This window comes from Atractosteus spatula, chromosome 3 (assembly GCF_055471065.1).
Source record: "Atractosteus spatula isolate fAtrSpa1 chromosome 3, fAtrSpa1.hap1, whole genome shotgun sequence".
Taxonomy (NCBI): Eukaryota; Metazoa; Chordata; class Actinopteri; order Semionotiformes; family Lepisosteidae; genus Atractosteus; species Atractosteus spatula.
In genome coordinates, this window is record NC_142708.1 from 57,745,310 (window position 1) to 57,867,205 (window position 121,896).

General features: G+C 37.6%; 5 protein-coding genes across 8 annotated transcripts; 3 read left to right on the forward strand and 2 right to left on the reverse strand.

The window, feature by feature from the left end:
• Positions 1-1,812: 1,812 nt before the first annotated feature.
• Positions 1,813-6,352, reverse strand: mrps30 (mitochondrial ribosomal protein S30). Its single transcript, XM_088911120.1, has 5 exons — positions 5,718-6,352; positions 5,012-5,157; positions 4,069-4,174; positions 3,181-3,357; positions 1,813-2,178 (listed from the first exon to the last, which is right to left on the reverse strand). The coding sequence occupies exons 1-5, from the start codon at positions 6,298-6,300 to the stop codon at positions 1,910-1,912; spliced, it is 1,281 nt and encodes a 426-aa protein (XP_088767246.1). The 5' UTR covers positions 6,301-6,352; the 3' UTR covers positions 1,813-1,909.
• A 780-nt stretch (positions 6,353-7,132) lies between these two features.
• On the forward strand, positions 7,133-9,860 carry hint2 (histidine triad nucleotide binding protein 2). The gene is made up of 5 exons (XM_088910962.1): positions 7,133-7,279; positions 7,783-7,935; positions 8,718-8,822; positions 9,261-9,333; positions 9,567-9,860. Exons 1-5 carry the CDS (start codon positions 7,163-7,165, stop codon positions 9,656-9,658), a joined length of 540 nt encoding a protein of 179 aa, XP_088767088.1. The 5' UTR covers positions 7,133-7,162; the 3' UTR covers positions 9,659-9,860.
• Positions 9,861-13,761: 3,901 nt separating this feature from the next.
• LOC148838011 (long-chain-fatty-acid--CoA ligase ACSBG2-like) lies at positions 13,762-32,497 on the forward strand. Of its 4 annotated transcripts, none has more exons than XM_088910711.1 (15): positions 13,762-13,895; positions 19,075-19,178; positions 19,483-20,051; positions 21,153-21,436; positions 22,244-22,332; positions 24,125-24,245; positions 24,425-24,505; positions 24,873-25,022; positions 25,944-26,111; positions 27,116-27,297; positions 27,685-27,918; positions 28,715-28,932; positions 30,437-30,576; positions 31,010-31,253; positions 32,106-32,497. In XM_088910711.1, exons 2-15 carry the CDS (start codon positions 19,087-19,089, stop codon positions 32,180-32,182), a joined length of 2,649 nt encoding a protein of 882 aa, XP_088766837.1. In that variant the 5' UTR covers positions 13,762-13,895; positions 19,075-19,086; the 3' UTR covers positions 32,183-32,497. The 4 variants fall into 4 exon arrangements, with proteins under 4 accessions (XP_088766837.1, XP_088766840.1, XP_088766838.1 ...); XM_088910714.1 differs by having other exon boundaries at positions 19,555-20,051; XM_088910712.1 differs by lacking the exon at positions 13,762-13,895 and adding an exon at positions 15,320-15,384.
• Positions 32,498-33,304: 807 nt separating this feature from the next.
• LOC148838012 (putative E3 ubiquitin-protein ligase HERC1) lies at positions 33,305-109,280 on the reverse strand. Its single transcript, XM_088910709.1, has 79 exons — positions 109,069-109,280; positions 101,672-102,625; positions 100,348-100,443; positions 99,207-99,389; positions 97,969-98,280; positions 97,723-97,819; positions 97,292-97,435; positions 96,692-96,819; positions 96,061-96,205; positions 95,470-95,641; positions 94,419-94,553; positions 91,805-91,970; positions 91,511-91,636; positions 90,421-90,630; positions 89,729-89,881; positions 89,125-89,257; positions 88,693-88,884; positions 88,015-88,227; positions 87,258-87,431; positions 86,715-86,829; positions 86,289-86,415; positions 85,152-85,332; positions 84,396-84,702; positions 81,039-81,144; positions 80,852-80,900; positions 80,342-80,577; positions 78,835-79,032; positions 78,231-78,351; positions 77,756-77,996; positions 77,195-77,361; positions 76,519-76,680; positions 76,019-76,116; positions 75,516-75,614; positions 74,889-75,056; positions 74,400-74,639; positions 73,298-73,381; positions 71,942-72,173; positions 70,922-71,213; positions 69,455-70,215; positions 68,825-69,044; positions 67,466-67,623; positions 65,951-66,034; positions 64,955-65,153; positions 64,134-64,261; positions 63,586-63,794; positions 62,059-62,327; positions 61,710-61,762; positions 61,395-61,592; positions 60,692-60,866; positions 60,092-60,341; positions 59,457-59,670; positions 59,012-59,241; positions 58,482-58,609; positions 57,501-57,622; positions 56,838-57,053; positions 55,961-56,088; positions 55,157-55,356; positions 54,303-54,411; positions 53,914-54,054; positions 52,956-53,057; positions 52,256-52,429; positions 51,218-51,502; positions 50,208-50,273; positions 49,461-49,586; positions 48,789-48,927; positions 46,831-47,012; positions 45,871-46,026; positions 45,096-45,218; positions 44,809-44,911; positions 44,307-44,476; positions 43,202-43,340; positions 42,339-42,508; positions 41,599-41,768; positions 39,807-39,972; positions 39,047-39,123; positions 37,378-37,630; positions 36,443-36,595; positions 35,430-35,735; positions 33,305-34,928 (listed from the first exon to the last, which is right to left on the reverse strand). Exons 2-79 carry the CDS (start codon positions 102,608-102,610, stop codon positions 34,743-34,745), a joined length of 14,379 nt encoding a protein of 4,792 aa, XP_088766835.1. The 5' UTR covers positions 102,611-102,625; positions 109,069-109,280; the 3' UTR covers positions 33,305-34,742.
• Positions 109,281-115,015: 5,735 nt separating this feature from the next.
• Positions 115,016-121,650, forward strand: esm1 (endothelial cell-specific molecule 1). The gene is made up of 3 exons (XM_088912153.1): positions 115,016-115,457; positions 118,984-119,142; positions 120,145-121,650. The coding sequence occupies exons 1-3, from the start codon at positions 115,016-115,018 to the stop codon at positions 120,246-120,248; spliced, it is 705 nt and encodes a 234-aa protein (XP_088768279.1). The 3' UTR covers positions 120,249-121,650.
• Positions 121,651-121,896: the final 246 nt, after the last annotated feature.

The following is a 121,896-nucleotide window of genomic DNA, read 5'->3' on the forward strand; positions in this document are numbered from 1 at the left end:
CCATATGGTAATGTGGTTGATAGTGCTGCTTGCTCCCAGTTCTTAGGTTAAATTCTGGACTGGGTTGCCTTTTGTGTGGAGTTTGCAGGCTAGCTTTGTCTGACCAATGACTTGCTGGCTAAGTTCATTGGTGTCTCTAAATTGCATGCATGTGTGCCCTAAGATGGGCCTGTCTTCCATGGGGGAGTCTCAATTTGTGCCCTGTGTTTCCTAGTCAGGATCCGAGCTGTAGTGACTATCGAGAATATCTGACTTTCTGATACCAAGAGGATAGCCGGAAAAAAGGAGCCATACCTTGTACATATGAAAGTCAAACTAAATAATCTTTCTGATTTTTAGATTTCATTTTTTTAATAAAATGAATGTTCTAATACTTGTAGAGCAGCTTTTTAGGTAAGGTGACATATTATACACTCATAAATGTAAATGTGCTATATATTTGATTAAGCATAGTGTTCTAAAAACTGCAAGGATATTCTAAAACAGTGTGATACGTTTTTGCAGAAATAAATATTAAAAGATACTGTTCATTTCAGATGAAAACAGTAAACAGATTGGAAAAGTATATTGAACTGAATATGAAGTTTAAAATAGTTATTTTTTTAAAAAAAAGTATTCCAACTCCTTAATAATATATCTAAACATACATATACAGTATATTTTGCACTACATGATGATTTAGCTTCATGCAGGTGTGATGATGCTGACTCCTGTATATGTTTCCACAGTACTGCTTGCAAAAAAAGATGATAAAGTGTTTATCTAAAGATAGAGCATATAGTCAGTTTGGATTAATAGTGTAATTTCCTTTCAACTTGAACAAAGAGCAATTGTTTAAAAGTTTAAAAAAAAACTTCAGTGAACTAGAAAAACAGAATGGGCAGATTTACAGCAACATACCATATATGAATTCTCTATTCTCGAAGTTATCTGGAAAAGCAGTTACCAGATCTCAATCACACAGAACACCTCCAGGAAATTAACTGGAATGAAAAATCAAGAAATGCTACCACAGACCAGCTCCGAACTACTAGATGAATAGTAGTTTCCCTGCAGACAGGTCAAAACTGTCCCTTTCTACATAAACACTTCTAGGACTAAAGAAATTGAGACCACACGTGAAAGTTCATCCTATTGTGATAAGTCTGATATTTTATTTTCATACAGTCAATTTGATGTGCAATACTTTCTTCTAAAATAAAGTTCCAGAAATCAAAACTTTCAGAAGAGAGGTGTACTATGGATACTCTAGAACAGTTAAAGTACTCTAGAATGCGTAGAATCCAAAATGATGGTGCCTGTACAGTGTAAAGTGTGCAGTATTTATCGTTGTTAGATAAGTTTCTGTTATTTAGAGGACATCATCTGAAAGAATGCCAGATGGACCTCACAAAGCACACACCCTCCCGACATCCCTGTGTTGCAGTGTGTGAAATTGATGCCTATAGGCACATCATCCTAGATATTACTGTATCTTAGTAGTTGGTTTAAGTCTTACTTAAATGACAGCTAATTCTAGAATGCGTTTCAAAAGAATCCGAGAGAATTTCTTGTACACTTTTGCAGAAACTCATTTTCAGATGTATGTTAGGTGAACTTTGAGGAGAAATAAAGGATAGGAATCAGGTTGAATTCAGCACTTGGCACGTTATGTGAGAGCGTGCAAGAGATAACACACTAAGATTTTGTACTAACTGGATGTATGATTGATTTAAAATAAAATGGAAACATACCTACAAAATACTTTATATTACAGGGATAAAAAAAGCTCTGAGGTTCAGTGTTTAAGAAAATAAGATTAAGCCATAACTTTACAAATCTCATTTATTAACGAGTAACATACAGCTCTTTTTAGCATTGCCCCCCAAAAAATCTGCCTTTCACAACAAGGACACTACATACCAAGTTTTCACATAGTATGTGGTCTATTCATCAGGAACTGAACAAGCAGTTTCAAAACACTGTCATTCCATCCTATCACATCCCCGTCCTTCACACCCTCGTACAGACGCATACTTTCTGTGCCCCAGCACACATTTTTCCTGGGGTTATTCGAGTCAGTCTGTACAGTAAGGCCCAGGGTGTTGAGCTGGTAACAGAAGAATGAAAAATGAAGACCATCTGTAATTACAGCTTGGGACACAAAGGGACGTGTCACGTCTTCATGGCTCCAGAATCCTAAAAATGCAGAATAAACAATTTAATGTATAACAGAATGAGAGTATGATGATTACCATAAAGCATTTGCATTGTATATATAAAGTGATGCTGACACTTGAACATTTTATTGGGTGCCATCTGGTACCACTATAACATTTCTTAATAAAAAATGTTTCAATATTGATTTTTCGGTTAACTATTTTTAAAGGTGAAGTGAAATTCCTAGGACCCCAAGCAGATGGTATAATCCATGCTAGTATTTCACAACTTAGTACTTGGTAATAAGAAGAGGTTGGTCCTTCCTTTTTTCCCCCCCCAACATCCTGCAGTCTTGCAATGATTTATTCAGAGGTCTGAAAAGGACTTAAAACCTGTGCCCGCTTACTAGATCAACGCCACCAAGAAAAACCCCAGCATTCCAAATTACCTTACACATGTTTTCTTTAAGAGTTTAAAAGGACTAAGGCTGGAGTAATTTTTCCTTTTAGAAAAAGGTTTTCAAATTTTCAGAAAATGTATGCAAAGCTGAGAAAATATTTCCAAGTGGTGCAGCATTTGACCTGTGAAAAGTTGGTTTACAATTTATTCCAAATGAGTATATGAATTGAAAAAAAATATTGGAGGGAATAAGAATTTAGAGACCTCTGAATCTTTTTCTATTCTGTTTTTCTACATACTCCAATGCACTTAACTCTATTACCTGATCTAGCAATGAACAGAAAAACATTTCAGATATTCCTACGAAAGCAACAATTTTGAATATGAAATTAAAAAATCAATACATTAAAAATCAGTATTTTTAGAGTTTCACAAATCTCAGTAGCTTAAGTGTGTAAGACAGTTACACACATTTCTTCCTCTGCAGAGCATAAATAACACCAGATGTTTCACTGCTAATAAGCACTTTGGATTGTACCATTGTGTTCAGTAGGTGGCAAACAGCTTCAAGGTTTTTGAAAATATTACACAGTATGTCTACTTCATACAGTATGTGCACTTATCAGTCAAAACTATACCCACCTTGATACATAGCCTGAGCTCCAGTCCAGGCAAACAGGCTAGCAATGGCATTGGCCCGTAAACCAACTTCTACCTGGTCAGCAAGGTTGGCCTTGGCTAGCTTGTCTCTCCTCAATCTGTCCCCAACAAGGTGGAATTGTGTGTGGCCATAACAGCATGGATCAGCCACCTTCGACCCTGTTATAAAATGAACCATTTAGTGGGTATTTCATGCATTTTCATCCTGGCGGTAGGAACTCTTATTTTAAAGAGTACCTTTCATCTTATTGTATAACTGTTTTTCCTTTTCTTCATTATGAAAAATGAAACTCCTTCAGTTTGGCAGGTTATTCATATATCAGATCTTCACTGGGATGACACATGCATAATCTAAGTTTCTAATTACACTTGAAGTGGATTCTGGAATTTACAAATAAGAAACTACATCCTGGTATAAATGCTGCAGAATGCATTTTCAGAAATCACCCTATTCTGAAGTGTCTAGGACAATTACAAGTGTAAATTTTGAAGTTATACTTAAAAGCTACCTGTGGCAAAATATGAAATGCTCCATCTGAAGGTGCTATTTCTACATATGTAAAAGAAGGTAGAAATGAAAAAGAAAAGCAACACAAAGGAAATTAGATCTCACTTAATAACTATCCTCTCATGATGTGCTCTTCCACATTGTTTTTGTCTAAATTAATCCCCTAACATTTAAATGCTTTTAAAGAAAAACATTTTCCCTTAACATTTTTCAGCAATATAAAAAGTAACTATAGAAGGTATTAAAACATACATTCACTGTAGGGTCCTTATATATAAAAAGAGGAAGGTCTGTATCACTATTTTGATGCTTATGAGCAATTTAACCTAAAATAAGATTTTATTTAAAACAACATACATTACCTATGAATATATTATTATCATACTGTCTTCTGAACATTGGCAGCAGGTCTGGTGCAAAATGTATCACTGGAACTTCTGCAGAAACCGATTCTTCCAAAGGCAAGAACTAAAACAGGCAAGATATTATGTAACATCATACCTGGAATGTGCAAAAAAGTATGCATAACAAAATATTTTGTTAATTTTTCAGTAGCACACACTGTGAAAAATAAGGGACAATTTCTAAAGAAAAAATGTAAAAAATAAACTAAAGTCATAATCCAAAATCTTCATGCAATATTACCAGTTTAATCCACTCAGCACTTACTGATGGATAAATTGGGTTTTGCCTGAAAATGTATTACTATTAACAATAAAGACAAGTTAATTTGTGCTTCTAATTTAAATCACTTCATTGTTTCACAATGACTTGTTATTACAGTCAATAGGTGCATTATTAACATTCTTATTAAAATTACTTTATTACTTAAGAGCTTTTCTTTCAATATTTCACAGCTTTAGAATTCTGTTAATCCTATTTCCTCACTGCTACCACCTCACCACTCCTACCCAAGGAAAGAGAGATACAGCCAACAGTCAAAAATGGGCTTCAAGCCATCTATTTTCCACTGCACAAATTCATGCTTTAAACAGCCAGCCTGGTGTGTGAAACCAATAACTGACACAGCCCTTGAGATAATACATTTACCAGGAAGCTATACACCACTTCCTTGGCAAGTGTGGTTACAGTTAAATAGTACATCCAGGATTTGAACCAGTGATCTCTGGATTTGAAGGTATAAATTGCACTCAAAAGAGACTTGGCCATTTTCAGTTCAGCTGTTTGGAAGTCCAGTGAGAGACATCGGTATTGTTTTGCTAAACCTATTTTTTCATAATTCAAATCCCAATACCAAGCATTTGTGCAGAGCACAAATCTAGAACAAAAGAAGCATCCGAGTACCTCTGGGAGTTGCTGGGGCACTCGTAACTGACTGTGTGGTTGGTCATCAATCTGAAATCTCACTGGATCAACTCGCCCACGTCGGTGCCCCCGGGGAACAGTCGTCTCTCCTCGCATCCAGTAGAAGTTCACCTGAGGGCCAAAATCTACAGGAGGAAACAGCCCAAGAGCATTTATTTCAAGTGACGAAAACTGTAGAATGTAGTTTACTGAGGTCACATAACTGCCTATTTAACATTAATATTACAGCAGCAATATCATATCTAAAACAAGGTATAAGGCAGAGAAGAGATAATAAGAAATAATGGAAAATTGATGGTATGATCAAATTTAGAAAAAAGGGTATGACGCAAATGATTCTGTTTTTAATGAGGTGTCATTTCAAGGACTTTGAGGTTCTCAATCCATTACTGATACATCATTTTCAACATTATAGAGACATTAAATATAAATATAACATCCTTCTTATGGAAAAGCAAAAATATAACTGTTCCAAGTTAAGCACATATTGGTTAATTGATGTTGAAGAACATTGCCATGTGACTAATGTCAATAAAAAAGCTGGACATCAACCACAACGTGAAGAAGCTTAAAAAGGCTGCAGGTGTAAATGAAAGAGTACCACACATGCTTCTGAAGAGGCCGTCTTATTAAATACAACACAATAAATAATAATTAATGTGAGGTGTTCAGAAAATGTACTTACCTAGGCTTGACACTTTCAGTAGTGGGTTGTGTTTAGCTAAAGTGTTGGTAACGGCAGACACCATGTTTGATAGGAAAGGCGCAACGAAGTGCTCTTGTTCTCTCTGCAGAAAAGGCCTTCTTTTCTTGAGATAAAAGTTCTCCTGTAAAATTGCATTGCACACAAGGGATCGAAGCTCGGAAAAAACATCACTATCAATGACATCTGCCTCTTTCAACTTACTGCCACTTTCTACACTAAATGTCTTAGGGAGACCAGGCAGGTATGCCGTCTTGGTGAAATGCTGATACCATCTGTCTGCATTCAATGCAAATGTCTGTGGATAAAGCACGTACTTCTTTCGCTGAAATTTGGTGAGGAGCCTAAGTTTTTCTTGCACCGTCGCTGCAGATCGTACTTGGTTGATAAATTCTTCTTCCCTCAGTTTCTTTGCCGATTTACTCTTTGCCGTCCGAGACGGAATAATAGGGGGGTACGCAGGCTCCCTAACTGAAGGCTCTGTATGTAAAACTCTTCTAAAATTCAAAATAAGCCCTCTTTTTAAGGCAAACAGTTGCAATGACAACCTACTGGACGCCGCCATTTTCCCGGTGATAAAAAACAAATTCTCGCGAGATGTGAACCCAATGATTGACGTCTCTATTGACATATAGCAATTGTAGTACAAATGTCTTATTACCAAGCTACAGCTTGGCTCCGCCTACTCAGGTACACATGTTTTGCAGTAAATGTGGACACAAGAAATCACATGAACTTGCAGCTTTATCAATTATATGTCCTTTAACGATAGATTCATTAAATAGTGAACAGGATTTCAAGAGAATAATGCTGTTGTTGATTGAAGTTTAACAAACCAAAGGATGCTGTAGTTTGGACATGGAAATAAGTTTTAATGCCTCACCAAGTCTAATTGTTCTATTTTATAGTACTGTACGTTTAACATATGCAAAATAACCGTCGTGTGTGTTTGCAGGAGGGGTAGGTTTACCACTATTCTTTTTAACGTACTCTTCGCCTGTGAAATTAGTTAATGCTCTTTTTACCATAAGTACAGTATGTTCAGTATTGTATACATGTGATCGCAAGGTCCTACTTTATATTGTCCTACAAATATAAAGTATGCTCATGCTGCTTTAAATAGTGTAGGGAACACACTAAACATCCAGTTTCCAACATACAGCATATCCCGTAGTTAGCAGTATACAAAATGACATTACATGTTTTTATTGAATTACAGCGTTCTTCCCAGAAGAGCTACCTTTTGTCCATATCATACCTTATTTAATCTGGGTCTTTAAAATTAAGTGTAGTCATTATTTTACCTACATTTTAGATTGAAGCAACATTGAACCAATCAAAGCGTACAGTGCGACCAGGATCTGTTTGCTGGTCAGCCAATCTGTAGCTCCTGGAGGAGGAAGCAGACCGGTGTTTGCAGCACTATCATGCTGGGGTTAAAACTCGGGACAAATTCACTAATTGTGTCAACGCGGTGTTTGAAAATAAATTTGATTAACTTCACCGCTTTACTGCTTGCACCTAGGGTTAAGGGCTATGTTGAGGTATGACGAAAAGTTTTTATTGTGAAAATGTATTTTGTATAGGCCATAGCTTTTGTACTTGTAGCTAATATGTAGCAAGTTATATTTCGCAATTTAGAAATACAACTTGTGCAATACCTAAATTCAGGTATCTACCTTAAAACGTATTCTAAGTGTTTTCTCCGTGATATTTGGAAGGATCTGCAAAACCGTGACCTAAAAGTCACATTCAAGCTGGAGGTGAAAATTTAAAGTGTCGTGTTTTCCAGGTTAATTACATGTGAAATCGTATACACTAGTACAAGTAAGCACTGAGGTACTGTACAAATAAACACCTTCGATAAAAATCACTTATTTCAAAATCAGTCATGTTAATTTGTAGAAATAGCGCATTTGCAGTATAGTGATCTTTCAGTTTGTTTTTGTTAAAGCCACTTATGACAACATTTAAAATAAACAATGCAAAACTTCCATGTAAAAGAAAACCTTTTAATTTCATACGTGTGTTACCTTCTCTGTGACAGAGAGGGTATTGCGCGGGGACAGACTCAGATGAAGTAACAAAAGCCCGTCTTGCTGAAGAAGCCAGGAGAAAATATGGAAACCCAGCTTCTACTATCTTCTCTAAAATCATTGACAAGACCATACCTGCGGACGTCATTTACGAAGATGAGAAGGTGATGTGCTCAGAAAAAAAAACCGTTCATACATTGACCTATTCAGTACACTGTCATAGAACAACCAGTAAGTCACTAAGAAACTTGAGGACAATTAAAAAGGCACCAACCAGATTAGGTTTAAAAGCAATTTTCTTGTGACAGGGACAGTCTAATAATCATTATTACGGGGAATATACTTGTCTTCTATTAAACGTTGTTTGTACAGATGCATAGAAAATACGTGCACTCAAAGGAAATGCCATGTAGATTCTGTCATAATGATTTATTCTTGTTTTTTATGCTTATATATTTAAGCAATAGACTATGCATTTAGTATCTAGGAAAGTACAATTATAGTTCTAATATTTTTCAATGCATGTTTTCCATTTAAAAGCAGGACTGATTAATTTTGTAATTAAAATTAAGGTAGGATTATTTTTGTCTGTAAAATAAGAAGGAAGCTACAGTGACATCCTGCAAAAATGTTTCAAGGGGAAGCTTGTACAGAACAAATGTTTTGTGGTATAATGTGCTGACATTGTTTGTATTCTAATTTTGTATGTGGCAATTATATACAGTAAGGTTCTGTGTTTCGAGATGACCAAACTAGCCGTATTATGTAGCTTGATGCTGTTCCAGTGCAGGTTTGTTGAACTAAGCCCTAACCAAGCAGTTCCTAAAGCGTGTGCTGAGAATTGGGACACTGTTATGGTTTTTAGGCTTTCGGCATCCGTTTTACAATTTCAATGAAAAACAAAAGATAAATTAATCCAAACAATGATTTTTGTTTTAATTTGCAGTGCCTGGCATTCCGAGATATAAGTCCCCAGGCTCCCGTGCATTTTCTTGTCATCCCCAGGACTCCAATCCCAAGAATCAGTGAGGCAAAAGATGACGAAGCACAGGTAATATTTTCAGTTCTGACAGTAGAGGCAACAGAGGCCTTTAGCTCAAAGGCTTGTAGGCCCTGTAGCTTAAAATATTGCACTATTTTAAGATAAATTTCAGTATGTAGAAGTTTTCTTAATCTTTAGAAATCATTACAAGCAACCCTAAATGTCCTAACTGGGAGGACCCAGGACCAGGTCTGCAGGACCAGGGTTAAGAGACAACTGGAAAAACATTCATGGGGATGTAGAGAAAATTCCAAACTCTTACCCATGACAGTGAAGTGCCCTTTCCTGTTTCTTTCTATTCCTGAGAGGAGAAATACACCACAGTAAAATAAAGTGGAATATACAGTACTGTTTCACAAGCAGAGAGTATTTGTTAGTAAAGTGAAATGAGCTCAGATTCTCTTCTTTTACGTATCTGTGCATGGATGTTTTTTTCATTATTTCCAGCTTTTAGGTCACCTCTTGGTAGTGGCTAAAAATGTGGCTGCAAAAGAGGGATTGCGAGAAGGCTACAGAGTGGGTAAGTGGAAAAAATAGGAAGTACGTAGACTGGAGTTATTCTTGTGTGTCACAGTGAACATTATGGTTTGTACTGTAGGGTCTTCTCTCCAGACAGATGTTGCTTGGTTTTTCATTGCTTATATACTAACTCCATACTATATGCAGCCTCAATAACAAATTATTTTTCCAAAAATTTAAGGCATATTAAATTAAGTGATTTTTTTCTTTGTCTTAATTTTTTTGTGTTTACAGTTATTAATGATGGGAAGCATGGAGCACAATCAGTGTATCACCTGCACATCCACGTACTCGGAGGGCGACAAATGTCCTGGCCTCCTGGCTAGAAGACAGGCCTTAAAACATTCCAGTTGCTGTACTGATATAAATACATATATATTAAGGTAATTTTGAATGTGGATTGTCTTGTTGTGATTAAACAGTTGTAAGTAATATCAAGCCCTTTTCACATGAGTGAAAGGAGTCGTTATAAGCTTCAACACACAATGTATGAGCCACTTACAATAAAGCCTAAAAAACTTTAATTTACCTATATTTGAATTATGTGTATCTGTTAGCCAGCATATTTACATTCATCAGGTGAGTGAAATTGGAGGTCATCCTAACCTACAGAGGATCTGAAGACAGAAGGATATCCAATTTGTTAACTGTTTGGCTTCAGATTTTGCTTTCCTGGTACACAATTAAACCAGATAAACCAGATAACAGATTAGCTAGTGTATTTGGAAGCCAGCTCTTCCATGAATGTACAGTATGTATAAGAAAATTTCACATGGTCACATGGTGTAAGTTGCTACAGATTTATTCCTGAGCTGAAAACGTCCAAAATGAAGACTGCTTTTATCTGCATTCTAGATTCAGGTCATCTTTGTTGTAATAAAATGCGTTCTGCAGTTTCTGCCTGTCTATGATAAGTTGATTTAGATGTTTTATTGAGCACTGATACACCTGTGTTACATCATGTGCCCAACAGTCATTTATAGTAAAACTGCTGATCACTTAAACACAGTCACTTAAATTAATAAACCTCGGGGTGCTGGGTGTGTATTTACTATACAAATCATCAGAAAATACATAATAGATAAATGGGATGAGGAAATTATTCGGTGCCAAAGAGGAGGATTACTGTAAAGCTCAAGGACTGAAAAGATGTTACTATGCAACTCATTGTTTTACAGTACAAGTTGCATACAAGTATCTTGGAAACTCCTGAAGGTTGTTCTCTATCACAGTTTGCCCAGTGTTTCAAAGGTAGTAGAAAAATAGATTTCTTTAAATAGAACATCCAGCACCACACCTAATCATTGGCTATTTTAACTTTTTTCTCTTTAAATTTAACTTCATACAATGTTAATATGTCACATAAGAGACATTAAAACTGATGATTCAGAAATGCAATATACCATTATTAAAAAGGTTGTTGTATAAAGAGATATTGGAGGACACTTTCATTACCCTTTATTTTTGTCAATTTCATTAATTATTATTGAAAACCAAGGCAGAGGTTACAGAGGAGTATTTTTGAAACCTGGAACAGAAATTTAGTTCACTGATTTGTGTACTTCTCAGTGTCCTGGCCCAATGTCCTTGAGCAGCAGGATTTGCAAGTTTATCTAGAATAAAATAGTGGCCGTGTTAGTTACCATTAAACTACCAGGTGAGTTCTCTATGGCAACTGCTAAAAGCTTGCACAATAGCAGGTTGACACTGAAATACTAGATATTCAGACAGGCACTCTGTATACTTAATTCATTTTTCAAGTACTACCATAATTGTTCTTGTGCAACCTCTACCAACTAGTTCAAGTTCCGAATTGAAACTTGGTTGTGTTGTCCAAAAGTTTCATAAGAAATGTGAGATTTGTATACCACTGCATAGTTACTGTCCTTATGAAGCTGCGCAGACAAGGAAAGAATGAAATTATAATAATCAAATATACTGACTTAAGGCTGAAAATAAGTGTACAAACACTTGGTAATTGTCTAATCATCGTACAAACATTCCATGTACAATGACCTGTAGAAGTATTCAATATTGTATTCATCTATTGCAGTTTTCGCAGTTTTAAAGCTTGCTATTACGGTGCTTTGAAGTAGCAATTAATATTTGTTATACACATCCTACTGCAAAAAAAAAACAGGTAAATAAAATTAAACTTAAATGGAAAATTCATGGTTGCATAAAAATTCAAACCCTTTGTTGTGTCCAATCTAATTAAATTTAGGTACACTGAATTACCTTAATGAACCACACAATGAGTTACGTGTTCTCCATCTGTACGTAATAATAGTGGGTTACATGACTTTACAATAAATGCACCTGTCTCCAGTTAGATAGTGAAGTTTGAGGAAAGATTCAGCCATGAAGACCATGGAACTGTCAAAACAACTCAGGGATAAAATTGTACAGAGGCACAGATAAGAAGAAGGGTATAAAATAAAGATACAAAATTATTACTCTGACCATGGTGAAGTCAATCATTAAAAAGTGGAGAGCACCCAGACACTGCCTACATCAGGCTATCCATCCGAGTACGGTACTGTATAAGGTACTGTATAAGGCCAATGGTGACTTTAAAAAATCTATGGAGCTCAATGGCTAAGAAGGGAGAAGATGTGCATCAGTCAACAAGATCCTCAAAGCTGGACTGTTTTGTGGAAATCCCATCTCAAACGCCATAAAGAGTTTGCAACAAAGCATTTCGGTGATACTGTAAACATGTGGCAAAAGGTTTGTGGTTAAACAAACAGAAAAAATGGCATCACGCAGTCTACACCATCCCTACTGTCAATCATGGTGGCAGCAACAGTATAGTATGTTACAGTTCTGCATCTCATCAGAGACCGGGAAGCTAGTCTAGACTGAAGAGAATGTAGGTGGAGCAAAGTACTTTGGGAAATTCGACAATGAACCAAAGCACAAGACCAAACCTTTACTGCATTTGGAGTGGCTTAAAGACAAGACAGGAAATATCCTTGAGTAGCCCTTAGAACTGACTTGAATCCTGTTGAGAATCTGTAGAAAGAGTTGAAAAGTGCTATCCATAAAGGAGAGAGCAAATCTGCCAAGAAGAAGTGGCAAACATTGCAAGCCTGTGTGCAAAGTTGGTTTAGATATACTGTAGTTGGTGTTATCCTAAGCGCAGCTCTAATTGCTGTTAAAAGTGCTTTCACCAAATGTTGAGTTCAAGGGTCTGAGTACTTAAGCAATCATCTTTTTCTCTTTAGTTTTTGCTGAAATCTAAAGTAACATACTACCCTACCCTTTGAAGTCTTCAGTTTGAGAATTCAAGTTTTGAATAAACTATTAATTTTAAAAATGTGCATCATTTTGATTTAATATTGGGGTGAATTTGCCTTGTCTTCAACACTTGTATCTCTTTTGTCATAGAGTATGTCTGACCACAATCTACATACTGTACTGTACTGAAAATGACATTTTGCTTCTTCATTGTCATAATTTCTAAAAATTAGAGATCTTAACTTTAGAATCTACCTATAGAAATATTTTTAAATCTAAAAAATCATATGTTATGTTTACAACTCTCTAGTAGATCTCTTACCTTTATTCCCCTTACTTTATCTTCATTGTTTGGGAACACTGGATCAATATAAACACCACCTCTCCTGAATGTTGTGACAAACTGGGTCAAAAGAGTCATTAACCATTTCTACCATCACAGTTTAAACTACAGTGCTTCCAACATGAATATTCTATCCTGTATTGGGTAAATTACAATCTCCCATTCTGTAGTGAGATGTTCCAATTACATTTTTGACTATTTAATCAAACTATTTAAATAATATTTTAAACTCTGGGAGTTGTTGGAAATTAATTTTACCCATTTAAATTTTGAAATACTGGTTTGTTCAGGTCATGTTTAATTTCCTATTATTGTGTACTATGTAATATCTGTTAGCCAAGTCTCTGTAATCCCAGAACTAACATAATCCCTACTAACGCACTGACATACTGTACAGTACATGTATAACACTTCTAAAACTGAAATCTAGAACACTTCAGAATTCGGAACGGAGTGGAGTCAAAATTTTCATCCATTTTTAATTTTCTTATTTTTTTAGCAGATCATTAATATAGACACTGTTCTCTTCATCCCTAGTTTAAATGATCTTTTGCAAAAATTTAAGATTGTGCAAATGTACTGTACAGTATCTACACTGGATGCACGAACACTTACTAAATATATAATAATGTTACTTATACAATAATGCCGTAGCTGGCCATAATATAAAGTTTGATAGATGTACATAAAAACTGAAATAATGTTCATAAATGCTAATTGAAAGAAAACGCTTGAGCATACACAAAAGAAAACGATTTCTCACTCCAGCCGCCAATTGGTTAATGAGCGAAGTGAAACAGGTGTTGAGGAAGTTGTCACATAACCTGCAGGATTTGGTAGCAGAGGCAGTTAGTAATACAGCGCTGCAGGGGGTTGCATACTGTTTAGTAGTCACACCGTTGTTGTTTTTTTGCATTTGTGTGGTTAGCAAACCCTGTTAAGCAGAGTAACATAAGGGGTTTATCACAAATTTGTTTAAGGTAAGTTAATTATTTGAGTAGGTTTTATTTCTTAAAAATGTAATCACATTTTGAGCTGTATCTCTTGAATTCTGCATTTCTAAATTGTGGATCTCAATTTCTATTGTTCTTGGGGGGGAGCAAAGCTGATATTCTTTAGGATTTAGAATTTATGTTCTGTTTTCAGAGTTCAGTTTTGATTAAGCGCTTTTATTTTCAATATTTTACAGTTTGGACAATACTATGCTACAACCTAATTCAGTTTTTTTTATTAGGAGTAAAGTATATAGAGGTAAATATTGCTAGTAGACAAATGCTTGTCCTGCTTTCGGTTTGTACTAAATGTTGTATTGAAAATTAGAAACATGTTATCTTTTTATAATGATGCTAACGATCTGTGCTAAGTGCCACTAGAACTGTTTAAATTACAACTTCTTCCTATTGAAGATATCATACTCAGGTTTGATATACAGTAAATGTTAAATTAAATTTACCACGTCGTAGAATTTTTCCTTTCACTTCTCTGTTTGAACTCAGTCTTTTAAATTGCGTGTAACATTAGGCTAAACATTATGTTAAACAGTTACACAAAAACTATTCGTCTAAATGAACATCTAGACTACCGATTTCTAGCTCAATTTAATTGAAGCAAGTAAATCAAAAAGCACGGTGCTTACTAAACGAAGACCATTCTTGTTGGAGAATCTCAAGTACCTACGCTTGAAACCAGGTTCGTGAAGATCTGGAAACGTAGTTCTCTTACAATGTATTTTATACCGTAAGACCTTTTTTCAAGCAACTTGTTTTTGACGGTAACACACGGGTTTTTCCCTAAGATTTAGCATTCACACCAAGGCTTTACATGTTTACAAGTACATTTTCGAGTTTTTCTTGAATTTGATTAGCTTTATTGGTGATTCGCAGCATTTCAATTTCAAATACGATTACATTAAATTAGTCATGGCTTTCCCCACTTAACATCTTTTCCGAGTTGAGTGGAATAATGAGGTTAGCTTGGTGGAAAACAGGAACAGAGTATTGTACTTTTTATGTGTATATACTTGATACAGATAAAAATTGATTCCGTTCTAATTTTCCTATTTGCATAACGTTGCTGTAACTATATAGCCTGTTGGTATTCCTCAATGTTTTTATTGGAAAGTATAAAAGGTTATTTTATACGTTCAGTAATTAACAAAATAACACCAATTTAACTGGCATTATTTATAACAACTTGTCTCTTGTAGCCACTCTTTGAAGTAAAAAAAACTTGTTTGTATACTATACACTTTTTGCTGTGTAAGGCGGAATTGTTTGACAACGGGTAAAAAATTTGCTCAGTTCTGTCCAAGAGTCCAGCAGGTTGGATTACAGTGCCACATGGGCAAAGTTGTATTATACTACTGACCTTTGCTTTCCGTGTCATGTAACCAGTGTCAAGGATCTAGGGATCCTAAGCATTTACTTGTCAGATAATTTGTGAAATTTCGTCTGTTTCTAAGAGTTACAGGTAGGTACCTTGGTTTAAGCATGTCCAGATTTTAAATTAGTTAAGATGTAATTTCATATGATAATCAGCCATTTGTGAAAAGGTTCCTCAGTTGCATGACTACATTGTGCAACATCTCTATACTATTGATGATAGTGGCATACTTATCATGATCAGGGCGTTTCATTATCCTTATCCTTAAATGTTCTAGCATAGATAGGTATAGAATATTTAGGTTTGGGTTGCATAACCGTTATGTCCTGTAACTGACCATTGCCATCTTTCCTTTTTAATGCGTTAGGTGTTGAATATCTTACGATTGTAGCTATTTTAGAAAAGGTTTGACTCTGTAACTATATGAGCTATTGAATACATCTTAATTTTTTTTTCTATGAAACACTGCACTAAAGTGAAAAGGTGCATGTGCTCGTTCTTGCCATTAGGTGGCATCAGTGGACCTTTTTCTACAATCGTATTTGAAGGATTAGGCTAGCATACCCGTGAAAGTTCGTTTGGTTTTCTGTGATTTTGAAAATGGTTTCTTGATGGTACTGAAGATGTGAAGCACTCAAAATAGTTGCACATCCTTCATTAGTTGTCCTTTGTTCTAGATCTTTGGGCTATACTGTTTATTTCTGAGCAGAATAGGTTAAGCAAAGTGCTACTTGGATAACTCTGTAAGTAGAGGGGCTTGGGGGAAGCAAAGGTTTACATAACCCAGCCATGTTAGATCTTAAGTAAAATTTGTCCCAAGCATCTGACCCCATTTTTGTACAAAACCAACCTTTCTTCAAGGCTTGATGAGGGAAGATAGGTGATGTATTATTCCAGTGACCCACCTTTAATGGCAATTCTGAGTCACCAGTTTCATTTTTTAATCGCAATGAACCAACAGTATACTTTGCAACTGCTTGTACTGAATTGCTTCTATACAGTAAATCCCATTGTTTATACAATGCTGAGCTCTCAAATGAAACAATGTTAATTTGTAACCATTACTGCCATTTTTAAAGGCCATTTAACTGTATCCAATCGTAAAACCATCTTCTGTCCTGCTTTGAAACTTTTGATGTCTTCTGTTGATAATTCTCTTTTCTGCTATGCAGAAGCTGCAGAAAAAAACATGAGGTACAGTAGCTTTGGCAGTGACTTTAAGTTGGATGCAAAGATGATTAAAGAATGGCGAAAAGTCCAGTTCACATTTAGGTAATTTGACATGCAAGTTTCTTTTGTTAGCAATGGATGCTTTTCATGATTTTGAGGACAAATTGAACAGATCGAAAACCTTGAATGAGCCATATCTTAAGTATTTATTTCATTCATTTTTTTATGAACATCTATAATGAGTGTTAAAGGAATGTGATGTCTTAAACTGGTTATTTCAAGGTAGTATTACATTCATCCCGCAGCCCTTGCCTTATTTTGTTTCTGTTATGTAATTTGTTACAGAGGTCATGAAGTAACTGCTAAAAGAGAACCTTTGTCCTTTGTGAGCTACAGTTGTTAAAGTCATAAAGGTTTTTTTAATGCCACCTTGTGAAAATATAGTACACTAAGCTTTTCCACTTGTTTTCTCTTTGGCAAAACATTTATTTTGGAGTTGAGTCTTAATGCTTTTGGTGGTCAGCTGTGACTTACCTACTGGTGCTATATCTTGTCTGTCGAAATCCAGATTGTGAGGATAATTATCAATGCATAAGTTGAGCCTTCATGTCCAGCACTCTCAGGACCTGACTGCTGCAAAATCACAGAAGGGCAATACTGTACATTAGGGAGCCCATTTCTATTTTTATTTCGATGAGAAAAATAAACAAATTTCCTAGCTCTGTTTAGTTGTGTGTGGCTATAACAATAACACTGTACTTAAGCCTCTGCCTAGCCAAGGTACGCAAAGGTTACTGGCTTGCTTCATAAAGTTTGCTACTCAGTTTTACTGTACTGACCGAAGGAAATAGATTTTTACTTGGCAGCATTTCAGGTGAGAACATCTCCATACTGATGTAGATTTAACCTGTAATAAACTAAATCTTTATTTCTTCATAAAATTTTTAGATGACCCTATGTGATAAAGCTTTAATAAAGCACAAAGTAATGTGCCCTTCTCCAGTTTTTTCTGTTATTGATGCATGCTTGCTGGTATCTTGGAAGAGTTTGTTTAGAAGTATATTAGGGCTAAGTAAGAGCATGGAACATGAGAGCAAGAACAGCAATAAACTTCCCTGTCTATGAACATCTTGATGTACTGTAATAGTGTCCATTTCACCCAAGATGATGTTTGCATAACAAAATCATGCTGGAATAGAGAGGTTCAGTCTCTACTGAATTTCATCACGTCTCGTCTAGCCATGAAAATTATACGAAGTAAGAGGTTCAGATTCAACCTCTTTTCATTGGTGATCGTTAATCACAGCTTACAGTATCGCATTCCTAAGGGAGAATACGAATGGCGTGAGTTACTTTTGTTTTTATTATTGGCTTCATAAAATGGGCTACGTAATTGTTTTAAGGTGCCCTTTGTTAAGCTTGCTAAATACTGAAAGTAATTAGTGGGAGTGAGTAATTATGGAACTTTAAAGTGCTATATTTCCAGGATGGATTTAGAGATGCCTTTGTGCAGGATAGAAGTGAAAGCTCTTTCAATCTGAGTGAAAACCTACAAGAATTGCTTTTTACTTGTATGGTTAATGGAATGCTTAAGTCTGGCAGTGTTTACACTTCTCCCACTCTACTCTTATAAAACCACGAATTCTAACAAAAGCAGTTATACTAATTCACAAGCCAGATGAATCGCCATCAGTGAATGTTCTGTCCTTCATGTGTAACCCCACTCAATATATAGTATAGGGCTAGATGTGGAAAACCTTGCATATTTGCTTTATAAAGTATTATAAATGGATTTTGAGACCATAAAACAAGGAAGCCAAGATGTATTCAGTTTCCTTGTTGGATAAAACATTAACTGGATTTACCATGTGAATGAGTAACAACAACCTTTTCTTGTGTAGTGTCTGAGTGTCAAAAACACAGATAACTATAACTGGTAAGTGGTATTATTAAACAGCCTTCATTATTCTTTTCTTTAATCTCCAACATCAATGTCCTTGTGCTTGTGGAAGCCTTGCATTAGCAGTAATTTTTAGTAGAAGAAGAAAAATTCCTTTTCTTCTGACCAGAAGAGATTCAGACAGCACTAGTCTGGAACCAGTTGGTTGGCACACATTTCTGAATTTCATCACTTGTCATAAAAATTATGCAATGCAAACATGACCAGTGTGTTCCTTTGAGGATTTTGCAATGCCTTTAGAAAATGGACCAGTCCTACACTTGTGGTGCATATAAAGTTTCTCCATGCCTTTTTCTGGTCTTGAAATCTGCATTGTTTCTGATGACATAGAGTACTGTATTGTGGTCTGGAGCAAAAGCTGCAAAGGTTTTTGTTGTGCAAACTACAGTATCTGCTGGATACCTGCAGTCAAAAAATTCAGGTAGAGAGATCTTGTTGTACAAATATCCTGGGTAATAGAGCACTGGCCAGCAAGTTTACAGTATGTTTATACTGTATAGTTCCATGACTTTGTAATTGTAGGTTTGTACCTTAAGCTTCTGTAAAAAGTTTGTTCTTAGACCTGCAATTTCCTTAGATGTTCAGTACTGACTTACACAAAGTGTATATTATCCCGTATATTAGACCTGTGTTTTTTTTCTTTTTAGTGATTCTGCAAGATGTCTGTCAATGGTGTTGAGCACCCAGCTGAGGATCATATACATCCTTCTAATGGAGTTCATCCAGATATTCTGGAAAACAAGTCTGACAGGTGAGGTCTGCATTTCATGTCTTAAAATTGTTCTGGAACACTTAGGATTTTTCTTGTCTTTTAAGATGTCTTTAAAGCACAGAGATGTTGCATTGTTTTGGAGATATTCAGCATACAGGTAAATAAACAAAAGACTCAACTAATTATTTTCCATTTCATTAATTTGTATTGAATCTGTGGAAATTGACCTGTGGCTTTTATTGTTGTCTTTAATCACATGCATCGAAATATTAGGCCTGCATATTAAAATTGTTTGTAGTTAGACCTTCAAATGCTGCATGGAGGTTAATTCTATGCTTTTTAGTTTTGTAGATATCTCGCCTTTTGTGAAAGATGTACCTGGAAGCCCTTTTACAATGAACTCTGGTTCTTTTAGTGATTTCAAGGTCACAACCAATAGAAGCTATCCCTATATTGCCATTAATGGGGGAAATTCTCTTGCCCATCAAGAGGGTGAAAAGAAAGCTGGTGTATATTTGGAAGTAAAGAACGACGCATCCTTTCTGGAAAAACATGACGTTAACTCTTCAACTCTGGCAGAGGAATTGGAGAATGGGAAGTGGGCAAATAATCTGGAAGCCCGGGGTTCGGTAGTTGAATTGAAGTCAATGCCACCACTAGAAACGCCCCAGAAGAGTAATGCGCACATACCATGCTCAACCCCCAAAGTTTCTCAGGTAGATTTTGCAGAGGACCAAGAAAACGACTTGTTACTGGAGTTCCCTGCTGGCATAGAAACAACCTGGAAGCCAAAACAGGATATTTCCTCAAATAGTCACCACATTGACGTGTCAGCAGCACTGCGGTTAGAAGGTCCTCCACCACCAGGGTCACCCAGATCTCCAGGACCAGAAGGACCTTCACTGGGCAGAGGTAAACAACTTGGCTGTGATTTATGGTGGTTGGAGTTGATACAAGGGAAGAAGTATGACTGGAGCTCAGACAAGGGACTGTTCATTTTAAATTGTTTTGATCACTTAAGTCTTCAGTTTCATGATTTGACTATTAAAAATGGGGAGAGCTTTTAGCTTGAGGCAATTAAAATATAAAAATATGGAATACAAAAACTGTTTGGAATACCCAGTTAAATTCTTGTCTTTAAGTTGCTAGTTGATACTCCTCTGTTGTCTTCCTGTAGTCTGTATTCCTTGATATCTACCCAGAAAGTTGGATTTGTTGTAGATTAAATTTTCAGGTAATTTCAGCCATTGGAACTGGCTTTTGTTTTTGGAATTATTTTTGGATTTATCACCAGTTGACCCGATCAGAAATTTTTAAAGTTCCCAGAGTTTTCTTAAAAACTAGAATAATTAGAATGTACTTGGTGCGTTTCTTACATTTCTTCTAGAAAGCATTTATGGAAGACATTAATTTATTACTCACTGGTATCAGCTGGAAAATTTAGCATTGCAATTTGGTGCTCTAATCCTTCAATATACGGTGACCTTTTACCTACTGTAATACTTGGAGGGACAATGGTTGTTTTTTTAAGCTTCATTAACATCATGGTGATATTTTTATTTAACTGCTCTGTTTTTGTGAATCAAAGTACTAATTTAGAATCAAGAATTTACTCCAATGAAGAAGGCTTTAGACTTTATAGATGTCCAATTTTGAATATGCGTCTACTGTACTGTATGTTTAGAATTCCTCACTGTGCTGTGCCTTGTTGGAAACTACATTCTTTCCCTTCTCTGGATGTATTTTTGTAACATGATCTACTTTGAGCTCTTTTATGTAATAAGTTGAGTCTGTGCACTTTCAAGGTGTGACACTGTTCTCTGCAGGTGACTTTCTTGTTTGTGACAAGAGACGACACTGTGGATTAAAACGTCCTCTTAAAAGGAAAGGGGGAGTTTTGCTTTGGTTTGTCTTAGTAGCTTTTTGGAATCTTTTAAAAGTTTCTGTGGGATTATTGGAGAACTAAAGGTAACTGACTCATGAAGTGCTGCCCTTGTTCTGGCTTTCCCCCAGAAGGGATATCTCTGGATGAAGCAGTATCTGCCCGGGGGAACCCGGTCTTGGCCCCTGCGGAGAAGCTGTGGAGCTACACCCGGGAGGAGGCGGTGAAGCTGAGGATATGCGAGTCTGGGCCAGGGTCTGAGGACCCAGTGACTATCGGTCAGATGTTCCAGCAGGTGGTAGAGCGACATGGAGACCATCCTGCTCTCTGTGCCAAGACTGATGGTGAATGGGAGATTCTGACTTATAAGGAATATTACCAGCAGTGTAGAAGTGCCGCAAAGAGCTTTCTTAAGGTACTGTATGTTTCCTTTTCAAACATTTCTCTGAAGTTTGGGGGGGCTGGCTGTAGTCCTGCAGTTTTGTGATTAGTAGTCTTTCAGTTCCGGAAACTGACTATTAATTTGATCCAAGCTTTTTCCAAAAGCAGCTAATATTTGTGCCCGTTTCTTCAGAAAAATGATCAGCTGCGTAAATTGGAGTGAAATATCTTGCTTGAGTTACTGCATCGGTGCCCCATCCATGATTTTGAGCAGTCTTGAAGTTCCAAGTCGAGATATCCACTGGGTCATCCTTCTTAGCCCCCTACATCAGGGTGTATGCTGGATAGAACTACTCTAGCAAATCTTTTTTTAAAACATATATATGAATGTTCTCACATTCAACTCTTGAGAGCCAATTGAGGTAGTCAAAGCATGTAAATTCATATTTCAAGCATTTTGCTTCTACAAATGCTTTAATTCATGTGACAGTTTTTGTATTATACTCCACACAAGACTAGATCGAAAGTACTGACTTTAGTTTAAATCTTAAGTAACCTTTAGTGCATTACTTTAAAAAAAAATACACATGAATGCAAGCATTGCAAAATATTCAGTATCACCTTAGTATTCTCTGCAGTGATAGAAACCTCCAGCCACAGTTTCAGTAGTGTCCATGAATACTGAAATCTAGCACTTGGGTGTGGCTTGGTTTTAGGATCTAGTTTCACACTCTGACAAAAGTCTACATGATGTAGTTAAACTTTGGAAAAAAATAAACCTCTCAATAGGATGGACTTTAGTTGCTACCATTCTTTATTTCTGTACTTTTTTTTCTTACAGCTGGGTCTGGAACGTTACCGAGGTGTTGGTATTCTAGGGTTCAACTCACCAGAGTGGTTTATTGCCAATATTGGAGCAATTTTGGCAGGGTAAGAACAGTAGCTTTAGAATTAGTGTTTTTTTCAAATAAATATTAGTTTTATTTAACAATCGACATGGCTTCACTTATGTACAGTATTAATGGTTTGGTACTTACATTGAAAATTGTTACCGATATTTAACCATGTGTAAATTATCTGTATACTGTACTGTATATAGCACAAGTACAACAAATATATAATTAAGAGCTTGTAGAAAATTATATGTGCTTACACCTACAGCAATTGACTAATTTGCCAGTATTTTGTTTCATCATCAACCCAGTCATTGGTATTTGTTTGGCTAGGTAGGATAACTTCTGGACCATCTGCACAACTTACACAAGAGGTTAAACGTTTTTGGCTACAGGGCAGAATGCCCATATCCATTTTTTTTCTTATTCTTTTTACAACTTGTTCTTTGTAGTATTAAGGTGCTTTTTGGAATGCAAGTGAAATCAAGTGAACTGTTTTATTTGCAGTGAGATTTAAACTGTTTTCTTGAAGGAAACATTTGAGTTACAGCATGATGGTTTTGTTTTTACAATTAGTAAAGGCTGAGGGGAATCCAAGAAAACCTGCAGTTCATCCAGACACATTTAAATATTTTTTTCATCAAACTCAAAGGTTCTAAGCAAGGGCTGTAGTTTAGATGATAAGTGAATCTTAGATTGTTCAGCCTTGTCATGAAAAATCTTCCACCTGGCTGGGACGCCTGCTCCAGACCACAAATGTTCCATAACATATTTTCCATTGTTATGACTGAAAAGAATTAACCTCTTCAAATTAGACATTCTCTTGAGTCCATGAATTATTCTTGTTACTTTCTGAACAGTATTCATTTCTAGATTTACCAGTGTGTTGTAACATTTGATCATAACAACCCTAGAGCACATTTTTTTGCTATTTTTCCAAAATCTTTTTTTTTTTCCTTGGACATGGAAGAACCCATTTTTCATCACCTGCATAGTGTGTAGTGTTCATGCATCTTAGTTGAATCACTTTGCACTTGCCAATAGTAAATTAATAAGACTTAAACGAATGGAAAATGGAAAAAATGTATTTCCTATTTTTGTGTTTTCGGCAATTTAAACTAGTTAACTGCTACTGTAACTATCCCAGAATCTAAATTGATAGGTCAGCCCAATTCTGGCTATACAGTACACCAATCACTGCTTAAATCTGCCCAATTGGAGTTTGTCCCTTAAGACATACTGCTTCTTGCTTTTTTAACTACTTCTCAATCTACGTGCATACATTACTTTGAATTGAAAAGGATTTAACTTTTTTTTGAAAACATAAATATAGCAAATGCTCTAGCATTCTCAGTTGTACTTGCTTATTTGAAGCAAGTCAATCATTTCTAAATTACTTTGTTTACAGAAACGGCAAAATATGTATAAAACCAAACTGGTGCGTAGTTCCTTGGTTAAGATGTCACCCTTCTGGATGACATTGTTCAAGTTACAGTTCTCCAATATGGGAGGACTGTTCCCATTCAAAGTGAGAAGTGAAATATTCTAGCTAGGGGTGAATGGACAACATCCTTTATTACCCAGCTCAGTTGTACTTGAGGAAAAGTCATTTAATCTCTTCAAATTAGTCATTCCATTAGACTCTAGAAATGTCTTACAGGGACTGGGTCATCTTAAAATCTCAGTGTCTGTTATGTTCAGAATTACTCTATACTGTATGTATTATGTACTGTATGTATTTGTGAATTAGGAAGGAAAAAGTGAGACCTGTTAAACTTAGGCTTCCTCTACTCTCTACTACAAAAGATAAGATTTTTTTTTGTTCTTAGGGGCCTTGCAGTTGGCATATACACAACCAACTCTCCAGAAGCCTGTCAATATGTGGCCCATAACTGTGAAGCTAATGTACTTGTTGTAGAGAATCGGAAGCAACTGGAAAAAATCCTGAAGGTTGGTTTTGTCACTTGTCTCCCATTTTTTTCATACTGGGATTCTTATCAGTTTGCTCTTGCTTACGTGGAATACTAAGGTTTAGTTTTACATTTTTGTAGTGGTAAGTAGAAGTGAAAAATGAGTTTGATATTTTCATTAGTTTCCCACTGATTTACTGTACCATCTCTCCCTTTCAGGTTAAAGACCAGCTCCCTCACTTGAAAGCTATTGTTCAGTACAAGGATGAACTGGAAGAAAAGCTGCCAAACCTTTACACGGTAGAGTGTGACCTGGAGTCTAAATTGAAAAATAAGTTTGGAAATAGTTTTGCTTTTCAAGCTTAAGTTTAAACTAGTCTTACTAAAGCTTTTTCTGTGTACAGAAGATTCAGCTTTAAATCAAGCATTCAACTGAAGGATGAATGAATTTTCAGTGTGGCCTTCCACATACAAGATTTGTAGGCTTTATTGAAGGTCGTACCTGTATATCATTCAAATGAGCAAGTGCCTTCCTAATTTCTTACAGTACTTCAAGAAAATATTACTTCAAGATTACTGGGGAAGGCTCCTGAAAATGTGAATGCCCACTACAGAACAGCTTAAAAAATAAATTTTTATAGTCACTTTTTACGTTTCTTTTCTGCAGTGGAAAGAATTCCTGGAGCTGGGGGAAGATGTCCCCGATGAAGATCTTGATGAGATCAGTAACTCCCAGAAGGCCAATCAGTGCTGTACTCTCATTTACACCTCAGGCACTACAGGCCAGCCCAAAGGAGTCATGCTGAGCCATGACAATGTGAGTGCTGGTAGTGAGGGTTATAATCCATAGGATCTCCTCCACTGTGGGATGATCTTTGCTAACCTGGATCATAGATGAAGAACCTACAGTATTTTACAGCCTTCAGGCATGAGCTTTCTTTTCAACTTAGTGATAGGTTTCTTCAAGTATACAAACCTACACTTGTCTAAAATAAGTTACAATGTGTGCAAACACGGGTAAATATTTTCTTAGTAGACTGCGCTCCCACAATAATTTAGCAATGACCCACACAGAATTTCAGTATATTGACACTCAATGTACAGTATGAAGAACCATGCTGGTATTTAGCTGCTTCAAAACATTTAATTACTCAGATTTTTCCCGTGTAAGTGTATCTTTTTAGGATTGTATGATTTTTGTGGTTTCTTTTGCGACATCCTTTGAGTCTTCTTTTTGTGAGCAAAGTTCTTGGATATATTAAACAGATGTCCAATCTTATTTGATTAAAAATCATGGAAACAAGAATGTGTTCCATGATTTTATCACCATTGCCTTTGGTTAATTTTAGTTTTCAGTTGTTCAGATGTTATTTCTGCAAAATACTATGTACTATAACTGAACCTTTTAATGTCATGGACAGCTCTTTGGAGCTTCTAAAAACTGATTTCAGATTTCCAAATTCTATGGAGATGCCTGTCTGTTTGAAAAATAGTTCTCAGCCATTTACTGTATTTAATGACTGATTATTTAACTAGAAGTCAGGAGAAAATGTTCCTGAGAAACAAGTTTTGGGAACTCTATAAAAGGGAACTTAGATTCAGGTTACCATTTCTTTCTTTAGTTATTTCTCTGGATGTATTTGTAAGGTGATTTTGTGGATCAAGTTTCCTTTATGAAGACGATTAGTGGGTTGTGAAAAAGAAGTGTAATTAAAAACTGTTGTGGTTAATTATCTAGCTGACCTGGGTAGCATACGCAGCTGGAAGCATGGTGAAGCTGAAGGAGAGAACAGAAGTTGTGGTCAGTTATCTGCCTCTCAGCCACGTTGCAGCCCAGGTCAATGACATGTGGCTGGCGATGCGATTTGCAGCAACTGTGTATTTTGCAGACCCGGATGCACTGAAGGTGAACATTGGTTTTTATTTAATTCTTTCTTGCTTATATTAAATGGTAACTGGGAACTTTGAATATACAAAATTATTTTTTTAGAAAGTAAAGAACGTGATGTGGACCAAATCTAATTGGATCATGGGAAAGTCTTAATTTTGACTGACAACCACAGATTTCTTTTGCAGAAATTGTGGTGAATGCAATGTTTCTAATATGCCCTGTAATTTAATGTTATTCCTTATTCATAGATTCCTGATTAGTGTTCCACAGAACTACAGAGCTTTCAAGTTTTTTTGTAGTTGAGTTTTTTAAAATTAAATCCTTAATTGAACAATTAACATAGTATAACATTTGTTTTCAGCTTCGTAAAAGTTATACATCTTATCAAACAGCAGTTAAGGGTTTATTTGAATACAAGCTCAGAGGGAATGTCAGAACGCTTTGAGTTCTAGGATTGTAAATCACTATTAATGAAAATGGACTTAAAGTGAATTATACTTATTTTGTGACATTGTCACAATTTTTTTTAAAGTCTAATTTTTTTTGTCTTTTTATACAGGTACAGGTATAAGTTTTAAATTCCACAAAACCTTGTGGGACTCTCTCTTGTCACCAAATTCTATCACATAGATGTGCAACAAATGGCTGAATAATTTCTATCAATACTGCTATTTTTGACTGAATGTTTTAGAAAAGGTTTCTTGAAGTTAAACATTGGAAAGAATTTTTAATGAACATGTTTATTATTGCATTTTTCAGAAGATCAGCCAATTTAATCAGGGTTTTTCTATAGCCAGAATATTTAATTGGAATAAAATCTGCTTTCATCCCAAAGTAGTGGAAGAGCCACAGAGTTCAGAAAAAGAAGTGAGCCTATGGAACACACAGCACACACTAACAAGACACTACGTACCAGCTAGACCTCGCGTAATATGCTTGAGGTTCCTTTTACTGTCGCAGGAGACTGTAGTTTTACAATATTTGTAAATCGGTTTTCCCATGTTTGTGTGGGGTGTTAGGGGTCTCTGGTGAACACTCTGCGAGAGGTGCGCCCCACCAGCTTCCTGGGAGTGCCTAGGGTTTGGGAGAAGATGCAGGAGAAGATGAAGGCCGTGGGGGCAAAGTCCTCTTTTGTTAGAAGGATGGTTGCGGATTGGGCAAAGTACATTGGGCTGCAGGCTGGCTACAACTTCATGAATGGGTATGGAGGACGTACGGTATGCTTTTTTAAAAACTGCACAGGGATCAAGAATAGTACAGTAAATTAGGACAATTAAATGAACCATTAGCTTGTTTCCAGCCATCATGTACTACACCCTAATTTGTAGATGGAACCTGTTGAAATTATCCTGTGTATGTTAACTTTAATGACTGTAAAGTTACATGGTATTACTAGAAGGTTTGGCCATATGTATCTTGATTTTAATTTTACTGAAAGTCTTCACCCTGTTAAGACATTCTCCTGTGAAGATGCCATTTTTCCCCACTTACAAAGAGTCTTTAGTGGAAAGTCAGTGTGTTGCAGTTTTCATAACTACTTCATGGAAAGGTTAAATGGTTAACATGTCCCACCTTTTTCTGGATATAGAAATGAGTCGGTACCTTGGGGCTTCATGCTGGCCAACAACCTTGTGTTTAAGAAGGTGAAAGCGGCCCTGGGCCTTGACCGCTGTACCAGGTGCTTCACTGGCGCGGCCCCCATCACCAAGGACACGCTGGAATACTTCATGAGCCTCAACATCCCAGTGTTCGAGCTGTACGGCATGAGTGAGAGCACGGGCCCACACACCGTGTCCTACGAGGCTGCCTACCACCTCATGAGGTCGGTATGGGAGGGTGCTTCCTGAATACTTCAGTGGGAATTGTTAAACCTGGTCCTTGAATAAATTTTAGTTGGCTTTGGCAAACCCAAAGGCAGGTTATTTGAAACCGTAATCATCATTTTGTGGAGTGCAAGTGTTGGGGAAAGATTTAAACTTCCTAACTGTAGCAGAGCAGATTGTTTTGATCTTGAGGCCTCCTTTCACTCGTAGCCCAACCCCCTGTGTAGTCTGTATTTGGCATGAGGTGGCAGCTGTTTCCTTGGCTTTCTGTGCAACAGCAACTCTTGGGACTTTCTTGCACCTGTGAGCCTTGCAGGAAGATCAGTGAGAGGTGCCATGGGAGGTTTAAGTGTGCCCAGTATTAAATGGTCTTGATGGGTAGATATGTAGGATTTGTTTGCACAAATACTCATTCACCGTGCGAACAGAGGTTTCAGCAGTAAACTGAGGTGATAAATGGTCATTTCAAACCAAGAGGGTAAAAGTGATCCCAGGCTGTTTTGGAACTCTGTTAAAACTGATAAACAATTTCATACTGAAATTGACAATTTTTTCTGTGTAATGTCTGATCCTGTTGGGAGAGGTGGATTTGCTTGATTTACATATGTATTTCTAATTGAATTCCCAAATTCTTAAAAACCTTTTTTTTTGAGAGGTTTGTAGATTTGATTGTTTTTAAGGTTCAATTTAGTCGTTGAAGGATTTTCTTGTCTGACTCCAAGCCCAGTATTTTGTAAAGAATGCAAACTAGTGGGCTTCAGATGTTGACATGTTTACCTTGGTCTTGTTGTAAAGCTGTGGCAAAGTGATTCCTGGCTGCAGTACCAAGCTGGATAAACCTGACCAGGATGGGACCGGGGAAATCTGCTTCTGGGGGCGGCATGTGTTCATGGGTTACCTCAACATGCCCGATAAGACAGAGGAAACCCTGGACCAGGAGGGCTGGCTGCATTCTGGAGATCTGGGCAAACATGACCAGGATGGCTTTCTCTACATCACTGGCAGGATCAAAGGTATTGAACAGACTTTTCTTTTAGTGTGCATGAGTTCAACGATCCATCTGTTACCCTTCAAGCATTCATTGTACTTCTGACATGGTCTAGAACAATGCTCGAGCCATAGCTGGACCTCAATTAACTAGAGATGACCCTGGAACAGAAGTAAGGCACATTAATTTTACGTAAATTTAAGGAAATCCCAACTTCAACACTTGATTAATCTCTTAGTCTTGAAGGAAATGCTCTGTATATTAGTTTAGAACTGACTTAAACACCACTAGAAAACTCTTAACTACTGTAAAAGGCTATTCCCAGATTGCTTAAGATGGATGCAAGTGTAAGAATGTTTATTTCCTGAAGATCTAATATTCTTTTGATTAGACGTTTTTAAATCATTTCTGCTATTTTTTTCTACATGGTATATCTGAACTTTTAGGGTTACAAAACAGGCTTAATTGTACTGTATATACAATACGATTTTAGTAAGGGTTGCATGTTTTCATTGGACATTGCTACATCAGTATACAGTAAGCTTCATAAATATGCAAGTTTACCTTGTATCAGGGTACTATGGCACCTGCCATAAACATGATGTATAACTTTAAACTAAAATCACTTTTTATGTCAAAATCTGACTGAAATGTTTTGTGGCACATTTCCTTTTGAATTTTTGTACTAGCTTATAGGGCTAAATACAATCTTTGATAAATGGTTGTAAGCCTAATGTAAATGGTAAAGCATTTATAAACTGAACAGCAATGTTTTACCACCTTCAGAAACCATGCAATTAAATTTAAGTGATGTATTGAGACAAAACTAAAACAGGGGGAAAAACACTGAACTAAAACTAATGGCAAAGCTTTACTCATTATCCTCTAAAATGAACATATTACATTATTAGTATCTGACTTTAAATAAATTAGGAAATAGAATTGTTTACCAATGATAGGACACATTATAGTGCAATCTCACCTTAAAAAAAATCTGGCAATATATGGTTATTTTACATTCAAATCAATAGCTGTTGTATGATGTAATGGTTGAAATATCACTTAACCCATATTGGCCTGTCTTTTTCAAACAACCTACTGTACTGTAGTATTATCAGTCATAATCTGGTGGGATTTGTCCATTTCTAATATCAGCACAGCTGTAACTAATAAACCATGTTTAAACCATAATAACCATAATAAACCATAAACCAGTATGTTGGAAAACTGCTCAAGTGTTTCGTAATGACAAGGCACTTAAAACTGGAATGATTCAATGAACAGGTGTTAGTGCAACTATTTCTCACCATTTACAACTCTGTAGACAGAAATGAAATTGGTCAAGTGTCCGGTGTCATGGAGGCTGTTTGGAAAGGCAAAATGAGCTTCACTGTCCAGGGACTACAGATGAACACCTTGGTATAGCATGGCATGCTATATAAAAAGACCTACAGTATATGCTCATCGTGTGTTCTGGGTATCAGTGTTTGCCATCTTTATTCTGCTGTTTCCGTTCCGTTGATGTACAGAGCTGATCATCACAGCTGGAGGAGAGAATATTCCTCCAGTTCCCATAGAAGATGCTGTGAAAGAGGAGCTGCCTGTGATTAGCAATGCCATGCTGGTGGGAGACAAGCGCAAGTTCCTCTCCGTCCTGTTGACACTGAAGGTAGGCTCCAGAAGGAGTATTAACATTTGTACCATTTTTATCTTTAATTTAGAGGACATGCATGAGCTCATTCAACAGAAAATACTACTTTAAGACTTCAGTATAGATCAGCGCGTCCCCTTGTTAAATATCAGGTACTGTATTTGTCATTTTGTCAAAACAAAATTCTTTACTTTTGCATCTGGATTGGCAAACTAAAAAGAATTGCCTTCTTTCCATAAACATGTGTAGGCATTTGGTAATATACTGTAGTTTACTCAATTAAATTAAAATGAGTTTATGGTAGAGTCCGATAAAAGGTTAAACTGTTGATGCTAGAATAGACATTTCTTCACCATCAGCCTGATCAAGAGTTTCACTATAAGGTTGTGCCAGTTGGTCTTTCCACTTTAACTTTTGGAGCTGCTGTAAGTATATGTTTCTTTTGTACTAGAGCAATGTGGATGATTCTGGGGACCCCCTGGATCAACTGACCCCCCATGCCGTGGAATTCTTCAAGCAGCTGGACTGCAAAGCTACTCGGGTATCTGAGATCACAGCCAATATGAATCCCTCTGTTTTCAAAGCCATCCAGGATGGAATAGACAGGGTTAACAGCAGGGCCACTTCGAATGCACAGAAGATCCAAAAGTGGACCATCTTACAAAGAGACTTCTCCATTTCAGGGGGAGAGCTGGGTGAGTGAAAATAAGTGCTGACTTCAATTAATGTGATGTGTTGTATTCTGTATGTTTACAAGTTAAAGAGGGATTTAGCAATAAATCCCTTTTTTAAAACAACTGCATTTTTAACAAGACTTTGAAATACCCATTGAAGTCCCAGCTAAAGCAGGAAAAGAACTGAGATCTCAGTTCAATGTACAATAGAAAGTCATTGGTTGTAAGTTCAATGTTAAATAAGTAATTTTAACAGACAAATATGGGAGACCTAGTATAATCTTTAACAAAAGACGGGAGTAGTGTAGCCATAATGTACACTTTTTTTTAATGGGATGTATCCAAGTTGAACTTGGATGTGAACTGTGTAATTGTGGGTTTAAAGTCCAAAACTGTTTAGGGATTCTTCTCAGGCTGAAACAAACATTGAAATAAGACTGCTAGATGCAAATCCTCTAATGTTAGGTTACAGATCGCATGATCAGTCTGCATTCCATTTCTGAATACCTCCAATTATTTGCAACTGGTTTGGCAGGTAGGACCATACAGTAGGTGATCTTTAAAAAATGTTTTAAGGTACATGTATGACCTACTTTTGTTAAAACCCAGGTCATTTTCATAAATGTCCATTGTATTTGCAATCCTTGAAATGGAGGAGACCCATCATGATGCCGATACCTTTGGTGAAATCATGATACATCATTTAAAGAGATATACGTCTTCATAAATTGTAAGATGGAAGCTCAGAAAGCAAATGTTTATCCCTTCCTCCGTGCTGTTTTTCTAGACTATTTTAAAGGTTTTAAATTATCAATATTCTGTGGAAAAGAGGAAGGAGAGATGTGTAAACTGACTTCTTGTTTCTCTTCTCAGGTCCTACAATGAAGCTTAAAAGGCCAGTAGTGCACAAAATGTACAAAGAAGAAATTGAAAAGTTTTACACTGAGTGACTGCCAAAGGCAAAATCTAAAGAGGAATGGTGAAAATCTGGCTCTTTAAAGTAGAATGCTTTTGAAATGTGAATTCAAATGCTTTTGTTAGGATTGTTCATTTCTTAATTTTGACACAAAGCACTTATAAGTGACTACAGCATATCTGTACTTAAAATTGTCCATGTATGAAGTTTTACACCAGTAAAGAGCACTATTGTAGATATGTTTTAATGACATTCTTCAAAATACAATTGTACACATTTTCAAAATCCTTTTTTGCTGTTTTTATTAAGATCTTGCCTTTGTTGAATTAAATTCTATCACTGTCTAAAATCTGCAGTTTCTGTTTACTGAAGTATTTGTCTTAACTTCTTTAATGAAGTATAGCTCATAGCACAATTTCTTGATTTCTCACTTAAGAAAAATGCATGTTCCAAAGGGCTCCATGATCACCCTACAGTAGCAACTGTAAAGAAATATTCTTGATCCTTTAGGGATTTATTTTCAGCAGCTGAACTTTAAAGCTTGGCATTATGTAAAATTACATTTGTTTTCCTTGTTTTGTAACTAAACCTGGGCAGCGTTTAGTGTACCTATTTTCTAATAATTTCTATATACAGTTAACGTCACTTTGCCACTTATACTGCAGTTTTATTTTAAACAATCATGAAACAGTACTAGCTCCATGTTTCCATAAAAAAATCATTATTTATGATGGAACCCACTCTAGGATACAGAGGGTTCACATTTCTATAAGCTGGTCAATAACTAGTATTAAAGGCAATGTCCTTACATTTGTAATTACAAAATGGAGGCTACAGTTGAAGGGACAAAGCCAAAGATCCTCTATGGGAATAATTGTATTTGACAAGGAACACTTAGCATCTGGGAAAAGGGGCTTCCAAATTTAATGATTGCAGTTAAACTTCAAAGATTCTCCAAGAACTACATTTTTGTAATGCTCTATTAATGTAATATATATTAAAATTACCCTCAACATTCTCCATCTCCCCACACACCCATTTTGATATCTTGAATGAACAGGTGTCTGAGGTGAGCTGTATTTTTATAGTATTGTATAGGGGAAATGTGTGTACAGTACTATAGATTTGAGAAGCATTCAACATGAGCAGGCTTACCACTGTTAAAATGTTTAATGCTTACAGAGGTTAGTGCCTGTAACATTCTTGAATATGACTTTACTTCAGAAGCATAAAACACAAACCATCAGTCATTCACCAATACATCCAAGTCTATAAAGTGCAAACACTATGTCAACACCCATGCCAGTTACTGTAACACCACACATTATAGTGCCTGATCAAGTACCTAACTTTTCCAATGTGAATTTTAAAACCCTGAAAAAGACCAATCAGGGCGTTTATTGAGATCAGTTTTCTTATAGAGTTAACGGTTTTTGAAATGTAAAATATGAACACACTGCAAGCTGTAACTATAATATCACTGCAATCATGCTGTACAGCCAAAATAATAAATCCAGTTTTGGCTGTAGGCCTTTCATAAGAGGTAAATATTGACAGAAGTTCAAAGAAGGTGTAGATTTCACAGCTAACTGTATTAGCCTTATAAGTTGTGTAGCCAAACCTGGTACAGCAATAAAAGTAAGGCTACTAAAATTGGTAGTACTTTCAAAACATCTTTGAATTTGTAGGAAAAGTGCAAATAATAAAAGTTTAGAGTTCTACACATTTTTCAATGCAACAGCAGCAGTTGTGTTAATTACCGTGATAAAATACTAAAACTCAGTTTAAGACGCAAAAGTACCATTTTTTGGCAAAAAAAAAAGTGATTTGAGTGCATATGTGCTTGGCTTTCATGAATATATTGTACATTCACTCCCAAGAGGCTGTGATGTAATTATTTTTTTCAGTGACAATACTGCAGTCTGAAGTTTAAATAGAATCCTTATCTTCTGTATCATCCAATACAGCAGTTGTAGTAACAGTCAGTTTCAACTGTCTTTATCACTAGCCAGTTGCTCATGTTGCAGCTAGTGCTTCAGGCAGAGCTGACGTCCTGCTTTTTTCATCTTGCAATAGGGGACAGTAATTAAGAAACTGTTTCCACATACATTAGAAATAAACAACAAAAAATTATGATACGGCAAAACTGTAATTACTGTAGTTCAAAACTAGAATCCCATTGGGTGGGATAATTATCTTGTTTTCAGATTTAAAAACTTGATTCACGTTGGGAAGTCACAACTCTTTCAATTAATTAATTTCTTTGCCGATGACTTTCTGATTTTGCCAAATAAAATGTTTTGAAGTGGCAGTTTTTGCTTTTTGGGACTTTTTGTGCACAAAGTTGAAGACCCAAAGTCATCCATAACAACGGTCTATTTACATGTGCATAAGTTAGGGTTTGCACAGTTCTCAGCTCTTAAATCAGATATTTTCTCTGTGTGCATCCTTAAATGAACGTGGTGGCACTAGTCAATTCAGTTACAACATTTTATAACTTTACATGCAGTTACTTCTCCACTTGCATAGGGAGCACTCTAATGCAGCATTCAGAACAGAGGGATGTGCTTCCAGGTAGTGAGAGTTTGTCTTTCTCAGTACTCTGTCTCCAAGCCTTCTGCAGCATCTGTGTTGCGGGACAGCATGTAGTTGTCCATATCTATGGAAGGGCAGTTGTAGATAGAGTAGCGCAGTCTCTCTGCCATGATGGCCTGGCTGGTGTAAGGGGGCAGTCTCAGCTGGAAGAAGCACGTCTGTGCTGTAGGAAGGCCATTGACAGGCTACAGGAGCAGAAGAAAAAATATTTCTTATAAAAAAATATTTTAAGCCACTACATTCTAATTTGACCCAGTTTTAAGTGTTAGCAAACTGAAGGTTTTCCTCTATGTGAGGCCATTGATCAAGTCTTGTGACATGTCACAGTACTTACAGAATGTGCACCAGAACGAAATTACAGTAGTTTTACCACAGCAAAGGGGATGCATACTTATGCATCCAATACATTTTAGTTTTTGTTTTTCAAAGTGCAGTTTTTACTGTCATATAACTTCCTTTTTTTATTTTCTTTTATATTCACTTTTATTTTCTGTTTGTAGCAGATTGGAACGCTGGAACGATAAGTTGTTTGCACTGGTGAATACTGTACATTAGCAGCACATATTTAGTATTATATTTTTAATTAACACCATTGAAAAACATTTTTCATTATTTACTGCATGCATATTTAAAGTGCATAGTAACCCAGTTAATTTAGGAATATTAAGCTTGTTGCTTTCACTTACCCTATCCACTTTAATAATCTGAAACTTTTGGGTGATATCAGCTGTGTTTGAAGGCAGTCTTGAACGCCCTGATACAAAGCGTAGGAACAGGACCCTCTCCTCATTGGTGAATTCCTCCAGAGTCTGCCACAGCCAGCCAATCAGCTGATGCGTGTCAGTGACATCCCTGTACCGCACAACTTTCTTCAGCGTTTCCACCGAGACCTCGGGCATTCCACATACCATCTGCTCCAGCTGTCTGGCCGTGAGCAGAGACAGAAGGGGCACAGGAATGATGGAGGACATACCCTCCCTCACTGCTGCCACCTAAGCACAGAACATAATATTATGTACAGCAGGGATAGGCATCCATTTTCTCAGACCTTTCTTAGTATAGGGAAAAATGCAGACTACTAAAAACGGCAGTCTTTGAAGGAAATGTACAAGGGTAAGTCACAAGTCTACGTAGCTACCTGTAACAATGGAGGCAATAGCTTTAAGAAACCTGATCATTAAGCTCATACTTCCAATGTATAGAACAGAATCAGAGCACCACAAATCTGCCAGGTATCTGGCAGGTTGATGTGGTCTTGCCAGAAAACAGATGAAGATGGTGAGTTCCGTACCCAGTTATTCCACTGTGAGCAGTCTTGTTACAGATTTAGTTTTACTTTTTATCAAATTTTGTAATCCAAATTGGGCAGTATGGGGGATGCAGTGGTCAGCATTGCTGCCTCAGAGCACTGGGGCCCTGGATTCAATTCCTATGTGAAATTTGTACATGTTCATGTCTGTTTCCTCTGGGTGCTCCGGTTTTGTTTTCTACAGTCGAAAAACATACTGGTAGGTTAAATGGCTTCTGGGAAGACTGGCCCTGGTGTGAGTGTGTACGCGTCTATGTTTGTGTCTGTCTGCCCTGTGATGGACTGGCATCCTGCCTCGATGGGACAAGCTCTGGCTCCCCTGTGACCCTGAATTGGAAGAAGCCGTGTCCAAACAAATGGACAGAAAATGGTAATCCAAATTTCACTTACCTGCAGATCCATCTCATGAAGTCTGTACTCTATAACTCTTTCCACATATTCCTTTCTGTTTGCAAATGTCAGAGGGACGTTGTACCCTCCAGGAACTACTGGGACCAACTTCCCATCAGCACTTTGTGCAGTAAAAGAGTCCAGTGGAATCATCTAAGGAAAAGACATGCAGATCTTTTTACACAACTGTTTTCTTTTATCCCCATTCACATACATAATTCAATTTGTGTACACATTATTTTATTGATACAATGATTCATATTTTTTAGGTTATTCAAGATAACCCCAGTTCAAAGAGATGCGATTGAACTATGTAAAGTATATCAGGAGTTTCTAAAAACGATCAATGCTACCACCCAGATCAGTACTATTGTTTGAGTGGTGATAATCTCCACTGACTATTTTCTGGAAAAGAATGTAGTTTTCTGTTGCTTTCGTTTTGATCATTAATCCCCTTTTAAAATGAAAATCTGGATTAGAGGTCTACAATCTGACAACAGTGCTATCACCTTCTAGCCATATTTCATCTGATGTGAGAAGCTAAACAAGGCTGGACCAGGTCAGTACTGGGATGGAAGACTTCTAATGTAAACCAGGTTATTGCTGTAAGTAGCATTCATGCACCAGTAGGAGGCACTCTGCTCTCCGGACCAGAATTTTGTGATCCTGGTGACAGGGCACTGTGCAGTAGATGGGGCTACCTGTGTATATTGTATACTATGCATCACCCAGGTGGAGGCTACAATTTTGTAGAGGACAAATATATCCCCTCCAACATACTTTATGGGTTTATGGATCCTTCCGGATGGAAAAAAAGCAATGTATAAAAGCAAGGAATTATATAAGATAAACTAGTATGTTAAAAGCCATTGGAATCTCCCATTTACTGGTGGTGATACAGTTTCGACTTTTCAGACGCTGCCGTCCCCCCTTACCACAGGGAAGTTGTCCTCAGTGATGCCACTGTTTTCCAGATGCAGTATTCCCTGCAGGCTACGAGAGGTGAGAAGGTCCACTTCTTCCAAGTCCTGAGCATTAAGAGGGATAAAGCAGAGTTGCTTCCACACCCACGGTGCTAGATGCAGGTCCAGAGGCTTTTTGGTCCGGACTGCCACAGCCATCAGGATCCCAAGGAATCGAAACTGGATCATGTGCTCCTCTGAGATTGCAGAAGGGTTCAGCAAGAACCTGAAGAACCAATTACAGTTTGTTAAAATCCTTTCCTAACCAGGATGTACTGACGATACTAAGTCCTAAAAAGTCCACATGCTGTGCCAGCACACGGCAATTTACAGTTGTGTTGTGACAACTTGCAAAGAAATCATTGCCTCCTATCTACTAGTTTAATAACATGAGATGCAAAGAACATAATATCTTCCAAAACCTTTTAGTGAGAAAAGAATTGTGAAACTTTGTGTCAGGTTTCAGAATAAATAAAAGCAGAGTGGTTATGGGATGCCTGGCATCTGTAAACCTCTTATGTTTGTATGTTTCTAAGTTAAAGTGGCACAAACAATTGCTTTTGCCTATGTGTCACCATAGAATCATGGCCTACAGTAGCACCTGAGGTAGAGGAGAAGGCATGAAAAAAAAAGTTATTTTTCTAATGAGGAGCTGGAAATGTCATGTCTCTTCACAGTGCAGGTTTACAAAGAGCTGCCCATAAGAATACAAGAGCCACGGACAAGCCCAGGACACACAGCTATGATGGGTGTAATTATTAGTTGCTCCTTCACATTCATAGAGTACTGAGGTGCGTTTCCATTTCTATACAAATGCTTAAAATAATCAGAAGGTGCAGTCTTACTCCTAATCTATTCATGTTTTGTAGTTCAAACCTGCTTTTAGGGGAAATTAAAAATGTTTGTCATAATAAAGCATTAGCATTGTTAGTGAGAAAATATAGACTGGGCGATGCCGGCAACTGCTGCCACAGTTCCAGGAAGAGAGCCAAAGGCAAGAACAAGCAGGGTAGATAATAGTTGTACCACTGGTATGGATGGTATGGCTTCTCTGAGAGGCCGGAGGATGCAGGTCATCTTTTAAATCATCCAATGTCTTCTGTAATAGTAACTGATAATATAAAAACCTTTATTTTTTCAATCTACTGTACAATTTATGAGACAATGCTTTTTTTTTCTAATAAAATCACAATAGCCAAGCTTTGGGGATAGCACTTTATCCACACTGTCTTTTTAAAGGTTTGGTGAAAGTTTAAAATGTGCTTTTCAAACGTCTTTGAAACTGATGTCTGGCCCAAGGGACCAGTACCAAGCATCAGTGTGAGATTTAAAACAAGCAAACAACATCAATTAGGAAAACGAATCTCCTTTTTCTAACCAAAAAATGTCAGAATGATTTTAATTTCATATGGACTGAAAATGGGGCAAATGTAAGGAAAAAATACAGATGAAATCTGAAAAACATTCTGACAAACAATGCACGTAAATCTGATATTGTTCTTTGGAGCCTCATGAGACTTTATAACCTACTTTGTTTTTACTGAAAGATTTCTCATTTTCTGTCATTTGTACAGTGAATGGAAAGTACTAGAAATAGAATGAACTTTGTGTTTCTGTAGAACTTTACAAGCACTATCTGTACCTGTCAGTGTTGCTCCCTACATCAGCAGAACTATTAGGGGTTTGAATAAGTAGGTCCACAACACCAGATTCCAATTCCTGAGGAGCAAGAAAAGTAACATTAATTCAACATGCCTGTCTTTCCAAAACCGTACATATACAGTGCCTTGCAAAGTATCTACTCTCCTGCAGTGTCCACATTTTGTTGCCATCTGTGCCCGTAATCATGACACTTTCAAAGAGAGTTTTATAGAATCTACACAATCTACGCCAAAATGATAAAGCTAAAAAAATATGGTAGTGAGATTGCCAGTTCAGGAGCATAATAATAGTTCGAAAGCTCACATCATTAGCACAATGATCTCTGTTTATGTGTAATCAAAGAGGTTTAACTTCACTTCAGAGACTGCCCTTCCAGACTGAGTAGCCAGACAAATTTGGTTAGGGATGCCATTAAGACAACAGTAAATTTGAAAGAACACTACTGTATGTTCTATGGGTGAAGTAGAATCTGTTGTTCATATAGTCAAACTCAAAGCCTGGCGACAAAGAGAGGACCAGGATAATTATTCTAGCATTTCTTTGTGTACCTAGCTCCCTACACCAAGATTATCACTGATCTAAATCCCTGCTATTTCCCTTGGATCCTAGGAGGAAATTACCCAAAATTAAACTGCCATTTTTTAATCTATGCACACTAGGCAGAGTGTAATATTTTGTGTGCAAGACCAGCTCCTCATCCCTGAGCCAAATGACAGTTTTGCACTGCGATTCAGTCTCACCTGGCACATCTCAGTGATGGTGTCATCAAACACACCACCTGCATCATCTGCCCCCTCCCCGACAAGCTTCACCTTCCAGGCCCTGGAGGGCAGCCGCAGCTCTGAGGGGTTCAGATTCACCACCTGCCTGGCAATCTGCACAAAGATGGGCTTGCTGGAACGTCCCCTGCAGGAAACAGACCAGGGGAGAATCACAGTAACAAACTGATGTACCACATGCACACAGAGACAAAGCAGTTACCAAGTCAGGCAAGTCAGATTTTACTTACTGCTACCATCTATGGTGTACTTTGTGGATAGTAGTTCCTGTATAGTTTAGTTTGTATATAAACATGACATAGTAAATATACTACACTGAAAATAAATATACCTTGTTGTGTTATCTTTATATAATATTTTTCTGCCATTGTGCCATATAAGTATTACTAGTGCAGCATTCACTTTTAGTGTACCTCGAAATTTACTGACAGAAACTGCTATGCCTGAATCTTGCCAAAACAGGTGTTAGGTGTGAACATGCTATAAAATCTTAGTAAAAATACGTATTTGTGATAACATGGCCTGCCAGTGCTTGTATTAGTGGTTGTGGGGAAATAAAAAGAAAATATGTAGAGAATGAAATATTTCGAATTTACACTTAACAGTAAAGCAGAAAACATAAGTACAGTAGGACGTAACAAAAATTTTCAAAGAAAAGTAGAAGCTTCTCATTGGTAGAAGTACTGTATACACCCCTTTTGGTACGGTAATGCCTTATTCTGTCCAGCTGCAAAAGAATATTTCACAAGTCACTCTGAACCCAAGCTTCTCTCTCCCCATCTGTGTGTCTCATGGAGATCAAGCTGGGGTATGCGAAAAGACAAATTCCTAATGCAATAAATTGTTTTTGGCTAATAAAGTGATCTCTTATCTTTCTCTATCCCACTGTAAATATATATATATATTTAGAATCTGATCATGAGAACTACTTGCCAATAATGCAGCATTACAATATGAATTTTCTTTGTACTATATCTGACTTTTGTTTAATGATGATTTTTTAAAACTGGAATTAAGCCCCATGCAACAACGTGTTCAGTACAGTCAATTCAATGTTAACATGTCATGTTCCCCAAGTTTAACTGACAGCTTGTTTTGTTCTGAACTAAACACATGGATTGTGTGGCTGTAAATTTGTATACTGAAATAGTTCAAGTAGGTAGCTGTGTCAGCATGTGCAGGCTGCAAAGGAACAAGTATACAGTAGGTTTATTTTATGCTGGAAAGAGAAGAATAGAAACACAACATTTCGGCTGTGGAGCCTTCTTCAGGTGTGACAGCTGACAGCTGAAGAAGGCTCCACAGCTGAAATGTTTTGTTTCTTTTCTTCTTTTCCCTTTTTAGCATGGAATAAACCTTCACTTGTTCCTTTGCAATTTACTGTATAACTTTATACAAGGTAGTTTACTTTCTTACGTCTATGGAATGTTGCTGCCCTCTAGTGACCTAAAGCAGAGCTTTGTTTCCCCTTAAACCAAGCTCCTATTTTGCTGTGATACTTTAGTTAAGCTATACTGCCATGGCAACCGCAAACAGTATGTTTGCATATCATGGGACAGTAAGTTTCATACCATGAAAATAATACCAATCTAATAAGAATATACTGTAGAATAGCTGTGACTAAAATTGACATTTATGTTAGAGTAATTTACCCTTTTAGGTGTCTATGAAGTCTGGTTGAACCTTTATGACATAGAACATAAACAGACTAATTATATCTCAGGAGACCTAAATGCCATCTTTAAGGAGGTACCTTGCTGAGATTCTCTTGACAGTAATCTGAGGTCCATAAGTCTTGCCCTGTGTCATGGTTTTTCCAATCGATCTCACCAGAGGAAGAGTGTTCACTTTGGGAGCAAGGAGGCCTCTTAGGTGTCCCTGCACAATTGCTGAGGTTCCTGAGCTATAGCGTGAGGCAGAAATCTGCAATGGAAATGGAAAGGGCAGGTACATTGTACCATAAGTATCATGATACTATATAGTGGCCTCTGAATCAGCCTGTATAAGCAGGCATATACTACAATAAAGGGGTTTCTTGACAACAGAAGAACACAAAATAATCTTATTCAATGAAGGAAATGAACAAAAGCACAGTGATCCCAAATCCCAATACTAATGACATACATACAAAAAACACACGAACAGCAGCACAGTTCAAGAGAACCTCAAGACTTACAGAGTTCTATGCATTTACACACTTTTACAGGTCAAGAGCAGGCATAAACAAAATGTTTGTAACTGGGGTGCTAAGTTTCTTTGATTACTAAACAAAATGAAAAGCAAAAAGAATAGGACTTGAAACTGCCTTAGCAGTACTAATTAGCATTAACATTAATTAGTATTAGCATTAACAATACATTAACATAATATGGTCCTCTAGCTGGTGCAGCACAATGACACTGTGAAGTCGCTACAACAGTATTACAGCATGATAAGCTAATTTCACTAACTGGACTGTTACACTAATGCTACCCCATATGATAGCATAGCAACCTGGCTCCTGGGGTTGAGGTTCAGCAGTCTCCAGGACTTGTACATGAAGTCTGAGAAATGGAACAGGACCCTGAGCCGGGCATTGAGGACCTCGGGACTGCAGCCATTCAGAGCGCTGTATTGAGGGGGCACTGACTGAGGAAGGCCCAGCTGCAGGGGTAATGCACTGCCTGGATGACAATCATAAAGATAGAAGTACAATTAAACATGGACAGTCAAAGCATTTCACTCGATTAAATGTAGGTGGAATTTGTTAGGAATACCAAATTAATATTGAATTGCTTGTTCTTCTCCCGTCGATTTATTTTAAACTTTTTTTCTGTTTATGACCTATACTTGTTTATGAGGAACAATACAAGTTGTTACTGCAAAGCAACTGAGTGAAAGCTCAAGAGAGTCAGGCATCAAGAGCCAGATACAGTACTTACAAAGAAAAAGTGAAATGTAATTGTAGGTCAGCTTGTAAAAATGGACAACGAAAATAAATACTTAAACACAACAATGCTACCACCCCTTCCCTGAGAGCTAACCTACTGGATTTGCGTACACATTTCAGTTGGTAAATATGGATAAAACCTTATTGCTCTTTGGGGCTCTTAATATATTACTGATAACATAAGATGAAGGCAATGACAAACAGGAATCTATTTCAACTTTCTTGAGCTACAGGCTTCTGTGAAATTTGCACTGATGAAAATGTAATATATTTTAAATTGCTTACGTTTGTGTAATAGCTTTTTCTTGAGGTAATAAGCGTAAGAATGACACAGATGTTGGCCTGCGTCTCTTTAAAACATAAAAAGGGTTACCTGCTTCATGGGCGCAATATAAGTATTTGATGTAGAGTATAAGCTGCTTTATACCTGGTGCCCTGGGAGCTGTTGAGGGAGTGGTCCAGGCAGCACTGTGACAGCGTCCTGCAGAGATCTGCCGGATATTTTTCCCTTGCAGAGCAGTCACCAAGGTGGGCTCCTTCACTGGATTTGAATGGCCTAGCCCGAGCTGAAATGACAATTATAAGTACATAAAACAGTAAAACAGAGACACAGGTAAAAAAGAACATTATCGACCAAGGTATCCCCTTATCTGTCAGTTATTTTTGAAAAGAACTAGTAAAGTTGCCAAATGTTTGGGCAGTTTAAATCACAGAGCATTAAAACTAATACCAAGAATGGAGTACTCACCTTTTGCAATACAATCTCAATTAGTCCTGACATAAATAAAATATAATTTTTTATTTTTGAAAATAAATAAAATAAAAATAAAACAAATAGGCTCGTAACCAAAACCTCAGATAGTGAGAACTAAATTCACATTATTTTTCACATACTGTACAAGCTTAAAATGCATTCCAGAGGTCTATATAATCACTTTATCAACTAATTTTGGACCTTAAAATAGTACTTAAATAACAAAGTAATAACAAGTAATTTGTGGTACCTACACAGTAATCACCCACTCAATGTGTTACTGTACTGTATACCTATACCTGCACTATTGTACAGCAGTGAAGAACAGAAATGCATAAACTGGGTTAATAAAGAAAATAAAGTCAGAAAGGAGTGACACTGAAATGATTAGATAATGATAATGCGCACAAAAAGAATTATGTGAACACACTAAAGAGCATTTTTCCAGGGAGAGAGAAGAAAACCAGAAAAATTATGGGTGCCATCCTAGTAAGAGCAGACATTGAAGCTAAACACAACTGGTATAAGCAAAAAAGTATTAAAGCGTTACTTGTTTAGTGAGAGGGAACATTAATAACTACATAAATATCTTAACAGCTTGGCAGTTGATGGAAAAATCTCTTTTGCAAAAAATGATAACAATTATATTTGAATTATAATAAGCTTTTTTTTAAATACAGTAAATATTTGTCAATTAATTTTTAGAAAATATTTTAAGATTACTAGATACATAGAACTTCTCTAATCAAAAGTTTTGGGTTTTTTTTACCCCAATTACCTGGCCTTCAGAGTTACAGCCCCAGCTGTAGACGTCCTCTGTAGAAGAAAGGGCTAGGATGTGTTCTGACCCGACAGCAATGTCCTCTACAAACACACCCTCAAGGGCTGGTACCACCTGGGGCCGGTTGTGATTCTTCAGCATTGAATCGGGGAGACCGAGTAAGCGCTCTGACAGGAAAAGAGACAGATGAACGAGTGAGAGGCTAGGATACTATGACTTGTCTCTAAAGAAACACAACTGCTGTATAGACACAAATAATATTTTAAGAAGATCTTGAAGCAAACTGAACCTTTTCTGCTGAAAATAAGTAGCTCCATAACACAAAGGTTCTATTTCTTCCAGTCCCCAAAGCTTCAAACTATATTTACTGTATATCTTATAGAAATTCAGCCATCTTTACCATTGTAGGCCACTAAACAATTGTAATTGTTTTTGACCATTTTAGGATAGATACACATAATGAACAAATCAACAAGAGCAAAATGTATAAAAACATTACCCTGTCCAAAAGTGTACACATGTCCATCCTTTGTCAGTGCAACAGAAATCTGAGTCCCACATCCCACCTTTTTTATTCCTTTATTGCACAGATGTTCCACTTTCTGAAGAATAAAAAAAGACTCAGTACTTCACATATTACTTCCACAATGAACCATGCTGTTTGCTATTAAGAGACAGTCATTACAAATAAGAGTAACTATGAAAATAGTCTTAGCCTTTGTAACAGCATGACAAGCTTAATTTTTTTATCATATCTGCTTTTCTAATTAAAGCAATGGTTAATACCTGAGGATAGCACTTTACATTGCAGGGGCCTGTTCCAAGTTTCCCATAATCCCCATCTCCAAATGCCCAGACTGTCATGCCATCAGATGACACTGCCAGTGTATGATTCAAACCACAGGACACCTGAAAACGAGCACAGGAAATTAGCTTGTATTGGCACTTTTGATCCCATGCTATTGAAATCTAGAGATTAGATTACCCCATTTCAGTGACACTGGAATTCAGGTTGCTAAACTATAACTAGGGTAAAGATCACTAGTGGGTGTCCCTCTTTAACAATTTTTCCAACCAGAGGAAGGACTGGCTAAATGCAATTTTGTCAATTTGTGGAATGAACAACATTTCATCCTTCCTGAAAGTGTTTTTTCTTTTAAAGTGAGAAGGCACCTCACCTCACCCTCCATTTCACTATTAATTTGAGTATTTATTGCATTAGCTAATGCCTTGGGGTCTTTTCCATGTTTATTAAACAATCTAATCTGCAAATAAAACAATACTCTGACCTTTTCTGCAATGGATAATAGACTAAAAATGTCTACTGAACTACACAAACTCAGATAAACCAATACACTTTACTTGTGAAGTGACCTCAAAACATAACACAGTACAGCCAATAAAAAGGTTGGAGTCTCTGATGAGACAGAGGAAAAACTATCTTTGTATTTGCCTTTTGCAGATGGCTAGATTTGCAAAATGATTTATCCACGATTTTAATACAAAGTTTTTTGTCCAATAGGACAGAACAGGATTAATTCAAACATGCAGTATTGCTTACCTGACCTATACTGTACCCTTCCAAGGCCATGACTCTTTCGGGTAACATTTTATTAGATGTTGACCTTTGCCCTAGACGTCCATAATCTCCACTACCAAAAGTGAACAGTTTCCCATCAGCTGTGACCACCGCTGAATGCTTGAAGCCACAGGCAAGCTTGCAATACAAAAAATGTAAAAATGATGATACTGTACAAACAAGAAAGTAAAGCTAAGAAAAAAAAGAAGACTCCTTTAATAAAGGTTTAAAATGCACAACGTTCTCCACAAAATGTTATTGAAGTAAATTTGACCAAGTAAATAAAATGGGATATCACTATCAAGTCTGACAGTCATCAAAGAAGTTTACAAACCACCACGTATGCTTCTTTTCCACATTAGTGTTCATTTACAAGGACACTTTTGTAAATTACGGAGACATGAACATCACTTCTGCCTTTGTCTTCTGCCACATCTAGGTTTCTGAATGCATGAACGGAATTCATATTGAAACTTATATTATAAGAAACACACCATTCAGTATCATCCAATTGTCCTTGTATGTTACACATTAACAAGAGTATAACACTTGAATATAATACTTATGATAAGAATATCATCATCAAAGTGCAGTACTGGTTTAACTGTAGTTAAGTTTATTCTGCTTTTGTAGTTTTTAACGTGTTTGTTTTAAAACATATATTAATTTAATTTCAAAGCTTGTCAGTCTGTTCGCCTCTTCTGAGAATATCGCTGTGTGGTCACACTCTTCTGTAGTTTTGCGGTTCGAAGTAGGAATTGTAGCAGCAAAGAACAGATCAAAAGTGGATTTACTGTAGATACAGTTCTATCTAGCTACTCCGCTACACATATTACAAGACACTGAGAGTTTTACAGTATCTTACAGTATTACAGTACTTCCATGTATTCATTATTCTGTAAATAACAACATTTAGGATGGGAAAACTTGTTACTAGTGTACCTGAACCACTTCCTCTCCTTGCAGGGCCTCAATCTGCTTTGGCCTTCTCTGTCTTTCACTGTTGCCGTGTCCCAGTTTCCCATAATCCCCATCTCCCCAGCTGAACACCTCCCCACTCTCTGTGAGCGCCATGGAGTGGCCATCAGACCCGCACGAGGTCACCAGCTGGATCACCACATAACCTGGAGAGAGCGGGGGAAAGCACGTCCAAATAAGGCTAAGTGAACAGAAAAAAGGATCCGATAACTGCAGCACACTAATACTTCAAGCTGCGTCAAAAACACATCTGGAGTGAAGACTCAAGTCAGGTTCTGTGATCAGACTTATGAACTATAGTATACCTGTAGATCTCTTACATTTGTAATGTATTTTTTTGATGTACACAAATATTACAATATAACACCAGATTTTTAGTCAAATCTGATTATAACAACATGCATGCAAGCACTCTGCTTGAGGAATTTATAACTAATAATAAAACAACAGCAAATGAGGACTTGTTTTTTTCACAATAAGCAAGCATTTAATGCTTCCACTACCTCCCACTTTCTTTTTTAAAAAAATGCATCTTTCCTACTGTGATTATTAAAGGGACTCAAAGTAGCTTTAAGTTTAAAACTAATCCCCGCACATCCTCCTACATAGAAAATGAAGTTATCACTCTAAATGGTATGATATGGTCAAACCAAGAAAGCAACAGGCACATGACAAAGCCATCTGGAAAAAACAATTAACATTACGTATCCCAAATCAGTTTTTAGTTTTGAAGATTTTTTATAATTTTCTATTATACAGTACCAATAATACAAGATAAACATATAATTAATCTTACTTGCTATGTTTACTGTGAATATAAAAAGTACTAATAAAACAAATTCAGAATCCACAAAGTGATCAGGGGAAGACATTGGTAAATCTAGCCCTCTGACACAGTTATCTGATGTTCAAGGTTTACAGCCGATGCTACTAAGGTCACTTTTGGTCAGTTCAGTCAAATGTCAAATAAATTACTAAACAATTTCAACATTACTCAATTTCATCCATCAGTTTACAGCTGCCCAACTGGTTCTGGAGTTAGGGCTAGAATTATGAAATACACTGCAGTTTGGAAAGTGATATACTGTAAAATAGAAATTCATTTTTTATGGCAAAATGACTTGAGTAATGCGCTTAAAAAATAAAGTTCATGGGAATTGTAAAACATTGCATTGCGACGCAGTCACTGGATGAGTAGGTTAAGAACAAAGAGATCATGGGTACCAGTCACCAAATTTTCTTTAGCTTGAAACACACTGTCTGACAACTCTTCTAACTAGAACAAATCTTAACTTACTTTTAAAATACTTTAAGGTCTGTGATAAAGCTGACATTTTACAACACAGCGAAGCACTTTGTAATGTTTCTTAATGCTTCTTAATGGTTTTATTCTGCAATACTAACAGATTTAGTTGTTTGAGCAGGATAATTATTGAAATACCTGTAGGACAAAATGGAGCTTGCATCCTCTTTCTCTGCACATTACATCTCTTTATAGCAAGAAATGACAAAATGTATCACTACAGTACATGTATGATTGTGAGATTGTAAGATGATTGTGAGAAGTACAAAACTGATGTACAGTACACTACAAGATGCCACAACTGAGGAAAACAAACAGGGCAACAGCAATTACATGGTATTTTCATTTTTACAGCTCTGGATTTTTGTCTTGAAATTTTAATCAATACCATATTTGACTCTCAACACACATAAGCACCAGAGGACACTTTTTGTATGCATGTTTCTTTTTCATTTCTTTTAGCACAAGCATAATTTAAAAAGAAGCAGAAACGTCAATGTTTATTCAGAAATGAAACACACAAACAAAGGAGGATAAAACAAGAACTGAGCCTTTCCTCGGTTGATGGATTTACACAGTAAAAGAAGAAAATGACAGCCTCTCTCAGAGGTAGCCTTACCCTGCAAAGCAGAGATGATAGTGGGGGTATAAAGGTCATCTGAATTTCCTTGCCCAAGTCTCCCATAACTCCCTTCACCAATGGCCAGTACTGTCCCACTGGCCTGAACCAGGAATGTGCAATTTTGTCCGCAAACAACCTACAGTACATGACGCAAGGCAAAAAAAAAGCTTGGAACACAGATATCCAAGTTACAAAAGTCTGTATTATCTTGGCCAATTATTGGCAAACCTACAGAAAGCACAGTGCAATATCTGACCCTAAGAAAAAAGCAATATATGAAGTCTTGCCAAATGTTAGAATGTATAAAGAGCCTATGTCCAGATCTGTATTTACAGTAAGACATACTACACACAGCCTAGGTATGAGCATGCAAAGCTAAACTAAAAAGTGTTATTTACTGGTTAAGTATTGGCAGATTTTCCTGGAAGCCCTATGACAACACTGGAAGAAGTCTAAATAGGGACCTAGTTGAAAAGATCATGCGTGTCAACTAACTATCTGATCAGGATATAATCCCTTCCATTTCTTACAGGAAGCTGAATGCTCTGTTCATGCTAATAAATGGACATTCACAAAGTGCCGTTCAAGAACTGGAAATGTTCTGTTTTCAACTGTGGTGCATTGAAGGTGTGCAATAACGCTATCCTGCTGTTTAGGTTCACAGTTTACCTGCTGTGCTTGAGAGAGTGATGGGGCCAGGGTTGGTACCAAGAGGTTTGTCCCTGCATCTGCCAGCTGCCCATGGCGCCCTCCCCCCCAGAGGAACACCTCATTTTTCCCACCTTGCTGCCAGTCCTGCCAAAGAAAAGTTACAGTATCACACACACACACCTATAGATACACATACAGAAAAGGCATGCACACACATAAAATACACAGTAGCATGGCGAAAAGAAACGGCAGACTTCTAGAAAGTCTCAAAAGTCTCTAACTTTTCTGCTGTATCTAGTTCATATTGATATCCAGCACCAAACTTTATATCAAAGTTTGGAAACCATGTAAAAATTCAGTAAATATTGGCATGATCTTTTGAAAACAATCACACAGTATTCTCCTTATTTATTGTATAAAACCTTGGACAATTTTATTATGCGTCATGATCTGGCAAAGAATGAGGCTATGAAGTTTAATATTAAACAGGCTTATTGTTCTGCTATTAAGCCCTGCTGGCCAGTAATCTACTATTCTATTATCACTCTCCTTTCACTTCACTTTCCCTCAGTCCCGGAGCACTCAAGCCCCAACTGATCGGGTCTCTTTGGGCATTCCGCCACTCTCTGGTTCCTTTCGCCTGGGTTCTGACCAATCACCAGCCATGTTATAACATATACAGTATGTTATAAGAATTATTACTTCAACGATGCAATAATTACCCTGTGGACTCACTGAAATGCACATGCAAGAGGAGTCAATTACCTCAGGTCTGGTTGTGGCCCACGACATTAGATGCTCATCCATCATGAAGGTCCATTTACTATTGTCCTATAAAAGTGTAAAGGTATTTACAGTAATTTGGTCACACAGACAACAACAGTGCAGTGTTGTACTGCAACATTCTACGTTCTTATGATTCTTTTTAATGTTCCAATTAAAAAATGTAATCATCTCCAATTTAGGTTTTATTATTCTAAAAATATATTTAGTAATTTCTTACAGAAATCTCTTACTGTTGATTTGACTGTATTTTATTTCCATTGCAATTTCTAATATTGTACATGAAACACTACATTTAAAAAAAACTACATGCAAGAGATATTACTGTACAGTACCATTACCTATTCTCAGTTCCACAATATTGTCAGTATTCTAATATTTTATTAACCAATTAGATAAAAACGTTGGATATCCACACTTGGAAAAAAAAATAAGAATGCACAATGAGTTATAGTAAAGTGGCTGCAGTATATCACATCATTCTCTGAAATAATAGAATTTCTTAACGGAGGCAACTAAACCCATATAACTTAAAAAAAAGAAAAGCAACAGACTTCAAATTTGCCATGACATTTTCTTCCGACCTTAATCCCACCATAGTGCTGTAGAATAAGCTTCACAGCAGTACTTGAAGAGAAGACATGATCAGGTTGAATACTGTATGTTTATGAAGATAATGACTTCAGAATGGAGTCTACACTGACAGTCTACTCATCTTGTGTGACTGAGTGCCTAGAGCAGGGGTCTCTAACCCTACTACTGGCGAGCACCTGGACCAGCAGCTTTTTTCCAGGTTTTAAACCTTTATAATATCAATTTCTAAAGACTAGGAACTTGTGACTAGACCTGTGATCAATCAAAGGAGATGACTTGTTAAAGTAAACAATTCAAGGATTACTTTGAGCAAGAACTCTCAGCCTGTTTAGAGCACTGTTGTGAATTGTTCTTTTACATAGAGCAATAAGCATTTTTGATTTTCTTATCTATCTTACCAGTGGTCTACTAATCTCTGATTCTCCAGCCTGCCTGAATTCAGGAACGGTGAAGGATTCTGGGAAGGGGGTTCCTTTGGCAAACGCTTCAGCAGTCTTCACTGCCGTGGAGAAGGTGGAGAGCCAGCCCCACTCGGCCGGCCCGGGCTCCTGACCGCAGCCCACATGGTGAGGGGGGCAGGGTATCCTGCAAAGCAGCTGATCTAAAGAAAGCCCCACTGCCAAGGAGGCCAGGCTTTGGAGGAAGGCACTGTGGATGAGCTGTTCTCCTGAAGTAACATGGCTCTAAGGCAGAACAAAACAAAAGAGTCTTAGGGACAAAAAAAAACTTCAAAAAATTATTAATAACACTGTTTTGCACAATCATTTGAACAAGCCTATGGCCCACACTGAAAAGCCCAAATTAAAGCTAACACTTCGACACCACCTGCCTGTCACAGAGCTCTGCACGGCAGGTTTCTATTAGGTAGCAGCATGAAGTCTCTCCCACCCAAATATGTCACCATCAAGTACTATGTTTACAAATTGCAACTGGCAAATGGGTCAAACATCTTATTTGATTTACAGTAGACCTAGTTTTATTTGCCTCCTAGAGATTTTCAGATTTTCAGATGCATACAGCCTCATAAACTGTGTGTTTGAATTCCAGTTATGCCCCACATGCTGATGCTGCCTGAAGTCCCAGAACCTACAGTAAGTGATGTTAAATAAATGGTTGATTTTCTATAGTAACTCACTAAATTTAACCCTGGTGTCAGCTTCTATGTTCTGCATAAAGAGAATCTGGTTACCTTGGGAAGACTTTTATCCATTTTCAGACTTCTGTTACAATGAAATATGTTTTACAAACTAAAAAAAAATATATTAAAATGTCTCAGGCAGCAAACCTCACATGACACGTGTTTGATTATAAAAAAACATTTTTTAGATGCTCTTCTTATGTTCCACAAGTAAGCTTAAAATCATAACATACAGTATAGTCTGAGGCATGAGGATCAATGGAAGAAACCAGAATGTGTGCCACCCTAGCTACAGTACCTTTTCATGGGTATACTGCTCCTGTAGGAGAAGGGGCAGCCTTTCTAGAAAGACAGCCATGCAGGGGCTTTTGTTGAGCCCCACAATGCCCTGAGCTCTTAAGACCATTCGACAGGAGGCTAGGACATGATTCTGAGAAATCCAGTCAGATGAGCAGCGAATCAGCAGCACATCCTGCCAAAAATGGATGGCATGAAATGTAATTGTTAGAAGTGCTTTAAGAATTGCACTGTGCATTTACACTGTTGTCTCAAGTAAAGTGGATGTTTTCTGGGAGGTGAAAGCTTACTCCATGGATCGAAAAATAAGTTACAAAGCTACAAAAATAATTTAAAAAATAATTATATCTACACTGAAAATTGACAATACTAAAATCATGCATAAAAAGTGATCTGAAAAAATGACATTTATGTATAAAATGGATGTATAAGTGGAACTTCTGTAAACTTTAGAGATCATTCAGCAGCTGCTTACAGTATATACTGTAAGCTTCATGAACAGCAATAAAAATTGGTCTATTGGTCTTTATTTTACCAACTCACCATCTATTTTTCTCTGTTTGGAAACATTTACCCAGCCAGTCATATAATTTGGTCTGGGTCCTGTACATATAGTTGTGAAAAAATGTATATTTCAGGAAATATAAGCCCTTTTATAGTTTGCACTAAAATCAAATGTAATTTTCCAGATAAATATCTACCTTTGACCTTCCAGAGCACACGGCCACCCCAACATCAGGAATCCAAGTTGTGCTAACGACTGATCCCAGGCCTGTCATGACCGTCTGCAGCACTGCACCATCCTGTATGAATTACAAGGATTAAATAGAAATGAAAAATAAATTATGACTGTGATGGAAGAGGCTAAGTACTGGTTAAGTAAGATGTTGTGAACCTCATTACATTTGACTTAAACTTAATAAATGAAACAACCCTAAGCTCACAGTACATAAACCAACTGAAGCTGGGCCTCTTAACTGAGTATCTCACTTTGCAAACTGATGTTGTTACAGTAAGAAATATTCTTACAAAACTGAGTGAATACAAAAGAAAAGGTCCAATATACAGTACAGTAGATTGGTCTTGTGTATCCTGTAAGGCCTGGTGCAGATGCCCATGTAGAAGGATGTTATGTGTAACATTAGGATTTTAATTGCTGGAGCATGATGATTAACACTTGATAGCACCAGGGTCCAGTGTTTGATTCTGCTCAGTAGTTCTTGTATAAATGGAGTTCACATGCTCTTTCTGGGTTCACATGGATTTTCTTCAGCTGCTCTTAGTTTCTCTACGTTCCCAAACACATCTTAGTCAAAGCTGAGTAGCTACTCTAAACTGACCCACTGCATTGTTCGATATCTTGTTCCCCCTTACATTGTCATGACAGTAATGACCTATTTTTCTGGTCGTGCATGGGATACATTTGATTCCACTATTCACACTGGTGTTCATTTTAGCATGGCAATGCTTTATTTTATTTGATTACAGTGAAGTTCTGTAGGTATTAGGAGAAGGGTTAAAGTAATCAAATTAAAGCTAAATTAGTGAAAGCCAGCCCCTCTAACGCAGAGCATTTCTTGGTTTCTGGACCACAAAGAAACCCTATCACATTTATCTACTAATATTTCCTTTTGCAAAACTGAACTAAAAACTGCTTACCCAAAGAGACCAAATGTTAATGAGGCCCCCTATTCCTCCAGACAATAAAGCCATCCCATTGGAACTGAAAGACAGCGTCTTTACAGCTGTGATGTGACCGTACAGTCTGAAGACACACTTTGCATTGCCACGCTGCTGATGCTGTTAGGAAAAAAAGACAAAGTGAAAAATAAAAAAAACATTAGAAAATACTGCCACTTACATGGAAAACAACACTGAATTATGTAATAATTCCTATGGTATGTATGTGTCATGCTTAATTAAAAAAATGAAAATTGTATCATTAATGATCTGATAGAATATTAATGATCTTTAATGATTTGTTACAAGACAAATCATTGTGAAAGATTAAATTCATCTCTAGTACTTCCCTGGAGAAACTTCATTACCTCTGTGATCTTCTCTCTGTTCTGTTTGGTGTTCAGAAAGTTAGGTAATGATGCTGCAGTGCCCCCTTGTGGTAATGTCCATATACACAGCAAGCCATTTTGACAGCCCCTACAAAAATAAATGCAGAAACCAATGACTGAAATTAACCATGTTAAATTAAATGAATTACAAATTTTCATCACAATGAAACACAGGTGTTCTTCTCGTTATGGACACTGTCGCACATGTAAACTAGAATAATGCAAATATGCGTATAAAAAAGGTATATATGTACTGTATTATGTGGTGTAGATTGACACAGTGTTTAGCATTGCTGCTTCACAGCAATCTGTGTAGAGTTTTTATGTTCTCTCTGTATTCATGTGAGATGAGAACTCATCTGGAGCATGCTTCAGAGGACACAGGGCTCCTCTAGGAACATTACAAACATACATTACTCTAAGGAAAAGCAGGTGGCTGCTTTGAGTAGTATTGGTGGTCTAGCAGGTGACACTCTACCAGATACCAATACCAGATCAATGAGAATATCATGTTGTAGGAGGTGCCATCCTTTGGAAGAGCCTTTAAACCAAGGCTCTGACCACTTCATAGTCCACAAATCCCATGGCATTGTTCAAAAGTGTACTGTAGGTGTATTAACCCCAGTGCCCTAACTAAATTTGACTGGGGCCCTCGCACAGTCTGGTCTATCTAAATTCCCCCTTAATTCATTTCTTTTTATCATTTCTCCAATTGAACTGCGGCATAGCATGAATGCTGGTATACATTGGCTGCCATGCATCTCTCCATGTGTCTGCTGCACTTCAGTGGTGGATGAAATGAAATGGGTCTCTGCTACACGTCAAGCACTTACACAGCCAGCATCAGCCTGGGGTCAGGCCCTGTGCCTGGCAGCGGGCACCACTCCGCAGTGTTGACGGCTGCTGTGTGAAACAGCGAGTGAAGAGCCAGCCAGGTGCTGCCCATGCGACCCCAGATCTTCACCACTTCTGTTCTGGCCACTGACAGGAGCAGGTGGCCAGTGGGATCCCATTTTAAACTACTTACACCCTCCTGCACAAAAAAGGTGTCCTGTTATAGAACTCACCAGAAAATCAAAATGGTAAAACATTTCTACCTAGACAAGATGTGAAAAACTGCCAATAAGGGTGTGTTAATTTAATTGTTAGCTTAATTACAACAGTGGTACATTTAATTAACCTGCCAGTAATAAATGTATGCAAAGGAACAAGTAATAGGTTTATTCCATGCTGAAAAAAAGAAGAAAGAGAACACAACATTTCGGCCATGGAGCCTTCTTCAGGTGTGCATCCACACCTGAAAAAGGCTCCACGGCCGAAACGTTGTGTTCTCTTTCTTCTTTTTTTCAGCATGGAATAAACCTATTACTTGTTCCTTTGCAGCCTACGCATGCTGACGCAGCTACCCACCTGAAGTAATAAATGTATGTGCATTTGTTGTTAAGATAATGACTTTTGCTACACATTAGTGTTTTCATCGCTGTAGCAGAATGTAACTATTTGTATGTTATTGTCTTTTAATAAACTGGATAACACAAGTTGGTAAGGTGTGTAACACAATTAAAATTAAAGAACTTATCAGGTCTCTTCAGAAGTAATCACAAACTGTAAAAAATCATTTGATCTGCATGTCTTACAGGAAATGCAGACAATATGAGAGGCTGCTCTGTGTCATAGGGCTCTGTCGAGGAGATCAATATCTTCCCATCTTGGTAACCCACAGCAAAAGGCTTATCTAGTCTGTGCCAAGCAATACACTGTACAGCTGTTAGGAAACAAGGTGACAATATTAGTGGATGTGCCATGACACTACATACATTTCATATCATGAAGGTAACTCTTAGGGGTAGCTCACATTGCAATATTTATCATCACTGGATGAATCTACTGTACATGATGCTTTTTCTCAATCATTGTCTGCTTATTTAAATCCTTGTTAATTCTTTCAGAAAGGAGAGATAGAAGGTAAGATTTAAGATTCAAGTGTGTATTTTACAGACTTTATTCCACACTGCTCAGCTGATAGTCGACACAGCAGAACTTGCTTTTAGATCAGTCATGTCCACTAAGACTTACAATAAATTATTTTTGTTGGGATCACTACGTTTTATTATAAAAATACTTTTTACAAAACATAGATAATAAAAGGAAATATAACAAGACATTTAATAAGAAGAATATGGATATTACATGAACTGTGCTGTCTAGATGATGATCAGTTACTTACTAAAGCCTTTAAAAAAGAATCAGTTACTTTAAAAATATTATTCTTATTTTTCATATAATCAGTCTTTTACAATGTTTTCATCTGTCTGAAATTAATCAGCAAGCTACAGTGGACTGTACAGTGATGAAGTTGCAGACGTAGTATCATAGAAATTAAAAATACTATTACAGTACAGTTTGCTCACTTAGATTAAAACGAATTCTTTTAGATTTATTCTTGCTGACTACTTTTGATTATTATTGCAGTAATTTGTCTACTCTGAAACAAAAAGGAATTGGGGGACTTACATTCCTTTCTCTGGCACCATGTTAATTCGGTGCTATTGACACTGAAGGCTTCAGTGATTTCTATCCAGCACAGAGATCCATCCAGTCTGCCCACCAGCAGGTTCTCAGCAGTGCTGGGCCTGTTGGCAGCTTCCTCCTTAGGGCAGAGAGTGCCATTTTGCGGCCAGGTCAGAGCTGTCACCCATGAGGTCTGACTCTCCTCGTGGAACTGAGACCCTATGGTAGGTAAAATACAGTTTTCAGTGCACATTTCCAAAAGGATGAATTTAGTAAACCCAAGTCTTACACATTATGGAAGTGACTATCTTTCCCAAAATCTTTTAACATTCATCACAAAGGAAAGAGCAAAACAACCGGGCACTGCTATGTTTGTATCTGCACCATTTACAGCACTATAAATGCAGCCCACAGACAATCACAGTATTGCACACAGTAGTATTTACACGCCTTAAATGTGACAAGTCATTAGAAATCCTAACACATCCTAGAATGGCTGAGAGTTCACTTATTTTAAGAGATATGAATGAGTGTTTGGTACAATGTTTAGACAATTTGCAGATGTGGGACTGAATCAATATCAAAGGAAACTAAATATACTTTCAAAAATACCATCTTGATTTTCACTGAATATCAAAGCTGAGAAAAGACTTGAACTCTTCTTACCACTCACTGTCCAGATGCAGACCACTTTTTTTAGAAAAGCAGCCAAATAGGTACCCCCAGGACTCCAGGAAACAGAAGATATCTCAAACACCATGCCACTCTCTGGATTTAGCTTCTCTTCTCTATAGGCAATAGATTATAGAAATGATGTTGATATGATGCACTGTATTTTCTCTTCAGAACTGGATGTGTAATTTATGAACTGTCAATACATAAGAAATCCCCTAGACAGGCCCAAAGCTTTAGATTTTTTTGTTTATGAAAGTAATGCTGATCTTGTACTGCTTGAGACTTTAAATTAACATTAGCTTATAGCATTAGCAAAACTGATCCAGGAAGGGGATCAAAAAGACAGTAAAAGGTGTCAGCTAACACTTTCATGTAACAACATTTATATTTTAATCAAACATAAAACAATGTCAACATAAAACAACGTGAAACAGTTGAACATCTTCTCTTTAATTCTTCTTCTCTTAAATTGTTCAATTTCTTAACACAGTGGAGAGAGAAAAGCCACTGGTCTGAAACTACACCACTGCTACACTAAATATGCATCTACAAATTGCCTGCTCTCTCTTTTTAATTCACCTTTCAATTTTTACCCCTTATAGGGGAACTGCAATACAACATATTTGTCAACAGATACTACCTACTTGTTAAGTCTGCATGCAGAACATGTTGGAATATTTCTGTGGCAAAATGTCTGCTGCACAACCTGTACATATTTGCTCATACATCACATTACATTAGTTATTACAGTGACTAGTGAGCAGGAAGGGCCACATCATGTTGCAATTTGTGGGAACTTGAATACAAGTTTGTGACAACATGGTGACTCACAGTACTTTCACAAAGTTCACGATTTTGTACTTAATTTGAACTTTGTGAAGTTATTCTATAACCTCAACAAATTTATTTTGTTACTGACATTTAATAACCAGTCTGAGAAATTGGGACTGAAGTTCCCGTTTAAGTCTGTACCTTGTACTGCAGGCATGTGTGCTGTGCAATTCCCAGGCAGTCTTGGTGATGTTCCAGAGACGTACAGTTCCATCCTGAGCACTGGTCGCAAGCAAGCCTGTTTCACTAGACCAGCTACAGCTTGTGACCTACAGTATACAGAAAAAGAGAGCTCCAATCTATCCAGACTCCAGACAGTTAGAGTATGTACAGTATTATTATCAGGAACCTAACAGTTCCCAAGCAGAAAGATAAAGAAATATTATCGAGTTTTCATGATTGCATTCCAAAACAATAAAATAACAAATATGAGCTAATTTGAAAAAAATGGAAGATAAACTTTATTTGGTACATAGCATTGTTTATATTCTATATCACAATAAAGCACAAAACCCCCTATAGGTTATTTGCTTGATACTATCAAATTGTTCAATTATGGTATTTAAACAATGCATTTTCCTGAATTATACTGAAATCATTCACATTTAAATTAAAATAATTACACATTTCCACTGAGAAAAGAAGAATGGAAGAGCCTTGTCTGTCGTTACCCTGTTATGATGCCCCTCCAGTTTCACCACTGGGCACTTGCGCAAGTCTCCTGTCATGTCTGTGTAGGTCTGAGGCCTGATGGGAGTATCCCTTTCTGAGGCTGCAAGGGCCTGGACCAGCTGCTGGGCTGCCCACTGCCGGTGTTTGCTGGTCAGCCTGGCAGAGAGGCAGCAGGCAGCCAGCGCGTTTGGCAGCTCCAGTGGTCCAACCCTCACCGCTGGCTGAGAATCTATAACACATACAGTAGATAAAGTGTTAATTAACCCAGTTTTTCTTAGATTACATACTGTATATCATCATCTCACAGTCCACCTCCATAAAGCCTCACCAAATATTGAGCCAAACATAGTAGTTTGTAGAATCAATGATAGGAATTTGAAAAACGGAAGAAACTATTTTGAAAACATAAGCTTCTCTGTGTGGGGGGGTCTGTTAAGCTCTCACCTTTGACTTCAAGCTCTGCTTTCTCTGGGCTTTGGCGGTAACGGATGCCCTTCTCTGTCAGCAGAGACACTAGGCTCTGAGTAACCAGGAAAGTTGAAGATGTTGACTCTTTGACATCTCTTGCTGGTCCCTTAATTGCGGAAATGAGACGGCGTCTCTGCTGTGGGTCACTGATTGCCCCAATATTCATTCCAGTAGCTGCAGCACTCAAATCCTTGTGAATTGCAAAGGAATAGCAGAATGTGAGGATAATTCAGCTATGGGGAGTAATACATTCAAGATATCTGCTAAGATACTGTATGTAGGCAGGTAAGCAGATTAATAGACATACAAACTACTGTAAAAAATATTTTAAATGACCCATTGTAGCTACTAAATAGAAAAAAGATTTGGCTCCTTTAATTAATACATATGTTCACAAAATATATGTATAACTGGAAAGTATAGATAGATTCAAATAATTATAAACAAGCTCAGAGCTCTTTAAGATCTTTCTGTATCATACTGTATTTACTTTAATCCATAGGCTCTAAACTCAGCCAATAAAATTTTCAAGTTGTTTTCATATTGTGTACAGTATGTATCTGGGCACATGTACAACTTCATGAAATAAGGAGCAAGAATGCTGGCACTACCTGAGTGCAGATGTCAACTAGCTCCCTATAGGCACTGGGACTGTTTGAAACCAGGCAGCCAATGGCTGAGCTGAGAAATGTGAGGAAGGTGGAGCCTGTCCTCTCTGATGGAGCACTCTGTCCAGATCCCAGGGGCTTTATGGCTGTATGGACTCTTCCTGCTGCTGCCAAGCACATCAGTCGCACCAGTATACGGATGTCAGCAAGTCCTAGAGCCTCCAGGCTACTAGACTGGCTATAAAGTGAAGCACTGAGAACACACAGATAATGGGAATAATAACAGATATTCTGCAAATCCCTCTGCAGAAAATATTCTAAAATAGAAAACAGCTCCAAATAGCTTTTGAAACCTGCAAGAGGATCATTGTGGGTTTATACTGTATAAGTTATTTTCACTACTTACACCCAAGATGTTTCCATAAATCTTCTCTAAAATGTATGAAAAGTACTTGCTCACTTTGAGCAATAAAAAAAAACTTCTCGAAGTTTTAAACATGAAAATGAACTGTTATCAGTTATATTTCATTTCCTACCTACAGTACAAAACATTGTTAGGCAAATGTTACAATTCAATACAGCAGTCAGACAAGTTGCTCTCACCTGGCAGAGATCCGTGAGAGTGCCTTCATGACCATGCTGTGGGCCAGCAGGACCTGTGTCGCACAGGTGACTCGTTTCAGGGCCTGCAGTCGGTCCTGGGGGTCTCGCAGGGAAGCTGCCTGTTCTCCCAGACTCACTTGGGAAGAAGAAGCCTTTTCCTCCATTTCACAGCCTCCTGCAGAAGAGAGATACACGTTCACTTAAACACAGTGTGTAATACACTATATTGTACCTCCTATAATACCACAGTATACTGTATATTGTACCTGCCTCTTGTGTAACATGCAATATACTGTACTTTGCCTTTTGTCTGTTCTTTATGCAGATATTGTGCTTAATACAATAAATAATCCTTAAAAATGCTGACATATATTTCAGATCAAAAAGTGATTCTTTATGAAGAAACATAACACAATGATTTTGTGTGTTCCTAGTTTAAATAGACATTAGATTTCAAGGGATGTGAGGGATGCCCTAGATTGCTTTCACTTGAACTGTAGTGCAAGTATCAGAAGAGTGAAGTCTTTCTAAAACGACTAACTCTGTCCTCTGTGATTGCATAGCTGTTGGAATTGCACAGCAGCATGGAGGTAAATCTTCGATTGGCAGTATATTGTTAGAATCATTAAAAAGTGAATATACTGTATATGTAATGTAAATAGCCCAATGTAAACACAGAGCCAGTATATAAAGAAATCCATACCTTTGTACAGTACGCTTTGCTCACAGCTGAAGGAATGGGTGACCAAAGCACCCAGGGGGTCAGGCTCTGTGAAAGGGATGGGGTCTGGAATAAGCTTCTTTTCACTCAGCCCAAGGGGCCCTGACAGGACGCCAAAATCTTCAAATCCTGTCAGCCTGTCACAGTCGCTGTCTTCCCGGTCTATAAGCTCCCACTCCTCTGCACAGGCACAATAAGCAGCCTCAATTAGTATTTGTCAAATAAGAAAAAAATCATGCAAACTGGGCTGTAAAATAATAAGTCTTCAGAGCTAAACTTAATCATCTGAGCACCTACCGTCAGAACTGCTATCCAATCTTCCAACCAAATCTGAAGCAAAACCTTTTATCCTGCAAATATATGTTTCACCAATTAGTCCAGTATACATGGAAAGCTTTTTAACAATCTTTGTAAAAGAACTATATCTATTTAATAAATGGTGTGTAATAAATGTAAAATTGAGGTTCTTTACAAAGTCAGCAGAAATGTGATTTTACAGCCTTCCTTTCAAAGGAAGGAGTTGTAATTAATTCAAGATGTGCAATTCTTGGTATAATATTTACAAAATTTTCCAAGGGGCTCCAAAATTTACAAAAACGTCCGCTGGTTAACAATCTTAATAGAGTTCATGACTACAGATACCCACCTGCTGGAATTGGAGTGCCAGTTTCCCAATTTAGCAGTGAGGTATTTTTCCCTGCAGGTTCTGCACAGAAGGTAATAGGGGCTGCCAGAGCCACATTCCCCTCCAAACCAGCCATCCACATACGTGCCATTGCTACGGTAGCCTCGTCGACCTGTACTCTGCCCGCAACCTGGGTGATGGCGTTTCATGTGACTGTTGAATTGTAAGGTCAGAGTGTCACAAAGCTCACACTCCACCATATCAGTGGCTTCAGTATTATCTTCTCCCCCCTGTAACAGTCATAAGGGAAAAAAAGAAATTGGAGGTTCTGTTTGTCAAACATTACGTTTGTGGTTCTTCAGATTCTCAAGAGCACCAGATTCCTTCCAAATTCATATAACATGTTCAAACACAAGTTCCTTTTAACTATATTCAGATACCAGAAGAAATGTTAGGGAGATTTCAGGAATCCTAGAGAGTTTTTTTTTCCTCTGTAATTAACGTTTGAATATTTGAATAAGGTCCCCTCACAGTCTTTAGTGAAGAACAGAAAAGACTAAAAGAGGATCTGAATCAAGTATTCAAAATGCTCAGAATCACTGACAAAATGAAAACTAGGGGTAAGGGGAATTAAAAACTGAGAACACGAAGCATGTTTGTAAACAAAGTCTGTGGGAGTATGGAACAAGCTACACTACTTTATTGCTAAAGCAAATACTGTACCCTCGTTTCTTTCAACAAATGGCTAATCCTTGGATCATTTAAACCCTTGGATCAATTAACCACTAGCAACCAAATGAACTTTATCATTTGGAACCTTGTCACTGTATACTGTATTAACAGTACCCTCAAAAAGAGCAAGAAGGATATGTCTAGCTCAACACCTTCATCATGCCTCACCATGCATCATGCATCATTATGCTACCCTCTCTTGCTCATTGCATACTGTATATGAACAAAGTAAACAAAGTGTCTCTTGAGCTTTCATTTAAATTCTACACTGTCAGTAACACACATCACATAACATAACACTCATGAATTAAGTAAATTGAAAAGATTATGGAATGTTTAGTTTAAATTTGGTTTAACCAGCTTGGCTGAGGGCTAACCTCCTGGTCCACAGAACAGGAATGAGGAATGACCAAGGGGCAGATGGAGATGGGATGGAGGTGGGATGAAAAAAGATGAGACAGAGAAGGGAAAATAACATACAGTACTTATAATGTTTTAGGTGAGGAAATGAAGTCAGGAGTGATAGTGAATTATTGACAGCTGAGTCTGCTTGAACTTGGCTTTTGTTATACCTCATGAACTTTTGCTATAAACTCCATTAATGCAAATCACTTGCTGCTTTCAAGCAGATGTGATTATTTTTCTCTAGAAATAGAAAAGTCTGTAAAATTCACTAAATAGAATTAGAATCATTAAAAAAGAAACACTGTCTCAATTTTACATAGTAGTATACTCTGGTATTGTAATTGAAACTTTACAAATCAAGGTAAGAAAAAGGCACTGAATATTTAACAAAAAATAAAACTAATGTAGCACCTCAACCACCCAGAGCGTGTCCCTCTCACTGTTAGTGAACTCAGGTGTCAGGAGCTCCTCGTAAGGCTCCTCTTGCTGGGGGTCATCCATGAAGCCCAGCTCAGGTTCCTCCTCAGCTGGGAAAGGATGAGTCTCTGCCCTCTCCGGCCACTCCAACATCCCCTGTTCCCGGCCAAAGAGTGGAGGGAGCAGGTTGGGCGACGGAGAATCTGAGAAATAATCCTCTGTTGTTAAATTCAACTTCGCACAGGCAGCAACTGAGCTGTAGGCCCAAGTCTGCTAAAAATTCAAAGAATGCCCCCAAGATGGGTGATTTCTGCTATTTCTGCGATACGGCTGCATCTTTGTCCCACACAGAAGGCTTGCGGTATTTCATCTCCTAAATACCAACAACCCTTTAATTTGTTAAAATCTATACACATATGTACTGTACATAGTACTGTTTATGCTTTAAAGCACTTAAGTTCTAAAATATAAAGCCTATTTTCAAAAGGAAACTTGATTATCATGTGTGAATAAAAACATCAGCCTCTTTCATACCACCTTACCTGCTCTCCTCATGAAAGTCCTCTGCCCCACAGCGGAGCGCTGTCTGCGAGCTGGAGGAGGCCTGTTCCTGGTGAGATGGACATCAAGGAAATTCTCTCTTTCCACTAGGTCTAGACCTGCAAGTAACCTAAAAAAAGGTAATTGAAACATCAAGAATTCTAAATCAGGGGGAAAGATTATTTGCCGCACAGTAAAGAACTAAATGTGAACTAAAGTAAAACATAAAAATGCAAGCCAAGGTTTTATTTCTCCATTGTTCGACTCTTCTGTTTATTTGATGGAAGTTCTTTGATATTTCACTAGCTTTCACAGAAATACGTGTTTTATCACAAAAAAATTCTTCATAAAATGTCCAAAATATATCTGTAAGCACAGGCCATGGGTCTGAATTTCTATATCTTATTATCTCAAGCTCTTCAATTCAGATATTAAGTTAATTATTAAAACCGTGAAGACATATGCAGATAAATGAAAATGCCCATGAATGTGGACAGAAATGGAAATACTGATATTTAAATGTAGAAATCAGAAGATTTCTAAGGTCTGCCATGCAAAACGGATTCTTTATGCCTTAGAACAGGGATTTGGCTCATCTTGCCTCATACTGTAGGTAGTTACTAGCTTATTGATCCAAGGGTTTCATCCAACCGTTTCTTGAAGGATGCCAAAATATTGGCTGGGCAGCTAGTTCTATATTCAAACTCCCACAATCCTTTTGGTAAAAAGTGTCTCCTGTTCTTGGGTTTAAATGCACTTCCATGTGGTTTCTACTTGTCTCCTGTGGTTTATGTTTCACTGTTTATTTTAGTACGTACTGTACCTGTCATTTGCCTCAGTGCTTTCCTGGAGGGAGGTTTGTGTGGGAGACTCTGGGCACTGGACAGTCTCTGGTCCCTCTGGAGAGAGATTCTCAGTGTGAACAGGGATCTCTTGGGAGGGCTCATCTTCTGACAGGGGATGTTCTAGCATCCAGCTGGCCAGAATCTCAATGGTGTGAGCATCTGCTTCCCCAGTCACCCCTTGGAAAGAAACAATCAAAAAAGAAAATAGGCTTGAAAATGATAGATGTTTCATTTGACTTATTTCACACCCTTCATTACAATCATAATAAAAATTTTAGTTTGACACTGCAATGCAACTTTGTAAGGAAAAGACAGATCTAAAACCATGACTGTGACAAGTATTAAGCAGTGTCCAGCAGCCAAAGCGTAATGGTCGGAAAATGGTATCAAAAAGCAGCAGAATATGAACTGGTAACAAGGTGTACAGAGAAAATTATTTAAGACGTATTTTTAAATTTTAAATTTTTATTTTAGATGTACTGATTGATTCCAATGATTGATCTGCTACAAATAATCATATCTAGGCAAGAAAAAAATATATACCCAGACATATGGAATTTGATAAGTTTGAAGGGTACGGTCCTTCCCAGGACCTCGTGAGTTCATAGAACCAGAAATCCTGGCAGAAGATTTCCCTTGGAAGGAAACTAGTCTATAAATAAATTGTGAGCAATCAGAATATTTTGTTCAAGGATACACGGGTCTGTGCTGAAGACCTGAACCCACTTCCCTTTAGTAATGGAACAAAAACATAATCAACTTTAAATAAAAACACTGTCTCGGTTTTTCATAGTACAGTAGTATATTCTGGTATTGTAAATCAAACTTTACAAATGAATTAAATGTTTACAATGTTTTAATGTTTTTGCATGCCCTTTATATAACAAGTGCTCATAGCCTCATCAAAGCAGATCAATATTTTTGTTAAAAATGTTGGGATGTGGAAAAAGGCACTGTAGAAGATTCCAGTGTACCTGCAGCTTCCATAGCTTTGTAGATGTGTCTCATAGTGAAGCCCATTTCTAGTAATCGCATAGGAACACAGATTTGAGGTCGTTCTGGAATTTCAAAAAGAACGCCAAAAAACAAAATGCAACAATAAAACTGGCCTAAAAAGAAATCTTAATCGACAGCACGTGTTGTAAAATTATAGCAATGGATTCCATGACTGAAGAAGTAAGAAACTATCACTCATCATTCCCTTCTACATAACACATACAGAATTTAATTATTGACTTACTGTATACTGTACTAGTACTGCATTTAATTTGCATAATAGAACAAGGGAGTTGTAAGATGGGCTTTCAATCCAAGACATTTTTAAACACAACACTTGTTAATTGTTACATATTTTTATTTTTTAATTTTTATCTCTGATATATAGATTCTTGTATTAAGAATAGAAATACACTTATTGTAAAATGGACATTTCTAATGTAGAACAATGTTTTTTATTCTACAATTATATACTGTATATACCCTATAACAGTCCATGTAAGCCTTTACATATAGGATAACTTCTTTTAACAATAACTTTCATTATTTTTCTTATTTTGGCAATATCATAGGTTAAATCCAAAAATTATTTTTATCACCCAACCTCATCCACCAGGACAGCTGGTGGAGCAGAGGTTTTGGGCTATGGACTTGTAATTCCAAGGTTGTGTGTCCTAATACTAGGTGAGACACTTCTGTCACACCCTTAAGATGTAACTCCAACTGTATGAATGGACACAAATGTAAGTTGTTTTGGATGAAAGCAAACAAGAAAAGAATGATAAGAGAAATAATATTAGTTTAACATGCCAAAGTTGTAACAACAGCAGATAATTTGATAGCAACATTTCTATATACAGTATACCATAGATACAGTATTTCTATGATTGAATACTTGAAAAAATGTTATAAAATAAATGTTAGAAATGTGAAATGACCAAAGTGACTCACGTATCCAAGACGCAACTTCATCACAAATTATATTTACTTGATTACTTGCGTGTTCTACACACGTTTCCTGCAAATTATGCCATATTGAACTCTGTCTTTGTAATGTACCTTGACGGGACTTGATAAATAAAATCTGTCACTTCAATTCAATTATCTTTTTTATCAATCTGAGATGCAAATGAGACAAAGTCTGCAAATAATGATCTCCATTTTCTGGTCCAATTATACTTGGCCAACTATTTTCATTTTGTTTTCCATTTTACTTTTTTAACAATGACCTAATGCCTGAATTATGAACTTTGTATTTACTTTGCAAGGTAGTGTGAACAGGCAAGACTTCAAGCATCACAGAACACACTAAGCATGCTACAATGCAGAGATCACGATGATCTATGATGAGATAGCAAAGGTATTAGAGGCTCTTTCCTTTCAGAAAAGAAAGTCACTGCATGCTGTAGCAAGCCAATCTCCAATATCTACACCAAATATAATTCAAATTAAAAGGTTGATGCCATTTGTTTCTGAATACTCCCCTTCCTTACCAGCTGTATTACTCATTCTGCTGCATGATCCTAAGAAGCTCGGATGCTGTTCTGTAAAGCCTTCACAGGAAGCAGAATTTGCTATGTTGAAGCCAGGATGCAACATGGGGTTATTGAGCAGGCCAGCCAAAGTGGGGAACCTTGCTAAGACCATCTGCCTAAAAAATTCAAAACATAGAAGGATGGTCTAAATTCTATTCCAAAGAGAGCAGAGCTACATTTCGTACAGTGTAATCAAAACAAAAGGGCCTCAGACCCTGCAGATGCACCCTGGGTTTTTTGGTATTTCTATAAAAGGCAATATTGGAAAAAAAAACTTTGTTTCCTGTTAATAATATAAAACAATTTCTGTCTCTCCATACCTGCACATGTATATCTGCTTTTCTTTGGGATACAAAGAACAGAGGATTAGAATGCTTTTCTGCAAATCAAACCACTCTGGGTTAGCTCACTTGCCCAGGAGCTTACCTGTCACCTGCTTTTCAGCTGATTCACTTACTGGAGAAGAGCTGGAGCAAAAACATCCCAAGCAGATGGTCAAAGGATTCTCATGCGTGAGTTCTTTTAAATGAAATCAATGGCTTTGACATTTGCTTCAAGTTATTCTGATTTGTGACTTTTCCATTTTTACAGAAATGGTACATATTGTAGTCTTACTAAAAGCATAATGAAAAGTAATCAAAATCACAGGGTCTCCCAAGCATGAATACTAAGCTTGCCTTAATTACCAGCTCAACCTCAGCAGCCATCAAACACTTCTAACAAACATGTTTTCTTTGAAAAGTAAACTAAACGACTACAAAGGTATATGATGCAGTAAATCTCTTTGATGCAACTTAAACATGCATGTACAGCATATGTGATAGGATATTGTTTCAAGTTAAAATAATTTCTTTGAAAAATCCATATCTGCATATTTTGTCTGGGTAATCTGCACTGGCAGAAAAACAAAGGGAAAACATGAACCTAAAGTATGTCTACTACCTCAAAAGGCATGAAAACCCTCAGAAGCAAGTTAAACAATTTTAGGACTCACGAAAGTTGTAACAAAACTGTAATGCAAAACATCCATAAACAAAAGTACTGTTAAATATATTTCTGTCTTTGTGTTGCTTCTAGCAATGCTAAACTTAGCGCTGGAGACAGCATTAAGAGATAACTAGGAAACAAAATAATTAATTAAACTCATCTTTCCTGAGAATCAATTATGCAATTTCCTGAAAGTGGTTCTCTGGAACAACACACAGCTTCAAATACAACACTTCTGTATGCGTACAGAAAGTGAAGCTCAAACACTAAGAAATGTCCTCTCCTTTCACTGTGCCTATTTGCACCTACCACCTGCCATAGAGCACTCACTGTAGCAAATTGATGGGAAGGAATGGGTTGAAGTTTTCCAGCCCATCTGCTTGTAACGCAGAGAGCAAGGAGGCTGCCAGGTCATTGCTGGAGGATGAAGTAGAAACTGCTGTAGACAGGCAGAATGTGTTGTTTCCCTCTGAGCCATTGCTGTGCAGAGACATTGTGCTTGAAGATTCAGACATTGTCTGGTTTGGAACTTGTGCCGACAGCCCAGATTCTGTCCACAAAACAGAAATAATGTTAGAATTTGAGAAAATAATAAAAAAAAAAAACAACATTTAATGGCATTAATTAGTGAGTATAGAATATATTCAATATTTCAATATACAGTAAAGCACATGCAACTAATGGTATCAAGCTGATAAGCAGGCTTGTTGCTTTTTTATAACCAAAATCTATGAGCAAGATTGTCAAAGTAATTTTGTTATCCAGAAGCCTCCTGCTTCTTCCCAAAGAAAACCAGCCATGCAGTTGTGGATTTGTAATTTATGATTGGCTGATGGATAAAGTTTGACTTTTTTTGAGTACTAGTTTTTTTACTTTTTAGCTTTTTTTTTACTAGCTATACTCAAAAAATACTTTGAGTATAACTATACCAGAGATTAGAGTGAATTTAACATACTGTACCCTTTTGATGGTCTTTGGCTTCAGATTCCTCATGCATCCTGTCAAGAGCTCCCTTGAAGAGCATGACCTGAGCTCTCTCTAAGTCTGCCAAGGACAAAGTCTTTTTAATGGGGCATGACTGCACAGCCCATTTCACCATGCTTCGCACCAGAAACTGGAGGACCGACTGCAGCTCTGTGTTTTCCATTCTGCTGAGATGCTTGGAAAAATCGGGGCTGCTCTGACAGGGAGATTCAAACTTTGGTACTAAGAGCATATCGGCGTATTTACCACAGCTCAAAATGACAGCAAGTGACTTCAAGGCACCAAGCAAGAGGTAAGACACCCGGATAGCATGTAGCTCAGAGGAAGAGAGATCTGGCTGGATTACTGTCTGGGGACATGAGCTGCCTTCCTGTTCAACTCGAATCTGTTTGGTTTCTTCAAGAGATTTTTTTTCCCAGAGGAGTTCTGATTCAGTTGTGTTCTCGGAGTTCATAGCAGTTGCTGTTACTCTACACCCCTCCTCATCCATCATGACTCTGGCTATGTCTTCGTCCAGTCTCCTCTCCAGTTCGCTCCGCTGACCACCCTCAGGACAGCTCTTTTTTGAGGCCCTCTGGATGTGGCCATCTTGCTCCTCCAGCACCCCCGTCAGACAGATCAGGTCTAACAAGACAGAAGGTTTCAGGCCTCTGAATCTGGTGATATCCAACTGGGGAACTTCACAGGGCTCCAGGGAGGACAGTGGGGTGTCGCTGGGTGACCAAGAATTCAGGAAGCTTGATTAGTGGAAGGAGAACCGTGACATGCAACATGGAGAGGGAAGGCAAAAGACGTGGCAAGAAGGAAGAAACAAAAGGGGAAAAAAACAGAAAGAAAAGAAAGGAAAAGGTCAACAAAAGGGAAGTGGACACATGGAATGGTTAGATGGAAATAAAAGGAGGGAAATGTAGAGCATGCAAAAAATATGCCAGAAGAAAAGATTTCAGCATTGTATTCCATAGTTACAATCAACACAGATAAATAGCTTTTTAAATCAGTATAGTAAGCTGAAATTAGTTGCATACTACAATTCATTGTTAAATATTAAGATTTTTCACTTTACTTTAGTGCTGTACCCAGACTTACAAACCACTGTTTCATTATTGTATACTATTCAAACTGTGTTTCTCTGTCAACTTTTTGCTAACTTGAGATATAAGATTTTCTTTCCATGCTCATTGTACTTGTCAAAGGGCTTTATTTTGAAATGAAAAAAAAACGTATTCATGGGCATTTAAAGCAGTAGTAGTAACAGTGCAATAGAGCACACTGCAAGTGATCAACAGTGAACAATAAAGTAAATATTTTTATGATATACCATAATTTAAGCAAAAATTCAAGTATTTTAGTTTAAACACACATTATTATTAACACCTACAGGTAAACGTCTAGCTCTCTCTCCAGATTCAGAGACAAGAAAATAGGGATCCTGCTGTTACATACCTGACAGTCAAGTCAGCCTCCTCCCACTGTAGCTTGGCAGAAGTGCTCCCTTCTTTCAGCACACCCAGCAGGGTAGCCCTCCGGCCACTGGGTTTGTGTAAACACTGTCCTCCAGCCCTGAGTCCTCTGTCCACTCCCCCAATCACTGCCAGCACTGGCCACACCTCACAGCACAGAGCAGTCAGCTGAGGCTCAGACAGCTTGGAGGGGCCAGGGACTGAGTCCGTGTCTCTCACGCCACTCCACTCTTTGTCATCTGCAGGACATTTCTTACTGCGACCTGGTGCCTCCACTGCAGAATAATATTACTGCATTACTTCATCACCACCACCACAGGGCATCACACTACTGTCTGTACAAAGGAATACTAAAAGATGAGATAAAGGGGTTGAAATAAAGAATGTGAAATTGGTTGAACTCTCAAAGCAATTACCATGTAGCCAATACTGTTGGTTAGAAATATGCTTGTAAGAAAGAACATAAATAAATTTCTAACAGTACTCCTAATGTTAACTAACATTGAGAGTTCTTATATGTAATTCAAGTTTTTATCTAATATTATCGCACTTAAATGCGATACCATTTGGTGCCTTTTGCTTTCAGAATGTGCTCAAGAGAAAGAGATGTACAGTAGTATATTCAACACTCAAACAATTATGACTATCTTTTTGTAGCCACTGAATTATATAAACAGGCCACATTTCTTTTTGTTCATTATATAAGCTGAGTTTAGGTTATAACTCAAGATTCAAATGCTTTAAAGTGCCTAGTTGGGGGAAAAACAATGAAACAGACGCATTTATAGTACTGTATGTCATCGCTTTTCACTAAGACAGCGATGACAACCAAAGGAAAATGCGGCCAAATTTACTTGCTATTTCAAAATTTCCAATTCAAATGCTTCCCCTCTCAGAGTGTAGATCTGAAGCTGCAATTCAGTTTCTTTTTGAGAAGCGGGAAAAGGGGATTGGATTGATCAAGTGAAAAGGCATGAGCGTCCTAGAACATCTGGGAACTCACTCTGTAATTTGCCTGACTTCCCCATCCCCGTGTCTTTCAGGAGAGGCCTGAGGAGCTCCAGCCGCGTCTGCATGTGCCTGTTGATGTGCGGCGTCCAGCTGTCGTGCCGATGCAGCACGCGCAGCAGCTGGATGGCAGCCTCCAGCTGGACGATGGCTCGGGGGCTGCACACAGGCTCCCCCGGAAGGAGGTCGTTGGGCATCCCTCTCATCTGCAGGTCACACAGAGCTACCTGCACTCACAAGCCCAGGGACAAGGGGTACAGCACGTTCAGAAGCATTTTCTGCAAAGCTAAGTTCACCACACTTCACTGACAAGGAAAACAAAACAAACAGACAAAGCCTCCTGAAAAAAACATGAAATAGAGACTCTCACATTAGCAATCTGATTTACAGTAACACTTTACAATCACAGTGACAAATATTCAATTTTACATACAGTATACATTCTGGTGAAGAGTGTATTCTATACAGGAATGAAAGCAATTATTCTTTCTTACCCATACAGTGCAATCTGTAGATATGCATTCACATTAATAATTCTCACATCAGACAGAAGGAGAATAACAGTTCGTTTTAAACTACAATATTCTTAATATAGATTAAAAGATTTTATTCTGAATTACATTACTAAATTTTGAAGACTTGGATTTATATCTAAACACCTACAATTATGAACACACAATCAAAAAGTTGCTCTGTCCCATTGACTTTCAGGGTAAGTGGCACTGAATCTGGTCCACAAGGGTATTACAGTGTAATAATTTCAACCAATGTTTTGGACAAATGCCTAGAAATGAATATCTTGAATATCTATATCTAGGAATATCTAACTGGCAAAGACCAGTTAGACCATCTAACCAACCAACATAACTAGGACAATATACTGTATTTATGAATCATCAGATAAAGAAGTAATGTACAGTATAGCAGAATAATTCAGTATATAGCTAGCATGATTCATCAAAGTTGATTTACCTAGTTTACCTTTTATTTTTTTTTACCATTAAACATTGTTAATTGATACATAACTGGTTGCAGAAAAGTGTATGATTAAAAGCAGCCAGTGAAGTTGTTACAGAGCAAATCCAATTAGCTTAATAGTATAAAAGGTTACATCACACTTTTTATTTATTACATTTGTTTTTTTCTATAATCAATTGCCTATATACATCCGATTCATATGAGAAATCTGAGGCAAATACTGTATGAGCTAGAATCAATATAATTAGGTATGAGTCTAAATTGTATTTTTAGGGCTGCCTGCTGTGACATGTGAGAAAGTTTCAGTCCAGGTCATTAGACCTCTCAGGCCCATGATTTTCAAACAGCAATGAGATACTCCCTGAGCACATACTTTTTCTCCAGGGTTACTGCTGTAAAACATCACACAAGGGTACAGCTCAGTGGCATCAACACCTTCAAACGCCAGCTTTGGTTCCTAGAAGGAAAACAAATCTATTCATGTACCGTAATTACTATGCCAGATGTAAAGTCTGTATTTATTTGATGTCGGTGTTTGCAAGGATTATATTTATCTGTTTTTCCCATTTTCTTTTTGTTGAATGCAACAGAATGATCAGAATTCACATTCAATAAAATTCACACTCAATACTCAGATTCATTTGTTTGAAGTCGAAAATTCCAGAAAAAAAAAAGAAAAACTACATTTTTTATTCTAAATAGAGCTTGTTTTAACCACAGAAAAATGCAATACTATGTCATGCTGACCCCGGCTGTGACGTGGCAGCTGGTTAAGTCACTGTCATCCTGTCTCCCAGCACCAGCTGCAGCGGAAACTATTTACCTGGAGACTTGGAGCACCTGAAGCTGGTTTATGACTACGCCAGCCCCAGGTGTTCTTGAACATAAATATTCGGACCTGACAGAGCTTGGGGCTCTGTCATTGAGTTTGGACACTGAAGCCCTCGAGCCTTAGTTATACTTCGTTTAGTACACCCATGTCTTGCTAATACTTGCTAATCACCCTGTCACCCCTCGGATCAACACAGTGTTTGCAGAGTGTTCTTCCAGCTCTAACCCTTGCTTGTCTCCTTGTAACATCTCTCAGTGTTTTCCCAGCTTTGAACTTAGACTGTTACTCAACCACGATTTTTAGATTTGCCTTCACTGCTGACTGAGCTCTGGTTTCTGAGCTAGTCACAGCACCACGTCTGTCTGCGTGCATGGCGACTCAGCCTGCCTGTCAGCAAGCAGCCTTCTCTACTCATCCCCAGAGTGTGCATTCCCCAATCCCTCCGGTTCCACTAATGTGCAGCTCTCAGAATGGTGCAGACAGATTTCCTAACTCGGCTGCTTCTCACCCAGCAAGTGGGTTCTCTCATATTCCTGGGTTGCACTACAAGTCCCACCTCAGTAGTGTGTCATTACATACAGATGCAGTGCAGGATGGAACAATGCGCCATGGTCTCATGGCAGGGATGGGCCTGTGTGACTACCTTGTTGTTTTTGGCGAAGGAGATGGTCCGAGCCTCCATGTCCAGGATGCAGGTGATGGTGTCGCCCTGGGTGAAGGAGGGCAGACAGCGACCCATCTCTCCGCTGTGGTAGAGACTGCCACTGTAGGCTCGGTACAGCCACATGTCTGTGGTGGTGCGGTGGTTGAAGTCCCGGATGGGCCAGCGTGACACTCCCACACACGTGCCTTCGTTGCCTCTGTTCTCCTTGGTAATGTAAAACTGATAAGACAAGATATCATATTATCTTATTGTCCATATAAGATAAAACAACATTTTTACTGTGGGGAAAAAAACAAAAACCTTCCCTGCTGATCAATAACAATCAAGAAAGCTAAATAGGTTAAAAATGGAAGTATGCATTTAAAAATGAAAACTGTGCTTGCATCTTACTTATTCTGCATCCTTTATGCACCTAATTTGTGCAAGCGACTTTAATTGTACCTTTTTTTTTTTCCTTAATGAGCATACCTTCCAAATGAAGCAGCCGGACGTTACACCTGTTGTAGCCAAGCCGTAGCCTTTTCCACCAGACCCATGTGAAAGAACATTCCCACTTTCCAGTGAGCAGCAAACCATTTTGTCTGGATCAAAGGAGAAATCTCCAATAGGAATACATTCATCTTCAGTCACGGAATCCTAAGAAAAAGAACAGTCAATCTAAATGATTCCACTAATAATTCTAACAAAAATTTAAATAAATTTTAATAAAAAATCTAATTTTAATAAAAAATTCATTGGATAAAGGCAATAAACATGTCTCAGAAAAAAAAAATACTCATAAGAAGTCTACCAATTACTTTGAATCCCTTTTCAGCTTTTTTGTGCAGTACGCTGTAAAGTTGTTGAAAAACTAAGACTCGAATTAGTATACTATAGAACTAGCAATATCAATAATAAAGTTCACAAAATACATTCTGAAGTATTTTTGATATTTTCCACATTATCATCACCAATCCTACAGTTACATTATCCTCCATACTGAATTAACCGTGATATCAGTCAAATGATAACGAGACATACTGTATTAACTATACACATGTCAAAAGGACCTGCGGCACACTGAAGTCCCGAATTCTGTAGGACGATCAAGTTTACCTGTTTGGAGCTTTCAGGGGATTTCTCTTGTTTTTTGCTGGCAACTAGAGGCTCCTCCCACATACACGTTGACAACAACCCAAAGAGTTTATCAACAATCTGAAGGAATGCAGAATTAAAAATATTTTTAATATATTATAAAAGCTGCACATGGCGTTCCTGCCGAGAACAATTATCTAGAAAGTATCTGATTTATGATGTCAAGAAATATCTGGGTGGGGATTTGGGGTGAATTACCTATTAGAATTTAAGAGCTCAAGATGGATGAAATATTTTCTTTAGTTTTGTAAGCTACAGTTATCCCTAAAGCCCATACTCAGAGAAGCACCTTGTCAAGGCCCAGCTTTAATTTAAATGGCTTGACAACATACAGTTGTTAACATTCTCAAATGTAAATCTCGGTAGAGTGTTACACTGGAAAAGTGAAAGTTAGCTAGGAAAGTGCACTAAACCACGTGGATATTAAACAATAATAATAACCAAACATGCAGAACAGGCCTCACCTGTTTAACCTGCACTGGGTCTGTACATGCAGGTAGCAGGGCTTCCAAAATGTGAAAGGTGAGCAGTTTGGTTCGCAGGTTTTTAATAAGTGGAACACCTACCAAGGCAAAAAAAATTAAGACAAAAAAGCCTGTCTGTGCATGTTCAAGCGCCTATGATTGCATCAGTACAGTATGTGATACTTGTATCTCAATGTGGTAGTGGTGTGGTGGTAATGGTCTATCTGACATGCAACCTGATCCGAAATAATAAAAGACTAATGAATCCAGACAGAAATACAGATACACACAGAAATGTGAAACCACAGTTAATAAATAAACCTAGACTTTATTAATGGAATTGCATGGCATTTTTGTCCTTGAATGACAGAAAATTGTGGAAAATTCACAGCAGAGGGAGAAATGGGTCTTAAGCAAATGCCAAGGAAAACTGTATAGACACTATGAAGATGGAAGCCCTCTACAGAAATCATTAGCGTGCTTTACACCACCGTTATTACCTGAGGAGCTTTTCTGGGACACCACTGCCATGAGAGGATCAATCCATTTAGCAAAGACAGAGATTCTCTTGGTGCTTTTCAGGGAGACTATCCGACGGAGAAACACCAAGAAATCTGCAAGCTGTGACTCCACAATTCGGCTGCTCCTCACAACCTCTGTTTCTAAACCAAATCATAACACAGAATGGCATCAACACTCATAACAAAAGGGAAACAAAATAGAACCACTAGAAGTGAATATTTGTGAAATTGTAAATTTCATATATTCAGGAGTTATTTTCCCCAAAACACATAAGTATAAAGTACTTATTTAATCAGGTATAACTGCAAAAATATTTTAAAAAATATTAAGCATTCATGCTTGCAGTTCATGTCAAGGCGAGCCATTTATTGACACACAACGGTGAGTCAATAAATATGGTAACAAGCTTCTAGGATAAAGCATTTATTTTCACAAACCTACACTACACTCTCTCACTACAGTATATCTCACTATACTGTATACCTGTACATGTACAGTATATCTTACATTCATTTTGTACTAAAAATGAAACAAAGGAAATTTTATATGGCAAAAAACATCTTAAAATAACCACGGAATATAAAGAACAACAGAAAAGTAAAGCAATGATGGTTGAACATTTCTCATATTTGATATTGTTTTAAATTTTCTCACTTTCTTGCTTGGATTTTTTGCCAGAAGTGCCGACATCTGCTTTGTCCCCTGTATTTTTCTCCAGCACGTCTAGCTGGTGAAGCACGTGAAGTAGGCTCTGCAGCTGGTCGCACATGACATCCATCAGGGCTTGCAGAACCTCTAGCGGTAGGGAATCCTCACAGGAGCTAGTCAGACGCACATAATATTTCTACGCTTGTGACCGCAGATTTTACAAAGTCAGAAAGTACAGCAATACTTTTTAATCTGTATAATTTATACTCATCTTGACAAGATCTCACTACTGTAGCTTACTATTCTGTTAGTGTATTATAGTATAATCGTATATTAATACTATTCACATAACTGAATGTTTCTTGCAGATTGTGTGATCTAGTTTGATAACATACAGTACTATATTCACATACAGTATTTGCTAATCTTTTTCCTTTTTGTACCTCGTTAAGTATGAAGGCTTGAATATGTTGTAATTTCTATATTAGCAATTCAACACGGTCTCAGAGCTAATAGGAATTGCTTCTCATCCTTTAAATCTGGGAGAACGTATCAGGTTTAATGTACCTGGCAGCAACGGCCAGTATCTGCAGCAGCCTTGCGCTCGCCAGCTTGACCGCACCACTGAGCAACATGTGTTCGGACACTGAGGCAGCGAGCCAGCGCTGGCTGAGGAGCATACAAGTATCGTCTGTCAGCTTGGACAGAATCTCCAAAATGCCGCTCTTGACCATTATAACTAAGTCAACAGGCTGGTAATGGAAATTCAAGGCAAAGAGAGTGGCAAGGAGGAGATGCTGATAAGATCCTGCAGGACAAAAAGGAAAAGAGAAATAAACACAATGATCTTCTCGATCACAATGAAGGACCTACATGTAAAAGCGATATTGTTGGAAAAACTTGTATCAGTGCAATGTATGCATATCTGCTGGCATTATGTATGCACATAACTGAAGGCTGTTTAGAAAAGAGTAATGCCAGTTATTTAAATATATTTTCATGATGACTTTACTCTCTTTTTTCTTTCCTTTTTTACACAAACCTGAAAGTTCTTTCTCAATCACAACCCTCTGTGTGAGGACTCGCACCACCTGCTGGTGGAAGGTGTGCGCTGCAGCCTGAAGCTCCCGCTGTGTGCTCATCTTGGCAGACCGTGTTCCAGACTGGGGGGGAGATGAAAAGCTAAAATGTTAATTCTGAACCACTTCAACTACTCATGTACAGTAGCATTTCAGAAGTGCTCATATTACGATAAAAGCATCATTTTTACCACACAAAAAAAGTTTTTGCTTTGGTATAGGAATCAATAAAACGTAATACTACAAAACCATATTAGTTTGTAAACTCTGGAAAATCCACATAAATAGCAATAAGAGTTCCATGTACAAAACTGGCACTGATTTTAATTAGATATACTGTACCTTAGCTTATTTTTGTAAAAAACATACAGTATAACAGGGACATGCAGTCAATATGCGCCTGACAACTGGATTAGAATGTACTGTAGGCTATCAATCTACAGTTTAGCAAAAATACACACTGATCTGTGTTTTCACTTAATTTCATGATTTTAAGGATTTCATTGTTATTATATTATCATTTCTTATTCTATTTCATTATATGTTAAAATGTTAACATAGCCTTACAGAGTAATGGTTCATCTTGCTACTGCTCCCTGTCTGGTTTGTTGACCCTTGGGTCCCAAGATCAAAGCAACCAGACAGGAACTGCAGCTGCACTGACTGAAGCAAGCCAGGGAACCTTGGTGGCACTGTGGAGCTGTGTCTCTTATCCTCCATCTCAGAGAGGAAAGAAGAAATCTGGCACAGGGCTTCTAAACGCACCTACAATGAATAGCAGATGTTTTTGCTGAGTTCACATGTCATATACAGTATCTTACAGATGCATTTGCAGGAATATTAAGAAAGGTCATCAGCACATCACCCACTTCAGCAGATTTAAGATTTTGGGATAATGTCATTTTCTGATTGTTGTTTTATGATGATTTTATAAACATGTACTGTACAGTAAATGTCAGGATTGTTACAAAGTGATTTGTGGCCACTTTGCAGTAAAAGCATATTAAGCAATGTGCTTAATAAGCATATTATGTTACTGATGGTACTGATTCTGATCTCAAGCCCTCTTATTTGCAGGTATGAGTTATTCAAGCCTTAATGCAAACTTAAAATATAAAGATCCCAATCTGTGAAAAGGTGCACAAAATTAAAATGTTGACTGTACTGAAACAGCAGATTAATTAGCGAAGACATTTAAACTTTGCTATGATACTCAACTTTTCTTTCAATAACAATTCTGTAAGACTTTTAAGCAATTCTGTGTCTTTGCTCTTTATTAGGAATATCTCATGGGTATCATAAGCCATTTTATCAAAAAGTTGCTGACTTATGATAAACTGTCACTTTACAAAAGCAAAATAAAAAACAAATATTCATAAACTGTGCAGTGGGGAGCAGTGGCCATGACCCATGATCAGAGGTCCTCTATTAATTAGGGAACTGCTGCTTTACGTCAGAGTAAAATACTTTAACGCAAATGCTCCAGCTAGTCCAGCTCTTCAATGGGTATCTGCATTTGAAAGTGAATAAGCCTGTGATGGGGAAGTCCTGTAGTCTCATTTATCTTAAGAAAAGGTAAAAAGGGAAAAGTTCTGGTTCAGAAGGTTTTTTAGGAAAAGGAAGCATTATTAACATCAGGAATATGCAGTATAAAGAATATTAGTCACTTGTTTTATTAGTTCTTGTTTTAATGTGTCAGCCCTTTATCACCGATCTCATGAAATAAAAAGGAAGACACCGTTAATACAATGGACAGAAGGGATATCAATATTCATACTGAACTGCAGTAATGTACAAGAACAGGCAATAGGTTTATTCCATGCTCAAAAGAGAAGAAAGAGAACACAACATTTCAGCTGTGGAGCCTGTTTCGTGTGTCAATGTGTAATGTAATCCGGTTGTAATGTACAAGTTTTGAAGTGTCCTACACGTTATAATTTCTTTAGTGTTTCGCTTGTCAAAGTTGATATACAGTAACTGGAACTTGGGTCCCACAAATGGCGAACTCCTACGGATGAACCGCTACCATTTTACACAGTATGAGCGGTTCATGTTTCCTTTATTAAGTCCCTACCTCGGCCCTCTGCTGCTGTTGTGTCATTGCCAGGGTTATGGCTTTAGGGTCTGCCTGGCTGCCTGCCTCTTTCTCTACAAGACAGGACGTCTTCAGCAGGCTCCCACACAGGAAGTGCAAGACTTGGCTGAGCACATAGGTGCTTGAGCCCACACAATGGTTAGGAGTCGGGCTGATGCACTGCCGCAGTCTCTCCCAGGCATCCTTCATGATCCCCAGGGAACAGAGGGGAAGGCCTGCCACAGGAACAAACACAAACAACGTGCGCTTAGCTTTTAATTCATCTCCAAAAACAGGCTGGATGGCAATACAGTTAATGAAAGTAGCAAATTTACTATTCAACTAGCCTTGATCCATTTAAAACATAAAATAGCAATATTGTAAATGCAATATATTACACTACAGAGGAAGACGTTTTCTAATTCTAAATAAGAGATGTATTCATAATGTATAAATGAATGTGACAAGAATTAGAAAAAAGGTTACACAGCAAATTAAAAAATAACTTGCCTATTCTGTTTTTTGAAGATCCAGCTGGAACCCTTGATGGATCTGGAGACTTAACACAAAGAGCAACACTAAACGTTAATACAGACAATGCAACTTATAGGCTAATGATTTAACAGCAAATGTTTTCCATTTTCATTCAACATGTACGCTTGCATGGAGGTACTGTACGTCTATATGCAATACTTACTGCTTTCTTCTCCACTGTTCCAGATTCCACTATACCAGACATACACAGGCTGAATCCTGACTTTAAATTAAGTAAATGTTCTCCCTCTGATGAAGAGACTGATTGCCTGCATAACACACAAAAAAAATTAAAGGTAATCATCTGAATTGTTTTTTGTCTTCTCTTTCATTCTCAACACAATATTGTGATAATTGTGAAGGAACAAGTAATAGGTTTATTCCATGCTGAAAAAAAGAGGAAAGAGAACACAACGTTTCGGCCGTGGAGCCTTCTTCAGGTGTGAGAGAGACAGGGCAGTAGGCAAAGGTAAAGTAGCGGGAGAACAAAGGTTGGGAGGGAGGAGGAGTGAGAGGCGGGAGCAGGGGACAGAAAGAGAGGCCAATCAAGAGGTGTGAAGTCAGAATGGGTGCAGAGAGGTGTGAAATGAAACTTCCAATGAATGGAGAAAATTTAAAAGAACAGTAGTCTGTCGTTAAGGGAAGGGAGAATGTGTGATCCTAGCTGCAGAATAATTTTAGTTTCGGTGGTCTTTCTGATGTATGAGTTCGGAAAACCGTCTTTGAGAACACAGACGGAGAGATTAGAGTGGTCGTGGCCGTCAGAGGTGAAATGAGAAACAATGGGCTTGGAGAGATCTTTAATCTTCACAGCCCTGACGTGTTCTCTGAAGCGGTCTCCGAGTCTCCTTCCTGTTTCTCCAATGTAGATGGCTGGGCTGCCTACCTCCCTCTCCAACAGGACCCTACCACTGACTACCAAAAGGAAGTGGTATCCACCATTTCTCTTCTTATCAGCAGTAATAAGCTCCCCCAGGAGGCAAACCGGCTCATCATGGAACATCCACAGGTATCTCAATTTTACCTCCTCCCCAAAATCCACAAACCGGACACCCCTGGACGCCCCATCGTATCAGCATGTAACTGTCCAACTACTTACATTGCAGCCTTTCTTGACAGCCTCATGAGACCGCTGGTTGAAGATCTTCCCTCATACATCAAAGACACCAACCACGTGCTCCAACTTTTTAATGATTTCCAATTTCAGGGTACCGAATGCTACATTTTTACCATGGACATCACATCTCTGTACACCGTCATTCCCCATAATGACAGCCTTACAGCCCTCAAGCACACGCTGGACAAACGCACAGTGCTTGATCCACCCACCCACACCCTGGTACGCCTTGCAGAATTGGTCCTCACACTGAACGCATTCTCTTTCAATAATCTTTTTTACCAACAGGTCAGTGGAGTTGCTATGGGCACCAGAATGGGACCCAGCTATGCCAACATTTTTGTCGGCTGGGTAGAAGAACGCTTCTTCGCTTCCTACACTGGCTATGTCCCTGACCTCTACAAATGATATATTGATGACTGCGTCTGTGCCGCCACATGCTCCAACGATCAGCTTGAGTTCTTCCTGCACCATTTCACCAACTTCCACCCGTCCCTCAAATATACGGTTAACATATCTTCCACAACTCTTCCGTTTCTAGACATCAACTTCTCTATCAACTACCCCCGACTGTCCACTTCAGTTTATTACAAACCCACGGATTCACACAGCTACCTCCTGTACAGCTCATTTCACCCCAACCACACTAAAAACTCTCTTCCTTTTTCACAGTTCCTTAGGTTACGATAATTATGCAGCGACGACATCGACTTCGAGAACCAAGCCCTTGAAATGTACTCATTTTTCATCAACAGAGGATACCCCAGCAGTGTGATTGACAGGGCCCTTGCCCGAGCCAAAAACACCCCCCGGACCATCAACCCGATCAGGAACTCCCGCCGTAACAACCGCATTCCTTTGGTGCTTCCTTACCACCCTAACACACTTCCTATCCCCAGGACCATTAACCACAACTTTTCCATCCTACAGGATGATCCCTCCATTGGGGCCCTCTTTTCTGATCACCCTATCATCTCATATCGCCGACCACCTAATCTGCGTAACCTCCTTGTTCACAGCTCCCTTGACCACCCTCAACAACCATCCACACCAGGCACTTTCCCTTGCAACAGAGCTCGCTGTATCACCTGCAAGTACACAGCCACCACCACACTCATTCAAGGCCCCTCAGGACAATTCCGGATCACCCAGACAGCATCTTGTACCTCCAGCAACCTTATTTACTGTATCTCTTGCAGTAAATGCCCAGCCATCTACATTGGAGAAACAGGAAGGAGACTCGGAGACCGCTTCAGAGAACACGTCAGGGCTGTGAAGATTAAAGATCTCTCCAAGCCTGTTGTTTCTCATTTCACCTCTGACGGCCACGACCACTCTAATCTCTCCGTCTGTGTTCTCAAAGACGGTTTTCCGAACTCATACATCAGAAAGACCACCGAAACTAAAATTATTCTGCAGCTAGGATCACACATTCTCCCTTCCCTTAACGACAGACTACTGTTCTTTTAAATTTTCTCCATTCATTGGAAGTTTCATTTCACACCTCTCTGCACCCATTCTGACTTCACACCTCTTGATTGGCCTCTCTTTCTGTCCCCTGCTCCCGCCTCTCACTCCTCCTCCCTCCCAACCTTTGTTCTCCCGCTACATTACCTTTGCCTACTGCCTTGTCTCTCTCACGCCTGAAGAAGGCTCCACGGCCGAAACGTTGTGTTCTCTTTCTTCTTTTTTTCAGCATGGAATAAACCTATTACTTGTTCCTTTGCAGCCTACGCATGCTGACGCAGCTACCCACCTGAACTACTTGTGATAATTGTGATCAATTATCAAGAAAAAAATGTAACTGTTCTAATTTTCTGCCTGTACATCTTAATCATATAAGTAAACTAATTGCTTACCAAACACCACATCTCCCCTCCCAAAAAATATGTACTTAAAGTACAAAAAATATCTTTAGAATGCTTCAAATGAAATAAAATCCTTACTGCACTATTAAAAGCTTATATTCAAAAGCTTCTTTATACCACTTTTTTTTTTACTGTGTCCAACATTATTTACACATTTCAACACCTAAGGAATAATGTTAGGGTTAATGGTTTTTTTTGGGTTGCATACCTGTATGGGTAAATAAAAAGTAACATGGGCTACTGCACATTATCAGCTTTGGTGGTAATGTCAGATGGATACTAGAGACAAAAACACACTTGAAGTCTACAACACAATTTAAACAACTCTAAAAAGTCCCTGACTAATAACCACACACAGCATGCAATGTAGAGTTACTCAGCTTCGGTACAAAGAGCACCTTAATTGTTATACTGATCTCTTTGTTCAGTATTTAAAGAATTAAAGAGCTTGCTATACAGTACTACAGGCTGCAATGCAATGGATCAGAATACCCACAAGTTGAGTGGTCCTGCTCCAAAACATAAGCTTCCCCACCTGCATCCCAGATGCTGTGTCTGCAAGTCGGTCAGCTCTTCTCTGTCCTGCCAGGCAGCCCGGACTCCCAGGATGAGGAAGGTACAGCGGGAGATGACGGCTTGGCAAGCAGCCGGGAAGGACAGGCCTTCCTCGGGGCCCCCTCTCTTCCTCTCCCAGTCACGGCGCAGCAGGCTGACCTCCCTCTCGGGGGAACCGGGGCTGTCGCTGCTGCTGGGCCGCGTGCTTGTCCCCGACGACTCATACACCGTCTCAGTCTGATGGAGATGCATGGCTTCTCGCGTGGCCAGGAAACACTGCAGAACCTCTGGAATACAGCCCAGCTGGCCCGTGAGTGCCTGTATTGAATGCAGGCTTTCCCATCTATCTATTTTGATCTATTTTGACTAACTGCTTTATCCTGTTCAGGGTCATGGGGGAGCCGGGGCCTATCCCAGTAAGCAACAGGTGTGAGGCGGTATATATCCTGGACGGAACTATAGCCCATCACTGGGCACACACAGACACAAACACGCTCATGCTAGGGCCATTTTTCCCAGAAGTCAATTCACTTGCTGCCAATACTGTATAACTTTGGACTGGGGGACAAAACCAGGGCAAGAACAGGATATGTTAAAAGGCAAATTAAACTCACAAAACATAGACATCCTATTAAAAAAAGGTTTTAGCAGTATTAGTGTAAAAAAAAATCGATTGGCCAACCTTCTGTGCCACAGGTTTCCCAGAGCTGTAGTGAAAAAGAGGTGTGGTGTTTACCAGGCAAGTACATACTGCTGATGCTGGGGATGTCTTCCTCTGGTTCCTCATCCTGGTTGTGTTCTGCAGTGGCCGCCTGGCTGCCCTGCTGGCCTTCACTGCCATTCACTGCCCTCTCCACAAAGCCGCTACTGGACACCTCCTGCCCCCCCTCACCAGGGCTCTGAGATATCACAGAACTCTGCACACACATCGAGACAGTCAATCAGAGAACTGACTACACGCACACCTCAAAACACTCAATCAGAGAACTGACGACACACACACATCCAGACACTCAATCAGAGAACTGATTACACGCACACATCCAGACACTCAGAGAACTGACTACAAACACAGAAGCTCCTAAAGCAACTTAAGATCCCAATGTACTCTTTACAAATGACACAAAGGTGAAGGGGTTACATTTTTTTATAACCGATTCAAAGATCTCATTCAGCAGTTCCATGAAGGAAGCCAGGGTATTCCAGGTTTGAAAAATGGCTGGGCAGCTTGCTGCATATGCCCACAATCCTTTCACCTTTGCCATGCATTTGCATGGGTATTACAAATAGTACATGATATTCTAAATGAGGTGTAAGTAGTAAATTGCACAATTTTAATAACAACTCTTGATTCAAATTCTACATTTTATTTGTAGAATTCTACAAATTGTACACTGTATGCCCTAGCAATTTGTTTTCCTTTTATTGCTTCTCCACATTGTCTAGAATATGTAAACAATATCACAAACAATAAATGCCCAAGTATTTTTCAAAAGCAGTCTTTTCAACTTACAGTATGTGTTTCCGATTTTACATCTATAGTTTATGTTTTTGCTAACTGCATGCAAATCCTTGCATTTGTCTACATGTAATTTAACCTGCCAGTGTTTGTCCAGTCTTTTAAATCCTTTTGAATTTCCCTTGTTGTCCCTATAATGTACAGTATTCTAGTACTCCTATTTTGGTATCATCTGCTAACATGACTAGTATGCTACAGTAACTATACCATACATTTCAATACTAATACCAACTGTCAGTAATTTGGAAGTTTAAAAGCCATTACAAATATCAGTTTAACTGGAGAGTCTTTAATATGATATTAGTAAATATTATTTAACTTATTAAATCGGGATGCAATAAACACCATTTTTACCTGTTTGGTGTAGGTCGATGTCTGAGAACTTGCAGTGCTCCCTGTAGAATCTTTATATGATATAAGAGTACTTCGAACCTTGTACACAGCTTGATAGATTTCAATGAGTATTTCAGAAGGTTCATACCTACAAGGTGATTAGAAGGGCAAGGTTAAAAATGATCTTACACTGTTTTATGCCTTGAAACAATAACATTTAATGAAATCACAAAGCTATAAACCACTTACAGTACACAGCCTTTAAAAGTATCAAAAACATTATTTTTAATTTTAAATGGCATATCATTTTTACAGTACAAACAGATTCTATTACTAGGGCTTATACTGCAGCTACAAGCATTTTGTTTCAATGTTTCATTCACTGTAAAAGTAGTATTTATAAAAAAGATTTAATCATATTTTTTGTAATTGATTCTAATTTTTCACCTGTCTTGCCAGTAAGCTTCATCGAGCAGGCCAGTGTGCTTCAGTAAAGCAGCAAAACTGCAGCGACATGCTGTTTCAAGCAGGGAGTCTCCAGCTGTACTGCCATTGTCCCAGTCTTCAGGGGTTTGCCAAAGGTGAATAACATCATAAATTGTACAAATACTTTATAAACCTAAGGTTTTGAAGAAGTAAACAAACGCCTTGCAACTTGTGCAATGGTTCAATATCATTGTGCATTTATGAGAAATGAAAAGGGATAGACTTCGAATATCATCACCTGGCAAGGCGAGAAAGTTAACATTTCTGAGATTTTAAAAATTAAAAAGTAAAATAAACATTTTACAAAAATGAAATAATAATGCTATGTAACAATAAACAGTAAAACATTCTTAGTTATATAAAAACATGTACTGTAGCTTGAAAACAATCATTGATAAGTGGAAAAGTTAATATTCCAAAAATTCCTTTTCACAACTATCTATGATTATATGTATACCTATTTAGTATATTTTTCAGCATTTTCTGTCCACAGATGTAGTGTACCTTTGCTGATGGCGTAATCCTTCATTTTTCTCCAGAGTCCAAGAGCAGGCTCTCTTGATATGCCCAGAGCCAGATCTACCAGCAGAGAATTTTCTTCACTCACTTTCAAATCACCAAACTTGCCATCAGTACAGCCAGAGAGAGCTGCCTCTGTCAGCAAGGTCATTAGGGAGTCTACAGAAGAAAAAACGCACATCTTACCAATAAGGCACTTATCATGATTTAGTGGTGTTTATTTTGAAATAACATTTGCTTTATATAACCATACTCAGAGAACTACAGTACATCTTATTACAATCCAATAATTGGCTTCAGCGGATAACCTGAGATTCACAGGCATTCAAAGTCAGAAGGCCTGTCATTTGTAATCCCTAACAGGTCACATTACTATTTAAAATGAGCACAGAAAGAATACCTAAATAGTATAGTAGTTTTTGGCCATAGGTACATGTACATTGGAATTCTTATTCGCACTGATCTTTCGGGACATGCACAGTACAACAGATGACACCATATGACACCACACAACACAGTACATTAAAAACATAATAAATAATAACAACCAGAACAAACAATATGTTGTGGGACAATAAATATTTAATAATATTTAATTTAATAAGATAATATATAATAAATAGTAGTAGTGAGAGAAAAAAAACATGGTACACCACGCAAAAGATCAGATGTGTAATGAGTCAAGTATTTTCTAAATACTAGAAAACAAATGACAGTAAAGACGGAAAAAAAAATTCCATACCTAACTGTTCATAGTCCATCTCTAGACCATTTCTGAGAAGGGGGTTGTGCAGCCAGAACTCTGTAGCTATCTCCTGTGTGGAAGGAGGCTGCCCTTGTAGCATACCACCCAGACAACGCCCGATGGCCAGGGCCACTGATCTCTCCAAGTCCAGCAGCCACAGCCAGCCCACAGACTGATCCTCAGAAGACAACCCCTGACCATCGGAAATCTCTGAAACAATGTCAGTTCCAGGTGGATTCACCACTTCAAAACATCTAACAATCTTATATCTATTAAAAATTCTATTTCAATTTTTAACAGTGTCCCTTATGATAATTATAATATGTCAGTGTAAGTATACAGTAGACCAGAAGAAAAGGTACAGTATGTAGATTCTTGATAATACTATAGCTTTCCATTGTTTTTTGCCTGTAGATCAATGTAAAGTACAGTACATGACTGTTCTTGAAGGTAATATTTTCAATATTTCTTACAAAAATGACTTTCATCCTAAAAAGGTATGTTTATTAACAAAACCACAGGTGTATAATGGACATTTGTGAATGAATCATAAATGTTCAGTAAAAGGAAAGGAGTTCAGCTAGATGCATACAGTACACCTGTTACACAGCAAAAAAAGCCCTGAAAAAAGAAATGACCTTCAATAATGGCCAGTACTGCCTGTGATGTTCTTACCTAGTGGCATTCCCTCCATCTCCTGGTCTTCCAGAAGCCCAGTGTCAGGCAAAAAACAGTTGAGTTCATTGATGTGTTCCAACAGAGAGAGCAGATGAGGCAGCAGGGGCCGCACAACGTGGAGAGGCAGGAGCAAGAGAGAGTACATCACCTGGCACAACAGGCTACCTGCTGCAGAGCTGTACAGGACGACTGAAATCCACACAGGGACATCAATGGTTAACAGCTGAACAAATGGTTACAAATGCACTGATAGGATCTTTGACCCATAATCTGCACAGATCACAAAAAGCATGTTAAATGGCTACATTAATGCTGGTGGTCCTTCAGTGTTTTAGCAAAATCTAAATAATTTTCTTTTAAACAAATATGCAGTGGATCTCATTAGAACATTTATCTTGAAAAGTTATTTGTATTTTATGTTAAACTTACTGTGCAATTTTCTGATAACATGCTTGTCAAGAGAGCTCTCTTCTAGAAGAATGGTAGAACGCTTGAAGGTTTCTGCAGCACATGGCAAAAGCAGGCAAAGGTGTCTGTGAAGCAAGGTTTCGCTGCAGTCCTCCTGAACAAAAAGAAGTTAATCTTTTTTGAAGAATTTTTGAAATAATACTTACATAAAATAATAAAAACTTTGTATTACAAGGTATGCAGTTCCCCAGTGAGAGAACACGCTGAGCGTACTGAACCAGCTGGGTTGCCATGACGGGTTTGGGTTGGAACGATACAAGTAAAAACCGACTTCTCTGTTCTCCTTGACTAAGCAAAGAAAGTCTTTTGTAAGCAGTGAAATGTGATAAAACATAGCCAATAACTCCTGGGCTTGGTGTCATAGAAAAAAAAAAGAGATTAGTTACTTGCAATAAGATGTAACTTTGTGGCCATGTGTTATTTTAAAATGGATTTTGAAGTTTCTCATAAAAGGCTACACTATATGAAGACAATTATAATTGAACATTACTAAACTTAGAAAAAAAAAGATAGAAAAGGCCTAATGAAAATAGGGAGTATACAGGGAATGCAAACGACAGCATACCTTGGTGCTGGTACTGATGTAGCAGTGTGCCAGAAGGTGTCTGTGGAGGGCTGACAGCAATCGATGAAAGTGAGGTGGTGGATCGGACTGCTTCTGAGCTTTGCTGCATTGTTGTTTGTCACTGTTCTTCTCCAGTTCACCAAAAGATCGCTCCTGCAAGTACACATTGTGTCTTTTTCATTAGGTTTTCTAATGGTGTATTTGGGAACCTGTATAGTCCTATTGTTCGGCTAATTATGAGCAAAAAGATCAAACTGAATACATACTAATGATGAGAAGTGTCCCCACACATATTTGCAGGATCATTAAAGATACTATACAGTATGTTCATTTTTTTCAAAGAGGTCTGGACTTCAGTGTGAAGAACATGGTAATTGAATTGACCACAGCTCAAAAGAAAAAGAAAAAACATGCATCTTTATTTACTCTTCACAGGGAAATTTGAACATAAAGCAATGTTTTCCATCACAAACTGCAGATTAAAAAGGAAATCTGCTAGTTATAACAACAATGTGATCCAAGGTATAGAAAAAACCTTGGCAAGCCTCAAAAAGCTAAATCTTTTCAAATAAGTACTAAACTTGATGCAAATTCCAATTATTTTCAGGTGACAATATATTTTGGTCTCTTTTCTTTGTAAATATGCAGTCAATATTAAAAAATGAATTGGTACAGAGAACTGATGTACTCACAGTGTAATAACCAATATTCAGTAGTAGAGTTTTCAACAGGACTTCTGCTAGGTGAAAGTGATCAGGTGTCTCCAAGCTGCCTGATGGGGGCTCAAGTGAAGATGTGAAGGTTAACCCTACAGAGAGCTCCCCAGGTGAGCTGTACCCCAGCAAGCAGGCGACGTGGGACTGCTCCTGAAGGCTGTTCAGCACCATATCCAGCTGCAGTCTCTGAAACACACGAGTCTCTGCTTACCCTACATGGCTTCTCATTGGCATCTTTTAAAACAAACGTAAGTCGCAGATCTCAGTCAACATATGAACAAATCAATACAATACTGTAACAGACTGTCAGCTGGTGGGAGTCTGGAGAGGAAGCAGCTGGAGATGATCTCTACTGTGATGGATGACAGCTGCTGTCCTCTCCATACAAACTAGTGCTCTCTTTCCAGAAGGTGTGTGAGGTAGCCGGGCAGAAGGCGAGACAAGGCACACTCAAGGGCTAAGTAAGGAAGCCCCTGACAGAAATAGAGAGACCACACAAATGAGCCGAAGACCCAAACCGCTGAGAGAAAAACCAAGGGGCTGACAGCGGGATAGAGGCAAAGTGAGACGGACAGACGAGCCAAATATTGGAATTGTAGGTGATGTGACAAAAAGAATGGGAGATAGAAAACTGAGATGAAGAATCTTCATGCTGTATTTGATTTTTTTCCCAATTTTCATTATTTTACTTAAATACTTATTATCATTACCCCCTCACACTAGCAGATAGATTAGCATAAAAGTAAGTGAGAAATAAGTATGATGGAGATCTAACTGAAGTGACAAACAATACTGAGTATAGATTGAATTATTCCATTCAAGTCAGTGAATCTGCCTGTATATCCCATCAGTTGCAACTTCTGAACCACAGAGGATACATTCTTTTTCAATGCATTTCTTTCTCCTCAACCTTCTGAGAAGCTGGACTCAAATTTCAATTTTCATGACCATTTATTTGAAACTGTTGGGGATGCAAGGACATACTGTACGTAGCTGACACAATTTGTGTTATATAAGCTTCCAAAAAAAAAACTGACAATGGCAACAAACTAAGGTGTACTCTCACCTGGCCTTTTGTAAGGTTTTCCCAGCTATCAGGGCCCTGAGGTAGAAGTGAGTGCAAGAGCTCGGTTCTCTCCCTGAGAGGAGGCAGCAAGAGTGAAGCACCAATGGACAGAGTATTCATCACTGCCTGCAAATTAACAGCATACTTTGGTTAAAAGGACACTTCTAGTCACCCTCCATATAATCCTTGATGCTTTACTGTAAGACATTTACAAAGATTTTGATCGGTCAAACTGCTCAGACTGGACAAGCATTAAGGAAGGGGAGAGGAGAGACAGAAAGTACTGGACTGTACCTCCTGAATAGAATCAGGAACACTGGAGTCAATGAGCCTGAAGAGCAGATTGCGGAGAGGCCTTCCCTGGGCTCCTAGGACTGTGGCTCCTGTTCCTCCAGCATGGGCCAGGGACAGGTGAGTGGAGAGCAGCTTCATACACAGCAGCACGAACTGGTGGTGCTCCCTGGGAAAAGAAATAGAAATCTCAGCTACTATACAAGCAACTTACTCATCCGAAATCTCAGCTACTATACAAGCAACTTACTCATCCGAAATCTCAGCACTTACACTACTCTGTTTCACTAACCTCTAACACTAACATCTGCAGAAGAAGCACAATCGGTGTCACTGGCGGCTAAATAAGAATATTTGAAATAATTTAGTTCCGGGAAATATTTCTAATGTACATGTACGGTAGATGCACATTAAATGAGAAAACTAAGAGAGATCACCAATCTGAACATGACTTTTAATTTGATAGATTGCAACATACAATTTCAGCAACCAAAAGTCTCAGAAAAAAAAGTTGCAGATAGGAGCAAATTATCACTTGTCCTAATGTCCACCTGGGACCCAAAATCCAGCACTGAGCGTAAAACATGTCTAAGTAGAGTGGGGATGCTAACCCTAACCCTAGCTGAGGAATCAACAGAACATTCATGCAAACGGCCTCTGAAGCTCTCCAGTCACCAGATTTATAAATGTTCCTCAAACCAAAAACTATTACTCTAAAACAATCAAAACCACTGAAATAGCTCTTGAAAATCCAACTTCTTCAATGATGCAATTTCTTTAAGCATATTTTCAATCAGCTGAAAAATGCTGTATGAAAGATATTGAAATTAGTGTTTATTTCCGGCCACTGTAGGCTTTGGGTAAAAAGAACCATTACATGTTGACTCCAGTTATACTGTACATCTAGTTGCCCGTTAAATGAAAAAATTAAGAGAGTTTAACCATTATAAAAGGTTTTCTTACAACTTTTCATCTGACTCAGTTTTGGAATACAAATACTGAACCGTGCAGCATAGAATTTCAGCAACCAAAATTCTCCCCAAAAAAAAGTTGCAGATAAGAACAAATTATCATTTGTTTTAACATCCAACTGGGACCCAAAATCCAGCACTAAGCGTAAAAAATGTCTAAGCAGAGTGGGAATGTTAACCCTAACCCTTGCTGGGGTATCAACAAGAGTATTCTCTGTAAACTTTTCATCTGACTCAGTTTTGGAATACAAATACTAAACCGTGCAGCACATAATTTCACCTACCAAAAGTCTCCATAAAAAAAGTTGCAAACAGGAGCAAATTATCACTTGTCTTAGCATCCAACAGAGACACAAAATCCAGCAGTAAGCGTAAAAATTGTCTACGTAGATTGGGAATGCTAACCCTAGCTGGGGTTTCAATAAAGCATTCCTTCAAAATTGTCTCTGAAGCTCTACAGTCACAAGATTCATACATGCTCTATTTGGCTTTAAAAAAACAATCTAAAGTTTAAAACAATCAAAACTACTTAAAAAACCCTTAGAAATGTATCTTGTGCAAATTTCCAATCAGCTGAAAAATGCTGCATAAATGGTATTAAAATAAGTGTTCATATTAAGCCAGTGGAGGGTTTGGGTGACAAGATCCATTAAATATTGACTCTAGTTTACATCTACTGTACACATCATACATGTCAGAGTACAAATTTATGGTATAGTATACAGTATATAATGTTGAACACTTTGATAAATAATAGAAATTAGGGTCCCACTAATACAGTAGCTCCAATGACTGCAAACATTATGGGAGTCTAGACTGTATCACCATTAGTTAGTGAAGACTTTTTGAGCAGTGACACTCAAGGGTTTCAAAGATCAAAGTAATCCTCAAGTTATCCTTAATGCACATCACTAACTCATGAGATCCACAAAGTGGAAGTGCAGACGGAAATGCATTAGATACTAATCAATGTAAAGTCTCCTGTGAGGAGCTGTGGGCTCATACAGTACAGTACTAAGTGTTGATTGTGTGTCAGAGGACAGAGTGCAGAGTATTGTTTCCCATCTCTGCTAATGTAGGACCTAGAACATTTTGCTGAGCAGATGGCAAGTGTATAAAAAGCGTAAAACACACACACAAGACTAAATAAATTAACATTAAGGTTACATATAATTTTGTGAAATTCATGTAGTAGGACCAAAAATTTTGCCTTTTCCAATATAATTGCCATTTGTTTTATTTTGCCACACTAATGAGTGATGGTAACAAAGCTCTAAACGAAATGCCTATTTTCACAAATATTCAATGTCTACAGACTTTTGGAGTTGATCTATTAAAATACAATTGACTCAAGTTTCTCCATTTATGTTATTAAATCTTTCCACATGTACCCTAAAAATGTTTGCTTTCTTCTCAGTCACAGAGACAGAGAACAGACTCAACCACTAATACAATAAGACAAAGCATAAATAAAAAATATTTTATTTACTACGTTTTGTTTTCTAAGGACCATTATTTAATCTTCCATCTCACTTCCTGTGTTGTACACTACTGACACTGTGATGGAGGCAGTGCATGAGAGACTCTTCAATCAGAAGGTGACACATGCCAAAGTTTTTTAGTCATATAAATAAGATTTCCATTACCTCTTAGACAGGAAAGGGGGTGGAGGAACATCACAGCTGAATCCATCACAGAAGCGTTCAAGGAAATTGCGGAGGTAACTGAAGGTGCTCTCTTCAAGATCCACACAGAAAGGTCTGTGCCAAGCCACAAGTTGTCTTAAAATAAAATTAGGGAGATCAATAACAGACACTGGCTATAATTCAGAATGCTAATTTTTTAAAATACTGTACAGTAGAGATAGATGAAAAAAATCTGACAAGTTTTAACAATTTAATCTTTCCAAAACCACAGATACTTTTAAGTTAGTAAAATTAAAATAAATATCTGAAAATATTAGGTATTGTATTAGTACTGTGTAGAAGATCTGGTCTCAGCATGAATCACCATGGTACCATGTAGCACGTTTGTATTATTGTTAATCAGTTATACACAGTTACAAAGTATTTTTTTAATTAATACAGATTGTAACATCTGAAGAAACACTAGAGTCCAGTTTTGTTTACAAACTCATTGTGATTACTTTTAGCAACCTCTTCCAGAGTTTCAATTTTGTCATAATCGACTTAAAGTACTTGATGCACTAGCTTCAAAAGATGAAATGATCTAATACAATTAAGAACAGAAGGGAGAATTTACTTATTCACTGTTGAATCCCAGAGCCAATTTTAAGCAAGGCACCAGAGTTAATATAATTGAGTTGAACTAATTATATTCCAGTTATGAGAATTACTGAGTTCAGTCTTATGAACAGTGCAACATTATCTTTAATGACCAAGAAGTCAGGAACTTGATTTAAAGTCTTATCCTAACAAAGGCACCTCCTTCACATTGACCACTCTAAAGCAATGGATTTAAAATTCTTGTTCAGAGGAACGTGTGCCACCTACTGGTCCAAAACACCACTCACAGTAGCAACAACCTGATTTTAATTTTAGGTGTCCAGCCTAGGATTGATGAGAGCCATTTTTTGCTTAGCCTTTGACATGATCAGGCTAGAAGCTGATAATAGCTTTAGTGTATGATTTCCTGCCACAGAAAGAAAATATAAATCTTCTCTTGCTCAAGTCCTACCTGTCTGTAGGCACTGCAGTCCAGGCCAGGCTATGGGAGGTACCCGCAGTGATCTGCTGAATGGACACTCCTTCCAGTCCAATAACTTTCCTTGGTTTTGTGACTGGGGTAGAGGTGTGGCCCTGTCCACATTGACCCATCGCATTATTACCCCATGCATACACTTCATTTTCTGAAATCAATAACATTGAATAATTCAAGAACAGAGCTGCATTAGCATTCATAGGCTGCAAAGGAACATGTAAAAGTTTATTCCATACCGAAAAGAGAAGAAAAGAATCATAACGTTTTGGCTGCGAAGAAACTTTGTGTTTCTTTTGAATAATTTCACATTTATTACACTTCAAAGCATCTGTTCATAAATCATGTATTACTGCTCTTAAACAAATCTGCTGACTGTTGATGAAAAATTAGACTACTTAATATACCATTCAGAAATTTCTAGGCATACTTATAATGATGAGCCCACCCATACTTTTTTATTGTAATATTTAAAAAGGAAACACGACAGTTATTATGAGACACAAAATGCATACGGTGGAAATTACACACAGCCAAGTACATGTTTGAAGCAATGAGAAAACACCTCACCGTGTGACAATGCAAGGCAGTGACTGTCCCCACAGGAAATATCAATGATCTTAGTGACACTCAGCTCCTCTATGAACCTGGGTCTCAGGGAAGTTGTTTCGGAAGACCCACATCCAAGACACGAGCCACAGCCCCACGCAAACACCTATTAAAATTGAAAATATTCAATTGTTGTGACAAAGCGAAGTTTCAGAGGCTAAACCTGCAAGCAACGGACACCTTGAATGAGACACCAGTCCATCACATAACATCACTTGTTTTGAATTCTACATGTTTTACATTTTGTTCCGTCTTTTTTATTGTTTCATCACATTGTAAGTTTTGCTTATCCTACTATTTCCGGTTCATCTGCAATCTTGACTTGAAACTGGTGAATGATACACATTACATCCATCCGTTTTCTAACCTCTTCTTCCAATTCAGTGTCATGGGGAAGCCAGAGCCTATTCCAGAAAGCAATGGGCACAAGGCAGGGAACATCCTGGACTTGACACCAGTCAATCGCAGGGATATGCATTCCTTGATGATAATTCTTGAAGTTCCAGTTCCTCTAACCTACCTCAGGCATACAGAAGTAAAACAAAACAGTCTCCCAATGCTCTGTTACCAGCAATAACTCTTCTTTCCATACCTGTCCTGCAGATGTCAATGCCAGTGAAGACTGACTGCCAGCACACACTTTCCTGATAATGAGTCCATGTAGAGCCTCAATTATTTTGGGCCTATAAACACGATTTGTATCTCCATGACCGAGTTTACCTGTTAAAAAAGAGATGATTGGTGCCCATTTCAATACAATTGCAAGATAGCTTATTTTAAAGTGAGTTAAATAAGGATATTAAGAATCCTATGTGGCACAATTTAGAAAAAATAAAATAAATTAAGCAAAAATACCATAATACAAGGTCATCCAAGAAACAAATAATGCAGATTTCTTTACTTACCAGTAATTGTGCTTTTTAAGTTTTGACAACAGGGGCTATAAATGTGTTTTACTAATATCAGCTCAGTTATTCATGTACAATAAGTGTACTGAGTACACTGATCATTTTACCCACCCAAAAATTCTAATATAAATAATGTTAAACATCTCATGGATTCTTGATACATACTGTATAAAGAACACTCACCCCATCAATCTTTCAGTTCTGAATTGCAAATATACAGTACTTTCATAGAATTCTTGCCTTCTTTAGTCTTTTTTGTTTCTTACAATTTCTGAACTACATACCATTGTCTCCTCCTCCAAAGGACCACACTACTCTTCCGTCCTGAGCCACAACGATAGTGTGAGAGCTGCCACAGGCTGCCTGTCCCACTCCACTGATATCCTTCACCAGGGTTGGGACATTACGACTATGGCTATCACTGTGACCTGTGACAGGCCAAAATATGCATTTAATGAAGTGCAAAAGGAGCAGTTTTGAAAACTGCTTTTTTAAAATAAACGTACTCCCATAATCTTTGCTTGAAATATTCCCAATAAAACACTGAAACAACACACACGGAACCAAATTATTCTGCTTTCAAAATAAAATACAGGTTAGCAAACCTAGATTAAATTACTTATTTTGCATATCTGCACAAACCTGCATGTAACAGTTGAGCAACACTTAGTTTGCTACATAAAATCAATGTAAGAAAAAAACAGAGAACACCCACCAAGCCTGCCAAAATCCCCTTCTCCCCAGGTGTAGAGCTCTCCATCATTAGTCACTGCTGCACTGTGTCTGTAGCCAGCAGACACACACACCACCACCTGCCAGGTTATACAATTCATTCAGTTTATCTCTTGAATCAATCGAATGCCACCTCATGAGACTTTAGCAAACAAATTTTCAGAGGACTTTCAGTGCTACAAGATATTTCTTCAATTATGAAACACTTGAAATTATATCCATTCTTTACCTTGCCAAGTAATGGTCCCTGGATGAGTTTAGGGTATTTCTGAGTTGCACTGTTTCCATGCCCCAGTTTTCCATAGTCCCCATCTCCCCAGCTGAAGACTTCCCCTTCTGTGGTTACTGCCAGAGTATGGCCATCTGAGCCCTTGGAAGAGGAGACCTTCCTCATGTTTCGAGGGGGCTCCAGCACCAGTTTCTTGGGCACAGACTGGTTGTTCGAGTCTCCCAGCCCCAGTCTCCCATAGCTGCCTTTCCCACAGGCCTTCACAGAGCCATCGGCAGATACCGAGAAAGTGCAGTACTGCCCCGCTTCAATCTGAAAAAAACACAGACAGAAAGGCAAACCCAGCTTAAAATTCAATATGAGTTAGGAATCAACCCATTTCTCAATGTATACAGTGCTGTAAATACAGAATCTCGTGTTTTCAACTAGTGCTGAACAAGGTTCACCTTTTAAGTATAATTGATTCTGAATTCCTCAATTTCATGACTTAAAAAGGAAAGAAGACATTACACGAATTGATTTGCCTATAAGTCAATTATATGTCTTAGTTTATGCATGACACACAAAGCAGCTACCAGTATAATGGGGAAACTGAAAGAAGAGTTGTGTTATACTTTATTGAATTTAATCTGATAGGCTTTTTATGGAAAAGATACAGGTGAGCTAGAGCAGTCACTGGACTCAGTAACTTTGCAGCACAAGATGGTACAGCATGTACTGCACTTACAGGATAAGTCTAGGAAAACCGGAGTATGTCTGGGGTTATGCTGAAGTTTTTGATGAAGGTAATATGCAAACTGTTTCACTTATTGAAACAGTTACAGTACATACACCTTCCATAAATGTTTGTTGGGTTCATTCTCTTCAAAGATAGTCACACCTCATTATTCAACTGATTTCTTAAAAACCACAGACTCCTGTCCACTGACACACATGGGAAAAGCAGAGTCTCACTGTAGAGAGTTTGACAGTGTTCACCAAATCGTTTGACTGATTTGTAAAATCAGAAAAAAAGAGCAGAGATGTTAATTTCAAAAGCAGTCTCTATTTTGACCCACAGGCAGCATCTCTCTGGTCCTTTTGCATTTTATTGACAACAAACCCCACAACTGTAAATGTCATGCTTATAATATCTATTTAAGTCATCAGTTTGCATATAAACAATACCTCTCTACCATGGATTCTTAAATCTGTAATCTTTTTAAGAAAACATGTTTGATGTCTTTTAATACTTGTACCATTTGAGCATCACTAAATCCCTGTGCCAGCTTGGGCTGCAGGATCTTCTCCAGAGTGCCTTCTGCTAGCTGGTGACTGCTGTTACTACCCCAGACATACACCATCACTGTGTCACTCTCTACCCCCAGGGATCCAGTGCCAGTGTTGCAGGAACACAAGCAGTTTGAAGCCAGGTTACAGATCTGAAAAAAAAAACATCCCAATAAGGCACTGATTTATAATTGGAATACCACCATTGTAACTGCATGTAAAACACTGCATCTTGATTATTTTATCTACGTCTTATCTTCAACTACAATTTAAATACAATATTAAAGCTAACACCATTTTTCAAAACATGTATACACACATGGTAACACTGTTTGGATGAACCAAGAGAAAACGTGTATATCTTTCCATTTTCAGTAGCTAAAAAAAAATGTAAATCTGTATAAAAAAAGACATTATTTAGAGATGCGTACAATGCAATGTATTATAGGAATAATTAATTTACACATAATTCAGCTTCCTCAAACTGAACCCAAAAAATAATGGCTAATCATCTTAATTAAATGAAAAAAGATGCAATGTAATGTGCAGGGCATGAAAATTCATGATTAACAAAATAGAAAGCGTGTCATCATTGCTCCATGCAAATCCTGCAGAGATGTGACTCATTTTCTGTGAACTGTTATTGTGAAAAATACCTTGGTTTTCCAGGTTTGTGAGATATTTTCAATTCACCATAAACATATCACAGAACTGAATCCCAAAATATTACATTGCTGACGTTTGCAGCTTTTGTAACATACAGTAGCTCATTTTCAGTTAGCATGATTTCAAGAGGAATAGTTCCACACAAAAAGTGTATTCTTGTGTTCCAGAATAAAAAAAAATACATTTTAGTGCAAACGGCTTTTTATTTTTACTTTTCCAAGTCTTTAGAAGTGTGCAATTGCCATGGATTCAGTCTTGCTTGGTCTAACTGAGGAAATGGCCGCCAGATAAACTAGAGTTGTTCATATGCCTCATGTGATACTCTGGGTTGATGTCACTTGCTAACCTACAGGGTTTGATTGACAGCCAAGGCTTGTCTGTCACTCCTAAGATGGTAGGCAGTATTTTCAGGATGGTGCTGTACAGCAAAAGGAAAGCACACACCTCATCAAAGAGACAGAGAGCCACATGAGCAAGACTGCACAGTCCGTCCACATTCTTCTTCAGCTCCGGACCATTGACAGAATCGCCACGGAAACCCTGGGGAACAATAATAAAAACAGTATGCACTTCACTACAAACACAGTAACAAGCAAGAACTCAGGTATTTCAATAGTACTTCCTCTTTCCTCCATTTTTAAAAAGGGACTGTGTTCATATTTCTCTCCTGACAATGTTCAAGTATCATAATCACTGGAATATGTACCGTATGTGCTTGAATATCACTTTATTGCTGGCAGGTTCCTGGTTTGTAATGCTAATTTATTTTAAAACATTTGATCTTAAAGTGATATATATAGAATGAGACGTAATTCACTGTGATTATCTGCAATTCGTCATAAATTCCAGCAACTACACAGACCAGTTTCACTTAAAGTATTATCTGAAATGTTTTTGGTGTGAATTTCTGAGACTATCAAAAAAGATATCACAATCAATCAACTTGTGTGATTTCTTTTTTGGTGTATTTAATATATACATATTTAACATTGTCTATATGGTATACTGTAGGAAAACCCTCACAATGCACACCTGGACCAATTAATCTTTCTAAGAAATAAAAAGAGATATGCACTATATATATGAAATATATTAAGTAATTTTACAATAGTGGATTGTAAAATAAAGAATTAAATTAAATTTAAATTAAATGGAATTAACAGTCTCACAAATTGCTGCAGGTGACACTCACCAGTCCAATACAATTGTACATCTAATCTTTATATTCTCTACTGAAACCGAGACACCAGATTCTGATAAGCTCTTACAATATAATCTTGGACTGATCATTTTTGGCAATATAAAAACGATAAAGTGCAAAAAACTTCATCATTAAAAAAGCTTCAGTAAATGTGAGCAGATGGCCCAAATGAAAATGAAAACATTGTTATAATAGTGCCAAATGCTCATGTGGGTAGAATAAGGAGTGCAGAATTCAAAACTGAAAATCGTAACAATTGCCTACTGCCTCATCCTACTGTAATATCTCTTCTTGCAGTGTGGACAGTTATACTGTATAAGATGGATATAGTTGCAGTATGATAAACATCCTAGGATTTCAGAGTTTTGTTTTAAAAAAGGGTTATAATTCACCTTTTTCACATACCTATTTTAAATTTTCTATTTGTCCTTTTGTATATATGTTTTGTTTTAGATTACCTTTAAGGCCACCTTCTCCACACAAAATATTATTATCATGTATTGATTCCTCTGATGGCTGTTTGTCTAAGAACTGCAAGCATGCTTTACGTTCTTAAGAAATACATACAGAATTTTGCCTCATTTGGGCCAGAGTTTGGAGAATGAAGTCATAGCCAATCCCTTCCTCACTCGCAGACAGCTTGGATGATCCCGAGCACGCCGCAGCGGAAGCAGTCAGCGCCACCTCGATCCACTCAAGCAGAAACCTGAGGGAGCCCCGCTGCATGGCCAGCCCCAGTAAGAGCTCTAGGGCCAGCCGCCTCCCCGCCACGTCTGCCCCCGAGCTGGGGACCGAGGTCCTCTTCAGAAAAGCCGTCACCTGAGCAAGGCAGTCCAGCCCCACCAGCGGGATCTTGTTCTCGTTCGCCAGGGACAGAGGGGGAAGGGAAGACAGCACAGAGGATGCCGTGGAAAGGACGTCATTGCACAGCGCCAAGCTGGGATCCAGCTGGGCTTGGTGCCAGTTCTGCTGCAAAAGGGCAAACAGCAGGCTGAGGCCTGTCCTCACACCCATCTCAATCAACACATCTGTTCCAGACTTCACCCGCGTCCCCTGCAGCCAAGGCTCCGAGGCATTTTCTAACACCCCACTTTCCGTGCTGGGCACAGACTGGGCCGGGGGCCCCACCCGAAAGCGGTCGTGGTATTTGCTGTGAAGCGCGTAGTAGATCCTCTGCAGCACCACCAGCCTGTGATGCAGGGCCAGGGCATAGGGCGTGCTGGCCAGCGTGCGGCGGACCAGGCAGCGCTGGCTGTGGAGAAGAGCTGCCAGGTACTCCTCCCGCTCCTCCATGGCGCTCGCTTCATACTGGAAGTCGGGCAGCCGGGGGCCGAGCAGGTCTTGAACAGGCTGGGCCAATCCTACCACCTCCTTGTTGCTGAGGAGTTTGCTGTAGAGGGCAGCTGCACCTTGGCGAATGGTCACCTGGACGCTGTCCTCTGCTGCCCATGAGCCATTCAGATGCTCCTGCCACTTCAACATCACATGGGTCTGACAAGGAACCATTTTCTAAACATAATCCTGCAACGAGACATGACAGCATTTTAGAAATAGACAGCAAAAGGGAGGAAAACTTGCAATTGACATAAAACAGGTCTGAAATTAAAAACATCAGAAACTAGCAACAAACTAGCAGTACAATTAACTATTGAAGACAAAAAGTTAGCATTACAGAATTATTTATATTAATTTGGTATGTATTACCAGAACACTATATACATACTGTATAAAAAAGTATTGTACAGAACCCCCATGAATGAAGCAGCACATGATAAAGAAGGCAAACTTACAGTATAATGATATCATTCAATTATTTTTTGTAATTGACACATTACAGTATGTGTTCTGCTATAAACACAAGCATTCTCTTTACCTTTTCATTGCTTCCCCATATTGTCTTGATGAGGATGTTAGCCTAAAATAAATCTACATAAATGCCAAAATCCCTTTTATCGGTACCTCCCTGCAATTCAGAATCAACCCATGAGACATGTATAGTATGCATTCCTTCCTTTCATTTGCCACTTGTCTGCCCAATCCATGATCTTCACAGAGTTTTTGTTATTATTTTGCTTCTTTGTGTTTCTTTCCCACTAATTCTGTGCTTTATAATTTGCTAAACAGACCACAAACTACATTGTTGGTATGATCCCTGGTTCATTGCTATACACTTCTGCTTACACTGGTACAGGTAGAGGTCATACCCCTGCTGTTTTGCTATTTAACTTTTACCTGATTTTTATTCCATGCACATACATTGCATTGAGTCCCTATTGCTTTTAATTTGAGGATTGATCTTTACAGTATATGGAATCTTATTTAAAGATTTCTGAAAATCATGCTTTATAGTTAGCAAGTTACCCAGCTCTATAAATGTCATTATTTTGCAGATATTGTTCTAGCTCAGCTCAAATGTTTTCAGTCCTTTACCAGTAACAGAAATAAAAGTTATTGGTCTATATATTCTGGTTCTGTTTTGCAATTATTGAGTTTGCAGTTCACAGATTTATGTGTACAGCTCCCATTCTAAGTCAGAGTTGAACAATTGTAATTAAGGGTCTTTGAATCACATCCTTCATTTCCTTAAGCACAGGTAGGAAAATATCATCCAGTCCCAGTCATTAGAGTCATTTTAGTCCCTGCAATACTTCAGTGTCCGTTATGCAAAACGATTTCTTTGCAGAAATACCTTCCAAATGCTCTAACAATGATGAGAACCTTTAAAAAGAGAAACGGATAGAGAAACCAAAAAGGAAGCCTTGTCCTGGGAACGACAGTCATGAAAGTTTGTTTTTATTCCTATAATCATAACCTAAACAGAATTTTTAAATGAGCTGAGCTGAAAAAATCATGTGCTGTTTACCACACAAGCTTCCATGCATACTCTGTGAGATTAGCTATGCAGTGTTAATGCTGCTGAATTAACACGTCACTGTTAAATCTGCTGGGCCCGATGACCTTATTTAGAGCAGTAGATGTGTTTCTTTTCTAAGGGAACATTTGCGAATATGATTTAAGAAACATAACTCCAAGAACAAGCCAGTAAAAGCTCTGCCACACCCAGCATAATAATATTAATAATGTGATATTCATACAACACATTTTTTCTGCCATCCACGGGAAAGGCAACCGATTTGAAGCCATTTGTTTCATTATGCAGAAAACACCTGAACCTTATCCAAAGTACACTGCAATTAGCACTGTAGCAGAGCTGCTGCAGAAAAAGCACATTCATGAGGAAGAGGTTCTGCTTCTGTTCTGCATGGAAAGGGAACTTCAGCACATCCAATCAACCTACCTTTTAATTCTACCAGAGTGAAACCAGAGTGTACACAGAAAATATACTTGAACGAGAGGCAAACCTGCAAACTCCTCACAAAAGACAAACCACCTCAGAGACGAGCTCAAGACGCATGAGCTGTGAGGCAGTGCTTCTGACCTGCAGTGTACTGTAGCTTATGACAATCATCAGTATGATTGTCAATCAACAGTATGATTCACGCCTGGCTGAATGATGACAGGAAATCTGGCTTTCTGAGGCTGAAATGAAGAGGAATTGAAAGCCTCATTTTTCACTTTAAAATATTATAAAATTGTATTTTACTGATATTAGTGGAATCCATGTATGACCAATTACATCCCCAAAATAAATTACAAGTGTTTTTAAAACCTTTGAATTCTCTGAATTTTCTATGACAAAGAGCATTTCTTTTTTCCCTAGATTATGACAACTACTCTTCTCTCCCAACAGAAACGCTCCTGTAGTCATTTCACCAACACTTGCAGTGTCTGCATGGCTATGGATTGCTTTAAAGCTGGTTTCCAAGGGTCCTCTAAATAAGATTTGTAAGTCTTGATAATTGGTTATAAAATTATTTTATTACAATGACTAGAACACGACTATAGAACACTGTATCACAAATATATGTTATATGTGAGACAGTACTAAGATTATTTCAGCTGATCACAAAATGTGAAAATATAGCACAAGCTTTCCAGTAGTTATGCACAGTTTTCAAGTAATTATTTTAGCACATTAGTTATACGCCTACAGGAACAACCCACTGCCACATACATTCTGTTATGGAATTAACGTACTGAAACTGAGACGGACTACAGTTGATGTCTTGTTCTGTGTCCTCTCCCCCTTAGACGATAAGGAAGGCCATTAAGGAAGCCGTAAACAAATTTGAATCGACTCTGACATCTCAAAGCCTTTAGGAGACACTTATGAGCAGCCAGCTGATTTGGTGCCAGTTTGCAACAACTCCGTAGTTAACCTTCAATTTGAAGCCAACTACTGGCAGTCCCCGAGAACCCAGATCTCCTGTCATTAATCCAACAAATGTGGAGTGAGCCCCCATCAATCAGATGACAAGTTCCAGCCAGCCATTGGGCCGTCTCAAGACAAGAGCCACCAATGAGGATACCAACTCAAGGGCCGCTGATCACTGCTCACAAATTGCCATCATCATGAATGACAAGGCAGGTTAAAAGGCACAGTGGTACTTTTGAAAGTCTCTCTGCGTGTTTTCTAAAGCCCTGAGAATGAGTCTAAATTGAGCAGGAAAAGACAAAGTCCTACACAACTTTGCATCACATGTTGCATCAAACTTAGAATGATCTGTAAAGAGAAGACAACCGCCTTTAACCTGCAGAGCTCATACAGAACATGTTAATAAAAATGTAACATATTCTTAAACACTGTCAATTCCCTGATAAATCTGTTACTTTAATTGATTCTTTCAAAGTGTTTGTTGTATTGTAAATGTAACAGCACAACTTCTCATCTCCCCAGCATCTACACATCTTAAACATTTACCTTAACTACTAATAAAAGTGAAAACAACTTAATACACAATTACAGTTAGGGTGTGCCCAACAAAACTATGACACCTTCATTGAATTCCAAATCTACTAGATGATGGAGATGGACCCACAAGTTTAATGGGGTTTATAAATAAGATGACATATAACAAAATTCAATTTTCTGATGGCAGATGGTCTATGAGATTTTGCCCTACCCCTGCTGTGCAGCAACACCTGCCACAGTAACACTTTGTATCACCTTAGCATACACTGTTACAGTAGGGAGATGGCAATTGTGTCAAATTAAAGCTTTGAGCAGTACTTATATATCTATAATTACAAACTGGAACACCAAAATACATATAATAAAGCCTACTTTTAAATCAAGTTGTCAGCTCTGTGTTTTTGCTTTAGACTAAATATCCTAAGTGCAAAAAAAAAACAGAATTGAAGTGATATAGTATAGTTATGTCGGTGTATCACAACATTTTTTATACGTTTCAGCCATAGAACAGGGAAAGAGAAAGCTGTATGCAATATTGTAAACAACACTGTACTTGAGGTTTTTTTTTGGCCAAGAACTGGTAATATATGAAACAACTAGTCATAACTCAGTTTAACAGTTGCTGGTACACAATCCTGTTAGATGAGCACTTTACTTAAGAGTACTCACTAAAACAAGCAATAAGTTTACATACTTATTTTGTCATATGAATTAACTCTTCCTGCTTGTTCTTTTTATTTTTTGTTTCTCTCATATGCTGTCTTAACTATCTTAACAGAAATGGTAAGAGTATTACACTAGTTATGGCGTAGATTATTATTTTAGATGCATAATTTGTAGAACAAATATTGATTCACACATTTTAACATTTTATACAATTGTACAATACAATTTTATTCTGCACACTTTGAATGCACTCTTGATTTTACAGTAAAGGGTTTTATTCTGCCTTTGCACGTTATTTATTAAAAAAACTATTTTGTTAGTAAGAAATTTTGATTAGTTCAAGTCTTATTATTCACATGTACTGTAAATATCATGCCACGTTTTCTCACACAACTGCTTCATAATACATTTAAAAACAGCAGCTTGTTGTCAGATTCTAATTGTTGTAACATATCCTTAGCAATTTATGGTGTTCAAAAACAGAAATACTGTATGCTCAATCACCACCACTCCATATTTGTTGGTATGGATTTTTTTTGTTGAAGTCTTAAAATGTTAAAAAATTCTGAGTTACACACTCGCTGTTTATTTAGCTTCCTCAGCAGAATTAGTTATTTGTCCATGTTACATATCTGTACAACATACAAAGTTGATAAAATTTTTGGTTGCATTATTTTAAGCATAAGAAATTTCTTATTTCACAAAAATTTGGTACCTAATTAGTGTATGGGATAGTCACTAACTTATAATGTGTTCCCTGACATGAATATCACTAGAATTTTTGTTTGTTACATCAAACTGAAGTTTATTAACTGGATTCAGTTCTTTATTTAAATGAGTTTCTCTGTTGAGAAATGTGAACCAGTGTTGGAGTGGTCTCCTCTGAGGCTATCACATGAAGCAATGCAAAGCACTACAACTGTCAAGGCCTAATCACAGGCCAAGAAAATTTATTGCATGAGCTATATACAATTTCCTGAATTTATAAATAACAGGAAGCTTCTCATGATCTAACACCTCACAGTTTTTTTAAATATCAGGACCACAATTTACTATACTTCAAAACAGACCTAACCTTTTATTAATGTTTTGAAATGTTATCTTGTAAAAACATTTTGTATGCACAAAACCAGCAGTTTGGGGACTCCACTGTTAAAAAATAATAATTCTAATTTGTGATCCCCATCTGTTTTATTATGACATTTCACACATTTTGATTTTAAAGCAAAATTACTACCTCTTTATTGTAATAGTGACTCTTTTATATTGTAACATTTCGTTTAATCCAGATTTATTATTGACAATTAATTTATGCTCATTTTAAAGGTTATGTTTCTTGTTGAAATGTAACTCCCATGTCCTTCCTTGTACCTTGAATTAAAATATACTGTACGCCCAATTCCCCTAATAAAACTAACCTCTTCTTTAGCTGTTAATACTGTATTTGGGCATCTCCAAAAAAAGAATGTGAAACCCTGTATTATAATCAAATGCTCATCACAGTTTAAACTCAGGAAATATCGTCAATAATAGCAATACAACAACTAAGCAAGCACGTAGTACATTAACGTCTCAGTAATATTAGAAAGCAGACTGCGTTGTTTTACGTGTTCACTATTTGGAGGCCTAGGATTTTGTCCATAAAGATTTGTTCCGTGCCTATAACTCCACACACTTCATCAGACTTAATCAAAGGTCAAATACTGTATCACCAACTTCAATTAACAGTCAAGATTGAGGGAAGGCGTAGTGGGGCTCAAGCCAAAAACTGTTTTTGATTACCGCCTTGGGACGTCCAGACTCAAACAGGTGTGGTCACGTTACCAGCCTGCTGACAACCCAAGTGCAGGCTAATGAATACAATAATACATACAGTATACTGTAGCTCCCTGTTACGTTTTGTGCAAAACGTAAATTTCTGCAAAGCCGATTCCGACATTGCATTAATAACGCTTAGAAAACGAGAATAAGTAAAAAAACAGAACTGTTGGCCAACAAGAAATGCAGTATACTGTACTTAACAGTAATTGAGAAACAGAAAAATGTCAGGCTATTCTGCGAATCGACTACTTTGGGGAGGTTAAATTCCATTGCTACTGGTACTGTACAGGTTACAACCTACATTACACTCACACTTCGCTGACTATTTCAACCATATGAAGTGGTTAATCAGAACCAGTGTGGGTTCTCACCACTATTGTCAACGAACACGTATTTTACAGGAGTCTCACGCACTGTGCAACATAATGAAAACCTATTTTTAGTATAAATAGTATGCTGATTCTTGTACATTTTGTTTAATCATTGAGAGATATAAGTCCCTGTCCGGCACGCTAACATAACCGATCACCACCACAGCTGTACAACTTTGGTACCGTTTACATTTTGTCTGATCAGTATAATTTATGTCACTACACACATTTGTAATCCCGTGACTTTATGACAGTAATAATGCATAAAAATAATCGAAGGTTGATAATCCTACCTCTCTTGTGTCATTCACACCCCAGTCAGTGCCCTCTGTCAGATTCTTATACTAGACAACAAATTTACCCGGCTCACAAAAAAAGAAAAACACGTTTTTATCTATAGGTATTAAAAGCAATCTCCGTGCCTTGGTAGTGATATTCAACAGTAATGCTGTGTAATTGTTGTGACAAGCCGGCGAACAAACAGCTGTCCGTGGTCCTATCTCTAAACAACTCTACCGTTTGTTGCCATGAAAAACAGCGCAGCCCTTCACGCATTGTGCGTGCACACGCGTGTCGTAGGAACTGCAACTAAACGTCACTGCGTTGTCAAGACATCTGGGATGAACTAGGGTGTTGAAAGATTAATGCTTATCCATTATTTCCCACTTCTTCATTAAGAATTTATTTCTTTAATTCTTACTGTTCCGATATCCAACAGATTTAATTCCGTTAATTTTCAATATAGAAAGAGAGTGAAGATTGACAATAACTTTCTTATACTGGGAAACCAATATGAGTTATAAAGCATGTAAGAACAATTTTATCTGGGGTATATTTAGGAAGACAACGTATGCTATCCTGAGGAGAATATTCTATTACAACGTTTGTTTGTTTGTTTGTTTGTTTGTTTTCAAAAACATGCATTGAAATACATCCTAGTAAGAGAACAGAACGTCAATTCAAAATTTTACAAACTGTAATATTTATCCAACTTTCTCGTTGCAAAATGAACTCATTTAAACCAAATACGTTCATGTTGTAACGTGTTTTATTCCTGTTTTTATTCTATTTCTTTACAGTAACCTTTTTAATGAGTGTTATGATTGTATTTATATATTGGCTTTAACAACATGGCCAGGTAGCTTGTTATATAGACAATATGGTACAGTAGGTACTGTATATGCAAATATATTGTAAAGCTTGGCATGAAAAAAATACAATAAGTTTTTTTTTTCCAGGAGTTGAGAAATTCGTGGAATCTTGTTATTTGATGATGGTGACAGTTTCAAGCCTTTTCCAACTGTCATATAGACAGTCTGTGTGACAGCGTGTGACAGTCTGATGCTGAACCAACCAAGATAAGTTAATTTTCTTAAGGAATGCTCCTTCTCTGCCCATTTATTTCTCAGATTATTTGCATGGGGTAAAGGCAGTACTTATAGGGCACTTACTTCTGAAGACAGCCAAGAAATCCACATCCAGACCAGACTAAACAACTTACTGTTACTCAGCTTGTGAGATGCTGTCTTTATATTGTTAACTGCACGAAGACTGCAACCTAAACCTTACCTTAGGCATGCTGGGTTGGTGTTGCCTCAGCATCACCAGTTACAGGACAACTCTCTGGTTTTATAATAGATCTTGATTTTTTAGTCAGAAATTATCAGACAGTCATAATTCTATTTCAACAAGATAATTAATAACCCTAACAAAACTTATAAAGGTACTTCTGCATTATGTTAATAAATGTAGCTTATTTTTCAAGCATTTTAACAAATGTAGGAAAAGCTTCCCATATTGCCTTCCCTGCCCTTATCCTGCCTATATAAACTGGATTGTTTTCTTTAAAATAGAACTTTATTGCCATTAGTAACCAGTACATGTACTGGTACAATGGAATTCTCACTTAAAGAAAGTCTCTTGATTGTTAAAAAAAAAGTGTAAAACACAAAGTGCAGACAGTGCATCAAGACAATGTACAAACAAACAGTAGACAATTTAGAAGTAAACAAGTAAAAAGTCGAATGTAAACAATGCAGACGTAAAAAATGACTGCAGCTGTGCAATAAATAAAATTGCAATGAGGTAGTTGGGGTCCGAGGGGCATGGCCAAATGTGTTCACCAATTGCACTGCTTGTGGATAGAAGCTATTGAAGAATCTGGTGGTAAGTGTCCATATGCTCTTGTATCTCTTGCCTGAGGGCAGTGGGGTGAAGAGCTCATGCCCAGGGTGGTGACTGTCCTCTGTGATGGTCAGAATTCTACCATGGCAGCGGTCTGCATAGAGATGTTTAATCTGTTTAATAAGACCACAGCCGATGATCTTCTGGGCCATATTGACCATTCTCTGCAGTGCCTTCCTCTCTCGAGAAGAGATGTTGCTGTACCACACGGTGATCCCGTTGGTGAGGACCTTCTCGATGTTGCAGCGGTAGAAGTTCACCAACACAGGTGCTGGCACCCCCCATCGCTTGAGGCACCTCAGGAAATAGAGGCGCTGCTGAGCCTTCATCAAGATAATGTCCATGTTCACAGTCCAGGATAGGTCATTAGAAATGTGAATTCCCAAAAACCTAAAGCTGGTGACTGTTTCCACTTCCGTTTCATCAATACTGAGTGGGCTGTGAGTGTGCGGCCTGTGTCTCCGAAAGTCCACTATTAGTTTTTTTTTGTTTTACTCACGTTCAAGTCCAGGTTATTGTTATGACACCACCTCAGTAGCTGTATGACTTCATCCCTGTAAGTGGACTTGTCATCAATGCTGATCAGGCCTATTAGTGGTGTCATCCGCAAACTTAATGATTGTTGCTGTGTCTTGCTGTGCAGTCATGAGTGAATAGGGAGTACACAGCAGCCTTGTAGTGTTCCAGTGCTCAGGGTGAGTGGTGTTGATGTTTTATTACCTACCTGCACCACCTGTGGTCTCCCAATTAGAAGGTCCAGCAGCCAGTTGCAGACAGAGTTGCACAGTCCTGATCCCCTGAGCTTTGTCACCAGTTGGCTGGGTATGATTGAATTGAATGCTGAACCCATTGTGGAATGTAGTCCACAAACAGCATTCTCACATATGAGAATCATCGAAAAGAGAAAAGATTAATTATTTCACAACTTATCAGCGAATGTCACTCTCCATTACTCTGAGCAATGTTTTAAGCTTCAGATTATTTCACAGCGTACTGTATTTGCTCAAACTGCCCTCACATTGACAGCATTCCAGTGCCGAATTTTGTATATGACACAGTAATACAATTATTGTTTGATAAACTGTTTCTTATCAGTTAGCAATTGCCTGTTGTCAACAAAACGAAAATAATATGAAATTAATATGATTTTTGAAAGAAAATATCTGAAAAGTAAATAGTTCTGTACCAAGAAAGACATGACTTTTAGTTGCTTTTGCCAAAAATGTTTTAGTTAAGCCCTCCATCTAGTGGTAGCAGATAGGTATTAAAATTCTATATTTGTAATGACTTTGCAATGCCCTTTCCCTAAGGATTTTGCTTGCAGGGATTATTTCAAGGGCTGGGCTCACAATTCCAAGCCAACTTCGTAGGCCACCAAAGCATTCCAAATGTAGACCTACGTCCATATAAATAAAAGGCTAGGTGTAACTGAAAGTGATCCTACAGAACTTTCCTGAATACTGTACTTTAGGTGCCAGTATGAGTAAAGCTTGTGGGTTTCACAGGATCAAAGTGATATACATTATTAGGAACAATTTACACCTCCAATCAAAACCTCAAAACATTATCTAATATTTTATTGGCATTTTGCTTGGTAATCACTAAAACAAAAACAAGGATAACAAATGAAGTACATTCTGTAGCCCAGGATGAGGGTAACTGTAGAAAAAAGGGTTTGGGTTGGAGTTACCATCTTCTTACTTTTTAGTTTGCTTTTTACTGTTTTGCTAATGGAGCAAAATTACAATGCTTATGATTGTTATTCAACATCAGATGTCTAGTTCTCAGAAGGACTAACAGTACGGTCACAGGGTAAAAAAGAGGCTTGGATTTGAAAAACCTTCTCCGTAGCTGCTTCCTATATTGCAGTCACAAAATAAAGAAACTGCACTCTGGCAAAAAGTTTGAAAATGTTTTTTCAGCTGTTCTTTTTTCTGGAGGTTAAGGTTTTGTAGGTCACCCTTAGTCGTGGTGCGCTGAAGTGTCCAGTTCTTTTGCCCTCTTTGGAAATTGAGGAATTCAAGAGTGAGTTATGTGATCACTGCATTGTGACAAATCAGACCAAGGAGTGATGACCACTGGAATTCACTCATTATTCCCACAAAACTAAATGTCATATCATTAGTATTCCAAGATCTGCAATTTAGGTGGAATAATCCTGTTGTTTTGTATACAGAATTCAGTGCAACTAGTGTCACTCTGAATATGAAGGCTAGATCTGAGAATTAATGTCACTGCTGTGTAGTTGGTCTGCTAGAATATAATGCCATTACATCCCTTTGGAATGTAAAATGGTATAAACAGTAAATGCAAGGCATTATAAAATTATAGGGCTACCTAAACTAATTTAGATATATAGACTACAAAACACAACATTGGCCAAAAGCATAGAATTCTCTTCATTTTGTATTTGTTCTTAAGGACTATAATTTTGTTTTCTCAGCATTGATTACAATGGTTTGAAAATGAAACCTCATTTAAACAAAGGCAGAATTTTAAAAGGGCTGTTAAACTCAGAACCTGGAGGTACAGTACATAGGCATCTCTGTCTTTTCCCCTGAGTTTTCACTCCATCAGTCTCTAGTAATCTATTTAAATGTAAAACGTCAATACTTTTACCTAGACCTAAAAAAGATTTTAAGCTCTCTAACACGAATGAAGTGCATGTTTTATATCTTTACATGGCCTTAAAACATATGTCTTGGAGAGCCACGTTTTGATCAATTCAATTAACCTTTGGAACAAAGACCTAGGAAAGACTGTGGCTGTGTTTCACAGATTTATATTTCAATAATGTTTATATCCAAAAAGTGACAACATTGTTTAGAAATAAATTCTTAAACAGCACCACATTTGCTCTTTAAAAAAAAAAACAAATTATTCTCGTTTTAACTCAAGAAACCATTATAGCACCGCCACCTACTGATAATAATTCGCAATGCTATTGAAAGCCTAAGAAATAATGATACAAGTGATCAGGGTTGAGCGGCGCTCTCTGCTGCTGAAGATGCACAGTCCAAAAAGTTATCATATCAGACCTCAGAATGAAAACGGTAGCAAAACATTTCGGACCCAAACAATTAAAAATTAAAAAAAAATAAAAGACAGGAGGTATATTATACCCCAGTATTTTCATACGTGAATTATTCAAAATTAGTTAAATGGAAGATTCTTCAGAATCACTAAATTTAAAATAAAAGCCTACATTTAAAAAAATAATAAGTTGAACAATCGCACATTTTTGTTATGTTTTCTGTTTAACAATCAATAGTAATACGTGCCTCACTTCGTTATGTCATAGATTTGCACGAACATTCGATGTATTCAGTATTACATTATTTGGAAAAAAAATATTAATAAGCAATTAAACTCAACCAATTCACCCTCACCTACCATCCATCATAGAAACACTATAGTAAAATGGAGCCCCCAAAATCACCCAGTCTACAATATAAGCAAAAGCATGAAAAATAAAAAAAAAATGTTTTCACATTAATAAAATTAAAACATTAATATAAATTACACTTGTTTCAAAATAGAAAATCTTGAAGTAAGATAAATTGTAAAAATAACTGAAATGTAATACTAATGCTGCCCAAAAAGTCTGATAAAAGAACATTTTGAATTAAATCACAGTATTTAGTGGCAACTGATTTCCGTACTAAAGGCTACAGTATATGCTGATGTAATGTTAGCAGGTAAACGTTCCTGTACTGTCAACTGACACCATTCACGGAGAAGAAAACCACTCCATTATTTACCAAAAAAGAACTTAACAACCGAAATTGTTTAGATTATCTATACTTGTCCTTGAACTTTACGTGAGGTCACCAACAAATCGAACACCAAAACAAACTAAACATAACAGATGACATCAGCTCGTACAATTTCAATTCCTGGATGGCAGTTGAGTGCTAATCCGACTTCCATCCCGGATTTCTCAAACTAAAACAAGGGACAGGCTGGCAACTAGACAACAACACCGGATTGAGGAAATTGAGGAGGGCAAACCATGTGCAAAACAAACTTGTTTAAAGCCGAAAAGCATGCAACCTGATGTTCACATCTAGACAATCTAAGCAGCTAGACGTCGTTTTCGCAAGTGCTCTCTGCACTGGACTGGACCAGCAGCCCATACAGCAGTTCTACAACAACAGCAAAGAGAAAAGGACTTATTTTTATTTCTCAGCCATGCAGCCCTTATCGTTGACAGTGTTTTTTGTGCTGCTGATGCGGGAGGTGAGCGCTTGGAGCGCCAATGTCAAATACGCAGTCGACTGCCCGGAGCGGTGCAATGTGGAGCAGTGTCCCGGGACCCAGCGCTGCAAACGGACCGTGCTGGACGACTGCGGTTGCTGTCACGTGTGTGCAGCGGGCAGAGGAGAACTCTGTTACCGTACGGTGTCAGGGATGCACGGGGTGAAATGCGGACTCGGGCTATTTTGTGACTTCTACAAGGAAGAGGACGATTTCGGGGATGAATATGGCATATGTAAAGGTACAGTGCTAGACATGAAGCACCTGCTGATCGCCGCTGGAGAATTTATGTAGTTTATATACCGTACATCATATAAAGTGAAATTGAATATAGTCAAAATCTACATATTAGATGTTCTCTGTATATTTGAAGTATCGTACTTGGCAATTTGTTGTGATTAAAGTGTGTATAATGCTGTGTTGCATATAATCAATTTTTTTATGGAAGGGACATTGCGTATGAGTATGTGCTTTTTCCATTGCTACTACAGAAACATGCAAAAGCAAGAAAGATATTTCTATAAAAATGTTATAAAGAAAATATACATTGTTTAATAGAATATATACTTTTAATTTTTGTAGAATTGTACTAATTATTGTGTGAGAACAAAGATCTGTCTCTATTCCCAGACCTGGAATCGTATTCCATTTCCATATCCCAGAGACTCAAATCTTATCTGTGAGAGTTAAATTCAAATCCCGTTTTAAATGTGTTTTGCTACCTATATACTGTAACTGGCTTTGATGCACGCATATCCTTTAAATTGCTACAGGGACGGAGGAGGGACTTACAGTATGTCTGTAATTCTTAACGCAGAAGTAATCTTATAAGAATCGCCATTTAGGGAAGCTAAGATAATTGCAGGTTGTCTCTAAATGAAGTTCGGAAATTTGTAGTCACTTTCCTAAGATTAATATAAAGTATTTAACCGCTTACATATCCAAGTGTTCATCATATCAATATTTTATGGAATAGAATGTCAATTAGTTACATCAACCACGACACTGTGGCACTGGAGACTTTATTTTCCGCCTTAACAAGTCGTCCCTTTCTATGTCATGTGTCGGTATTAACAAAAGCTAAAAACTAGGAAGAGCAACGTTTTTATAAAAACCTATATACTTGGAATAAGATTCTACTTTTTGTTTTTTGAAAGCTCGAGTTTTTTTTTCCAATAAAAAGGTAGCTCATTTGAAAACAGAATCCCTTATAACTATCAGAATTCAATAGAGCATTCCACATGATGATTAGATATTATTCGACGATATCATTCTTTTCTAAAACATTTTTGTAGAATCAAGTCCATTTTTAGTACCACAAGGAAAGGCTCGAGCATCTAAGAGAATGTTTTAGCACTTATTTATGTTTTTGAGCACAAAAGCTGTTTTAAGAACATTACACTCACACTCGTTTTTTTAGACAATCATTTAATTGCATTAGTTGCTGTTAGGGATCATGGTAGAAAATCCTCATTTTTTTCTGAAATACGATGGATATCGTGAAATTGAATGATTGTTCTGTGAACAATATACATTTCAAAATGACTTGAGTCCTACAGAAAAATAGTTCAGGCTATAACAGAAGCAAAAATGAATTTCTATTTTGCGGATCTCAGTACAATTTCCCGTTATGGGAGTCAGGAGGTAATTTACTGCATAAGGGTGTACTGTACTCCAGGGTGACATTTATCATTTTGTATTTTTTCTAGCAATGAAATACCCAGTATACTAATACATATAATTTTAAAGTAAAAGTATTTTGATATATATATACATGTTTCACATAGACATTCCTGTTTTGGGGGGGGGGGGAGGTTGGGGACTTTTTACGCGCCCCGCTAAAAACTCAAATGTTAAAAGAGTAGTTTAAATTAAGTTGGTCAGACTTAGTTTTCTTATTCCATCTACTGTGAGAAGTCAATTCACAGTTCACAGTTCAATTTAGCTGTTCTTAGTTAAAAATGTGAAATGTTAATGATTGCACAGTGGAAATGAGGATCCAGATACTGTAGCAGATGAAATACAAAACGGAATAGTTACACTGTTTCAAAGTATTACACTTGTGTCAGTCACATCAGGAATTTGGGCTTTGCACATTTTTTTAGAGGTCTGTCTACAGTAGTTAAATTGAGAAAACTAATGTTTTTTTTTTTACCAATAGTAAAGATAATACACCTAAAAACTGCCATACACTAGATTGTCAGAAAGTATTCAATTAACAAATCAAGTATAGAGGGGACTTATTTTGTACTTATTTTTCATCACTGAGAGCCCTGAGTTCCAGCATTTTCAAAGTATTGAACAGATTGCTTTGTATAAAGGACTTGTACATGAATATCACAATTATGACATACAAATACAGTATGTTCTGTGTTTTTTTTAAAAGCAATGCAAATAAGGTGGAGACCTACAGTTAGTTCCTTTTATTTCAGTATTTTGGCATTTGTAAGTAGATTCTCAATTGTCTCTTTGAACAATCACATGATTTTAATGCAGATCAGATGTTTGTTTGAAGTCATTCTTCTTTTCAGTGATTTAATTATTCCTGGACACTAAATTATTATTTTTTCCTTTGCCAGATGTACAGTTCCCTGTACAGTCTGTTATTATTTTTTTTCAACATCCTTTGGCAAGACTAACTATTTTATCCAATATTTATGGTATTCTTACCGGATAAGGTGGAATTAAAACCTGTCCTTTTTCTAAGCACCTAATTAAGCTCGGTATTAGTGCTAAGTGATTTTTTGTTACTTGTTTAATCATGTTTCTTGAATTGGTAGGTGTTGTGAAAGCGGATGCTTTGTTTTATTAAGCAATTTCAGTAACTTGCTAAAAGCTCATACTAATCTTCACTTCTGGAGCTATATATATATTTTGCTGAGGCATGCTTAATGCTGAAGACTTTAGGGTTTTCCAGGTAACAGATTCACAGTATTAAGTCATTTTTTTACAGATTTCTAGTATTCTGATATTTATTATTTTGCAAATTGTCTTTGTGGGATTTTGTGTTTGAAGACAAATGTTTATAAAACGTTCTTAACACAACACATAAGGAAAACAAAATTTTTGGAATTTGTTTACAAAAAAAAGTATTTTCTGTCTAATTGTTGCAAAAACAACTACAGGGTTCACAGGTATTACAGTCAAATTAGATAAATACTAGGTGTAGCTGTCAACAGGAATATACTAGTCATGTACACAAAATGAAATAAACTTCAGAGAATACCTGTTTTTTAGGGTAAGGCTAGTAATCACTATAAACTAGTATAGTATAAATATACCAATTATATGGTGTTAATAAATTCACAAGATACATTTTAATGAATGAACAGAAATGTGAAAAACAAACTTGTTTACAGCCGAAAAGCATGCAACCCGATGTTCACATCTAGACAATCTATGCAGCTAGACATCTTTTTTTGCACTGGACTGGACCAGCAGCCGATAAAAGCAGTTTTACAACAATAGCAAAGAGAAAATTTTTGTTTTGCTCCAGAACACACTAACCTGGTAGTTCGGTATTTATTCATTACCAGTTTTGTTTCTTACAATAGGTTAGTACTTTTATGTTAAACTCATAACAACAAAAAAATGACTGTAGAGTAAGGTAGAATCATACAATTTAACAGCAAGGTGATGTCATCAGAAATGTCTGTTATTTCTATGAGTTCAGTTTGAGGTCCTATTGGACTTCCAGCTGTTCCAATGTTCCTGCATGCACTGAGATATAATGATCCTCAATTTGTTTAATCTTTTCTTTCCAACAGAGTGTTTATATGGAACCTATGGTTTGGAATGCCGTAAAAAGTGCAGCTGTAAGGCTGGAGGCATCTGTGACAGGGAAACCGGACAATGTCTGAAATTTAAATTTTTAGCAATGCTGGCTGCAAAACAAGCTAACAGACTCAAGCTGATGCCACAGACAGGTAGGAGCACTTTGTTATTCATGTTAGCATGAATTAAAACATTACAATTTGACATATAAAGGTTGAAACGGTTATCCATTATGTGTGGAGCCCTAAGGCTTGAATGAAAATAGCAAAGTTGTGTATATTTTCTTATGGATTCAAGACTCTATGTAGAAAATTAATGCCTTAATAATTGCTTTAGGATAATTGTTGGCCAGTGAGATTACGTACTGCATGTTTGTTTTAAAATACTTGTTGTAGACCTGAAGTATTAAATAGTATCACTATGGTGATTAGATTCAGTAGAATAATTTGTTGCTTGCCTAACTGTTGGTTCAGTCCATTTTTTTCCTATAGTCAATGGTCCCCAAGTATTGCTTTATCTGAATGCCAAAAGGTCATGTCTTTGCTGTATCTTAACATTTAACAGGCTAAACCAGGAAATCATATTTAAAGATCCATTTTATATCTGTTTGTGACTTTTATCATGCCATTTCCTTCACTTTGACATAGGTTAAAGTAAGTAAAGGGACAAATTGAGTACTCAAAGTATTTTAATAAAATATCCTAATTAGTATTAGTATAGTAAATTGTACAGGCTGTGGGACCTTTATGACTCATTGCATTTGACTAAACTCTTCACTACAAATGCAATGCAGCCAACCAAAAGATTCATGTTTGTATTATCTTTTGTGGCTGTAGCTTTAGGAGTTACACATATACTGTTAATCTACTGAACCCATTGGGTTTCAGAGTTACAGTATATAGTATCACTACATAGTTTTCTTAAAGTCAATTTCTGTATTCTACATTAAGCTCTATCATTTGAGTAATTATGTTCTAAAACATGAACATAAAACATTGAATAAATACAGTGTTTACTAAATCATGAAAATGATTACAAGTTTAGATGTCTATAACAAAACATGTAACACCAACTGTTTATATTATCTTAATGTAGTATATAAAATATTATCACCATGCCTTATGGTTAAATTTATCGTATACCTTTTTTTATAGAGAATGATATGGGATCTGGTGACAGTGACAGCGATCTCCATGAGGATTTGTTAAAGGAGAAAACAGCACAATCTGCAGTTGAAAAATGGCTAAATCCCCGCTGACATTTTCATTCAGTACATAGCTTATTCAGTTTAAATGTAGCAAATTAATAAGTTAAAAAAAATCTATTTTGTTATGTTCATGACAATAATGGCTATTCTTGAGATGTTTTATATATAAAATGTCTGGAAAACTGGGATTTTGACTCCTACTGTATTTGTAATCGCTTTTGTGAAAAATCTTCATTTTCACCCTTTCTTCTCTTTTTCAGAAATATATATATGAACAACACATGTAGAGATGTAGATTTATAGTAATGTGCTTGTGTAGATGGCTTTAAAGAAGGAAATGGCCTTATCTGATTTGTTGTTTTCAAATAATGTTAATATTTATGCCTATATTTTCAAGGGGTTTGTAGATTTAGAGGTTGCAATACTGTATGTGTTTAAAAACACTTAATTCTGTTGTGTAGTAGATAAAGGCACTATACTGTGTATTACACTCACATATATTGTACTTGGGTTATTGTCCAGATGATCTGTTTTGCTTTCTTAAAAATGTAGGGATACAGAGCTGTTGTTCCTTGACTCCTTAAGTAGTTTTGCATGGCAGGGCTCTATTGCTAAAAAATTGTGCTGTATTGTGACTGCAAGCATTCCTAAGTGGGAGCTCCGGCATGCTTTTGCTATAACTCATCCCTTTAAATGTAGCACTGTTTTTAATCAAACATGGTGTCCCATGTCATATTTCCTGTTTCCTTTTTCAATTCCCAAAATGAAAAAGAGAATCACACCATCGCAAAAAACTTCTCATTGATGAACCAGACTGAGGAAGAGAGAGCTGTCATCCAATGATACCTGCAAAAGTAATCAAGATGCCTCCTCTTATCGGCATTGCTTCCTACAAATAAAAGGAGATATGATGACAAGTGAGCAGACCACATTTGAGATAACCTTTTTGAAAACCTTTTTGAAACTGTTGTCTTGTTTTGCCAGTGTAATGTAGAAATTCAGAATAAAATAGTTTGATTTTAAACCTGAGTGTCACTTTACGCATGTTATACTTGCATTGTCTGCTCACACACAATATAGTGCTAGTCGGTTTTTGGAAAATCTTCAATAATTAATGTGTATTCTTAAAGTCATAAAATGCAAATGTACGCTGTATTACGTTCTGAAATAAACTCCAGTTTTTTCAGTCATTGTTACAAAACCAAACTGGCTTTTCTCTAGTGAAACAATGCTTTGGCTGTTCACATCAAGGTTTGTAACTCCATAACTGTATGCCAATAAGATGGCTAAACTTCTATTTGTAATGATAATGAATCAACATCATCATCAAGATGAGAAAGATGATGACAGTAATTTGATTTGCGCAAAATAGTGCTTTTCCAATGTACTCCCATGTCTCATGTCTCATGTGTGTCTTAAAGGGTTGCTACAGTATAATAAAGAGATTCTGGTACTATTCAGCAGTTTCAGTAGTTATGTCTTAAAAAATCAAAAATGTATTTAAAACAACTATTGCCAAACAAAACATAATTTTGGGGAAATCTATTTAACATATGGTGTTTTAAATTTAAAGGTGTAATCCTGATGAAATGTTGAAATACACCCTCCTTTCTGCTTCATGTAACTCAATCTCTGGTTCTCTTGTTTGGAATTAATCATAACTTTAAGCAGCTCTTTCTTTTATTATGTTTGAAGTTCA

What these genes read in the sequence shown, in the direction of transcription:
- mrps30 (XM_088911120.1), bottom strand. Translation starts at nt 6,300, where the DNA reads ATGGCGGCGTCCAGTAGGTTGTCATTGCAACTGTTTGCCTTAAAAAGA. An exon ending in ACTGAAAGTGTCAAGCCTAG is followed by an intron (nt 5,158 to 5,717) that starts GTAAGTACATTT and finishes TTCCTCCTGTAG; the next exon opens with ATTTTGGCCCTCAGGTGAAC. An exon ending in TGCCCCAGCAACTCCCAGAG is followed by an intron (nt 4,175 to 5,011) that starts GTACTCGGATGC and finishes TGCCTGTTTTAG; the next exon opens with TTCTTGCCTTTGGAAGAATC.
- hint2 (XM_088910962.1), top strand. Translation starts at nt 7,163, where the DNA reads ATGCTGGGGTTAAAACTCGGGACAAATTCACTAATTGTGTCAACGCGG. An exon ending in GGGTTAAGGGCTATGTTGAG is followed by an intron (nt 7,280 to 7,782) that starts GTATGACGAAAA and finishes TCTCTGTGACAG; the next exon opens with AGAGGGTATTGCGCGGGGAC. An exon ending in GCGAGAAGGCTACAGAGTGG is followed by an intron (nt 9,334 to 9,566) that starts GTAAGTGGAAAA and finishes TTGTGTTTACAG; the next exon opens with TTATTAATGATGGGAAGCAT.
- LOC148838011 (XM_088910711.1), top strand. Translation starts at nt 19,087, where the DNA reads ATGTCTGTCAATGGTGTTGAGCACCCAGCTGAGGATCATATACATCCT. An exon ending in ATTGGAGCAATTTTGGCAGG is followed by an intron (nt 22,333 to 24,124) that starts GTAAGAACAGTA and finishes TTTTGTTCTTAG; the next exon opens with GGGCCTTGCAGTTGGCATAT. An exon ending in AGCTGCCAAACCTTTACACG is followed by an intron (nt 24,506 to 24,872) that starts GTAGAGTGTGAC and finishes TCTTTTCTGCAG; the next exon opens with TGGAAAGAATTCCTGGAGCT.
- LOC148838012 (XM_088910709.1), bottom strand. Translation starts at nt 102,610, where the DNA reads ATGGTTCCTTGTCAGACCCATGTGATGTTGAAGTGGCAGGAGCATCTG. An exon ending in GAAGTCAGGCAAATTACAGA is followed by an intron (nt 71,214 to 71,941) that starts GTGAGTTCCCAG and finishes ATTATTCTGCAG; the next exon opens with TGGAGGCACCAGGTCGCAGT. An exon ending in CCCAGGCTGATGCTGGCTGT is followed by an intron (nt 54,412 to 55,156) that starts GTAAGTGCTTGA and finishes TTATTTTTGTAG; the next exon opens with GGGCTGTCAAAATGGCTTGC.
- esm1 (XM_088912153.1), top strand. Translation starts at nt 115,016, where the DNA reads ATGTTCACATCTAGACAATCTAAGCAGCTAGACGTCGTTTTCGCAAGT. An exon ending in TGAATATGGCATATGTAAAG is followed by an intron (nt 115,458 to 118,983) that starts GTACAGTGCTAG and finishes TCTTTCCAACAG; the next exon opens with AGTGTTTATATGGAACCTAT. An exon ending in CAAGCTGATGCCACAGACAG is followed by an intron (nt 119,143 to 120,144) that starts GTAGGAGCACTT and finishes CTTTTTTTATAG; the next exon opens with AGAATGATATGGGATCTGGT.